The 144,179-nt window shown below is 45.9% G+C and overlaps 1 protein-coding gene across 1 annotated transcript; it reads left to right on the top strand.

The window, feature by feature from the left end:
* The first annotated feature begins 81,306 nt into the window (after positions 1-81,306).
* Positions 81,307-138,150, top strand: LOC138516729 (vimentin-like). Its single transcript, XM_069632062.1, has 3 exons — positions 81,307-81,847; positions 104,962-105,627; positions 137,858-138,150. Exons 1-3 carry the CDS (start codon positions 81,349-81,351, stop codon positions 137,944-137,946), a joined length of 1,254 nt encoding a protein of 417 aa, XP_069488163.1. The 5' UTR covers positions 81,307-81,348; the 3' UTR covers positions 137,947-138,150.
* The last annotated feature ends 6,029 nt before the right edge of the window (positions 138,151-144,179 follow it).

The following is a 144,179-nucleotide window of genomic DNA, read 5'->3' as shown; positions in this document are numbered from 1 at the left end:
CCACCCAAAGTACTTCATATCAACAGCCTTCTCTTTTCAAGCACACTTTAAAATATGCAAAACATTATTGAACCTTTCTGAATGCATTATAGGGTTTCCTGTTTCAACTCCAAGCCACAAAAGAAATGTCCATTCAAAGTGAATTTTTTCAGATATGGACTATCTTTTTCTCGGATAGATATGAACTGAGAAAAGGCCTCACGTCTAAATTGTTCGGTTTATAAATTGCTTTTTAAAGCATATGCGCTCCTGCACAGCCATAATGAGCGCATAGCCAGTTTATCAGCATTACTATAGCAAAATAGTAATAGAGAGTGCATCAAAACAAAATAATTGCTAATTGTTAAACACACTGCAAAACAAGTGCAACAATTCAAAAACATGCCCAGTATAAGGACTGCAATTCATGATAGTTATTGTGTACATGTATGCATCTGAAGTTGATTATGTAAACATAAAAGACAGACGTCCAAGTTAATGTAAATAAAACCCCAAATCAGCACAAATGCTTAATTGAGAAAACAGGGCACAAAATATTCACTTGCCACTAGCCATTGGCAGTGATATTTGACTCTTGGCAAGTAGGACATGATGTGCTGTTTGCACCTATAATTGACGTGGCAAGCAACTTTTCTATGTCTAGCTAGTAGCTTGCAACTTGAATTCTTGGAACCTTGAGAAAACCCGATTGCTGAAAATGTTTTGTATAACCCACTTGTCTTGCACTCTTTGGCAAATAACCTCCTCGTTCAAAACGTGCAAGTTTATGTGTACGCGGTTGATAATAACATGTTGGGTTCATTTCAAATGTAAACAAACAAGATGGTCAGTTTCTACTGATTACATTTTTCTAATTCTTGCTTCAAAATATTGGAGGCAAAGCTAAATTACAAAGCTGAATTACCTTGGAAACAAGAAGCAAACAGAATTCAGATACCTTCACCCTGAGACAGTACACTGTTCATGGATCTAAAAATCGGCACTTTAGCAATTGTGGGAAGGCCAGTATCTTGACCTTGACAAGAGGGGAAGTGAACTGCTCTCAGTCAGAGGTGGGAGGCCTATTAGGGAGAAATCCACAGCCAGCCCTTCCCCTGAGGCGGAGTGTGGTAGTAGAGAGGGTCCCAGTTTCTATCCCCTGTGTCACTGTGTGAGGTAAGTTTTTGTGCAGTACAAACTTGTCCAGTTGGTTTGAACGTATGGCATTGCTTCACTTTCATAAGTTACTGTTGGAATTACTTTTTGTTTGTAATATGAAAGTATAGGTTTGAAGGAGAATTTGCCAAATTTTCGGTGGAGGACACATCCTTGTCCGGCTAATGATTGCATTTTGCTTTCCAGGTTGGTAATCCATTGTTTTTCCACTTTTGATTGGCTTATTTTGATGCCCAGGTATTTGAATGTTGAAACTTCATCTAGTCGATTCCCATCAATCGTCATGTTTAGCGGTTTAGTCTTCTTGAAGGGTTGCTTTATCAAGGACATCACTTTTGTTTTGGCGGTATTGATGTGTAGTTCATTAACTTTCATGTATTCTTACAGAAGTTGTAGGCTTTTCTGTAGTCCAGACAGTGTTTTGTCTAATAAAATGATGTCGCCCGCATATATCATAACTGGAACAGGAATCAAATTTATCTTGGGCGGGTTTAAGGCGCTATTTTTCATGTGATCTTCGAAATCTGCAGTGTACAGAGTAGCTGCCAGTGGGCATCCTTGTTTTAGTCTGTTGGTTGGCTTAATGGGTGGCATGGTAATGCCATTTTTTGTTAGTCAAATTGTTATCAAAGTGTTAGAGTACAACAGTTTGATTGGTTCCAATATTTCAACCATCCATTTCCATGTTGTTAATTTTTTCCACAGGTTCTGTTTATATATGGAATCAAAGGCCATGTGGAGGTCAATAAATGCTGCATGAACCATCGTTTTGTTTTTTATTGTTTGATATGATATGATATGATAAGGCATTTGTAACGCGCCTATACACAAGTGTTTCAAGGCGCGACGAGGCAGGGAGGGGGGAACAAGGGGAAGACAGACAACGATCCTACTAGGCCAGGTGTCATTCAGATCGCGCAAGTGCAGGGGTAGGGGGAAGGGAGAGGTGCATGGGGAAGGGGAGGGGGGAAGTGCAGTACAAGGTAAGTAGAATAAATAAATAAAAGGGCCAGCTGGTGGCAAGTGCAAGGTAAGTGCAGAACAAGTGCTGGGAAGGGGGGGCTGTAGGGATACAGAGACAGTCCCGCAGTGCAGGGGTTGCCAGGGAGGCAGTGCAAGTGGAGAGTGGCTGGGCCCAGGACCGAGGTCGGTGAGAGTGGCCCAGTTGCAGATTCAGTGCAGTTTCAGCGAAGAATTAGCAGGGGAGAGGGAGAGAGAAAGCAGAAGCAAAGAGGAAGGTTTTGAGGTGCTTCCGGAACCGGAGATGGTTCTCCTCAAGTTTCAGGGGGGCAGGAAGGCTGTTCCAGAGGGAGGCCCCTGCCACGGAGAGAGATCTACCCCCAGCTCGTTGCTTCGAGAAGCGGCTGACCCTGAGGGAGTTGGAGACGGATGAGCGAAGGGCTCGGGAAGGAATATATTTAGGAAGAGAGAGTTGAAGGTATTTAGGCCCCAGGCCCCAGAAGGCCTTGTGGACAATGCAGAGGGTTTTGAACTTTATCCTCGCAGCCACTGGGAGCCAGTGTAGAGATTTCAGTCCTGGAGAGATGCGGTCCCTGGGCATGTTTGATTAGATTTAGTAACATTAAGTTTATGTTTGTTCCGACATTGGATGTGAAGCCCGTTTGTCGTATTGCAAGTCGGTCATTTTCCGTTGCCCATTGTTTCAGTTTCTTAAGTAAAATTGATGTAAATAGTTTCCCTAATGGATCAAGGAGAGCTATTGGCCTGAAGTTACACGGGTCATCTCGCGGGCCCTGCTTGTTGCAGTTTGCCAAGACTCCGGGATCTGGTTAAGTTTGTTGATTGCCAAGAGCACTTGTTCCATGAAATTAGCCCATAGATGCGCATCTTTTTTTATGAATGCGTTTGACAAGCCGTCAGGTCCTGGCACACAAGATGCGTTTAGGTTGCGAATCATCTCCGTCAGCTCTTGCTTGTCATATTGTATGCAACACTTCTTGTGCGTGGTTACCTGTTTGGTGCTTTTATCTGTACTCTGGTGACTATATATGGCAGAGAAGTGTTGCATCCACTGTTGTTGGGTGACATTAGCTGTTAGATCATGTTGTTTTCTTGCATTGTTGTTTAGGAGATTCCATAATTCTCTTAGATTATGACTTTTATATTATCTCATGATAGCTTCTGCATCTTTTGGTAGCAACATCATGCGGAATGATTTCCTCCAATTTGCGTAAGATTGTTTTGCCATTTTTATGTCTTGTATGGAACTTGGGCTGTCGATCTTTTTCAGCCGACGGATTATCTTCTACATTTCTTTTTTCTTCTCTGCCAATTCGGAATTGAAAGTATGTTGGTGTGCCTTGTTGTCCTTCCTTTTGCTCTCCTTGAGGAGGGGAGTTAAGAGAGGAGTTTGTCTGTATTTTTCATCAATGGTTGCTGTATTTGATTCATTAGATCTCGGGTTTGTGTTTGATTTATTCAGAGTCTTACATTTTTGCCCACAATTTCTATAGGTGCACATAACGGATGTTTTGTGGGTTCCGTCAGACCATGGGCTTTTGCTGACAGTTGGTAATGGTTGCTTGTTGTCATCAGCACTATGGTAACTTCAGTTATTGATGCTTTGAGTTCATCCAATAGGTAGATGTAGTCTATTATTGCTGACAAGGTTCCTCTTACCCATGTAGGTATGATCCTGTCTTTGTCGTCAATTGGCTGCTCTAATTGTGTGAGATTCCTCATGTTTGTTTCTTTCTGCCATCTCTTGGCACGCGTAGATGGATCAGCATGGTTCATTGGTTCTCCCTTGTCTGTATATAGGTAGATATTCAAGTCGCCACATATACTAAATTCGGCATGGTGGTATGAGGCGAGTGTTTCATCTATTGATAGGAAGATTCCATCCAAAAAGATGTTATCATTGATGTTAACAGGGTTCCAATAGATGTACATAATAGATATCAGCCGTTCAGATTTCTCCTGTGTACTTGAATGGTTGTTTAGCAGAAGTTTTATTATTGTGTTTTGGGTCCATGCATTGATGTTGTTAGTGGCCACTACACTCCAGTTTGGTATTGTTTTAATCAAAGTGAGTAATCCAGAAGAGTGTCTGCGTTGGGTTCCTTTGAAGGGTGGGTTCAGGAGAGTGACAAATACATCACAACAGGGCATTTCCATAAGCCATGTTTCCTGCAGGCAATTAAGATTGCAGAATTCTAGTTCAGGTGAAGATTTATTGAATAAATGGGTGTTGCCTCTAGTATTCCATGTACATACAGACCAGTTTAGTTCGTTTTACTTTGGTGATTATGACACTACTGTTAGGTCACGCAGTCTGTTGGGCTGATATCTGTCATAGACTCGCCGAAAGGGGTAGTTTTCATCATTTGGATCCGCTCTATTTTCTGAGCAATCTGACACCGAGTACGTGGTTGTAGAGTTTGTGCTCCCATTTTCTGGTGCTCTGTTGTGCATTGCTTTATCTTCGTCCACTTCGGTGTACCTTAAGTAATAGGTTTGGTTCTTCTGTTTTATTACACCGGCTTTCTTATTCTGTGAGGTATTTGTGCAATTGAATCCAAGATTGGTTAGAGTTTCTTTTAATGAAAATATTTTTTCTATCAGGTTTTTGTCCCATAATTCTATTTGTGCTCTGTCTAGGCAGACATGGTCTTCGAATGTGACCAACTTAATGTCTTTTGTTACAATTGTTTTTAATTGTGGTATTGTTTGCAGAAGTATTAGAATGTTCATTCTGTTAAGTATTAGAAGATCAGTTCTTCGTCCAGTGTTTTCTAATCATTGTAAAACCAGATATTATGTTTCCTGTTATGTTATCATTAGTAATTCATTTATCCATCGTTCATTCTGAGTAGTGACATTATTTATCCATTATCCATATTGTTCAGCCATTTTGTATGCATTTGAAGAGAGAAATAGGCCCTGTTATATGAAGAGGCCATGTTTAGACATTATATTATTATGTATGAAATTAGACACGCATGTTTGTGCACTTAGGTAAGAATGCATTGAGTCCACATTATGTAGCACTTTAATTTGAGAGAATGTGCTAAGCACTATAGAGAATGCATGTAGCTGGCTCTGAAGCCATTCAGAAGCTGTTCGTTCCGCAGAAGGATTGTTATGATAGACTGTGAATCGAAGAATGACAACAGATTAGGTTGCCTTTGGCCGAGTAGAAGCGAATGAGACAGCCTGGTTTATCAGCATCTTGGAGGCCTTGTGTTCACAGGCAGCGCAGACAGACAGAAAGGTGGGAGGGAGGGAGTGCTTTTGCACATGGAGTGAGGGATCTTCGGTGGAGAAAGGAAGGATTTTAGCTGACAATGGATGGAAGCATGGTTTCGTAACACAATAAAACAGAGGAGAAGGCCATATGACATGTACAAGATATGCTTTGAAATGTCACAATGACTAGAACACACTGGGCTAGAGAGTACAAGACTGATGTTGACAGACCTTTCGGCGCTTGGCTGCCTACTTTTAGACAAATGCTTGCTAAGAGAATACTTGATGTCACCATAGAAATGTGTGACATGATTTGACACTATAACTGTAAGCCTGAAATGAGCAGAAGGAGAGATGTACTTTTAGAAGCGTTTCGGATGCATATTGGGATGGGATTGTGGCATGCAGCTTGGCAGACCAGCTTGGGAGACATAGATGCCTTTTGGGAAGCCTTTGGAATGACACCAGCCGATGCAGACTGATTGAGAGGGGAGAGCAGAGTTCGAGATTGATCTGGCAGGGATAGCAGATGCAGACCACTGAGGGGCCAAGAGAGGGAGGCCGGTGCCATTGCAGTTCTTGCAGAAGGGTAGTGAAGGCCTGTTGAGTGGGAAACTGTGTTGAGATTTGCACACACTAGAGATGGGTTGTTGACATACTGGCAGAAGGGGAGATAGGCACACACATAGAGAGTGCAATGTGTGGTGATGAGAGAGACAAATGCTGATGTTTGCGAATTGTTACTAGGCCCTATTTGTTGTTATTAGGCATGTATTGTTATTAACATTGTAGTGGCATTATAGATTTTCATTATTGCATTATAGTTAGTTATATAGTTATAGTTAGAGTTTATTGTTGAATTAATTCATGTGTTTTCTTTGTGTCTTATGTTATTTCATCTTGTGTCTATTCTTAGCAGTAGGGTATGTTTGTGTGTCCATAGCACAGCAATTTGGTAGTAACACAGTGCACAACCGCCCTGAGATATACTTGCAGGGGGGCCAAAGTGGTCCACCCCATCTGAGGTAGAGTTGCAGTTCCACATTGTAGGCTGAAATGAGTTTGTTCAGCCATCGAATTCACGAATAGTGGTAATCGTATGCCATCTTCTGATTGTGTGCTTTCCTTTGCTGGTTCTTCTTGCGTATCAATCTCATCTTGAGACAGGTGGTTTGTCTGGTCTCTAGATTTCTGTTCTGATTGCTGGTCAGTATCAAAGGAATTGTTTGATGTATCTTCTAGGGACTTGTCAGAGATTTCTTCGCATAGATCTTGTTCGATTTCAATTCTCGTTATGTTAGGCAGAGGGTTGTCTGAGATTTCTTTGCATGTGAGGTCACAGTGGTCCTGTGGCATCGCTGTGTATTCGTCTATAATTATCAAGCTAGAGCCGGTTTGTGAACTCAAGTTTTCATCAAGGACTTCTTCCTGTTCATTCAAGTGGGTTGTAAGATTGAGGAGATCTTCTAAATTGCAATCATCGTCTTCCGTGTTAGGTTTAGTAATGTTAATTGTGTCATGTACATTTCTCGACGCCTTAGGAATACCTCTGGTTTCTTTTGTCCCCTCCTGAGTTCTTGTTTCAGGATGTTTCTTTGTGTCTGTTTGGTTGTTATTTTCTTTTTCTTTTGTTGTTTTTCATTAAGCGGCTTGGTGCGTCTCTTTGGTTGGGAGAATATCTGAAAAATATCGCCGGCATCCTTATCTGTTGGCTTAGTCACATGGGTGACGATAGTAGGTGGAAGTATAGAAAAGTTGTCTATTCCACCAGTGGAAGGGGGAGTATCTCCAATCACTAGTGGTGAAGTTTGTCGGCTTATAATTTCCGTCGGGATTCTCTGTATTTTTTCAGACTTTGTCTGTGGTTGTTGAGGAGCTTTCATTCAAGACATGACACTGGTGGTCAGTCGCATTTTCTCCTTACGATCACCTCTTGCTATCTCAAATAGTCTTTGTTGCCAAATCTACGTTTGTTCAGCTTCAGCATCTAATCTTTTTTCAATGGTGTTAGTGAATTTCTCCATATAAACCTGTTTTGAGTGAATCATCGCAAGAAAGGTTGCTTGGTCACGAATGATCTCTTTGATGTTCTCATGTAGTTTCAAGAAAGGTATCATGGACTGTGAGATGACCGCGATTAACATATTTTGCAGGTCTATCATCGTCGTGGGTATCCTTGGCTGTGTTATATCTTCCTTTTCTGTAGGGTCAGACGTTATGTTGTTGTTGACCCTCTGGTTGCAGGGTGTTGGCAAGGCTGGTTTCTGTTTCTCAGGTTGCAGGGGAGGGGTAAAAAAGGACTCCTTTTATACCCCTCATAGTTGAATTTGCAGGGCAGGATTTCTTTGTCCAATTTCTTGTTTCGCTCTTCAAGCTTTGTCCAAGATTTTACATTCATGTTGGATGATGGGCGATTTATCAGTGGGGTTGAGGTGGATTCCGGTAGCATTGATTGTGAGATGTCACTGAAGACTTCCTTTCGTCTTTCGACGCTGCTCATTAGAGATTCGAGATGAATGTCGAGAGATAGTTATGCAACTGTGGAGTTAGGATTAATGGCATGTTGTTTTTTGTTTTTATTTTTCTGGTTCAAGGTTGCATGGTTTGTAACCATTTTAGCTTTGCTAACTTCGCCTGTTCCTTCTTAGAGATATCGGCCAGTGGATGCCTCGTTGCTTGTTTCTGAACAGTTTTGGAATAAAAGTACTGTTTAGGGTCTTCTGATATGGTTTGTGGCGTTCCTATTAGCTGAGTCTGCTTTAGGAGATGCTTGGGTTGTGTTGTGTTGTATATATAGTTTAATCTCTTTTATAGCGGAATCTTTCGGTTCAGCTGATTGTGCTGATATTCTATCAGCTTTCTTCTCTTGATTTACAGCGTGTCTGAGATCCGGAGTGTCAGGCTTAATCTCGGTTAATTGCTGTATCGCACTTTCATCTTCGGGCTTTCGTCTGGAATTCTGTGTCGCAATGACTCTTCCCTCAGTTGGATGCTGTTCTCTTCTGAGGTGTTCGATGGAATTTGTATTCATTTGTTCAAGGGTTGTGATGTTAGCATTGTGACCCTTTTCTAGGTTTGTCTCGGCTATTGGTGTATCAGTTGTCATTTCTTCAGTAAAGGACATTTCATCGTTTGGCATCAGATCTTTACTTGTTATTTGGGCGGGTTCAGAGTGCACCTTGCATGTATCTGGCGTTGCTGAGAGTGCTGCATTTGGCACGGGTTCAGTGTTCGCTTCGCATGCAAATGGCATTGGGGATGGGCCAGGGCATTGCACTGGTTCCACGTGCACCTTGCCTGTGTCTGACGGTTGTGGACATGTTCCATCAAACATGAGCCGTCTAGTTCTAGTTTCTTTGCCTTCCATTTATGTAAAGCTTGTTCTAGTGTTTGCTGCTAGGATCGATTGAATTGTTTTTTTTATTTTTTTTTTTAAATTTTTTATTGGTTTGTTCAACCTTTAAAAAAAAACTAACTAAGCAAACAACACAAAAACAAAAAATACATCACATGTGAATTTTTTTGTTTTGTTTCCCTCCCTCTCTCCCTCCCTCCACCATTTCGTCTTAACAACTCTTTTAACACTTCCATCGTGTCATATTGAGGGATAGTATCATGACAGCTACCAGAGAGTTCAAGACTTTACTTGCACCAGATTTGCTTATTGGTCGTCCAGGCGTCCTTTTACTACACGAAGAAAATTTATTAGTGCAAATAAAACTGCTCTGTTGGATCCCTCGAATAAAGTTGCCCACCAGTCATCAGCCGTCATATGTAGATGCTCATTAATCAGCTCTCCAAAGTGGATTTGCCTTTGATGTTGAAAAAATTGGCAGAACAGTGTTAGATGTTTTAAGGTCTCCTTATCCTTGTTACAGAAACTGCACCTTAGGTCGATGTTCGCGCACTTCGCCCAGCTGCTCATACGCTCCTTTGTTTTTAGCATGTTTAGCCTAAAATGCATATATAGAGAACTTGCATGATGATCTGGAAAAAGGGTTAGGTAGGTGTGCCTCTGATGATATGCTTTGGCTTCTCCTGGGACCTCTTGCATTAGAGTTGAATTAACTCTTAAGTCGCAGGTTTTAATTCAGTCAGCTCTCCAGATTTTAGTTTTTGCCAACTCGGGATTCTCAGATAACATTGTGACAGGAATGTCAAACTCCTTTAAAAGTGTTTCACAAAGGCGATTCCATTGAAAGAAAATCGTATGTTCTTTAGCAGTATCCGGCCTGTGTAATATTTGAAATTGGATCACTGGATTTTTTAACAGTGTTTTCCTAAAGAGATTCAATAGATTCCAGCTGACTCTTGCGTTTATCGAAATGAGGCCCAATTCATATCGGAGACAAACCGTCGAGGTACCTTTGGGAAGCTGTAGAACTCGCGTCCAGAATATATTTTCAAGTGAGTTCCACAGGTCACTTGAACAACCAAATGCGTTTTCACCGCCATAGATTAAGGCGGGTACCACTTTTTGTTGGTAAAATTCAATTACTGGTTTTAGGGAGAACTTTCCAAATTTTTTGTTAATTAGAATCGCTTGACAAGCCATCTGTCGGCATTTGCTCTTTGCCAGTTCTGCCCATGGTGCATCGTTTCTGCTGGCACTGATCTTCATACCCAAGTATGTAGAGTTTTTTACAGTCTGAAGCTGTTCGTTACCAAGACACCATCTGTTCTTTTTCCGTCGAATGCTGCGGGCTTGCAGTTTCTCCAAAATTAGAATTTCGCATTTTTGTTTGTTGATTCGAAAGCCGTTATCTGTGGTATAACTGTCGAGAAAATTTAGTTTCCTCTGAAGACCTATAGGAGTCAGATCGACTAGAATAAGATCATCAGCGTAGACCAAGTAGTTGATCGGCGAGCCATGTAGTTTCGGAGGAAATGTTGTTACACCAGTGAATGCCTCATTTATATCAGATATAAAGAGGTTGAAAATACTGGCTGCCAAAGGGCAGCCTTGTTTCACTCCCTTCTGTGTACTGATGGGGGCAGATAACGTGCCTTTGGTGTCCAAGCGGATCTGGATAGTGGTATCCGTGTGTAGTTCACGAATCGCTTCCACTAGACTTAGAGGGCAGTTCCATCTAGTGAGTTTCTCCCATAACAGCTCTCTGTCTATGCTGTCAAACGCATGGGACAAATCTATCAGAGCCAAATAGATCTTTGTGTTAGTTCTGATTGCTTCCATCTTTATGAGGTTCAATATCAATAGGTTCAAGCCGCATCCAACTCCCTTTACAAACCCTGCTTGTCTGGGGTCTACATGGTTATGATCTTTAGCCCATTTTAACAGTTTCTGTTGCAAAAGGGTGGCATAAATCTTTCCCAACACGTCAAGCAGAGCTATGGGCCGGTAGTTTTTTGGATTTAGACGGTCTCCCTTTTTAAAGATTGGGACCACTACAGCGCATTTCCAAGACTTTGGAGTTGATCGACTCGCAATGACTCGGTCAAACAGAGTAACACAAAAGTCTGTCCATAACGCTGGAGTTTTTTTCAGTGTATAATTTGTTAGGCCATCAGGGCCGGGCGCTCTAGAGTCGTGCACATTTTTGATTATATCCAAAATGTCACTTCTCTCAAACGCTAGTTCCCACTTGTTTGACGTCGTAGGTACCCAAGATGGTACGGGTTTGTCGCTGCCAAAAAGGTCTTTGAAGAAGGTCGACCACTCAGCTTCAGTTACTGCTATGGCTTGAAGGGCTTGCTGTGGAGCCATAGTGTTATTTATCAGTTTCCAGTATGCTGCTGAGTTTTTACCAGCCATTCTTTGCAGCATCTCTTCTGAGTCGTTTTGAAGCATAATAGCTGCATGTGATTTAAGCTAGTTTCGGTATTTGGCCTTGATCACTCTTTTACTCTCTTTCATGTTGTCGGTATATGGACCTTTAAGTTTTCTTAATTCTTGTCTCATCTCTCTTTTGCGTTGCAGAATAGAAACGTCGAATTTATGCTTTGGGCGAAACTCGACGTGTTTTTGCTTACGTTTATGTTCCTCAAAGTTTGACAGAAGGTTTTGATATTCCAGAGATTTAACAGTGTGTTGAAAGGCATTAGAGATAGCCGCTACTTCTGAATCCAAGAGATTTAGACGTATTCGACCAGTCCCGGTGCACACCGCAAACGGCCAACAGATCTGCTCGCTCACACAAGGGTGGTGAATTGATAATTTTACCATGTCGTGATCACTGTGTTGCATTTTAATGACTTCCAGTTTCGTTGCTCTCTTGTGGATGTTTTCAGTCACAAATATGTAATCAATGACCGATTTTTGATCGTTTCTTCTCCACGTGGGGCATGCCGGAATATCACCAACCGTTTGTCCATTGAGCATGTGCAAGCCTCTAAGATCTAGTTCCAGACACCATTGAGCTGCAGCTTGTTCGCGTTTGCAATTGCCTCTCTTATTTTCATCAGTTTGTGCAATATCTGGAATACAAACAAAATTTAGATCTCCACATACAATTAAGTCTATCGGTTGCTCCTTTGTGAGCAAATCATCGATCAACGTTGTTACAATATCGATAAAGGTACGCTCTTCATTGCGTTTGTGGTTCCAGTATAAGTTGATAATGTACAGGCAAGCTTCCTTGTTTGTTTCTTTCTGGTAAACACCAACGGCAGAGACCTGAATAAATGGTGAAGGGTTATATGAGTTGAGGATCCGAAATCCAACGCCTTTCCTCACAGCCAAGAGGTGGCCAGCCATCGGCCTTCCCTGTGTTTGTTTTATAGCGGGATTAATAGCTATTTCGAATCCTTCCAACAACTGACTTTTAGAGAGCCATGTTTCTTGTAAACACAGGATGTCCAGTTCTGAGGCCCATGTTGTTTCAAATAGATACATAAAGCCTCTGGTATTCCAAGAACCTATATTACATATATTGGTACTTCTCGGTTCCTGGCATTATGCCATCGGTTCAGTGTTTAAGGTTTTAGCCAACCAGGACCAATCATCGCATTTGTTTGCTGTGATGGCAGGATTCCTTTCATTGTCTCGTGTGGTTGATGAATTTACCATTCCATTAACTGTGATTCTTATCTGATCACACACATGTGGAGAAGCTGCTGAGTCCCATATTCTCGGAGGACTAAACACTTGGCTTTCCTTTGGTTGATTCTCGGTGCTGTTCTCCAGATCTTGAGTAGATCTTTTGTTTACGTTATTCATTGGTCTACTGCGGGACTTCTCTTGGGAGTCAACAAGCAGAACACCACTTTCTGCGTTAGTTATGTCGAATCCTAGGGACATCAGTACAGGACCGGCGTCCAATAGTGCATCTGCTATGATCTTAGAATGCAAATGTAAAATCACAGCATCAGTTTTCGTTTCATTCGGAAATTCCACAATTTTTAGGTCTTCAGAAGTTATCGCACGAAGACTGGGAATCAGCTGACACAGCCGCAGTACGTTAAATCGGTTTAGTATCAGGTCATCAGAAGATTCTATGCGTTCCAGTATTAGGCGGTGAGATGCTTGCCGCGTCTCTGTTTGGTGTGTTTTCTCCTTTGTCATTGGTTTTTGAGATTGTTTAGTAGATCGGTTCACCCGCTCTGTTTGATTTTTGTTTTTATCTGTAGGCATGGGCATTTTGAACCCAGCATTGCTCACTGTATGAGCCTTGATAGGTGCAACCTGTGTCGGACGTGTAGAAGCTTGCAACACTTTGGCCACGGTAGATGGTTCAGTCCCGACCTGCGGGCCTAGAAATGGGCCCTTTGTACGGAGTTTGGCATCAAGCATCCGTCTTTTTTCATCCAGGGTCACAAAGCGGGTACTCTGCAGAACATCATCTGTGTTCTGCACCGGGGTTGTTTTAATCAATTTGCAGATTCTAGACATTCCTTCAAACGCTTTCTCGTTAGTGGGCCTATGTTGACTGAGCTTCAGAAATGAGGTACAAGGACTCTTGACTTCTTCCTGGGATGTAATGTCAGGCACGTCTGAATCAATGTAGGTAGGTGCAGCCGAGCCTAGTTTGAGTCCATCCTGCGAAGATACCACAGACCTATCTCTGACGGTAAGTTCTTCCTCATCATACACAGATACATTCAGTAAATCGTCGGAACTATCACTAACACAATTTGATGTCTCTTTGAGATCTAATGGCATAGATTTTGTTGAGCTTACGACCATCTTATTTCTACTAGTGGTGTCTTTAGTGATGGCTCCATTGACGGTTACGTTGACTGTTTTGATGTTACGTAAAAATCTTCGAGCGTTGATTCCTCTTCTCGCCTTCCTTGCGGGTTGGTTTTTAGATTTTTTGAGTGAACCACCTGTGGTTTGTTTGTTGGGTGCGGGAGGGTTTTGTGCAGCAATTGGTTTCTCAAAGATGTCGTATATTGCAGACACAGGATTTGCCCTTGAAGGTGGAAACATCGCTTGCGGTTGTGAACAAGTCGAATCTTGATTAGGAGTCAGCTTAGAGGTTGATGCTTCTTGGGGATTTTGTAATGCCAGGTTCGTAACTGCTTGGCTCTCTTTTAGAGCAGTTGCAAATGGAGTACTAAGCTGGCATTCTTCTACCGCGGTGGTGGCAACCTGCGGATTTGTAGGCGGTCTCCTAAGTTTCTCCGTTGTCTCAGGTGACAAGGTAAGATCTATTGAATTTGCAGTGGCGATACGAGGCACAGTATACTCTGGGGTTCCCTTATTGCTTAAAGTAGGCTCTTTTTGCTTGTTGGCAGGCCCGCATAATATGTTGGCAGCAGTAGTGTTGTCGCTTCTGTCTTCGTTCTCAGGTGGGTTAGTTAGTGTACATCTTTTAGTGCTACATGAGGATACTGACATGACTTGTGTCTGTTTCGCCTGTATTGCAGCATGGGGGGAGCCTACCCCCTGGTAGCCGTGTTCTTTTTTTTGCTGTTGAAAGATACTCAGCGCTTCTTTAGCTACTTCAGCTAAAAGTTTTTTGTCTAAATTTGCATTTTTGGCGTGATCTGATAATGTTTCGAGCGCCCAATCTGTTTTTTTGTGTAGCTCTTGTAACACTTCCTTACAGTGTAGGTTTTTGTTTCCCATGCTCTCCAATTTGTGATTCATGGCAGTAACCACCGTAGAAAGATCTTTTATGTTGTCATTAAGATTCTCATACATTTTGATGAAAGGTGCAATGGAGATGGCCATAGAGGAGATTATAGTTGCTTGTAGGTCCTTAGTGTACTGAACAGTTCTGGGACCTTCTGTATTTATGGAGTCAAGTGGTGGCATTCGCCTACCGCGGTGTGCCGATCGTCGAATCTTGGGGTATGGTCGTTCCATTATGGATGAATCCGTTGAACTTTGATCAGATAAGGAATCCGTTGTACAAGCGGTATCTTCATTAGCATGCCTTGGCGTTAAGACTGTAGCTGGTGACCCCATTGCGTTGCTAGGCTCTGTTGAACTTCTTTTGAGTTTCTTATTTTGCGAGCAGCTCAAACTGGGGGATATGCTCCCCCCAATCCTCCTTCGTTTATGCAATGAGCTTGACCACAAGGTGAGCAATATGGGTTGCGTGGTAGAGGAACACGCCCCCGAGCCAGAATGATTTTTTGCGGGGTCCTTTACAGCCAGGTTACCGTTTATATTGTTTTTAACAGCTCTTTCTTTGTTTAAACGAGTAAGGTCCAGTAGCAGTTTGTTAGCTACCTCAAGTGAGTTTCTTCTCTCAGCTCCTATTATGGGTTTGGCAGTGGCAGAGCTCGGTGTAAAAAGAGGCGAGGCGCCACTCAAGACATTATTCAGACCTAGATCAGTACCCCTCTCTTCAACTTGTCGTGCTGCAAGACACACGGGCACCTTGGTCCCACACATGACTTCACTAAAAAGTACATCTGGTTCTCCAAATGAAAAGGCCTCTTTGCTGTTGTGTGCTGCAGAGATGTCGGGGTTTCCAGGTGAGGCCAAGGCACTATAGAACCTGGATCGAGGTGACTCATGAATTATGTTTATCTGTCCATTAGCAGTTGGACTAGTAGTTCCGGGAGGCTTGAGAGGAATCCCGGAACCCAACTGCGAGTCACTCGAAACGGCCACGGCGTCCAAAAAGCAGACCCCGCCAGGTACACAGAGCTCTCTGCTCAAGCAGGGCTGCCGCAAGACAGCGCCCTTTGTGACAGGCAGAGACGATCCCTCCGCCCGCCCAGCAAAATCTGCTTCACGCAGGGCGACCATTCCGACCCCGGGCGGCTCCAGGCATCCGGCGAGGGCGGGGACCTCCAAAGCAGCAACGGAGGCTTCGCCGTCCACGTTGCCACCGTCGCCGCAGTCAGTAGCGTCAATACGCAACTCGGACCCACAAGACAAGCCGGCCTCCTCGACACTCAACAAGGTAGCGGACAATGATGGATGTATACAGGTGACGGGGGTTTGAAGTGTCTCAACGCGTTTGCCGATACAGTTATAGTTACTGTGTGTAGCACAGTGTTTATGCTGGGAAGCACTCACCTCTGGCATCGGTGCAGCCCGTGCAGATGAGCATAGTCTTGATGGTGATGGTGATGGTGATGTGGCTGCTGCCGCACTAGCCGCACCTCGAGCGTCATAAGATGGTGCGTGCACGGCAAGGTCCCAAGGGCTATCACCAGAAACAGTCTTTGCTGTCGATCTTGGAGAGATCAATTTTCGTTGAGCGCGAGTTTCGCGCATTCTCATGCTGAGGCTGTGACCGCAAAAATGGGTGTCAGACCAAGAGGGCTACACCCCTCCACTCCTCCAATCCTCTGACTCCTCAGACTCTGCCCTGACTCCGCGCCCGCTCCGCGGGGGGAATGAGTCTTTGTAGGCAGACACACCCACAGCGAACGATAGACAGAGCAAACAGACTTTTCCGCTCCACTCTCCACAGCTCCTCAGACTCTGCCCTGACTCCGCGCCCGCTCTGCGGGGGGAATGAGTCTTTGTAGGCAGACACACCCACAGCGAACGATAGACAGAGCAAACAGACTTTTCCGCTCCACTCTCCACAGCTCCTCAGACTCTGCCCTGACTCCGCCAGGAATTGTAGCCAGGAGAGGCAGGTCCCAATTTGCCGCGGAGTCTGGGTTTTGGACCAGTAAGCTGGCGTATTTTCTCCGGCAAGCTGGCAGGCATTCTCCTGCGGTCTAAGGTGAGATAACTTGGGGCTAGTGGTTACAATGAACTTGCTTGTCGCAGTCTAGTCGAGAGCAGTCTGGGGCGTTCAGGATCAAAGGGATATACCCTACAGTTTCCTGGATAACCAGTGTTCAGTTTGCATCTCTCAGAGATTATTGGTTGTAGGTAGATTGGTGGTCACAGATAACAGGTTTGTTAGAGGGGGGGCGGGATCAAAGGGAGATTCCCTGCAGTCTCCCGCACACCGGAGTGGATTTCCGTTTGTTAAATAGTTTCAGTGCAATCTCTGTGTAGGGGTCTGTCCTGCAGGTACCTGTATGACCACTATTCAGGATATGTATTTGGACATTTTTTGTTTGTATATTACAGCTTTGTTGGAGGTGGACGGGATCAAGTGGAGGTCCCTCGCATACTCCCGCTCGCGAGGTGAGGTGAGGTTTTTACTTGCTTGATTATTTCCAGACATGTGACATGATGGTATACCGTGGTTATCGCGGTATAGCACATACGTGTGTTTAACCATTATCTTAAATAATATTTTTCCATGAAAAGTCACACATTTTCACCAAGACACAAAACACAAACAAGAGATGCCACCAAGAATTTGCCTTAGTTCTTCTTAAATTTTTTACATTTTATTTTAGTTTAACTCAGCAGAGTCGGGTCTACACATTTAGTTATATGCCATGTACAGCAACTTTTGAAAGATAATCTTCAAAAACAAAAGTAGATTGTACACCATAACACTTGTACCTATAAGGCCATGCCACAGTAATACATTACTAGACTGGCTGCACCAAAATGCCATTGTAGCCATGTAATAACAGATGTCATGCCTACTTTATTATGGATGCTCATTAAAAAAGGTTTTAAGGACCAGACCACCAGGGGGCACAGACTTTATGGCAGCCTGAGCCATCCTCTCCCTCACCAAACAGAGAATAATGGCAGAGCGAAATCGAAACCCGAGCGCTGGAGCACGCAGAGGCTAGATTGTGAGCAAAACAGAGCTTTAATTTGGTCCGAACGCCGCCCAGATAAGAGCGCTGCTGTGACCATGAAGCTAACATGGCGGACGCCTTAGAAGCATAGTGGTAGAATCCTGCATCGCCGCAGGAGAAAAAGCTATCCCTCCAAGAGCACGAAGGAGAAGTCATGATTTGCCAGCACCCAGTGAGGGACATGATCAATCCATAAGAGCACAAACAGAGAGTCCCGAACTGCCGGCACCCAGCAAGGGACATAACTGTGGCAGCATGCCAGATGGCCTTGGGACCCAGCCCGACACGAATAACAGTCATTAAGGAAGGTGTGCATTCATTTCAGCGCGGTGCCCAACGCTTGCGGAGAACAGCCTCCTGCCCTAATGTACTGCTCTTTTCGACTTCCTTGAAGGTTTGAAAGAGGTACTGTTAATATGTGGAGGAGATTTTAATGTCATATTAGACCCCGTAATGGACTGGGATTCAATGAGACAGGGTGAACCCCCACCCATCCTGCCCAGTGAGCGAGGGATTCCCTGATCTTTTAAGGGCTAACCACTTAATTGATACGTGGTGAAAGGTGCACCTGCAGGAGAAAGCGTTAACTTTTTACTCCCCACCACACTTGACATACTCACGAATAGATTACATTCTCGTCGAAGCCGCGTATGAATACACCATGCTAACCGCAGCTATCGCGATTGTAGCATGGTCTGACCATGAAATGTGCTTATTGGAGCTAGACCTGGGTCCGCCTCCACAGACAGATCACAGATGGATCTGTAATGACACCATTTACAAAGACCCTCTGTTCAGAGAGACCCTCGCTGAGGAAATAAAAAGTTATTTTATTATTAATGACACTGGGGAATTGACATTAAACACAGTTTGGGAAGTAGCCAAGGCCACCATCCGAGGCATCCTGATAGCAGAAGGGGCATTCAGAAATAGAACCAGAGTGATAAGGGAAATGGCGCTAAAATAGAAATTGAACAGAAGGAATTGTCCTTCCAAATCCAGACCATTGGCAGAGAGGAAACCCTGGCGTACACTAGGACACTCTGGAAAGAATTGGGTGACATATGGCAAAACAAGGCATTGACACAGCTTCGCTATTTAAAGCAAACGTTTTATGAGAAAGGCGACAAAGCCCACACTATGTTAACCACACGCCTGCGAAAACAGAGGGCAGACAGGGCGATACCCAAGGTAAAAGACGAAAAGGGCAAAGACTTGCTCAATCCAGGTGAGATCACTAAGCGCTTTTCACGATTTTAGGCCACCCTATATACGGCAGAAGAAGGAGGCACGGAGTAGGACATAGTGCAATATTCATCAAGATTCCCTCATGCTCCAATACCACATGATAGCCAAATATTGCTAAATGTCCCAAAAACGACATAGGAAGTTCTGAGCGCCATATATAAACTAAAAGCAGGCTCGGCACCAGGGCAAGATGGGTTTATGGCAGCCTTTTATAAAAGCTTACAGCAACTCCTTAGCGCCCTTTCTGGCGAAACTCTTCAATAACAATCTAGAAACCAGCCAATCCCCAGCCTCATTCACATAGTCAAGAATCATAGTCATACCAAATGAGGGCAAGGACATAATGGAATGTGCCTCATACCGTCTAATTTCACTTATAAACGTAGATGCCAAGATTTACACGAGCGTCCTGGTTGGCCGTCTCTCTCAGATATTACCGCAATTAGTACACACAGACCAAGTCGGATATGTAAGGGACAGGCAGGGTGCGGACAAAATCTTTAAAACTCTAGATCTGATTGCTTCCATTGATAAGTGTGATGATTGTCCCACTCTGATGTCAATCGATGCAGAGAAGGCATTCGACAGAGCCGAATGGCCTTTTCTGCGTGCAGCAATGCAGTGCGGAGGGTTGGGCCGACAATGGATGTCTGGGGGCCCTGGTACTATATCGAAACGCCAAAGTTAATGTTTTGGTCAATGGCCTCGAATCAGAGTCCTTCATCTTGTCGCAGGGAGTGCAACAGAGCTGCGCTCTGTCGCCTCTTTTGTTTGCCCTGGTTCTAGAACCACAAAGCAGGCAATCTGAACAAACGCCCAAATACGAGGGTTGGTAAAGTCGCGGTGTGAATATAAACTCACACTATTTGCACATTTTGGCATAAATCACTCAACCAGCCGATTCCTCCCCCTTCGCCACTTTGGCGAAATATAGTGCCTTATCAGGGTTTCGCGCTAATTTAAATAAAACAGTCACACTTGCACTGAAGCAAACTTTTGCCCTTCCGAGTCACTTGGTAGCACATTGGGGATTCCAACTGCAAGCAGAGGGAATCAAGTATTTGAGTGTAGAGATCACAAAAGATTTAGCAAGCCTGTTCCATGCAATCTTCACGCCTTTGTGGAACACTATTAAATCAGATTTGGGGAGGTGGTCCAAAATAGCACTTTCCTGGATGGCTAGATTTACATTGATCAAAATGTACATACTCTCTAGGTTATTATTTCTCTTTCAATCACTTCTGGTGGTCATCGCATTTCATGTAGAAGTAAAGCGTGCCCTACTTACATTTCTGTGGGCTAGCCTGAAACCCCGGGTATCAAACACTACTTTGATAACACCTAAGGATAAGGGAGGTATGGGCAACCCAGACTTCTTTGAGTATTATACGGCATCGCAACTTCGCATTTTTTTGGACCACTTGTGGGAAAATACAGAAAAACAGTGGGTTGGCCTCAAAAATTGACTATTCACGCCAGTAACCCTGGCCGAGTTGCTATGGGTCCCTTACAGAGCCATGCCACATAGAATCCGTGAGCAACCTGTAATGGCAATACAGTGGTCGCTTTGGCGCCCCTCACAAAAAATACAGGGAGTGACGTCCTGGCCATCTCCACTCATTTGTAAATGGGGCCCCCCCATTAGAGACCTGTTGGTTGACTCAAACCACTTTCAGCTCCAGTACGAGGGAGGCCTGGTTAGAGCGGGGCAGATGTGGAAGGATGGTATCTTCATGACAAAATCAGAATTTGAAGCAGCACAGCAGGGCGTCACTATATCACTGCTATGCTACTTGCAGCTAAGAAGTGTATTTCTGGACCTGTGTTGGGGAGACTCCCTCTGAAGGCCGCTCACTCCCTTTGAGTGCACTTTGAGTGAACGCCACGGTTTCAGAGGTCTAATAGCACAATTATACACTGCACTAATCACTAGAGACCACCTGCCACAACCAAGCACACAGATCAAATGGGAGGCAGAGCTAGAGTTGCAAGATTGCTGGGACACTTGGGCAGTGATACATAGGGCGGTATGTACCACATCAATATTGATGCACTATAAAATGAACAATGGGAGGTTATTAATGTGATGGCACCTGACTCCGCAAAGATTAGCGAAAATGTACCCAGGAGTCATGCCGTATTGTTGGAGGGGTTGCCCCAAAGTTAGTGATTACTGGCATCAGTGGTGGAGTTGTACGAGAGTGCAAACGTACTGGAAAGAGATTATAGGTTGGATACAGGCCATAGACAGTATCCACCGAAGCCTATCCCTGCTATTAATATTGTTTGGAGTAGAACGAAGCCTATCCCTGCTATTAATATTGTTTGGAGTAGAAACAGACGCTGAGGGAACAAGCACAGTGCTCTCACATATGCCCAGGAACTTGCTCCTGGGAGCCAGATTTTGTCTAACAATTAGATGGAAATGCAACACACAACCAACAAAAGGGAAAGGCTGAACAAAGCCCATGCAATATAACAACTGGAAAGCATTACAGCCGCATTGTTAAAGACACATTCCCATGTAGATACGACCTCGCTCCCCTTCCGGGAATGTTGCGCAGTGCACTGAAACGCGCATATGCAGGCAGCATAGAGACTGGAAAAAGGTGACCCAATATTAACAGTAAGACTACATTACTCATTGAACCGGGTCAGCCTTGGTGGCGTAGAAAGAAGTGTCAATGATCTGTAAGCCAGTTCTGACAATACAATAGTGCTGTGAAACGAAAAACCATTAAGTTGAAAGCGCAAGTTATCACCCAGATGTGTGAGGGGGCGGTTGGAAGGGGAAGGAGGGACGGAAGGGAGGGGGGAGGGAGTCATTTTTTCTTCGAGGTTACCAAGATAGATATTCAGCCACTCAGGATTTGTTAAGTAAATGTTTAACACTTAGGAACGCGTCCTTTAAAGAGATATTATTCCTGCTTTGTATAACATACAGTGTGCACGTTTTTTTTCTGGGCTGTATTCACATGTATTTTGTTAATTACATGTGGGTAACAAAATCAATAAAATCCTGTTTTAAAAAAATAAAAAAGATTTTTTTTAAAACGTCACATACCACATATGCTGAAGAAAACCCAAGTGTGCACAATTGCACATAAGCCTCTACCCTCGGATGTGAAAATACACATAATGATATGTTGGCTCGCATCTGTGGGGATGGGCTGATGTGAGCATTTGATTTTGCTGAGGCAGATGGGTGATGGAAGTCTTTGAAAGTAGCAGCTTTAAAGTTTGAATGTGTTAGAGCAAGTACATTTTTCTGCATCTGCACAAACACAGTAAAACCTGAATGCCGCCAGTTTCAGGAAAGGCATCCCTCCTCACCTGTCTGCCCATAGCAAGTGATCACATCAGCCCCTTCCAGGGGTGCACGTGAGCATAGGCGAACATTTCGCTAACCCTTCAAATGTTGGTGGAGGCACTAATTTCCGAGAATGTGGGGGAAGGGCAAACTTACTTGAGTCTGAGCATCTAACTTCTTTACACATTCCAATTAGACTATTCTGGTGAAGCTTTAATGTTAAAAGCCGATAAACTCTGCCCTTTACCCAGGGGAGTTGCTAGGTCTGGAAAAGACCCGGGGCTAAGCTGATGTCAGAACTGTTAGGACTGGGGGCTAGCTAGTCTTTTGGCTGTAGCTCCTGAGATTCTATCCGGGGCTACAACCAAAAGATCAGGGGCTATAGCCCCCTTAGCCCCCCCCTAGCAACGCCCCTGCCTTTACCTCTAAAAGCACCCACTTAAAGACTGATGTGAGAATGAGCAGTCTACTTTTCCCCCTCTACCCTTCCAATCACTCCACTGGCATGCAAGTGCTAACCCACATCAAGATTTCAATTGCCTAAAACTGTATGCATAACTGGTCTCATAGTTTGCCGCTGTAGATCATTTGACATGGGCATTAGAGCATATATAACATTCCTCATATGACAATGTGTCTTCTTTCATTGTTCGGTGTGTTACCTTTATAAGATGTAGTGGTTTTAGTGGTGTATCTGGAAACACTACAATACCGTAATGGGAAATAGCCCACTATATTTGGTCACCCCCTTTGTTCTGTAGCAATAGATTCTTTTGTGGTTGTTCTACATCTAACATGTACTAGGTGCTTCTGTAGGTTTTTTCTTTTTCTTAAAGGCAAAGATTAGTTGCTATTTATCAAATTCAAAATCTTCCCATAGTAAAGGCAAACATCGGTCAAACAAACATTTTCCAATAGTTGCCAGCGTTTCTTTTACCATCGCTTTGATTTTGCAATTTATTTCTTCACTACCTATTGCCTGCAGGCACTACTCGCTCTAATCTGCAGCCTGACATTTTTCTCTTTTTAATTGTCCAGTTGATTTCATGGACAGGGATGCTGGGCACCCAAAGGCCTTTAGATGGCAGCAGGTATGTCACTTTCTGACTGCAACCTTTTCCCCCATACTTGTTGACTGTTGGTAAAGAAATCATCTTGCAGCAGACAGCACTGTCCACAAACATGAAAAGAGAAGAAATTCTATACATTTGTCTCCAGACATCCAACATCAAAAGATAAATGTGTTGTCTAGTCTTTCATGAGTCGGCAGAAATACATACGAAAAAGAATCTGCCTGAAATGTGCTTTGTTTATGAACCAATGCCCATATCATACAATACATTTGCCATCTTGTGGTACCAAGGCATTATTGCAAAGCCAAAGCTAAAATGGGACACAAGCCCATAAAGACCTCATTTGGCTATACCCCCAATTCCTCACCATCATTTTGTTTGGCCCCCCTGAAAAACAGTATATAGAAATCTTAATGTATTCTACATCACATCTGCTTGTGGTTTTACTGACCATTCTGTAACCCAGATTGAGTGACTGGTATGTTTGTTGTGTAGCAAATATGCTTCCCACAAACCGCTCCAAAGGATATAAACATAGGAGCTCATTACGGGTCTGGCGGTAACCGTAGCAGTGCTACCGGTGGATTGCTGCCAGACCCATAAGTATTTACCACCACCTGACTTCCTGGTGCTACAGGGAGATTACAATCCCAGTGGCCCGGAAAATCAGGCGCCGGTAAAATGTTCCCCATTCCCATAGGACTCTATGGGAATGGGACACGGAAGCACCAGCAACGTTGTTAACGGTGCCGGTGCTTCCGTGACAGGTCTGCCTACCGTGGCCACCGTGCCCAGCAGGGTCAGACTTGATGGGCACGGCGGCTCCGGCAGGCAGACCTGTAATATGCTTGTCTAGAAACAACGGTGCCGGTAAGCTTACCAGCACCCTTGTTTCTGGATCGGCAGGGTCAGAATGAGGCCTATAGTCTAGATTATGTTTTACAGGGCAATGCAAAATGACTTACTTCTTATCAATGAAATAAATATATTCCACTTTCAAAACCTAACACACAGAATTGCGGGGTAATCTGAGCTGTCATCTCTTAAGACAAGATAGAGGGGTAGACAGTCAAAGAAAGTTGCCGTCTTTTGCATCTTGGAATGAGTTCTGGTTATGAAGCATGAAGAACAATACTAGGCAAGGAAAGTCTTTATCTCACAATCTATTACACTCTTTCATGCTTTCTCTCGCTCACACACATAGAGGCAGTCACACTCGCTCTTTAAGAAGCTTAACCATCTTGGACATATCAGCACCACTGTTTAAAATGCATATTACATACGAATGCAGGTGCTAACAGTGAAATGCGTTTTGTTAGATCTGCCTGGCACTGAATCTAAACTAGAGAAAATTGGTATCAACGCAGAAGTGACCATAAATATGTTACTGCTATACAGATCACCTACCCCAGGGTCAGATTTCTCTGATCTTTTTACCAATTTATTATTACCTTTCCTCAAACCTAATACCAAATTTGTAGTTTTGGGAGATTTTAACTTCTGGCGAGGATGTGACACGGATTCAACAGCTAAGGCACTGGAAGATGCATTGGACTGTCTTTGTTTCAAGCAATTTGTTAGAACACCCCCGCATATCAAGGGACATACGTTGGACTGGATGGCCTCACATAATATTGACCTAAGTGACCTCGATGTTCTCTCTTGTCCCCGGTCAGATCACTCCTTTGTCCATTTTTCGATAAACAATGAATTGTCTATGAGAAATAGTGGGAAAGGAAATTTTTCCATCAAAGCAAGATATTTTAAGAAACTTACTCCAGAGGGTTTAAAACCTTGGTTATCCTCTCTGGTTTTAGAATTCAAAAATGCTGAATCAGTGGAAGATAGGACCAATAATCTTCTCCACTCTTTTCAGGATATCTCAGAGACTGTAGGTCCTTTAAAAAAGAAACAGCTCTCGCACACGTGAAAAACCAATTCTTGGTTTAACTCTGATCTGCAGAAACTTAAATCAACCAAAATAAAATATTTCCACGCCTGGAGGCTAAGTCGGGATAACACTAGCCTGGAAGCATATAAAATAGCGGCTAAGCAGCATAAAACTGAAACAGTGTCTGCAAAAAAAGAGATGCTTAATCATAGAATTTCCAAATCTAGTTCAGAAAGCAAGGAACTGTTCAAAATCTTGAAAAAACAGGAATCTCTGAATGAACAGAACTATGATTCCCCGCTGAAAAAATGATGCCCGGTGTGCATCAATCCAGGATGCCATGATGAGCAAACTGGATAATATTGTCACGAGATGACACCCTGAAAAGGGAGGCACAGGACACCCAGGAAGGGTTTCGGGTGGTTGTGCCGAAGTAAGGTGGACAGAATAGTACACACACAGCTGAAAGTAATGAGAACGAAGAGTAGTCAAGTGTAGCAAGGAATAAGGAACAACAGAAAGGATTCCCTCTAGGGGTGTATGCAGATATAGGAAAAGAGTATCCCACGAACCTTAGGTAAAACTCTAGCCTTCTGCACAGTTTGCTATAACAGAGGCCCACGCTGTTTGCTCATGACTTGGAACAACAGCTCTGGGTGTCTGTAACGTAGAAACGAGACAAGGGAAGGGGCAGAGGTTGCCTGATGGAAACCAACAGACAAGCTCTGTACAAAGGGTCTACAAACAGTACAAGAGAAGATACTACAGACAAATCCAGGAAAAGGAAGTTGATAGCAAACTAGCAGAAGGAAATGAAGGGAAAGTCGTGTAACAGTATTGGATAGCAGAGGACAGTAAGGAACAAGGTTGAGAGCTCAGAGGAGCAGGAAAGCAATGAGCAAGCCCACAGGAGATGGGCTGTAAGGTAGAGAGCCCAGAGGGAAAGGGCTTAGGGCAGCGGAGTAAAGCAGGATGTGCAAGCCCACAGGAGCAGGGCTGTAAGGTAGAGAGCCTAGAGGGAAAGGGCTTAGGGCAGCGGAGTAAAGCAGGCTGCACGACAAGGAACCCAGAAGCGCCGGGCAGCAAGGTGTGAGCCCTGAGGGGCAGGGCCGCTGACCGTAGAAGTTTGCAGAGGACTGTAGAGGGCTGCTAGGCCGAGAACCCAGCTTAAAAAGGTAGGTAGTATGCAGTGGAGCGTGATCAGCTGCAAGGTAGGAAGCCCAGAGGACAAGGGCTGTAGGCAGCCGGAGTAAGCCCAGAGGAGCAGGGCCGCTGACTGTAGAAGGCTGCAGAGGACTGTAGAGGGCTGCTAGGCTGGAAGCCCAGCGGACAAAGGCTGTAGGTAGAAAGCAGCAGAGCGTGATCGGCTGCCAGGCAGGAAGCCCCGAGGACAAGGGCTATTGACAGCGGAGTGAAGCAGGCTTCGCGGCAAGGAGCCAGAGGGGCCAGGCAGCAAGGAGTGAGCCCAGAGGAGCAGGGCCGATGACTGTAGATGGCTGCAGAGCAGGGAGCCCAGAGGAATAGGGCTGAGGCTGGAAAGCAGCAGAGCGTTATCAGCTGCAAATTAGAGAGCCCGGCAAGGCAAGGGCGGAGGCTGGAAGGTAGCAGAGCGTGATCGGCTGCAATGTGGAGAGCTCGGCAGGGCAAGGGTGGAGGCTGGAAGGCAGCAGAGCGTGATTGGCTGCAGTGAAGAGAGCCCGGCAAGGGCGGAGGCTGGAAGGCAGCAGAGCGTGATCAGCTGCAGTGAAGAGAGCCCGGCAAGGGCAGAGGCTGGAAGGCAGCAGAGCGTGATCAGCTGCAATGTAGAGAGCCCGGCAGGGCACTGGATCCAAAGCCGGAGAAAGGAGGAACCGAATACAAGATCCGTAGCTCAAAGCAACAAGGTGCCGGAAAGATTCCTAATGCAAGAGACTGAGCTCTTGCAAGCAGCAGCTTTTATACCGCCCAGCCCAGCACAGAGGCAGGCTAATTGGTCGCACCTGGCTAAGCACACCTGTAGACAATCGGCCACCTCCCTCTCTGTTCCTGAGCTGGTGGAAGCAGAGGAGATCCCTAGGGATTCTGGGGATTATAGTTCCGAAGATGGCGAATAGGAATGGCCAGGAAAAGATGGTTATAGCCAAGTGCATTGTGGTAAGTGTAGTTTGTTAGAGAAAATAGAAAAGCACCAAAGTCTCGCAAATGTGAAATAAGGTCCATATTGATCATAAATGTATGCGCCCATGGCGCAGGCATGACAGTGTGCCCCTCTCCAGGCCCCTCTCCAGGCTCCCTGAAAGTTGACCAACAAGAAGAATGTCTGTCACACCATGAAAGAGTCTTATTCCAAAAAGGCACAACATGAGGCACCAAATACTGTTTAAGGTTGTTAGGTGTGAGTCTTGAAGGACGGAGACAGTATTAGTGTTCTGAACCTTTGAGGTAGATTTCCGAAAAGACAAAGTCTTTGGAGCATAAATCCCAACAGTGTGTTCAGAGGAACTGTGAAAGACTGCTGCAGGCTCCATAGCAAATCTTACTTTGAAAGGCAACTGTAAGGTGTTGGAAGGTGGAGCCAGAGGTACAGCAGAGTTGGTTGCTTTAGGAAGGTTTTCCAAGGCATCAGAAGCAGCAATGGCTAAGTCGAGATTAGCTGCAGAAATTTCAGGAGTCACATTGGAGGGTTCTCCATGATTTGTAGGAAGTTCAGAAACCACAGCAGCAGGGAGATCATGAATGGCTGTAGATAGTTCTGATGCAGTGGCCACTGGGAGTGTGGGTGCCATAGAAGAACCAGTGGACAGTGACGCACCTGAGACTGATAGAGTTGAGTCTGGTAGTTTTAGTGTTGCAGAGGCACCAGCAGGAACAACTGGAGCTGTAGTCCTAAAAGGAAAGTTGTTATCGGACTCAGCAACAGGTTCTGTCCTTGCAGGCAGAGAGGAAGAGGGTGCTTCTGCTGCAGAAAGAATGATGTGATATGCGGCAACAGTAGCAGAATTTAAAGTGTTAACAGGAGGAGCATCAGAGATTGGGTTAGCAGATACATTAACCTGCAGTATGACAGATGTGGGGTCAGGATAGGGTAGGAGTTCTGAAGGCTGAACTTCAAAGTCTGGTGTGCTCAGATTGCTAAGTGGGTCAGGGGTATAAGAACCCTTAGAAGTAGTGTACATTTCTGATTTGATCACTTCAGAAGAGGCTGTAAGTGTGAGTAAAGGACAGTAGTCAGAGGTAAGAGTGGAACAATCCTTTGACTCAGAAGGATCTCTAATCAGAAGATTACACTTGTCTTGTGGTGTAATGGCAGTGTGAGTGATTTGGCCCACCGAAGGAGTTAATTTTTTGCTGTCTGAACAACAACCGTTACTGTGGTTTGAAGGTAAAGGAGCTGTGTCAGACTTAAGAAGGGATGCATATGCTAAATTTAGGTCTTCCATCTGCTTAGTATAAGTCTGTATTCTTTTCTGTGTGGCAATTCCAGGCCTTATCATGTCGATCTCTAAAGACAGAATATCAGGTGTAGGACATAGGGCCTCATTACACGGATGGCGGTAGGGATTTACCGGTACCGGTAAAATATCGGTACCGGTAAATCCCTACCGCCTTACTACGAGGTCCCTTTGCGGGTTGGGGGATTTAACGCCTGCTTTTTGCAGGCGTTAAAATCCAACCCGCTAAGGGACCTCGGAGCTAATTACGGCACCGCAAAATTGCGGTGCCGTAATTAGCGCCTTCCCCATTCCCATAGAGCCCTAGGGGGCAGAAATGGGAATGGGGAAGGGCAATGGCGGAAGGGGGATTTACCGCCCCTCCAACCTTGGAATGGCCCAGTAAATCCCCTTTCCGCCAAGGCGGTGCCGGTATTTTACCGGCATGAGCCATGGCGCTAATAGCGCCATGGCTCACTGCCTACCGGGTAATGAGGCCCATAGTGTCAGAAGGTCTGGAATCTTGTGTCCCTTCATTAAATTCTTACTATGTATATAAACAAAGTCATCATAGAGATCTTCGGTCTGTCTTCTAAGGCGTAGGAGTTGTTCTTGAAGCAGGTATGTACCGTTAGCCTGATATAAAGCTTCAGCATCTGGTGTAGCAGAAAATTTGGTTGTAGCAATAGGAAGACTGACCTTAAGGTTATTATGGTTAGTAGATACTGGGGAAGTATTAAGACAACCGATGGTCAGTATTGGTCTTTTGTACCCAGTACCAGGTGCACTAACCTCAGGATATTTAATGCCGTGTCCTGTTAAATGAGTGTTTCCAGCAGTCTGGGGAGGTTGTGTAGCTTGCCAAGCTGATCTTGAGCATATCACCTTGGCAACAGCGTACTCTGGTTGAGATTCTCCCACAATGAGTGCAATATCCTTGGCTGTAGCAGAGTTACGACATTGGTCCTGAGATAGGGTAGCCTGGGATAAAGGAATACCAGGTTCGTGTATCGGCTGAATGTGGAATGCAGTGTCTGAAGAAATGTCAGAAAACGTATGAGTGTTTTCCACTGGTGGGACTAACAAAATCTGCAGGAATTCATTTTCTTGCTGTAGTTCTTCTACAGATAGAGACTGTGGATCATAATTGCAAATGTCATAGTAGTTACACATAGAAGGGTCAGCGAGCCAGTGAGTGTAGTACTGCGCTTGTAAACCTTTGTTTACTAGGGCGAGACTGTCTTTTAGACTAATGTTTTTGGCCCTCATTACGACCCAGGCGGTAAGGGGTTTACGCCGGCGTAAACATCGCCGACCCTTACCGCCTGAGTACGAGTTCCCTTAGCGCCATGGCGGATTTAACACCTGCTTTTAGCAGGTGTTAAAATCCATGGCGCTAAGGGACCTTGTTGTTAATTACGCCACCGTAATTTACGGTGGCGTAATTAACGCCTTCCCCACTCCCATTATGCCCTATGGGGCAAAAATGGGAATGGGGAAGGGTAAATGGGGATTGGGGACTTACCGCCCCACCAAGGTCGGAATGGGGCGGTAAGTCCGCCAACCACCATGGCGGAGTTGGCAACTTAGCATCATGGACCTTGGTGCTAATAGCGCCATGGTCCTCCGCCAAGGTCCTAATGAGGGCCTTTGTTTGATGTCTTAAGGGAAACAATAGATTTTTGTAAAGGTTTCTTAACCCGAACAGAAAGCATCCTTGGACTGTGTGTGCCTTTCCTTCCTAATGAATACGACATCTTTGGCTCTTGCATTCTGTCACGAGATGACACCCTGAAAAGGGAGGCACAGGACACCCAGGAAGGGTTTCGGGTGGTTGTGCCGAAGTAAGGTGGACAGAATAGTACACACACAGCTGAAAGTAATGAGAACGAAGAGTAGTCAAGTGTAGCAAGGAATAAGGAACAACAGAAAGGATTCCCTCTAGGGGTGTATGCAGATATAGGAAAAGAGTATCCCACGAACCTTAGGTAAAACTCTAGCCTTCTGCACAGTTTGCTATAACAGAGGCCCACGCTGTTTGCTCATGACTTGGAACAACAGCTATGGGTGTCTGTAACGTAGAAACGAGACAAGGGAAGGGGCAGAGGTTGCCTGATGGAAACCAACAGACAAGATCTGTACAAAGGGTCTACAAACATTACAAGAGAAGATACTACAGACAAATCCAGGAAAAGGAAGTTGATAGCAAACTAGCAGAAGGAAATGAAGGGAAAGTTGTGTAACAGGATTGGATAGCAGAGGACAGTAAGGAACAATGTTGAGAGCTCAGAGGAGCAGGAAAGCAATGAGCAAGCCCACAGGAGCAGGGCTGTAAGGTAGAGAGCCCAGAGGGAAAGGGCTTAGGGCAGCGGAGTAAAGCAGGATGAGCAAGCCCACAGGAGCAGGGCTGTAAGGTAGAGAGCCTAGAGGGAAAGGGCTTAGGGCAGCGGAGTAAAGCAGGCTGCACTACACGGAACCCAGAAGGACCAGGCAGCAAGGTGTGAGCCCTGAGGGGCAGGGCCGCTGACCATAGAAGGTTGCAGAGGACTGTAGAGGGCTGCTAGGCCGAGAACCCAGCGTAAAAAGGTAGGTAGTATGCAGCGGAGCGTGATCAGCTGCAAGGTAGGAAGCCCAGAGGACAAGGGCTGTAGGCAGCCGGAGTGAGGTAGGCTGCAGAGCAGGGAGCCCAGAGGACAAGGGCTGTAGGCAGCCGGAGTAAGCCCAGAGGAGCAGGGCCGCTGACTGTAGAAGGCTGCAGAGGACTGTAGAGGGCTGCTAGACTGGAAGCCCAGTGGACAAAGGCTTTAGGTAGAAAGCAGCGGAGTGTGATCGGCTGCAAGGCAGGAAGCCCCGAGGACAAGGGCTGTTGACAGCGGAGTGAAGCAGGCTGCGCGGCAAGGAGCCAGAGGGGCCGGGCAGCAAGGAGTGAGCCCAGAGGAGCAGGGCCGATGACTGTAGATGGCTGCAGAGCAGGGAGCCCAGAGGACAAGGGCTGAGGCTGGAAAGCAGCAGAGCGTGATCAGCTGCAAAGTAGAGAGCCCGGCAAGGCAAGGGCGGAGGCTGGAAGGCAGCAGAGCGTGATCGGCTGCAATATGGAGAGCCCGGCAGGGCAAGGGCGGAGGCTGGAAGGCAGCAGAGCGTGATCGGCTGCAGTGAAGAGAGCCCGGCAAGGGCAGAGGCTGGAAGGCAGCAGAGCGTGATCAGCTGCAGTGAAGAGAGCCCGGCAAGGGCGGAGGCTGGAAGGCAGCAGAGCGTGATCAGCTGCAATGTAGAGAGCCCGGCAGGGCACTGGATCCAAAGCCGGATAAAGGAGGAACCTAATACAAGATCCGTAGCTCAAAGCAACAAGGTGCCGGAAAGACTCCTAATGCAAGAGACTGAGCTCTTGCAAGCAGCAGCTTTTATACCGCCCAGCCCAGCACAGAGGCAGGCTTATTGGTCGCACCAGCTAAGCACACCTGTAGCCAATCGGCCACCTCCCTCTCTGTTCCTGAGCTGGTGGAAGCAGAGGAGATCCCTAGGGCTTCTGGGGATTGTAGTTCCGAAGATGGCAAATAGGAATGGCCAGGAAAAGATGGTTATAGCCAAGTGCATTGTGGTAAGTGTAGTTTGTTGGAGAAAATAGAAAAGCACTAAAGTCTCGCAAATGTGAAATAAGGTCCATATTGATCGTAAATGTATGCGCCCATGGCGCAGGCATGACAAAAATCAAAAAAGACATTGAAGCCAAAAAGCTCTCCTCTAATATTCCGTTAGTTCCAGGAATCTCAAAGACATTTAGTGAGACTGTCTCACAGAATAAATTCAATTTCTCCCCAATATCGGAGACATAATTGTCCAATGTTATTAAGCAGCTTAAGCCCACAATATGTAAGGGGGCTAAGTTAATTACCGCTTTATGCAAATTTGTGAATACCTCCTTTGTGGAAAACCTTGTCCCAGAGGGGATAAAAGAAGCCTGGATAACTCCCCTTTTAAGGAAACCAGATCTCTGTCCGAAAACAGTAACACATTATAGACCTATCACGAATACACCTTTTCTTTTAAAGATACTCGATCGGGTGGCTTATGGTCAAATAGCCGCCCACTTGAACAATCACCAGATTCTAAATAAATATCAATCTGATTTTAGACAGGCTCATGGGACAGAAACAGCGCTCCTAGAATTGAAATCTAAATTACTCGATTCCATGGACAAAGGCCAGGCCTTGCTCCTTATACTGTTGGATCTCTCTGCCGCTTTTGACTTAGTTGATCACTCCATTCTGATCACTAGGTTGAAGGAAGTGGCACATTTTTCAGAGACTGCCGCTCAGGGGATCGCCTCCTTTTTGAGAAACAGACAGTGTAGAGTCTTTAGTGGGTAGGTGTCGGAGGCAAGACCTGTGAACCTATCCTATGGCATTCCCAAGGGCACCTGCGTGTCCCCGTCCCTTTATAATATCTTTACAATGCCTTTCTCTGATTTATTGGAACGGAATGGCATAGCGTTTGCTAATTATGCGGATGATATGCAATATGTCATCCCAGTCACATTATCATACATAGAGGATGAAAGCAATATTAATAAGGCTTATGACCTCATTCAAACCTGGATTTTGTAGAATGGCTTGGCGTTAAATAAGGAAAAGACGGAACTCATGGTGGTGGGAAGACAGAATAAGATTATGAAGCTAGGTCCAATCTATTAATGCTTCTCTGCCGTCTGGAAAATTGATGTTAAAAAGAAAGTTAAATCCCTAGGCATAGTATTGGACCAAAATCTGAACATGAAGGTGCAGGTCAGCAGCCTGGTCCCTTCTTCGACCTATTACATTAAACTGTTGGCTCACCTTCGGCCTCTCATCTCCCAAAGAATAGCTGAGATGAGTGCAAGGGCCATAGTAGGAGCAAAGATTGATTATGGCAGTAGCCTCTTGATAGGTAGCCCGAAAGTCGAGTGTAACTGTCTGCAGGTGGTCCAAAATAGTGCTGTTAGGGTGGTCAAATGCCTCAATTAGAGAGATCACGTCTTGGAGGCTAGAGATTATAGTGGCTCCCAGTGGTAAGGTACCGCCTGCTATTAGTTACTCAGAAATGTCGAATGGGACCCATGCCAGCTTATCTGAAGGATCTTCTCTCAGATCTAATAACACACATCAATTGATGACACCTCTATGCAACACTAGTAAAGCGTTAAAGGGGGCCTTCATCAACGCAGCCCCCAGAGCGTGAAACTCTCTCCCGCCTTACCTAAAGGAAATCACGTCTACTGAAATGTTCAAGGAGAAATTAAAAATGTTGTTATTCTGCTAGGTTCTCTGCCTTCTTTGATATTCCACTCTGCTGCAACGGTAATCTGGGCTCTAATAGCTGTCCCTGTCCTATGTACTGGTCTGTTTGTTATTGTGTGCCCTTAAGCCTTCAGGTCCTTAGTTGCACGTTAAAAATGTAAAGTAAATGAGTAAGTTAGTAATTGGAGTGCCTCTGTTTACAGGGAATCCCAGGCGCCGTTTAATGTTTGTGTCATGTCTGTCCAGCCATGGCTGTAGGTCTGCCAGGTCGAGTCAACATCGCCCAAAATTTCATGGGGTTGGGGGGCGGACTAGAGTCCAATTAGCTCAGTGGTGTTGCTCCACTGCTGAACATACACTTTTCACATACCATAGGCTAGCACAAAATACACGGGAGAGTGGTATATGTCCTGACTCCTGAAATGCACCTGAACTAAGAGCAGCTAGCTGCGAATAAGGGTTCATCAGGGCTCCTGATCCAATGCCGTTGTGGTGCTCCCGCCTGCTCAAGCTATCACTTCGAGTGACTCAAATCTTCTCTGGGACTTTAGTGGGCTGTGATGGCTCAGACTGCTCCACACTGGTGGGTACTGGGCTGGGCAGATAACTTTAATATAAATGAGACGTTAGAGTAGGCACTAGTACACTGAGCGCTGGTGCCTGCTACATGTGCAACTTTCTCAGTGTCTTCTGATTCCAACGTGCATTGGGGGTGGGGGGTAGGGGGTAACGTAGCCCAGGCAGACTCCTAGGCTCAGCCTCAGGTGGAGAGATGATCACAGAATCCAGTGCCTGCCTGTGCCCACAGCGCTGAACGCCGCTGATTGTGCACAGCAGACTGTGTGCATGCCGCACATGTATTAAAATGAAGGCAATTCGGTAAACCGTTGTGAACAAAGTAACAGCAATTAAACAAAAATGACAGTGATCACAGTATTTATACCGGTATACCGTTACATGCCTACTTCGAAGTGATATCAAATGGTGGCAGCGGGTCATAGAAGAAGGGAGAGTCTTCAATGGGACAGAGGAGTAAAAAGTAGGACAAAGGAAGTAGCAGGTGGGTGAAGTTAAAGGATAGTACTGGCCACAGAAAAACAGATAGTGACAGGGCGAGGAATACGTGGGTGTGGGAGAAAAAAGACTGAGATGTGTAGAGTGTCTGCTGGACTCAAAGCCTTACCCCTTTAGAACACAAGCAACTGGTTACAGTAGGGACAGTTTTGGGAAGTCCTTGAGGGAGTTTAGATAGAAAAAGGCTTCCTGCCTTTAGGGAAGCACATCCAGTATAAGGTAGAGCTTAGACAGCATATCTACATGCCTGAGTTAGGGAGGAGGTTCGATACTAGATGAGAGAGAGAGAGGCCCTTTGGAAAACCAATAAAACCCTTGAACCATCTGTGAGGCGTGACGTGTTTCTTTTGCCATATGTGACAAAATATTTCCAAATTCAAAACTTTTAGCTGTTTCAATATTTTGGGAGCATTTATTCCTATGTTTGTACTATATATTTTTCTTTTCCATAGTGGCACCATTTAGAGACGGCATGATGTATTTCTGTTATGTTAGCTTTCAACTTTCCCTTTGCTGGTGAAACACTGAGTTTAAGGCGGCATTGAGTTCCGGCACAGCGTCTATATATAACCTGTGTTGAATCTCGTACCGCTTTGGCCAGGATAAGTGAAGCAATTAAAGTGTAGAAGAAGGGCGAGACGAATCCTTACAGGAGATTTAAATTGCTTTACCTGTCATTGTTTTGACCTGTGGCTATATATTGCTTTTAGATTGTTCTTAGTTAACAGCTGTGAGATACCAAAAGGTGTCTCACCTGCTAGTCCCTGGGCGTCTGTCATCCAGGTGGCCAGGACACAGCCATCGCTTTTGAATCCACTTCCTGGAGGTGGACCAGTGCGGTAGGATCACCTGGATGAGGGGTCTTCAGGGATTGGGAGTGGGACACCAGATGGTGAGACACAGTATCCCTTTCCCTGTAACACCTTTTCCCCATACTACCAGGTAGGATACTTAGGAACTCAACCCCCCGCCCTTTCCCAACACGGACAGCTCACTGTGTGAAAACAGACTAACACCAGTGCCGATAACCTGACATGTCCCAATAAAATGGTCAGGCAAGGTCAGGCAATTACTGATCATTGCACACATCTGACTTCCATCACACTTACCCACATGGATAAAAAGCGGAGCACAAAAGCACACTGTGAGCAAGGCAAAGCACACGAGAAAGCAACAGTTCCAAGATGGCAGTTTAATACAAAGAGAATGACAGTGAGACCAGAGAGGGTTGCAAGGAGGGAAGTGCCCTTGACCTTTTCAGACCATTGCTTTTGGGAGCCCTGGAAAATAAGAAACTTAACACCTGGAATTAAAGCTCAAGAAACCTGCATTGTGTGTCGGAGGTACCCAGGGCTCTCTTAATAACCAAGGCCAGGAGGAGTGTTTGCCGCCATGGTATTGTCCTTTGCTCCTACAACAAAGCAGCACCAGTAAAGACAGCACAGCCGGTGAGTCGCGGAGACTGATACCGGACCGACCTGTGTTAGAACCAAGGTTGCAAGCGGCAACATTGTAAGGAGAAATCTTAAGAGAACAGTGTGTGAATCGTATGTGATGAGCAACACAAATATAATTGAATAACAGAAGAGTGACTGAACTTTTGAAGCTAAGAAAGATATCGCAAACAGAGTGGTCCGGCACCACATTGGTGCTCATTCGAAGGTCTCTGTTAGGTATCCAACTGGTTGGCAAATGTGAAAAAGGAATTGTGAGATCGAAGTGGTCCTGCAATGGGTCAAGTTAAACCCTGTGCACATTCGAATCTCTTCGATAGTTAATACGAACTGAAATTGGTCTGAGCCTGGCTGAGGGAGACTAATTGTGTAAGAGGAAGGATCTGAGCCCGGCTGAGGGGGATCCGGGATGAACCGTGAGTCACCCGAGAAAGAATATTCTCTGAACATTGAAAAGGGGGAACTGAGCTCAGAAGAGGGGGTTTCAAAGTAACAATCAATCGGCTGAGGGGGATCCAGGGTGAAGAGTGAATTATCTGAATTCCTTGTGAGAGGAAAATGACGTTTTGTTTGTTTTTTGTACATCAGGCCCTCTGAATCAAGAGATGTTGATAAGTAAAGGGACAAAAGGCCCTGATGCTGGTAATTGAACTGTGTCCTCGTGCCGAGGAAGCCAAAGAGTGTGCTATGCTCCAGTGAATCGCATTGTCCAGTGCTGAAAGCGCTGGGAAGGGAGGCCTGAACCTCCTGATATATCATTTCAAACACTTCTTTCTGTTCATAACATTATTCCCTACACTATTTGTATTTAGAGTTAAAGACTAGCAACATTTTTCTTTAGTATATGCCCTTTTATTTTGACAAGACACCACTAGGACTGCGTTATTATTATTTGATGGTCGTAGCATTCTCCCATCTGTATATTTAGGATTACATAGGCGTTTATCATACCCTTTTTGAAGTTCAATTAATACCTGTGAACTGTGGTCACTTGTGATATGATATGATATGATATATTATATGATATGATATTATATTTATAATCGTACCCATACACAAGTGATTCAGGGCGCGATGAGACGAGGGAGTGGAACAAGGGAGGACAAAACAAGGGAGGTGTCTGTCTTACTGGTGATGCTATGCCTTCCTTACACAGCCCATAAATGCCATGGACTTTTAGCCCTTTCCACCTAGTGGTAATCCACAGCATCACACATGTGAGTATGATTTTAAGTTTTACTGGGCCACAATGGCTACACGCACATTGCTGTTTGGTTGTAGGTAACTTTAACATTTTGGAAAAGAACAGAAGAGCAGATGCTGTATAGTGTTATACTATTCTATTTTGAATGTTTATATATTATCTCTACAAGAATTACAAATTTTCAAAGTTTACTCGTTGTGTATGTCCGGATAGACACAAAGAACTCTTGAATACGACAACTGTTTTGATTTTCTTAGCCTTCCCGGCCTTGATTTATTTTAAGTTGAAAGTAAGTCACTTCAATTTGAATTCAAAGGTTCATTCAAACTTGAGAAAAATAATATTAAAGTTACTGTTAACCAGCCTTGTCCCTTGTCCCGACACGTGTTTCCCCGCCTATTATATGGCGGTTCCTCAGGGGTTTTAATGGCTGAAGGTTCTTACTAAATCATATTCATTATTGTCATGCATAACGGTTGATAATTGGCCATTACAATCCTAATGGAGCAAAAGAGAAATGAAAAACAAATAAATAAGAGGCTGTCAATGTTTTCAAATGTAGTCATGATGTAAACTTCACAGCTATTTTTGTAAATAGTAAAACAAACCAATTGAGCGAAAAAAGGGAAAATGGACTTACATGTGCAGTCTGTAAGTCAAAGTGTGATGCTTCTTAAATCTCATATTAGTTTCTAACACGGTGTCTCCATAACCAAGTCTAAATTGTGTAAGTAGATAGAAACAGAACATTTTCAGAATCTTCATTTACGGAAGATTAATAGTTAGTTGTCGTGTTTATCCAAGTGACTGTTTAAAAGGAAAAAAAAGGGATTTGATGCATCTTACCTATGTATTCCCAAAAACCTGCAGTGTGTGCAGAGTGAACTCCAGCGGTACGATTGCCGAGCAAACTGTGGTTCGCGCTGACGCGTTTAGATTGGATCACGTGAGAAAAATAGAACGCTCACGCATATGTCACGTGAACTCTCAACGTGCTGCAGTTAACGTGACACCATGTTGGATTGGGAAAGAGCCCAGAGCCACCTGTGTATTCAACATTATATATCGATCAAAGAGTATGTAGTGTTGAAAAATATCTAATTGTACTAAATGTGAAGACAACACGGAGGCCAAAACAAAAGCCTCCTTATGATGTGGAGTTAGAGGCGATAGGTAAATGTGGCTAAATTTGGATTTCTAAAAGCCGTGAAGATCATATCGTGACGCAGTTGGATAGGCTAAGAATTTGTCAATCTTAAAAGAAATTTGTTTGAAACGAATAGAAAAATTTCAGAAAGGAGGCATAATTAATTTTTGTACATTATTGTTCCCAGAAATAGAATTTGTTGTCAATACGTCAGATGCCATATATTGGTTAAATGTCAGTATAATGTAATATATATGTTAGGTTCCAAAAAACAAAGCATTTTTAAAAACCTGGTTAGACAAAAATATAATAGATATACATAAAGCGAAGTAAAGAAAACATAGCAAATAAATATGGAAGATAGATCATAGTAAATAATACAGAAAGAATAGTGGCAGCACAATAACACTCAAAATGTTATTCTCATAGCACAATAAACATTGTTTACAGGAAATGGTGTAATTCCTGATCCACATTTAAACCCATGTGGATTGTGTCCATTGACCATATCCAAAACGCCTCTCTTTTGCGAAGGAGTTTTTCCATGTTACCTCCTCTTTTTGGGGTGGACAGTTTTTCAATACCATAGCATCTAATTTTGGCTAGATCTGACTCTACATGGTGTTGCTGGAAATGGAAAGCAAGCGGAGATTTCATGTCCTTGTTTTTGATTGCTCGCAAATGTTCACCTACTCTTATTTTCAATTTTCTAATTGTGCTGCCAATGTATATTTTGTCACATGAGCATGTTATGGCGTACGTCACAAATTGACTATTGCAGTTTATAAGTTGTTTAATAACAGTTTTTTTCCCATTTGGTTGTTCAAATTCTTTCTTGCCGTTACACATATATGGACAGATCTGACAATTGTTGCATTTAAAATTCCCATATGTTGGTGGTGTCAGCCATGATGTTACAATTTGGTTCTGTTGGTGTTGTTCGTACTTTTTGTTGTCGAAGTAGGATGGACTTATCATTTTCTTTAAATTGTTACAGTTACGGAAAATCATGTTCGGCTTTTTTTCTAGAAAAAGATTTAGGTCTGCATCATTTGTTATGATGTTCCAATTTCTTTGTAAAATCTTTCTGATAACATGATTGTTGGTACTGAATGTCGTGATGAACCTACATTTCTCTGGTTCCATTGGTCTTCTTGGTTTGTCCTGTAATAAAAGTTGTCTTGGTTTCTCCATGCTTTTGGTTATCATGTTCTTGAGGTGTTTCGACTGATATCCACGTTTTTTGAATTTTACTATTGCCATATCTTGATGCTTTTTAAATTCCTCTGATGATGTGCAGTTCCTTTTGATTCTCAAAAGTTCACCAAATGGTATATTTCGAATGACATGATGAGGATGATTGCTGGCAGCATGTAGGATACTATTGACTGCAGTTTCCTTTGTAAATAAAGTACTGTGGATGGTTTGATCCTGTATGTACAGATGGAGATCCAAGAAATTAATGGATTGTTGGCTATAGGTAATCGTGAATTTCAAATTATAATCGTTGTCATTCAAAAATGAATGGTATGCTTGTAGTTGTGATTCTGTGCCATTCCATATAATGATAATATCATCAATGTACCTTCCCCAAAAAGCAATTCTGTTGTTGGTGGTAAAATCTGGGTGTTGCCAGGCGACCTGTGTTTCGAAATGACCCATGTAGAGATTGGCATATGAAGGTGCAAATTTGGTCCCCATGGCCGTTCCCTGGACTTGTCTGTATAATTTGTCTCCGAAGCAAAAAATGTTGTTAGTCAGCGTAAAATGAATCATTTCTGAAATCATTAGATTTTGTTCTTGTAATGACACAGATCTGCTTTTCAAAAAATAATTAACTGTTGAAATTCCTTTAGAATGAATAATGCTGGTATATAGTGCTATAACATCAAATGTAACAAACCAAATGTTTTCTTCCCAGTAGATGTTTTCTAATTGTTTAAGTGCATGTGTAGTGTCCTTGATAAAGGAACTTAGGCCAGATGCAAGGGGTTGCAGGTGATGGTCAATGTACTCTGAAATTCTTTCGGTAAGTAAACCAATACTATTAATGATTGGTCTGCATTGAGGTAGAATGTTAAACGGTTTATGTATCTTAGGCATGAAGTAGATTGTTGAAAGTATTGGATGCGAGATGTTCATATATTCATATTCATCATCTGAAATTAACCCTTGTTCATGCCAATGTGAACTCATAAGCTGCCAATCTAAGTTTAGCTTTTGAATCGGATTTGTTTGGAGCAGTTGATAGCATGCTGTATCATTCAGTTGGTTCATGGCTATTTGTATATAGTCTTCCGTTTTGAGTAATACAATATTACCCCCCTTGTCAGCAGTCCTAACTGTAATATTGTAATTTTCTTTTAATCTTTTGATAGCTGTGATTTGTTCTCGTTTCAAATTCTGATTTACATGTGATTTTTTATTCTTTAGATATAGTTCTCTTAATTCTTCTTGTACTGCTTTTTGAAAAAGGTCTATTGCGTTTTCTGATGGTAGTATGGGCATGAATTTGGATTTGGATTTGAGTTTGGTGTGTTTGGCTAAGCCCAAAGTGATCTCTTGTTCTCTTGCAAAAGTGGATACGGTGTGGACATCCTCTTCTTCTGCTACGTTGAGTAGATCAATGGTCTTTTCTACATGGTCTAATGAAAGTTCCGAACATGTATTTGTATTCATTGGTCGTTTCTGCAAAGTGTTATGTAGAAAGAATTTTTTTAGTTTAAGTTTTCTGCAAAACCGATAGAGATCTGTGATAGTTTCAAAGTAATCATAGGTGTTGGTTGGACAAAAGGTAAGACCTTTGTTCAATGCTGAAATCAAGTCTTTCGGAAGTTGTTGATTTGTGAGATTAATTACTAGGTTTTCCTCTTTGGTAGAATCATTGACCTTGTTTGTACGCCATTGTTTTTGCCTGTTTCGTTTTCTTTGTTTGTTACCTTTGCCTCTATGTCCCCTCTTTGTCTTGAGGTATTTAGTGTCGTGGTAAAGCCCCATTTTAAATTTTGTTGTAGATTTGTACGAGTTTTCTTGAAATGTCTGTATTCTTCTAAAAAAGAAGAGGACGGTATTGGGTCTTCGGGGTTATTCTCAGCTACCTCTTCCTGGATAGAATCTGTTAAATTCTGTTCAGTTTCACTCAGAGATTCAGATTCGGATGATGGTGTAGTTGGATTGGGTGATGGAATATTTGAAGATTTCTGTAGATTAAATTGTTTAAGTTGTCGTCCTGTTGGTTTGTTGGAGGTGTACACCCTCTTAAACTTATAATCTAATTCGTCTCTTAGAAACTGACGTTGTTTCTTGAGTTTGATTTCCTGAGAAAATTTTTCGATGACTTCATCCAATATTTCGTAATTTTTTAAGGTCTTTTCCGGAATGTTGAGTGTTTCAATATTTTCTTTAACTGTGTTTATGTCCTTGATTATCTTGTCGTGTTGTTTTTTAGCATTGTCAATCAATTTGTGATTCATCTGTTGTGAAGTGTTTGTAAGTAATTCCTCCCAATCTTGCAAACTTTCGATATCATTTTCATCAAATGGTGGAAAGATACAAATTCTAAGACCTCGTGGTATGCGTCCCACTTTAAGATATTGTTCCAATGTTCTAATTTCCCACCACCTAGATAATTCAGTTTTTAGAAGTTTTTCCTGTTGTTCAAATAAAATTTTTAAAGATTTAGAGTTTGTTTTTTGCTCAGACGTAGGTGTTAATTTCTGATTCGAAAATAATGATTCTGCCTCCTTATTTCTCTCAAAAAAACATTTTTGCATCTTTGTTGTGTAAAGTAACTCAAAAAGGGTATTTGAATAGAATATATATATTTTGGTTTGGTTGAGTTTGCAGCACAGTACAGCTTAAAAAATACACAAAACAAGCAGAACACAGTCTTCAGCTGATTCCGGCGCTACTTTTGAGTTAGATTTAATGTGCGTGTAGAGGCAGCAAGGCATAGGTCTAAATCTCTCAGACTGCAGAGAGAGCAAAATTCGTACTACTTCAAATTAGACCTTATTCTAGCCTGCGCTCAAAACAGGAATTACACATTTTCAAAGTTTACTCGTTGTGTATGTCCGGATAGACACAAAGAACTCTTGAATACGACAACTGTTTTGATTTTCTTAGCCTTCCCGGCCTTGATTTATTTTAAGTTGAAAGTAAGTCACTTCAATTTGAATTCAAAGGTTCATTCAAACTTGAGAAAAATAATATTAAAGTTACTGTTAACCAGCCTTGTCCCTTGTCCCGACACGTGTTTCCCCGCCTATTATATGGCGGTTCCTCAGGGGTTTTAATGGCTGAAGGTTCTTACTAAATCATATTCATTATTGTCATGCATAACGGTTGATAATTGGCCATTACAATCCTAATGGAGCAAAAGAGAAATGAAAAACAAATAAATAAGAGGCTGTCAATGTTTTCAAATGTAGTCATGATGTAAACTTCACAGCTATTTTTGTAAATAGTAAAACAAACCAATTGAGCGAAAAAAGGGAAAATGGACTTACATGTGCAGTCTGTAAGTCAAAGTGTGATGCTTCTTAAATCTCATATTAGTTTCTAACACGGTGTCTCCATAACCAAGTCTAAATTGTGTAAGTAGATAGAAACAGAACATTTTCAGAATCTTCATTTACGGAAGATTAATAGTTAGTTGTCGTGTTTATCCAAGTGACTGTTTAAAAGGAAAAAAAAGGGATTTGATGCATCTTACCTATGTATTCCCAAAAACCTGCAGTGTGTGCAGAGTGAACTCCAGCGGTACGATTGCCGAGCAAACTGTGGTTCGCGCTGACGCGTTTAGATTGGATCACGTGAGAAAAATAGAACGCTCACGCATATGTCACGTGAACTCTCAACGTGCTGCAGTTAACGTGACACCATGTTGGATTGGGAAAGAGCCCAGAGCCACCTGTGTATTCAACATTATATATCGATCAAAGAGTATGTAGTGTTGAAAAATATCTAATTGTACTAAATGTGAAGACAACACGGAGGCCAAAACAAAAGCCTCCTTATGATGTGGAGTTAGAGGCGATAGGTAAATGTGGCTAAATTTGGATTTCTAAAAGCCGTGAAGATCATATCGTGACGCAGTTGGATAGGCTAAGAATTTGTCAATCTTAAAAGAAATTTGTTTGAAACGAATAGAAAAATTTCAGAAAGGAGGCATAATTAATTTTTGTACATTATTGTTCCCAGAAATAGAATTTGTTGTCAATACGTCAGATGCCATATATTGGTTAAATGTCAGTATAATGTAATATATATGTTAGGTTCCAAAAAACAAAGCATTTTTAAAAACCTGGTTAGACAAAAATATAATAGATATACATAAAGCGAAGTAAAGAAAACATAGCAAATAAATATGGAAGATAGATCATAGTAAATAATACAGAAAGAATAGTGGCAGCACAATAACACTCAAAATGTTATTCTCATAGCACAATAAACATTGTTTACAGGAAATGGTGTAATTCCTGATCCACATTTAAACCCATGTGGATTGTGTCCATTGACCATATCCAAAACGCCTCTCTTTTGCGAAGGAGTTTTTCCATGTTACCTCCTCTTTTTGGGGTGGACAGTTTTTCAATACCATAGCATCTAATTTTGGCTAGATCTGACTCTACATGGTGTTGCTGGAAATGGAAAGCAAGCGGAGATTTCATGTCCTTGTTTTAAAATAAATCAAGGCCGGGAAGGCTAAGAAAATCAAAACAGTGGTCGTATTCAAGAGTTCTTTGTGTCTATCCGGACATACACAACGAGTAAACTTTGAAAATTTGTAATTCCTGTTTTGAGCGCAGGCTAGAATAAGGTCTAATTTGAAGTAGTACGAATTTTGCTCTCTCTGCAGTCTGAGAGATTTAGACCTATGCCTTGCTGCCTCTACACGCACATTAAAACTAACTCAAAAGTAGCGCCGGAATCAGCTGAAGACTGTGTTCTGCTTGTTTTGTGTATTTTTTAAGCTGTACTGTGCTGCAAACTCAACCAAACCAAAATATATATATTCTATTCAAATACCCTTTTTGAGTTACTTTACACAACAAAGATGCAAAAATGTTTTTTTGAGAGAAATAAGGAGGCAGAATCATTATTTTCGAATCAGAAATTAACACCTACGTCTGAGCAAAAAACAAACTCTAAATCTTTAAAAATTTTATTTGAACAGCAGGAAAAACTTCTAAAAACTGAATTATCTAGGTGGTGGGAAATTAGAACATTGGAACAATATCTTAAAGTGGGACGCATACCACGAGGTCTTAGAATTTGTATCTTTCCACCATTTGATGAAAATGATATCGAAAGTTTGCAAGATTGGGAGGAATTACTTACAAACACTTCACAACAGATGATTCACAAATTGATTGACAATGCTAAAAAACAACACGACAAGATAATCAAGGACATAAACACAGTTAAAGAAAATATTGAAACACTCAACATTCCGGAAAAGACCTTCAAAAATTACGAAATATTGGATGAAGTCATCGAAAAATTTTCTCAGGAAATCAAACTCAAGAAACAACGTCAGTTTCTAAGAGACGAATTAGATTATAAGTTTAAGAGGGTGTACACCTTCAACAAACCAACAGGACGACAACTTAAACAATTTAATCTACAGAAATCTTCAAATATTCCATCACCCAATCCAACTACACCATCATCCGAATCTGAATCTCTGAGTGAAACTGAACAGAATTTAACAGATTCTATCCAGGAAGAGGTAGCTGAGAATAACCCCGAAGACCCAATACCGTCCTCTTCTTTTTTAGAAGAATACAGACATTTCAAGAAAACTCGTACAAATCTACAACAAAATTTAAAATGGGGCTTTACCACGACACTAAATACCTCAAGACAAAGAGGGGACATAGAGGCAAAGGTAACAAACAAAGAAAACGAAACAGGCAAAAACAATGGCGTACAAACAAGGTCAATGATTCTACCAAAGAGGAAAACCTAGTAATTAATCTCACAAATCAACAACTTCCGAAAGACTTGATTTCAGCATTGAACAAAGGTCTTACCTTTTGTCCAACCAACACCTATGATTACTTTGAAACTATCACAGATCTCTATCGGTTTTGCAGAAAACTTAAACTAAAAAAATTCTTTCTACATAACACTTTGCAGAAACGACCAATGAATACAAATACATGTTCGGAACTTTCATTAGACCATGTAGAAAAGACCATTGATCTACTCAACTTAGCAGAAGAAGAGGATGTCCACACCGTATCCACTTTTGCAAGAGAACAAGAGATCACTTTGGGCTTAGCCAAACACACCAAACTCAAATCCAAATCCAAATTCATGCCCATACTACCATCAGAAAACGCAATAGACCTTTTTCAAAAAGCAGTACAAGAAGAATTAAGAGAACTATATCTAAAGAATAAAAAATCACATGTAAATCAGAATTTGAAACGAGAACAAATCACAGCTATCAAAAGATTAAAAGAAAATTACAATATTACAGTTAGGACTGCTGACAAGGGGGGTAATATTGTATTACTCAAAACGGAAGACTATATACAAATAGCCATGAACCAACTGAATGATACAGCATGCTATCAACTGCTGCAAACAAATCCGATTCAAAAGCTAAACTTAGATTGGCAGCTTATGAGTTCACATTGGCATGAACAAGGGTTAATTTCAGATGATGAATATGAATATATGAACATCTCGCATCCAATACTTTCAACAATCTACTTCATGCCTAAGATACATAAACCGTTTAACATTCTACCTCAATGCAGACCAATCATTAATAGTATTGGTTCACTTACCGAAAGAATTTCAGAGTACATTGACCATCACCTGCAACCCCTTGCATCTGGCCTAAGTTCCTTTATCAAGGACACTACACATGCACTTAAACAATTAGAAAACATCTACTGGGAAGAAAACTTTTGGTTTGTTACATTTGATGTTATAGCACTATATACCAGCATTATTCATTCTAAAGGAATTTCAACAGTTAATTATTTTTTGAAAAGCAGATCTGTGTCATTACAAGAACAAAATCTAATGATTTCAGAAATGATTCATTTTACACTGACTAACAACATTTTTTGCTTTGAGAATCAAAAGGAACTGCACATCATCATAAGGAGGCTATTGTTTTGGCCTCCGTGTTGTCTTCACATTTAGTACAATTAGATATTTTTCAACACTACATACTCTTTGATCGATATATAATGTTGAATACACAGGTGGCTCTGGGCTCTTTCCCAATCCAACATGGTGTCACGTTAACTGCAGCACGTTGAGAGTTCACGTGACATATGCGTGAGCGTTCTATTTTTCTCACGTGATCCAATCTAAACGCGTCAGCGCGAACCACAGTTTGCTCGGCAATCGTACCGCTGGAGTTCACTCTGTACACACTGCAGGTTTTTGGGAATACATAGGTAAGATGCATCAAATCCCTTTTTTTTCCTTTTAATCAGTCACTTGGATAAACACGACAACTAACTATTAATCTTCCGTAAATGAAGATTCTGAAAATGTTCTGTTTCTATCTACTTACACAATTTAGACTTGGTTATGGAGACACCGTGTTAGAAACTAATATGAGATTTAAGAAGCATCACACTTTGACTTACAGACTGCACATGTAAGTCCATTTTCCCTTTTTTCGCTCAATTGGTTTGTTTTACTATTTACAAAAATAGCCGTGAAGTTTACATCATGACTACATTTGAAAACATTGACAGCCTCTTATTTATTTGTTTTTCATTTCTCTTTTGCTCCATTAGGATTGTAATGGCCAATTATCAACCGTTATGCATGACAATAATGAATATGATTTAGTAAGAACCTTCAGCCATTAAAACCCCTGAGGAACCGCCATATAATAGGCGGGGAAACACGTGTCGGGACAAGGGACAAGGCTGGTTAACAGTAACTTTAATATTATTTTTCTCAAGTTTGAATGAACCTTTGAATTCAAATTGAAGTGACTTACTTTCAACTTAAAATAAATCAAGGCCGGGAAGGCTAAGAAAATCAAAACAGTTGTCGTATTCAAGAGTTCTTTGTGTCTATCCGGACATACACAACGAGTAAACTTTGAAAATTTGTAATTCCTGTTTTGAGCGCAGGCTAGAATAAGGTCTAATTTGAAGTAGTACGAATTTTGCTCTCTCTGCAGTCTGAGAGATTTAGACCTATGCCTTGCTGCCTCTACACGCACATTAAATCTAACTCAAAAGTAGCGCCGGAATCAGCTGAAGACTGTGTTCTGCTTGTTTTGATTATCTCTACAAGAGAATACATATGCATAAATGCTAAACAAGAGAGTGAAAGCATTATTAATGTGTTTCTATTGCAAGTGAAAACACTTGTAGGGTGTATGGTAGAGATTGATAGCATCTAATGTTTATCATACGCACAAGGGTAATATGATTTGATACATAGATTCACCTAGAGGAGGGGTCTGCAACCTGTGGTTTTCCAGATGTTTTGGACTACAGCTCCTATCATCTCTTACATTCACTATTCTGGCTGGAGTGAATGGGAGTTATAGTCCAAAGCTTCTGGAGAACCAAAGGTTGCAGACTGTGAGAAACCTGAGGGAAGTCCCCCAAATAGACCTCAGGAAACCCTTATTCAGGTGGCCACGGGAGGGCCGGCGCTCTCAGATCCCCATCCTGGGGGTGGACGAGTGAGGGAGGATCACCTGGGTAAGGGAGCCCGGGGTTATGCTCGGGGAATCGCCCCAGGAGAGACGCGTTATTGTGCCGTGGAAGATGGAGAGGAGGACGATATACCTGGGGCCTTTGTAGGCTATAATATGTTTACCAACCTTCCTCCCGTTGAATCTCTGTATCCCAAACCTACCATCCCCTCCGTACGTAACAAATCCCATAGGATCCCACACCCCACTGCCTTCAGAAACCATCTCTCTCAGAATCCCTGCTTTCCAGTTCCCTATCTGAATACTCCCAATCATTCTTCTTCCCCTACCTCCAATTATTATTTTCTGCACTCCCAACCTGCTCAGGTAAACTCCCACAATGCCCCTTGTTTATTTTGTGATTCCAACTGTTCCCATTTACCCTGCGGACCCTACCAATCCTGTTCCTCTGATGGTCCCTTTCTGAAATCCCCATTGAAAGTGACCAATAATTACAAATCCCAACATTTCTTATGTTCTGTTCACAATTCCAGTCACTCTTGTCAATTTAACAAACCCTCCAAAATCTATCCCTCCGAGAGCATCCCAAACCCAAATACAAAGGCTATAAATTCACATGACACCTCCTTTCCCTTCAAACAATGTAGGATGTTGGTAAACTACCACCCGCTTTTTCCGATACTCCAATCCCTTCTTTATCTGACATGAACAACGGTTTACCGACTTAAAATAGAGCTGTTTACCTGACGTGTCCCGAAACAAGGGTCAGGCAAAGTCAGGCAATTAATCAGAATCACACACACACCTGACAGCCCTTTCCCTTCCCCACAGGGATAAAAGGTGGAGCCAGAGAGCACAGTTGGAGGAAGGCGAGCACGGCAAACAGCACAAGGAGATGTCTAAGCAGGTGCAACAGTTCAATCGAAGGAGAAAGGCAGCAGGAATCAAGAGGGTGGCAAGGAGAGAAGGGACCTTGTCCTTTTTGTCCCAGACCCACAGAACCATCATGGAAGAGAGCCTAAGACCGAGGACAATGGCATCAGTGTTTTGCAGCAGATGTCAACGGTACACAGGGTCATTTTATGCCGTTAAGCAGGAGCGAAGGAAGCTCACGCACTCGTGTTACGGGTCTTGACTCCATAGATGCCAAAAGCCAAGTGGTTCATCACAGCCGGTGAGTCAAGGGGAGAACCAATAAGAACCGGGCTGTGATGAGTGAGAATCACAAAGTGGCAAGTTTTGAACCAAAGCTGATGAACTTTGAATGAACTGTAAAAAGTGTGAAGGGGAGACCAGCCGCAGAGGGAAACTGGCACCGGAGAGTCTTCAAGGTCTCAACGGACTCTTTCAGTTGATTACTTCTTCTCTCCTTCTTATTCTTTTCTTGTTTTCAAATAAACTTAGCACCTCTCTGTTCCTCTCTCTTTATTCAACTTTAAGATCGTCCTTTTATTTAATGTCCACACCTTATCTTCACTGGAACAAATGTGATGGTGGCAGTATTGGTTCTTACTCTTTTCCTGTATTATTGACACTTATCTTGACTGGGATGAGTATGTGTGTTCCAGTAACGGTTTTCACTTTCTTTAGATATTCTTGACACTTTGAGCCTCACCACGAGTTGGGCGGTATGCCTGTGGTATTACTGCCGGGTTACCACCCGTGCTATTAGCATTACCGCCAACCGGTCCGGCACTATTAGCACCAGATCAAGGGTTGGGCAGTAACTGTAATTCCCCATTCCCCATTGGGTCCATTGGAGGGAATTGGACCCAATGGGGAATTTTTGGCGAAAATGGGAATTGTTTCAGCACGTTTAACCCCAGCTCTGAGCTGGGGTTAAACACGCCAGACCCATGTTTGAGCGGACCATTAAATGCGGCGGTAATAGCATTACCACCGCATTTAAGTGCTACCGCCGGGGGGGGCGTGGCTACGCACATGGAGTGAGGTCGGTGTTCGCCTGAGCTCCTGCCCATGATCCTGAATCGACAGATGTTACGGTGCTTAATCGAGAGCGTACAAGGCTACAAACCTGGTCGAGTGTAGGGGAACCCATTTGCTGCACTCAACCTCATTTTCGGGATAAATCGGAGCCTGCAAGGGGAAAAACGAACTGTTGAAAGAGGCTCCCCCCCAGAGCGCCCAAGATGGCGGCCTCCGGCGCTGAACCCAACTGAGCGCGAAACACAGAGAACCCGCGGACCGGGTTTCTGAGCGACCCCAGCACAGTGCCCCTGGCGCCGGCATCGTGCTCCTGACACGGACGAAGCGGGGGGAAAAAATCCCGCACTGAGGACGGCTTGTTGTCTGGGGGGGGCCTGCGGGGCTGCGCGGCGCTGGGACCCGCGGATCGCCATCGGAACGCCAGCCGCAGCCCTTCGGAGGGCACCAGAAGACCCATACAGCAGTGACCAGGGGACCGAGAGGGAGAGTGCCCTTCCACCGCCCTTCCACTGCGGCGAAAGGCTGGGTCTAAGGGAAGGGAGCACGGGCTCCCTGCGAGAGTCTGGAGGAGCCAGGAGAGGCCCTGCACGGCGTGACCGGGGTCCCGGCCGCAAGCACTGTGGAGCATAACGACAGACTCCGCTGTCAGTAACCCGTGAGTAGCGGCCCCACATCCTCCCCCCCCCTGCGGCAGCAAGGATAGGCACAATAGGAGAAAATATAAAACGAAAAAGCGGGAGCGGGGCTAAGAGGAAGCGCTCCTGTTCCCCTGTTGTGGTCTGCAGGCAGAGGGACCAACGGCTGGATCAGGCCCCGGACTCCCTTAGTTGGCCCAGCTGGCAGACAGAGGTCTGTTCTACAACCGTGGAAGCGCCCCACAAGATACAGGCGGCCTGCGGTCCCTGCTACGCCCGGCCTGGGGGGGTTCCTCCAACGCACGCACCCTTGGCCGGTGACTCTCTGGACCTGCCTGCACCTAGGAAGGGCGGTGCCGCTGACATCAAATCAGCAACGGGCCGCGACCGGGGGCCCAACGCTGCCAGGGACACCCTTTGGACCGCCGCTGGCGGTAGCACTGAAAGCTGAACCCAACTTGGCATAGGTGAGGGACACACTCGAGGAGAGGTTTTTTCCCCGGCCCAACACAGCTGTCCAGCATTCACATAGATACCCACGGAATAAGGCAGCAGGCACGCCGGCCCTGCGAGACGTGATGTCTCCATCTAAAGCTAAACTCAAAAATACAATAATGGACACTTACACAACGGTCAGATCTAAACAGCCGCTGCTGCCCGAACCCACAACTACGGGTGAGCCAGCACACACAGGTGTGGTACCTGATAACATGCAAGTCCTTCAAGCCATCGCAGAGTTCTGCACCTCCATTGAAAGCAGGTTTGATGAAATAAAAGTGGACATGCAACTCATGCGCCAAGACGCACGCAACTTGACAAAAAGAGTAAATGTCAATGAGACCACTCTACAGGTTAATGTTGAAAACACTGCAGATCTGAAGAAGCGAGTCCAGGAACTGGAACAAAAAGTGTCGAGACTGGAAACACGATCCGAGGATGCAGAAGGTCGCGCTCGGCGCAACAACATCAGGATTCTAGGGGTTCCCAAGGATATGGAAGGCCCGAACGCTACAGAATTCATAGAAACGATGCTACAACAAGAAATTGGGGCAGGGAGGCTCTCGCAAGGGTTTTCAGTGGAACGCGCCCACAGGTCTCTTCAGATGCGTCCACCTCCAGGCTCATACCCACGACCGATTATTGCCAAAATCCTAAATTTCCGCGACAGGGAGATAATACTGAGATATTCCAGAGAGGGTGTAGAAATCAGGAGGCAGGACTCTACAATTGGCATATACGCGGATTACACCCCTGCAGTACAATACGCCAGGAACTCATTTATACCGATTAAGGCGAGGCTGCGCAAACTTAACCTCAAATATATGTTGCTTTACCCCTCTCGCCTCAAGGTCCTCTATAAAGGGAAAGCAATTTTCTTGGAAACTCCGGCCGCGGCAAATATGTGGCTTGAACACAATAACTTAGCGGACGATGGCGAAAAAACATCACAAGCTGAATAACAGACGTAACAAGAAGCAACAACCGACAATATATACCGCTGATCTTGCACATGAGGCATGAATTGGTTGATCAACCGGCAACTACGACCGTAATACTCGGATAGCAATACTGGGCAGAAGAGCAAGACACCACACACGACCAAGTCAATGGCAAACAGGCCAATGGCCCACCCCTACGAGGCACGTGCAGGTCACATTCCTGCACACCGCCCACGCGGGAAAGCCAGGAGAGGCTCAGAAAGCGTGGGAGCCCCTGAGTGCTACAGGTTCACTGTAACTGCTGGGGGCAGTTTGCAGTTACGCAGTCCGAACTGCTTGTTTGTCGGACTGCCAGTTCATAGAGTTGTTTGTTTAAGTTGCATTCGTTGTTGCAGCAGTTCCAGTTCGACACCACAATCTTCGAGGAATAAGGAGGGGTGGCCTAGACATTCAAGATGCAAGATGGAAGGTGAGGAGGCGGGGGGGAAACGAAGCCCCGGGAGGAAGCGCCCTAAATATGGCAATGCAACTTAGAATACTAACCTGGAATGTGAGAGGGTTGGGGTCATATCTACGCCGGAACAGGATCAGGTCCTATCTGCGCAGGAAAAAAGTAGACATCGTACTGCTCCAAGAGACACATCTCTCGGTGGAGGACCAGGCAAGGATGAAGGAGCACCTGGGAGGACAAGGACAGGGGGCCCCATATTCCAAATTTGCTAGGCGAGTGTACACTTGGATCAACCCTGTGGTGCCCTTCCAGATGACAAGAACTGAGGTAGACCCGGATGGGAGGTATTTGATCCTGTGGGGAGTGCTGGAGCAGGTAGAGATCTGCATAGTCAACACATATTTTCCAAACCACGGCATTCCGTCTTACCTAGCTAGGTTGCAGATGAAGCTGGCGGGGCACAGGGATGGCCTGTACATATGGGGAGGGGATCTTAACTGTGTGAGGGACGTGGACCTAGATAGATCTGAACCCCCGCAGAAGCAATCGGACAGGACCTCTACGGTGCTAAACAATCTGCTGGAACAACTGGACCTGGCAGATGTCTGGAGGGAACTCCATCCCACAGACAGAGGATACTCACATTATTCCTCCCCACACAACCTCTACACGAGAATCGATTGCATGTTTATAGACAAAATGCACCTGGCTCAGGTGGAATCAATACAATACTTGGGTAGATCAATTTCAGACCACTCCCCCCTGTTAATGCACTGGGCTTTGAAGGGCCCTAGACCCCCTATCCCGCTATGGCAAATGCCCACAGAGGCTCTGACGGACCCAATATTTAAGGAGGAGCTGGGAGATAAACTGGTAGAATATGTCACCAACAACAGTGGTAGTGTGAAGCGCTGGAGCACGGTATGGGAGGCCCTAAAGGTGGTAACGAGGGGAGAGGTTATAGCCAGGACAGCAGGAGTCAGAAAAATGCTGAGGAGGGAGCTGGAGGAAAGGGAGGAAGAAATAAGGCTGGGAGAAACTAACAGCTCTGGCACTAGAGATGAGGAGGAACATTTGCAGGAGGCACGGACAAACTGTCAGCAGGCGTGGGGACGGCTAGCAAAGTTTGACTACACAGCACGCACTACCAGGGCACACATACAAGGTGACAAGCCAGGCAGGTTACTGGCTTGGCTTTGTAGGCGAGAACACCCACAACACTCAGTGACCGCGATAAAAGACAAGACGGGACTAACGAGAACAACCCAGCACTCGATCAACACCACATTTGCTGACTTTTACTCTACATTATACGCATATGGCACCCAAGTCCCGCTGACAGATATAAAAGACACCCTAGAAGAGATAGGACTTCCTAAGCTGAACGAGCAAAAGCGCGACTCACTGGAAGAGGCCCTCACCCCAGAGGACATTTCAGTAGCAATTAGAGCCCTGTCCACATGCAAGACCCCAGGGACAGACGGGCTCCCCCAGAGTTCTACAAAGCATACGAGACAACACTGGTCCCATTACTGCATGAGGTATTTCAAGACGTGTAACGCTCACCTGATTCCCGTAGAGGCGCCGGTCTTGACTGGGCGTATACCGTATCTGCAAAGGTGATGTGTAACACACGGCTGGCTCTTTGGGCTGGACCTCTGTGCACTGTATGTCTGACTTGAAGGGTAAGATGTCTGCAGATAGAAAATATGGGATTAAGGAACTGGGTTATTGAATGTCTCTCTCTTCTTCCCTTTCTCTTCTCCTGTAGAACCCCAAAGGTTAACGCTCTCACCTTAGGTAAGTGAACGCCGTGCTCTCCATCTGCCTCGGGGCAGGGTGCTGTAACCAGTTTCTTCACTGGATAAGGGGAGCAGGCCTCTTGACTTCAGAGGACTGCTGTCCGTCGTTTACTGCACGAACGGTAAGTTTCGAGTAATTCTAATGTCTTTAAAGTCTTTAGTAATGATGTTTCTTGTTTTGCAGGGTTCCGGCGATGGCGGATGACGGGCTGAAGTGAGTTGAAGATGGAGCCCGTGTGATGAATAGAAGCGCCTGGAAGCACGTAAGTAAGCGCTTGTTGCCTGCTTCACGATGCGCTCTAACTGTCTTTTTATTTTGCAGGTACAAGTTCGGAGCGGCTGCAGGGTGCCGGAATACCCACTGGGTTAGATGTGGAAAGGAGTAACATGCAGCGTAAATACTGTTCCAGAGTTTGATTGGTCCTCTCGGTTTGTCCGTCGGTCTGAGGGTGGTGACTGGTCGATAGTCTCACATCAATTTGAGCCGACCAACAGCAACTTCGCCAAAAATGAGAAATAAATTGACTACCTCGATCCGAAATTAGAACCGAAGGAAAACCGTGCAGTCGGACGATGTTTTCGAGAAATTCTCGGGCCAGAGTTGCTGCTGTTGGCAAGCCTTTGAGCGGAATGAAATGCGCCATCTTGGAGAATAAGTCCACGATTACTAGAATCGTATTGTATCCGGAGCATGGAGGTAGATCGGTGATGAAGTCCATGGAAAGCGTATGCCAAGGGCGAGGTGGGATGTCAATAGGGCGTAAGAGGCCTGCTGGTCTTTCCTTTTGACTCTTGTTTTGGGCGCATACTCCACAGGACATTATAAAGTCTCTGATATCTTTTTTCCAAGACGGCCACCAGAAGTAGCGCTTGATCTTTTCTGAGGTCTTGGCCATACCGGGATGTCCTTCCATTAAAGAATCGTGATAACAAGAGATTACTTTTTTCTGTAAATCTGTGCTGGGTAGGTATAATCGTTCTTGGAAATACAATAAGTTGTCCTTTACTGCAAAGTCCTTTCCCTGCAGATGCCAATTCTGTATGTCTGCTGGAGTTACAAGTTGCCTGGCCTTATCCTTAACTTCCTCTATGGATTCTGTGGCGATTACACCCAGAATTCTTTGTTCGGGAATGATTGGTACAGGTTTAGGGTTGATCAAGTGTTCTTCCACTCCCATCTGAGAAAGGGCATCAGCTTTACCGTTGTTTGTACCAGGTCGATAGGTAATTATGAAGTCAAACTCGGCAAAGAATAATGCCCAACGGAGTTGTCTAGAGGATTGGGCTTTTGCGGTTTTCAAATATTGCAGGTTTCGGTGATCCGTAATCACAGTAACGGTGTGTCGGGCCCCCAGCAGATAATGCCGCCAAGCCTTAAAGGCAGACTTGATAGCCAGAAGTTCCTTGTCAGTAATCGTGTAATTGATTTCAGGAGGCGAGAATTTGCGGGACCAAAATGCCACGGGATGCAACTGATTGGTTACCGGGTCCTTTTGTGATAGAACTGCCCCCATGGCAAGGCTTGAAGCATCAGTTTCCACGATGTAGGGGAGTTCGGGGCGAGGGTGTTTTAAGATTGGTGCAGGGATAAATTTAGTCTTCAAATCCTGGAAAGCTTGTTCCGCCTCGGTAGACCATTCAAAACGTTTGTTTTTCTTTAATAAGGCAGTGATGGGCTGGACTATTCGAGAGAATTCGGGGATAAACCGGCGGTAAAAGTTAGCGAAGCCTAACATGCTTTGCACACCTTTTACGGAGGATGGTGATGGCCATTTGAGAACTGCATCGACCTTCTTTGAATCCATACGCACTCCGCCAGGTGATAATATGAATCCCAAGAATTCAACTTCAGTCACGTTGAAAACACATTTTTCCAACTTAGCGAAAAGTTTGTGTTGACGCAATCTTTCGAGGACCATTTTCACGTGTTTCCGATGTTCAGATTCCGATGAAGAATAAACGAGGATGTCGTCAATGTAAACAACAACACACACATCTATGAGCTCTCTGAGGACATCGTTCATAAAATATTGAAAGGCGGCCGGGGCATTGCAAAGTCCGAAGGGCATGACCTGATATTCAAATAGTCCATACTTGGTGCGGAAGGCCGTCTTCCATTCATCGCCCTCTTTTACTCGTACCAAGTGGTAAGCTCCTCTAAGATCCAGCTTTGTATATATGCATGCTTTTCTGACTTGGTCCAGGAGTTCAGGGATCAAAGGTAACGGATATCTATTCTTAACGGTGATCTGGTTCAGGGAGCGATAATCTATACAAGTTCTAAGGTCTCCTTCCTTTTTTGGAACGAAGAACAAAGCTGAAGAAGCAGGGGACTTGGAAGGACGAATAAACCCATTTGCCAGGTATTGATCCAGGTATTGTCGAAGGTGAAGGTTCTCAGGCTCGGTGAGGGCATAAATTCTACTACAAGGAGGAGTAGATCCAGGTATCAGGTCTATCTGGCAGTCATAAGACCTATGAGGAGGTAGAGAGTTAGCCTGATCCTTCCGGAAAACATCTTGGTATTCTAGGTATTCGGGAGGTAACTGGGGAGTCTCTGAAGAAATTGCTGCCAGTGCAACACCAGGTGGAGGGTGACAAGTAGAGACACATTCTGGAAACTGGACCGTTCTTGCTCGCCAATCGATCAGAGGATTGTGTTTCTCTAACCAAGGTATTCCTAGAATAATCTGAAACTGAGGGGCCTTGATCACATCGAACACGATCTTCTCATGGTGTCCATCTTGACTTACTAGCGTCACCTCTTGAGTGGTATGCGTTACTGGCCGGAGGCTATCTCCGTACCATCCACCGTAGTAATGACGTCCTTTACAGCCTTGGGACAAAGAGTTAGATTCATCCTCAAAACCATTTCATGATCCACATAATTGCCGATGGCACTGCTGTCGACGTAAGCTTCAATTGCATGTAATCGATCCGGATTATCAGGGCTAATGAGGACCATAGGTATCACGAAATGCAAGGTCACGGAACTGGTTTTCACGCTCGGCAAGAGGACCTATATTCTTGTCGGGCGAGGTCGTTTCCCTGCTCAGAGTTTGTAACTTTGGTAACTGCAGCTCCTACTGCCTTCTTGGCAGGTTTCACCGGACAGTCTCGAAGAAAGTGCCCTGAGTTTCCGCAATAGAGGCATAATTGCAACTGTTTTCTCCTTTCCCGCTCCTTTTGTGTTAGAGGACCTTTCAGACCCCCTATTTGCATGGGTTCCCCGGGGTCTACTCCTTTGGAAGGAGTTGGCGGTTTGGAAAATACTCGAGCATCAAACTTGGAACGATCGGCCTTCCTGTTCTGCAGTCTGTGATCTATTTGAACGACTAAGTCTATATAGTCCGAACAATCTTGTGGGGGATTCACTAATTGGGCTAACACATCTTTGAGCTCTCCACGTAGACCTCTATAAAACAGCGTAATCCTTTTGTCCTCAGGCCATTGAGTTTCCACTATCAGTCTGTTGAAAGACGCAATATAAGCCAAAAGGTCTTGATTACCTTGTCGCAACGAAAGAAGCTCATTGTCCAAGGCCTGCCCCTGTGAATGTCTTGCGAACAGTTTTTCCATACTGAGCTGAAAAGCTTGAAAATCATGGAGGACCGGATCATCTTGATTTACTAGAGGGATCGACCAGTCTGCCGCATTGCCACTAAGGTACGAAAGCACGAAAGCTACTTTAGCTTGATCAGTTGGAAAGGCTGCTGGCCGGCATAAGAAATGCAACCGGCACTGATTGATAAATACTGCAAACCTCTTTGGGTCACCAGAAAATCATTCGGGCGGAGCCAGAGGTACATTCCCAGGTAGGTTGATCTGCACTGGATTCATAGAGGATGTAGAAGGAAGATTTCGCCCAGATGCGGGTAACGGGGTCTGTCCGGCTTGTGACTGTAGCAATTGTCTAGCGAGATCATCTGTTCGCTCCTTGGAAATAATCAGTTCCCTTCTTAGAGCGTTCGTTTCCTGACGGGCTGCATGCACTTCTGCCCTTAGTTCCCCAAGTAACTGGTCTAGCTGGTCGGTATCCGAGGTTTCTATAGCGCCTGGACGGGAGTTTTGTGGTAGGCTTTGCGTTCTGTAACGCTCACCTGATTCCCGTAGAGGCGCCGGTCTTGACTGGGCGTATACCGTATATGCAAAGGTGATGTGTAACACACGGCTGGCTCTTTGGGCTGGACCTCTGTGCACTGTATGTCTGACTTGAAGGGTAAGATGTCTGCAGATAGAAAATATGGGATTAAGGAACTGGGTTATTGAATGTCTCTCTCTTCTTCCCTTTCTCTTCTCCTGTAGAACCCCAAAGGTTAACGCTCTCACCTTAGGTAAGTGAACGCCGTGCTCTCCATCTGCCTCGGGGCAGGGTGCTGTAACCAGTTTCTTCACTGGATAAGGGGAGCAGGCCTCTTGACTTCAGAGGACTGCTGTCCGTCGTTTACTGCACGAATGGTAAGTTTCGAGTAATTCTTATGTCTTTAAAGTCTTTAGTAATGATGTTTCTTGTTTTGCAGGGTTCCGGCGATGGCGGATGACGGGCTGAAGTGAGTTGAAGATGGAGCCCGTGTGATGAATAGAAGCGCCTGGAAGCACGTAAGTAAGCGCTTGTTGCCTGCTTCACGATGCGCTCTGTCTTTTTATTTTGCAGGTACAAGTTCGGAGCGGCTGCAGGGTGCCGGAATACCCACTGGGTTAGATGTGGAAAGGAGTAATGGCACGTGAGTATTAAAGTTCCCCAATGTCTTTAAACGCACCTTGTTTTGTCTTTCAGATGCGGGATGCAGCGCCGAAGGCCTGCGGAGCGTGCGAAGAGTTGGTAAGCTTTTGTCTTTCAGATGCCGGAATGCAGTGTGAAGACCTCCGGAGCGCATGAAGAGTAGGTAAGCCTTTGTCTTTCAGATGCCGGAATGCAGCGCGAGGCGTTGGTGACAGCCGATGGACCAGGTAAGTGAAGAGCTGTCACTGAAGACCGTAATGCTAACCTGTTCTTTCTTGTCTTTATAGGTGTTGCTGAAGACTGGATTCAGGATGGTAAGCCTTTTTCCTTAGGCCCAGGATCAGATGCAGAAGACACGATGAGCGTTCTGCTGCAGAGGATGCAGAATAACGCAAAGCAAGATTCATCCATCGGGTGTGGTTTAAATAGCCTCCTGTAGTGCTTAGGTGTCTCCTTCCACAGCCACGCCTAGGTAAGAAAAGAGTTCCTGCTTTCCAGAAGAGTTCCAGTGTTCTGAATCTAGGGAGTGGCTCCTGCCCCACCCAACAGGAAAAGTAGTTCCAAACAGAAGAGGATCAGAGGCTCAACTGGCAGGCAAGTAAGCAGCATGGTCTGCTGCAGGTAAGTCCACCCAAGCATTATGAGCCCGGCGCTTCCAGCGCTGGGACTGGGCATATTTATGAGCCTGGTGCCACTGGCGCCAGGACTGGGTCCAAAAGGTCCCAATTGGGACTGGTTGGCACTCGGAACCTGGGTTATGGATCTGCTTCCAAGGGAGTTGGGAAAACCCTGACCTTTTGTAAGCAGAGATCATGACAAGACGCTTATGAGACAGGAACCTTACCCAAGACCATGAGGGAGACACTTATAGTCCCAATACCCAAACCACAAAAACCAACCGAAGAATGCGACTCTTATAGACCAATATCAATGCTGAATTATGACAGTAAGATACTGACCACCATCCTGGCCAACAAATTGTCCAAAGTGATAGGCAGTCTGGTTCACGAGGACCAGAATGGCTTTGTGCCTGGCCGCAACACAACTGCCAATTTGCGACGGCTACAGCACATCATAGCACACACAGCGGGAGGCCAGGTACAGATGGCAGTGATGTCATTGGACGCCATAAAGGAATTCGACTCCATCTACTGGGAGTGGTTGATAGAGGTGCTAAGGGAGTTTGGATTCGGGGAGGGATTTGTGCGCTGGGTCAAGATATTATATAATAATCCCACAGCCAGAGTAAAAACGGGCAAGTGGGTATCGGAAGCCTGGGAAATACAAAGAGGTACCAGACAGGGCTGTCCCCTCTCCGCCATGCTCTATATACTGGGGTTGGAGCCAATCACTATCTATATAAGGAAACAATTCTGGGATGCTGGAATAAGAGTAGGCGGGGGGTTTCACGTTATCTCACTATATGTGGATGATGTCCTAATTTACCTAACAGACCCAAAAAACAATGCCCCTACAATCTTGGAAGTGCTGGATAACTTTGCACGGTACTCTGGGATACACTTCAGCAGACAAAAATCCTGCATGTTCCCACTGGCAGGCTTGAGGGGGGTGGAAATAGACAGCCTACCGCAGGTTGGGATAAGATGGCAGCAGGACATGTTTAAATACTTGGGGGTCAAGATCCGACACACACCTGAACTCACACACGAGCAGAACACACAGGCGGTATCTCAAGGGCTCCACAACTCAATGAAATTTTGGTCAAGGTTACAGCTCTCAATGATGGGAAGGGCATCGATAGCAAAAATGATTATATTGCCACGTTACCTATACTTCTTCCAAACCATCTGCCACTACATCAGGCCACCCTTCTTCCGAAAGTTAGAAGCCCAGATTAGAGACTTCATATGGGGAAAAACACGCCACAAGCTGACATTGAATATTTTAACCCTCCCCTATGATAAGGGGGGCATACAACTCCCGGATTTTGAAAGGTACTACTTGGCGGCCCAACTCAGCCACGTCACTAAATGGCTGTCAGATGAGGTCACCAATGAAACCGGCCTACTGAGTGAGCTTGTCAAACCCATGTATCTCAAAGAGATAATATGGGCGCCCCCGGATCGTGCCGGAGGAGCTCCCTTACTGGCCAAACTGGGTAGACTGGTATGGGAAAGAGCCAAGACCATCACACATCTGAAGAACCCCTACTCCCCTGATCTGCCAATAATGGCGGACATGAGAACGACTCCAGCCGAGGTTAACATACTTAGGCAATGGGAGGGACTGGGTATATACGCTTGGGGAGACATGTACGAGGAGGGAGAATTTAGGGATCTGGAATCACTGCACGAGAAGGAGGGTCTACCAATGGGACAGTTCTTATGGTATCAGAAACTCAGACACGAGGCTAAGGAGAGATGGGACAGCTGGCCAGAGGAACCAGCAACAACCCCCCTAGTGACAGAAATGTACAACCTGAGCGACGGGTGGAGGCCAGTGTCGAGAATCTATGCGCAGCTAAACGATAGGCCCAACCCCCGCGGAGCCACGTTAAGGACCAAATGGGAGACGGACATTGGTGAGGGGTTATCAGACAATGAGTGGGAGAGAGCACTGAAATTCCCAAAGTCAGTGTCCAGAAACGCCAGGTTCAGGCTAATCCAAGCAAACGTGCTATACAGAACATACATGACCCCAAAAAGGGTAGCAAGCTTCAAACGGCAGGCAGAGGCACACTGCCCATGGTGCACTAGCGATGAAGCAGGCCTGATACACATGTTTTGGGAGTGTGCAAAAGTGGGCAATCTTTGGGCCAACGTTAAACAAGCATGTGAGAAGGGCGGAGTAACCCGATATGAATGCACAATGAAGGAATGTCTGCTGGGCACATACCCCAGGCTAAGCAAAATAAAACATATTGTCCGGGTGATGGACATGGCATGCATACTAGCAAAAAGGGAGGTGGCAATGTCATGGAAGTCCAAAAAAGGCCCACAATACATGAGATGGAAAAGGGAAATGGAGCGATGGACGGCTGCAGAGACAGAAACCTGGGGATCTGGGACTGTGGGGGGTGATGGGGACACCAACGCTAAATTTGTGGCATGGAAAGCCGTGGTGAGAGACATGTTCCTTCCATCCGACGACATGCCCCCATGAAGCCTAGTAATGTGATGAGTGGCGCTTAGCCGCAAGAAATGCGTAGCTCACAATAAAGAAAAGGGGGCGACGAGACACAAAGAGAAAGAATACCAACCCCACCCGTCCCCCACCTACAGGGACATGGACAGGCCACCAACTTGACACAAGGCGATATAGACTCCATAATCGTTGAACATGAAGACAGTTTATGTTTAGTTAATGTTGTTATTTTGTCCTGTGGGATGTTTCCTTCCAGGAAATAATCGAATATGTATTAAAATTGCAGAATGTCGGAGATAATCAGTTGGAAGGGAAATTGTCACTGATGTAATGCAAATCTTAAAATGCCAATAAAAATATTTTGAAATTAAATTAAAATTAAGTGCTACCGCCCAACCCGTGCCCTTTGTCTCGATTGGCATGAGTATAAGCATTCCAGCAATGAGTATCACTCTTTTCATTTATTCTTAACACTTTATCCTGACAGGTTGCAAGCATGAGTGTTCCAGTGATGATGCTCACTCTCTTCATGTATTCTTAACACTTTGTTCTGAATGGGACAAGTATGAATGTTCCAGAGAAGTGTGATGAATCTGATGGCGTCATCACTCCTTTTCCATGCGGTGACCTCTCCCCCACGTGACAAGGGGATGGTAGCCACTATCTGATCCTGACCTGGTGGTGGCTATATGAGGGAGGATCTTCTGAGATAACTATCAGTTCCATAACCCTGGGAATACCGGGACGAGGAAGATGAGCCGAGTAATGCAGAGCAGAAAAGAACAAGAGTACAGGCTGCGCTCTAGTTGTTCTGCGCACATACCTGTAACTGGGAGAATTAAACCGCAGCCACAGCTGACTGCCTTGCACTTCTGCTGGAGAGAGAATGCCACTTCTCTCGGGACAGACAGACGGAGAGAACAAAGGGCTGAAGAAGGTGTTGCAGAGCTAACCGGCTCATGAAGGAAGAGAAGGCAGATTGACTGAGCCGGAAAACATGCTGCTGCAGGAATGCCAGAAGCTAGAAAAGGGATCCTGGGCATTCGCAGGTGTTACGAGATGGCATTCACCTCATAGACACTCAGCACGGAGCAGAACCGCCCAGCACCAACCACTAGAGGCAGAGAAGACAAATGAAGGCAGCAAGACGGGAATAATCACTGAACGGCCACCATAGGCTTGCTGTGATAGGCAAGGAGCATGCCAGCAAGAGCTGGCGAGTCCCAGAAAAGAATCAGGGACACTGGGTCGTATTAGCAATATGGCCAAAGGTGAATGACTGCAAAGAGAGCACATGAAATATATGAGAGAGAAAGAAGCCATGAGCATTTCTGTAAAGGGAAAAAAAAAGCGAAAGCAAATAACTTTCAGAGTGATGAGAAAGGCCAAGGTAAAGTAATATACCAGACAAACACAGTTTCACATAAAGTAAACATAAGTAAATCTTATCTTTGGGAGTGGGTGCAGAGCCCACACATGAAATGTCCTGGAAGGAGAATATACCAGGCAGTGGCAAGAGAGTGCATTAGAGAAAAGCCCTGGCAGGAGAGTATACCGGAAAGTGGAAGAGAGTGCATTTGAGGAATTCCAGGAAAGAGAGTATACCAGGCAATTGCAGGAAAGTGCATTTGAGAAAGTCCTGGCAGGAGAGTATACCAGGCAAGGACAAACTGTAAAGTGTATGGGAAACACCTCTACCCTCCGTGCAAGCAGTAATCAACAGAAAGGATGGTCCGCCTCCCTTTTAGCAGGCCCACCTGACCATGTGTGCGGTCCGCTGCTTCCAACGATCTCACTGCTGCTGAAGGAACCTAATCTGAATCCCTTTGCCATCCAGATCCTGCACCTCCACACCGGCAGTTGTCTTCCGTGGCCCGTGCAGACACCACTCTATACTCATGGTCACCAGCCTGAGTCTCCCGCTTTCCAGGCTGTCCACGCTCTCCCCTCCGGGCTGGGCGCTCTGGGACCATAATCCACACGGGTTCCCTACTACAGGCTGGCACTCAGAGCTGCGCTCCTCCAGGCCCAGTCCCTGCACTTCCTACAGCACTCCGACCGTCCACTGCACCACGGTGCCCCTCTTCTCACTCTGGGGCCTGGCTCAAGCTCTCTCAGAGTCCTGTCCGACTAAGAGATGCCTCTTGGATAATCGTGGGGCTCCCCTGCTCTTGATCTATAATCTGAGCCACACCATTTTTTTTAAAACTTTATTTTATTATCTTCCAAAACTATAACATTGCAGTTGACCCCTCACCACCCATTGCTAATTGGTCCAAACACAAATGCGACTGCTATATCTGACCTGCAGAGCTCGTATCCACAGTTTCTGAACCATATGCATTATCTGTCCAGCTGGAGGTTCGAGTTCAACTTCACTCAAACTAACCACGAAGTTCCCATTATCTCCACTCATAATCTCTGGTAATGCCACAGGTTTATGTTCCCACTGACTGAATCCTACTTTCACAGCCTGGTGTTTCCACCAATCCCTTTTAACCTTCAAATCCAATGCTTGCCCTTCAAATACATCTATCCTGCTCCAAGCTTCCACCCGTATCCCATGTCCACCAATTGCCCACCCCCCTCAGCTCCCCTCCCAGCAGCCCTACGGATACAAAGACCTTTCCAACTCCCCTTGTGATCTAGCAATCAAATAAGACGTATGTGGCCCCCTTATGTCCTTAGTTCTAGCACTTGGGTGTCCCAATGCGCCAAATTCTGCTTCCATATCATTATAATTCATCAGATCCTTCTTCCAATGTGCAATGCTAGGCCCCCCCACAACCCCTGCATGTCATGGCCACCCTTCTCCTAGCCAGAAACAACAACCATCCCAACAATCTCCTTACGTGGCCGGGTGCCATCCCTGTATAGCCCAGCAGGGCCGTCAGCAGGGATGGGTCGACACTAACCCCTACAATCTCAGACACCACTGGAAATAATGCATTCCAGAAACCCCCAAAGCGAGGGCAGCTCCAAACTAAATGGAGGAAGTTAGCCAGGGCATAGGAGCACCTTCTACACTCATCCGAGATCTCCGGATAGAATCTGTGCAACACTGCTAGTGTATAATAAATATGATGTATGAATCCGTAATAGGTTTGCCCAATGATCTTTCCTGCTTCACTTGTGCTGTTTGCCCACCCTGCCCTGACATCAATCACTTTACTATGTAGACCAGATACTAATCTGCCCTCACCTTCGCCTGTGAGCACACCATGCAATATTTGAGCCACCACAGGAGGTTCAGGAAACTCGGCTATCAAATCTCTCAAAGTGTACTTCAACCGAAAATATAAAATCAGATCCAGAGCCGAGCCACCTTCCCGTCCCTTAAAGCTATCCACTGAGATAAACAGCCCTTACAGTAACAGATCCTGAAACTGAGTGATACCTAACCGATCATACACTGAAAATAGCCTTTCTCACATGCCAACGGGATCCCTGGTCTGTGCACCACCAGCAAGGTTGGAGAATATAGGAGATGTACCCACACCTTCCGCTCCATCCGCACCCAAGTCTTACATGTTGATTCCACCATATTCTGAGGAAGCCCTTGATTCCTCTGGGCATTCAGTATCACAGCCTGCAGCAAGAACGGGGCTGCCAGCCCCTGCTCCACCTGCGCATGCTGCCTATCAGTATCAGGGGAAAACCATTATGCCACAAATGAGGCTTGCGCCACGTTGTAGTACAATTCTATATCTGGTAAGCCAAGACCGCCCATTATCAAGGTGGCCGATAGGGTCTCCCACCAACCTCATTGCTGCTTACCACTCTAGACAAACAGAGACAGAACTGCTCTAACCTCCCGAACATATGTTTTAGGCAAGGCCAGCAACACGTTCAAGAAAGTGTACAAGAATCTCTGCAAGAGAACCATCGTGACCATCCAGATTCTCCCATATAAAGACAATGGGAGTCTCATTTACGTCTCAGTTGAATCCCGGGCCTGTTACAGAACCCTTGCATAGTTGTTCCGATATAACACCACCAGGTTGCGGGCATCTGAACTCCAAGATACTTAGTGCTGATAGTATGCCACTAGAAACCTAACCCGACACTAACCTGCGTCACTTCCGTAATTCCGTAATTGGGAACAGCACTGATTTAGACAGGTTAACCCTCAACTCTGGGTGGTCACCAAAGCCTAGCACATCTGCCATTATGGGGGACAGGTTGCCATCCAGGTCGATACATGCAGCAGCATATTGTCGGCGTAAAGTGAGACCACTAATTGATGATTAAACAACTGCACACCTCTATGTATATGCTTATCCCTAAGTAATTCAGCAAGTGGCTTGATAGCAGTGGTGAAAAGGAGGGGTCGAGAGTGGGCAGCCCTGCCTTGTCCCCCTACCCAGAGTCACTGAATCAGTGAGTTGACCATTAACTCTCACCCATGCAATCGGGGACAAATACAACAGCTTCACCTGCGTTAGGAACACCTTGCCTACTCCCATCTTTTTTAAAACTGTAAACAAAAAGGGCTACTTTTCGGAGTGAAACATCTTCTCAGTGTCCAAAAATGCCACCACTCCGGGGCCAACAGTGTCTACAGCATGAAAATGCGTCACAACCCATACGAAGTAGGCCTACCCGATATAAACCATGATTGGTCAGATTTAACACAGTGAGACATCAAGAGCGCCTAGCGGCCAAAATCTTAGCCAATATCTTATTAATCTGGCAGTTATCAACTACAGCCCATGACTGCAAACGCATGAGGAACCCCCATAAGCCCAACCACCCTGCAGCCCTGTATAGACATGCAGCTGCCTCTGCCCCCATGGATCGTCCTTGTCTGCTGTACTCAGTCATTGCCCCTCCATGGACAAGGCCCCTTCTCACCATCATGCCACGCTCCTCCTGCCGGGGAGCATGTGCCAAGGTCTCCAAGAAGCTGTTGACCTCCTACGGGGACTGGAAGAAAAGTGCACGCCATTGTGTTCCACCCGGAGCTTCGCGGGGAATATCATAGCATATTTCAGGCCCCTATCCCGTAGCCTTGTCTTAACATCAATTTAAGCCTGCCGTGATGCCTGCACTTTATTGGAGAAATCAGGGAAAAATGTAATACTGTCCCCATTATATGTCAGGGCCCTCTTTTCCCTCGCCTAACTCAGAGCCAGGTCTCTGTCTCTATAGTTCAAAAGCTTTGCAATTATGGGGCGGGCTGGAGCACGCTGGTCTGGGCTTCCCCCGCTGGGAATTTAATGCGCTAGCTCTACAATAAATACGGAAGAAAAGCCCTCACAGCCCAACGACTCACGTATGATAGATTCAACAAGAAGTTCCATGGAATTTTGATTAGCCGACTCCGGACACCCACAATGTGTAGGTTGTTCCTGGATTTCAGGTCATCTTGCTTATCTGCTAGCTCCTTGATCGCCCTCCTAATCTGGGGTAGATCCATTGTCGCCGCCGCTGATTCATATTCCACAGCTGACAATCTGGTTTTCTGCCTTGTCTAATCTTTCCCCATGCTTGTCCAGTCGGACCAGCATGTGATCCACTTTAACCATCAAGCGACAGAATCCCTGCTTAGACCTGCGTGAACATTACACGAATATCGTTCAAAGCATCATTGGAGGCGGTCGCCCCTGATGGATGCTCTCCACTCATGGGCAGCTCCGCAGCCTTAGTCTTCTTACTGTGCAATGGAGAATTGAACTGTAGCATGGACTGATTCTTCTCCCCCTTCAGTATTGTGGCCAGCTGTGGGCCAATAGACACCAGTAAGGAGCGTGTCAACTCAGCGATTGTGGCTGTGCAGGCTCTCTCGGGTCTCCCTTCAACCCCTGCCCAGATTGCACATCTGTGACCCAGGCTTCCCCCAAGTGCGGCCGTTCGCCTTCATGCCCTACCAACCATTCCCAAGAGATCAGAGCGCACCTTGGATCCTGCAGTCCTGGATCTCAAAAGCATCCCCACCGGTGTCTGTGCGCACCCTCTCTCACAGATACACACTGTCCACTCCAGAGGCCCTCCGCCTGCTGGCTCACACCTTCTCCAGTATCAGCAGCCAAAAGCATCACTCAGGGCAGGAGGGATCCGATCATCGAAAAAATGTTATCCCAGCAAAGCCTGGGAGGAGCCTTCATAAACACACGGGGCAGCCAGTAGAAACTATCAGGAGAGGCGCTCTCCGAGGCCAATGTCATCCAACATAGGATTTTTACCCAGCGTTTGATGACAGGGGATTTTTGACCCTTTTCTTTACCATTTCCATGACTACACGCATGGCATCAGGGGCTATTTTCACCGCAAGGCGAACTGGTTCTCTCACATCATCACTTATAGATGAGGCCTGGAGGTACGAATACCCCCCCACCATTTGAAGAGAGGGTCTATTTGAAAACTATTACCGCAGCAAATAAGTACTGACGATACCCAATGGACATGGATAACGCATTATCCCATCCTGAAGAAGGCCTTTTACACACAAGCTACAACAAATAGCTTTAATTTGGCCAAAACATTATAGTGTCGACAACCTCCTGTTTGTAGTGTTAAAGTGTTCAATGTCACACTGTTGTTTTCTCTGTACTCCAGAAAGGCATAATGCTCTGGATAGCACATGTTTTCTTGTGTATATGTATTGTCAAGAATAGAAGGAAACATGTTTTGTATGAGTTTAATCCTTCTGATATAATTGCATAGTACACATTTGTACCACCTTTTGTTTATTTTGACCAAGTGTGCACTTTGGGTTATTCATTCTTTAATGAATTTTTAAGAAATGACTTGTTGAATAAATCATTTTAGGGTCAATAATTCAGTTGACCCAACAGCAAGACCTTGTGTTTTGGATGTGATTGCGTATGAGTACATCAAAGCACGAGATAGATGATCTTTCACCCTGATTACTTTTGATGTAGCTACATATACCCGCCTGGGTTGATTGGGGCTTAGCCTGGGGCCCTTTTTTGAAATTCCCCACTGCCACAGTCACGCAACCAGCAGGTAAGTACTCAGCCAGGCAGACAGCCACCAACCAGGGTCTTAAGGTGTCCCCACATTAAGATGGAAGCTCTATAGCCAGCAGTGAGGGCCCAGATTAGTAGGCCTGCAGTTCCTCGTGCTGAGAGCAGCCTAACACTCCACTTTACAGCCTATGGTTACAGACAGCATAGGGCAGAGGTTTTCAAACCTTTTTGGTCAGGGCCCCGTAGCAAAATTTGGGCAGGCTGGGACTCCCAAAAATGCCAAATGGACAGTATGTATGATATGATAGGTTATTTATAACGCGCTTAATACCCAAAGGTTTCTAAGCACAGACCCAGGGATCGAACCTGTGTTGCTTTGTGTAGTCTCGCATTGAAGGTGAGCACGTTGCCGCGGAGCTGTCCTCCTGGGCTGTCACCACTATTACGCGCTGTCACCACAACCTACTGCCAGTATAGTCCCTGGGCTCCCCCACCTGCTCCCATCACAGTCGCTGGCCTCCCTCATCCCATTCTTTCCCAGCCCCTGGTCTCTCCCCACCCCATCACACACCATGGGCTTTCCCCACCCTGCTCCCACCACTATCCCATGGTTCCCGCCCATCCCATTCCCAACACAGTCCGTGGGCCAGTGGCAGCTGGTGAATTTTTGAAGTAGAGGGGCATAACTATTTCCCCCAAAAATGCCTAAGCGACTGAGGCAGTGAGGGAGCCTGAACCAATCAAAGGGGGATCAGGGAGTTTTCCAACGTGATTTCTTTTTGAAAAATAATGGGTTAAAATGTTGCATTGTAGAGCATACTTTAAAAAAAGAAATGGGTAAATAGCCAAACAGTTTGCAATTGGAGCTATGCAATGCTGGCGAAGCAAAACGCCCCAGCCTTGCATGGCTCAGTGAGCATGTGCAGCTGGGGCACTGAACTGAACTGTCAAAGGGAAATAGTGTTTCACTTTGACATTTCAGCAAGCCCAGGAGCATTCTCTCAGCTGGAAAAAGCAGCTGAGGAAGTGCTCATTGTTTCACTGGGCTGGTTCCTTACCTCCTCCATAATGGATGAGGAGGCCATGGGGCGGGCGCCCCCTCGCCATTATGGATGAGCCGCCAGGCTCGGACTGGCCTATAGGGCAATGCATGTATCAAAAATGTAAAATGCTAGTGGGGGCCATTTAAAATGGGCCACCTTTTTGGCCAATATGGGCCAGTTTGATGAGTTACTTCAATATGCAATTAGATTTTGACCATTGAGCAGTTGGTCATTTTGACCATTGTTGCTGAATAAATATTCTTTAAATATCACAATGTACTTACATTTTAACACAAAGCACCCCCTTGGGTACTATTCAAACAGTCTGGGACTAAAGGAATGAATATCCATTTACAACTGCGGGCCACTTTTTCATTGGTGCCTGAAACAGTTTCATGCTTCTGCCTGACCATGTCAGCTGCCCTCCATCAGGCCAGGCACATCGCACCTGTGCCCAATGCTTCCCGCAGTACTGCAGCAGCAGGGGACCACTCCTCCTCTGTCTTGACAGTGTAGCCCCAGCAAGCTGCACTCACTGCCAACACTGTAGCAGCACACAGGGAAAACCGCTCAGAGCTGGAACGAACACTGCAGCATGCCTCCTCACTGCCTGTCCCGTGTTCCGATGTCATAAGGATTCTCGGGGAACTGAGCCACTGCGTGTTGCAGGATTGCTACAGCTGACACCCCAGGCTTTCACACAGCAGACGTGCTATTTATTTGGGGCATAACGCTTCTCGCCTACAGTATGGTGGCAGGATGTCAAAGAGGGCTGAAGGGACCTCATATACCTGCGGCCATCTTGATGGGGTTCACTAGTGCCCTCTCTGTGCCACGCAATGACTAATCACCCTCACTAGCATGAGAAGGGGGTTTAGATTCTATTATAGACAAGGAGGTGAGTATTATGCATTACAATCTTTACTCCTGAACCACAGCAGCAACGAAAAACTTTTGTAACAAATAGGTTTCCGATATATAAACTCATAATACGGTTCCAAACAGTGTAAGGGAATTACCCCAGTCAAACATGGAGGGCCGGTCATGCCCTGGAGGTAACCAATGGGCGGAGAGCCAACCCCATAAAGGTCCATTATTCTAGCACCAACTCCTTTTTCTGCAGCTGTTTTGCATCAGACGCCCACTGCACAATCCAACTGCGTAGCGCGAAGAGCAAGAATCCAATGAAAACTGGCGGAATCTGAGCTTCTCTCTAACTCGAAACTGTAACAAAGCTACCCTTTGACATGACCTCTCACCCGAAATCTGAAAGAAGATCAAAAGAGATAAGGGTGGGCGGGAGGTATAATACTCGCCTCCTTGTCTTTAATAGAATCTAAACCACCTTCTCACGCTAGTGAGGGGGATTAGTCATTCTATGGCAAGACAGGAGATTCATACTATGCAAGTTCAAAGCCCTTGAATTACATCAATTGAACATAAGCAATACGCTTATGATAAAATGTTTTGAAAGTTGATTCTCTTGACCAATCAGCTCCTTTTAGTATTTGCTGTAAACTACCCCCAAGGAAAGCGGCTTTAGAGGTCATAGCACCCCGGACCGAATGGGGACGAAAGGAGGATGTGTCAAATCCCGCCTCCTACATAATCCATCTAATCCATCGGGCCAAAGTGGAAGGGGATACCGGCCTATGGGGCTTCCTGTAGGAAAACAGCAGCTGAGAGGTATTTGGAGGCCTAGGACCTTCTGTCTTTAACTCAAAACATTTTAAACATTTAATAACACATAATTTTCCATCTTCTGGAAAGGCTGGATAAGATATTGAGGGAATCAAGCATTTAGTTATCTGTAAAATAAAGAAGGTAACCCCTTGAGGGGTAAACATCTTATTGTCTACATCCAACGCTCTGATATCAGACACTCTTTTAATAGACACCAGACATAACAACATTGCCAGCTTGGAAAATAACTGCTGCAAAGACAGGTTTTCATTAGGAGGCCAGGCTCAGAAGAGATCCAACACCATATTAACATCCCAGTGGACTGAATACCTTGGCTTCGGTGGGACCTTAATGTGAATGGATTTTAGGGCCCTACATACCAAAAAGTGTCTAACAACAGGCTCCCCCTTAACCAAAAGGTGTCCCACTGAAATAGCAGACATGAAACCATTTATAGTCCTGTAAGCCTTCCCCTCCTTAAACAATTTCACCAGAAAATTACCACTTTTACTGGAGGGGTGGAAACGGGATCGAGGTGTCTAGCCACACACCAGCTAACCCAGCAGTTCCACGCTGAAGAGTATCCTGATTTGGTAGAGGCTGCCCAGGAGTCCCTGATGACCGACACAGAGTCCTGCGAAAGTCCTTGGAAGCACCAGGAAGAGCTGAAATCTTCCAAGCCATAAGGGAGAGGTGCCCCTGAAGGACCAGCTCGTGAGGAAGACCCCCGGATCTGACAACAACTGGTGATAGAGAGGAGGAAGACGAGAAACGTCTACTGATAACTCCAGAAGCGCTGGGAACTACACCTGGAAAGGCCAAAAGGGAGCAATAAGCACCAGAGTCGCCACCTGCCTGAGTACTTGAACCAGCACCCTGGCTATCATGGCAAAGGGAGGGAAGGCATATGCTAGAGGACCCAACCAATCCTGTAGGAACACGTCGGTAGCTAGAGCACAGGGATCCGGTCTACAGCTGTAAAAACTGGGAACCTGACAGTTTAGCCTCGATGCAAACAGATCCACTGCAAACGGACCCCAGAGAGTGTCTATCCTGGCAAAGAGTGCCCAGTCTAACATCTAGTCGCTTCTGTCCTGCAGATGCCTGGAGTTCCAATCTGCAACCTCGTTGCTGACCCCTGGAAGATACAACGCTTTCAGCACAATATCCCGATCTAGGCAAAATTGGCAAAACTCCCTCACTAGATCCGCTACGGCCTTGGACCTGGTGCCCCCCAGGTGATTGATGTATGGGACCGCTGAGACATTGTCCATGTGGAGGAGGACACAGCAATTCCCTTGATCCTTGAGAAGGCTTCTGACTGCAAAAGAACCCTCCAACAACCCCAGACAGTTGATATGCAGTTCTTTCTCTAAATTGGACCATTTCCCTCCTGTGGAGACCTGACCCAACCTGGCTCCCCAGCCCACTCTGCTGGCATCTGACTCCAGAATGACATCCGAGAGGGACCAAAAATGGCTCTGCCATTCCAGGCATCCATGTGCCTGAGCCACCAAAGGAGCTCTAACCTGGCCTCGGACACAACACCACTGTGAGTAAGACAGACTCTTGCACTGATGCTTGGCTTTCAGACGTTGTAACACTCTGTAATGTAGGGTGGCTGGAAAGATAGTCTAGATGGACGCTGACAACATCCCCATTACCCTGGCTAACTGCCTAAGGGAGATCCTCCCCTTCCTGAGAAGTAGGCAAATTTCCTTCCTTATCTTGGATGGCCTGTTGTCCGGGAGAAGGAACATCCAGAGCTTTGAATCTATATTGAAGCCCAGAAACTGGATCCATTGCGTAGGCTTCAATATGGAATTTTTGACATTTATGACAAAACCTAACCCCCGTAGAAGGGACACTGTAAACTCCAGATGAGCATGAAGAGTCTGAGAGTTCTGGGCTAAAATGAGGATATCGTCCAAGTATATTATGATCCGAATCCCCTTGGACCTGAGGAGAGCCATCACTGGTTTCATTAACTTGGTAAAACACTACGGGGCTGATGGCAGGCCAAACAGAAGGGAGGCAAACTGCCAAATGCGACCGTCCCACTGGAACTGAAGAAACTCTTGGTGAGGAGGGAACACAGGGACCATTAGTTACGCATCCTTGAGGCCCAATTTGACCATCCAGTCCACCTGAAGAAGGGTGTCCCTGAGTAGATGGATCCCCTCCATTTTGAAGTGGTGGTATACTACAAAAGAGTTGAGGGCCCTCAGGTTTATGACCGGGCGAAAACCCTTTTTGGGCTTCGGAACCAGGAAAATGGTACTCAGAAATTGAGAGGCTGTGTAGGAGGCTGGCATTACTGCTTCCTTGGAAATGAGGTCCCTAACCTCCACATCTATCAGAGTCTGTTTGACCTTGTCGAAAACCAAAGGAAGGGGATAGGAAAATTGGCAAGGGGGGAGTAAAACTCTATTTGAAAGCCCTAAACTGTCTGCAACACCCAAGGGTCCGAGGTGAGGGCCTCCCACTGCGGAACAAATCTGGCCAGTCTGCCCCCTAAATTTCTGTGGGAAGAAACTTTTAACACATGAGACAGTACCTGAAGCTCCTCTTGATCTCCCAGCACCTCTGCCAGCACGTCCTCTCCAAGTTGAATTTTGTTGAGGGTAAAACTGGGTAGTCGCTCCCCGAGCAGAGAGGAATTGTGCGCACCACTAGACGTGTACTGGCGGGGATGGGAGGAGCCCTGGGAAAACCGGCCGGATGAGCGGGCTCTTCCTCGTCCAGCCTTGTGGAAAACCTTAGGGGCAAACACTTTCTTGATGTTAGCTTAGGCCTTGTCCAGAGCAGTGAACGTGTGGACATAGGCTGAGAGATCCTTTAAAACCCGATCTCCAAATAAATTGCCCTGGGACGAAGGAGCCCCTTTCCTCTCTGACATTTCAGCCAGTTTAGGATCCAACCTCATGCGCAGGGACTTACGCCTCTCCTTGGAGATGGAGGCATTTGCATTGCTGAGCAGGCAAACTGTGCGTTGAATCCACCCCCTCAAGACGTGAACGTCCACAAGAGTGCTAGAGGACGCTTCCTCTTCGGCCAATTCAAAAATGTGCGATACTGGACCCAAGACGTCCAATAGTTTGTCTTGGCAGCTACGCCAAGCCTTGTCCACCCCTTTTTTGGTGTCCTTCTCTTTTTGGAAGAGAACATTTTTCTCTTACAAAAAAAGGGAAGGACAGAGATGACGCGGGGCCATGGACTGGTCGATTTCAGGCATAGGGGCCACCTTGCCGGGAAGCACTGGCCTAGGGCATTCTGAGCGCAATTTATTTCTGTCCTCTTTAGGCAAGGGACGCCTGACCCAATACTCCAGAAAAGAGGAAACCTCCTCCGAAGGATGCTACTCGGCAGACCTGGGGTGTTGGATGAGGGCAGGATCAAAAAACGGGACCCCATTAACATCTAGGACCGTACCTTTCTCTGGAGGGACAGGGGCCACCTTCCTATTGCGCCTTTTTGGAGGCAAATCGGAATCCTCCGAGCTATCTGAGCTAGAAATCGGAATTGTGGGCACAGCAGCGGGAAGTTGTGAGAGGGCTGGCCAAGAGGTCGCAGAGAGGGGCTGTTGGGATTCCTCCAACCTGTGTTTCTGACCCCTCCTTGGGGAATAAACCAGAGACGGGGACGGACTGAGTTGTCCTTAAATGTGCTTGGTCTTACTCGTACCTTTTTTAGGGGCTTGAGCATTGACAGTGGGACCAGCTTTTTGGGAAGGGTGAAAATCAGCAATCCGATTAATAAGCCTGTTAAAGGCCGAAGCACAGGTGCTATGGAGGTCAGATAAGGCCGTGTTCAATGATGACTAAATTGCTTGGGCCACCGAAGGCTGGCTATGAAGGTACTGGTCCCCCACACCCTCCCCCAATCTTTCACTTTTTTTTGAAGGGTGCACCTGAGTGCTGGCATCTGCAGAAGAGGGGCCTGTAAATCTTTATGCTTCATGACAGCATCTCCAATTATTAATGAAAACCAAAATGTATAATCTGAACAGTATAAACAATGTAAAATTAACCAGGAAAGGTCAGCCTTGATATGTTTTACTATAGGGCAAACACAGCTGAGCAGGCTTATCTTATAGCTGCACACCCCAGCAGAGTGGAAAAGGGCAGCAATTAGAGGATGAAAACCTTGTCCCCACTAGCAGGCAGTGCCTGACACTGAGCAGGTTAGATACGCGAGCAGCGTATATAAAGTATGAAGGGAATGTGAGGAAAAACCAGAGGTGACGTGCGGCAGGCCTCAAGCGAGCAGCTTCCTTCCCGGGCCACGCGCGTCACACAACAGCAGGAAGCTGAAGGGATAGCATGCCGAGCCCAGTCTGGGGCTCGTGCGGGAAGAGGCAATAAATTCCTGTGACAGGAATTTAGTCCGTTCTTGCCAGAAGACCGGGCTTCAAGGGCATGCGCATAAAATTGAGTGCGGCCTGTCAGTAGATGGAAGCGGGCGCTGCCAAGAATAAACAAATTAAACACACAACGGCCCACGTTACAGGGAAACAGAAAAAAGAACCCCAATAAAAAATACCATTACAAGTGAGAACGCGGTGCAAAGCGACCGCGGCACTGTTTAACAGAAATATAAAATTCAACATGCGCAACAAAGTAACACACTATCACTGACTAGCATTCCTAAGGAAACAACTAGAAGGTGTGACTTAGCTGTGACGTCAGCAGCAAAGAAAGAGGAGTTGTCGCTAGAGTAATGGACCTTTATGGGGTTGGCTCGGCTCTCAGCCCATTGGTTACCCCCAGGGCATGACCTGCCCTCCATGTTGGACTGGGGTGATTCCCTTACACTGTTTGGAACTGTGTTATGAGTTTATATATTTGAAACTTTTTTGTTACAAAAGTTTTCTTTTGCTGCTGTGGTTCAGGAGTAAAGATTGTAATGCATAATATGAGCCTCCTGTCTTGCCATAGAATCTACCGGCGGCTCCTCCTCGGGTCAGTAGCCTCACATGGCACCAAAATGGCTACCTCCCTGTGTATAGCGGTACGTTTGTCGGTTCTCTGCCTTCACTTCCAGTTCTTTTTCGATTCCCAATGTTTTCCCTCAATTTGGGCAGTCACACCAGCTTTATTTCTGAAAATATCGGCATCTGATAAGGATTTCTTCAGGAGATTTGGCGGTCAACCCATACCTGTCTACATTTGAAAATCAAAATCCCTGAGATGTAAGCCCTGCCCATAGCCACACAATACTCCGCCCAATTGTACAAGGCTCCGCCCACATGTCAAAAATGTAAACTCAGTGATTGTAGCTGCCATAGAAACATGTTTGCAGTATTAGAAACCCTCTTTCTATTATAATCTATGCACCACACGGCTGCCTCCCAAAAAGAAAGTTATTTGTCTATGTTGTACTACATTCATTCATTCAGTTGCTTAAACAATATTGATTGTGTGATTGGCTATGTGCATAAAAATGCACTAAATGAAACTGCCCTCAAAAAACGCATTTACCATTTTTGGAGTGCCCTTTTGCATTTGGAAACCTTACACTACTCCATACACGCAAAACCAGAACACACGACAAACACACATGCTGCAAGCAGGCGCAGCACATTAACAGCACTGACTTCTTTGAAACAGGCAGCCATGTGTGGGAACCTCCCAAGGTGGGGTCCAGGCATTTGCTCTCGAAGGCATATCTTCACTTCTAAGTTCAATGCGCTTGTCCTCTTTTTGGTGCGTTGAGTCCTTTTACTCGATGTGGTTCAAGCTGGACTGGATGGGGTCACATCTCGGTCTCTTTGCTGTGTCCGTCGCTGGCATCCGTTTTCCATGTGAATGGACAGATAATCACAGGGCATTGTGTCTGGCAGCTGCTTTTAATCACAGGATGTTGCAGATTTCTCCCTCTTGAAACACGGCCCACCTGCTCTTTGCCTATCTGCACACCAAACGTAAATCGAGCCCCAGGTAAGAATTAACGCGAAATGCCTGCTGATGTGTATTATTATTTCAACACTGGGTCTGCGGCGGAAAACCCAGAGACTCTGCGCTCTTCCCCGGGGACCCGGAGAAGAGCATGAAAACCCTGTGTCTCCGGGATAAACCAGAAGGTTAGGTAGGTATGGGTCAACCTCAGAGCTCTCGAACCTCACATCTTCCATGGCGTGGCTCCTGGTCACGGCCCCATGCATGTATGAAGAGTGGGTGCAGGGTGAGATTTGGGGGTGGGAGGGCTGATGGAAGATTAAATGTTGAGGAGGTTCTAGGACTTGCAGAAGATAGAGCAGCGAATTGAAGGAGAAATGAGTGGGGACTTACGGCAGCAGAAGAGGGAGCAGATGAAGAGGAGAGCACAAGATGTTGGAGTGTGTAATTTTGGCAGGGGGTGGTGAGATCATGTGCTTTTGGTAGAGATGAGCTGATGGAAAGGGATAGTGGATTTCCTACTCGAGCAAGTTCAGTTAATCTGGGCAAATAGTGTATGTCCCCAAAATCTGGTCAAGATGTGTCTCCAGTCATAGTCAGCCCCCTAAACACATAACTCTAACATCGCTGTCCCCATTGCTCCAGATAAGATTTTGAAGTGGGAGTATGTTACTCCCTCATTTTGCTTGGAGTAAAATGATTTTAGGGAGGCAAAGGGCCTCATTCCGAGTTGGGCGGTAAGGGTTAACGGTCACCGGTAAGGAGACCGGTGCTGTTGAACCCCTACCGCCCAATTCAGAGGTCCCTTAGCGCGACCCACAAAGGCCATGTGGTTTGACCACACGTCCTTTGCGGGTCCTGCTAAGGGACCAGGGCGCTAATAACGGGCCCTTAATTTACGGGCCCGTAATTAGCACCTTCCCCATTCCCATTGAGCCCTATGGGGGCTCAAATGGGAATGGGGAATGGTTGGTTGAATGGGGACTTACCGGGTCCGCACAGGTCGGAATGTCCCGGTAAGTCCCCATTCACCCAGACAGGACAGGGACCAGGGTTTGGAGGCCCAAAGAGTATGTTCAATTCCCAATGTGAGTATTTAATAAGCAAATAAAAATATTTGAACTATAAAGCACATGTTTTGTTATAAATATTTATTTACACTTCGTTATCCATGCACATAAAAATATACATTGTTCTCCCTCAGTCAGATCAGGCAGTAATAATAGAGTTTCCTCCAGTGGCACTACATTCACTAATGCTCCAAGCATATTAATGGAGCTGTGTGGACGAGACCCTGGAGGCAAGCTCCTGTGTGTCAGTTTCCTATTTTTGCTGGGAGTATTTTTCCTCCCAATTTTTATTTTTTGGGAATATTAGGGAGTAAAAGTGGTCGATACACCCCTTATCTGTAGGGCTGTTTGTCCCTAAAAAGTATAATTGTCACACCTGCGACAGCCATTAACTCCTCCCACCCTAGGCATAACCTTAACCTTCTGCCTATCCCAGGTCCTCTGTCAACCTTACCCATTGGGCCGTTTGCCTTAAATCTACCACTGGAGCATGTGCAAATATTTAAATACCAAATTCAGTTGCATAGGACACATCATGTTCTTCCACGTCAGGCCCTTGAATCTTACATTCACTTCTCTTCGCAGGGCCCTGGGGAGGCTTTGGTGCATCACCTTCTTAAGAGACCTTTGATGATCTTGAGTCGTTGTTATCTCAAGTACAGCAGACAGGGTTCTGGACGTAGGTCTCCTGTTCTGGTGACAAGGCCTCAAAGCAACACATGGCAAATCCCTTGCTCTCTGTATAGCAAGAGACTGCTGTCTGCATCACCTCACTGACTACGCCCATGCAAGGCAAAAACGCCCATCTGCGGTTGCTGTTAATGCTCTAATTCAGGGTAGAATTGCTTGCTATTTTGGTGCTGTGCCATCCTTGTGAGCAGGTCCAGATGGGTTGCACGATCTGCATGACATAAGGCCTAGTAAGATCGCTTGTCCTGTCCTTCCTCTGCCCCCCCCCCCTTTATTTTGTCATGCCTAGAAATACTTGTGTACAGGGGCGTTATAAATGACATACATCATATCATATAATAGGTATGCAAATTGTTCTCCTCAATAAATACATGGTGAGCTAAAATTTGAGTGTAGACACTCCTGTGTGGGCAGCATGCCACAGAACAGGTTATTGGGCCTGTTGCATTCTTTGTAGAGGAGCTTTCTCACTTTTGGCAAAAGTTCCAGGCAAGGTGTGATGTTGATGACCACAGCCGATCAAACAGCATGTGTGTGAGCCCTGACGAATCCATCAAGAGTGCTCTATCCACACATATGATCCCGAGGGTCAGTGTCCTCGCTGCAGTGGTCCCTGATCTATGGACTCCACTGCCAAAGACCGTGTGGCCAGGGGTGTGGCTAGGTCTGGAAAAGACCCGGAGCTAGCCTTTTGGTTGTAGCTCCTGAGATTCTATCTGGGGCTACAACCAAAAGATCAGGGGCTGTAGCCCCCTTAGCCACCCCCTAACAACGCCTCTGCGTGTGGCAACATTCTGAATCCTGGTGCCCCATACAATTTCCTGTTCCTATCGGGTTCAATGAGTCCCTGCAGTTACAGGGGGGCGATTTTTTTTCTATCTAAGACTGATCAGGAAAATGCATGTCGTATAAAGGTCAAAGATGTACCATGTTCCTTGATGATCATAAAAACGAATAACAAAGAAAATTCGGAATTACTGACTAAAAACTCTCTTTCAATGTGTGTGCTAAATCTTATTTTGGAGGTTTTTAAGCGACAATAAAGCAGACAGGTCAGGCGCCACCTTTTAAAGTTATGCCACATGTCTATTGGGCAACACAATTATGTGCACTATGCCATAACTAAAGGATCCCTTTGGTTTCAAGCAGGGTCAGACTGGTACATGAATTCAGTTCAGGCACCAATGTAAAAGTAGCCCACACTCGAATTACTATCCTGGCTGAACAGCCTGTTTGAGTAGTACCCAATGGAGTGTTTTTGATAAACTATGTTGCAAATAATACAGTTGAGAACCTATTACTTAGTAAAACTGACCAGAAAATGTATCCATTGTGGATTAAAAACAAGCCCATACTCGATTCATGGGCTGGCACTTCTGTCACTGCCCTTTAGGCCGGGCCGAGCCTGGTTTGAAGCAGCCTCCTGACTCCTCGCTGTGAACAGGAGACCGGGAAACACCCTACAGCAGCCCTGCGCAGCTATGTGGCACGGGCATGCGGCACTCCAGGCACGCGCTTGGCCTTCAGAGCCTCATCACAAAGCAATGTTCTAATAGCTCATGAGATGAGCCGGGTCCCACCTGGGAAGTGCTCATCCTCCCAATTTAAATCCTGCCTTGCAGATGCTAGAGTTGCAAGATACTTGCTACATTCCTCGGCCTATTATAAGTAGCCGTAGTGCACCTTATCTCCCAGACCAGGAAGCGAAGCCTCCCAGATTTCGCCCGCTTACGTTGCTAAGATGAGGAGCAGCACCTCCTACTCCCAGAAGACGCTGACCGTCAGCGGCTCGAGCAGAATGAGGGTTCAGAGCCCGTCTCCCTCTCGGGTGGGCTTTTGCTCCACTGCTTCCAGCGCCCCGAGGGAGTCGGGCGCCTCCCGAGGCCGGGCAGGGTACCAAGGGTCGACGGTGAATGAGTCTTCCGACCTCCACCTCCAGCGGCCCAACGAGAAGCAGGAGCTGCAGGCGCTGAACACGCGCTTCGCGGGCTACATCGAGAAGGTGCGCTCCCTGGAGCAGAAGAACCGCGGCCTGCGTGAGCAGCTGGCCGAGCTGAGCGGCCGCTACGCCGTCAAGGGCGTGGCCGTGGCCGACGAGTATGAGCGGGAATTCCGGGAGCTGAAGGAGCTCGTCGAGCGCCTGACGCAGGAGAAGGGCACCGCCGACATCGAGAGGGGCAACATGGCCGAAGAGATCGACGTCTGGCAGGTGAAGTGCGAAGAGGAGCTGCTGCTGAAGGGTGAGCAACTTCGGCTAAATCCATGACTCAAAATAGAGCCTTCAAAAGCAGAGGCAACAGTGAGGCCTAATGATGACCCAGGCACATATTTTGTTATTCTTGAATTGCACTGTATTTCTGAGGCGTAGCCAGGATTATCTAGCAAATGGGGCCTGATGTAGTTGGGCCCACGGCAGTGACATAAATATCTGTAAATGCCCGCACAGCGCAGCTGAGTGGGCATTTACAGATTTTGGGTGGGCCTTGCCCCATACATGCCAACATTCAGATGCACCTGGGAGGGAGATTTCCACAGGGAAATCGGTAGACACACATTTTCCGATAGGAATGCATTGGGGCTACAGTTATTTTAGGCAGAAGACTGTAATATTTTTCACCTAAAAATCGGGAGTCTCCCGCCTAAATCGCCCCTCAGGCCCTAGCCTAGCCTGTCTACATCTCTGTTTCTGACTGAGGTCCCCTTTCAGATAAAATATTGGCAGTTCCAGCTTTTAGGGTCCGACCAAAATGTTTGCACTTAGGTAGGGGCGCCTACCAAAAAAAAAAAAACACTAATCTAGACATCATGCATTTATGGGCGCCTATTTATTATAGGAAAACGGACTTAAGATTGACCAGAGGCCATATGTACTATATGGCTGCAAGCAGAGCATCAGAAACCAGGATCTTTAAAGGAGGTGGTGTGAAGAAGAATAGTGGCACACTTTTCCTTAGCCGAAAATGCTGACATTTTTACACATTGTAAGACACAGAGGAAATTAGAAGGGGCCCAGGCTGGGGTAAGCACAATAGAGCAAGAGTCGGCCTCTTTTCAACAGCTAGTAGTTAAACATGCCAAGATTGCCATCATCCAGGCCTAGATTTTTACCCAATCACACTTTGGATTCTCAGAATTAATTTTCACTTATGGATCCAGAAGTTCCAGCAGTTAGTGTTGTTGCTTAAAAAGACGGGCCTGGATAAAGATGATCCCCATGTCATGGCTGGCATGTGGATGGTTGGTAGTTATTACATCCCTGTATTTCTAACAAAAAAGTAAAACTGCAAGTGATATAATGCAGTGTGATCTAAAAAAGATGTCTGGCTTGCATGTCACATCTCACAGTGTTCTTCTCACAAAGAGTGTCATTTAGGATTTCAGGATCAATAAAGAAATCAACAAGGCCTGCAAGATACACAGGGTAGTGAAGGATCCTACTGCACAGAGCTTTAACAAGGCCGGGGGTAGAGGGGTGAGCCCAACATGGCCCAAATAATGCCATCAAGCCTGCCTGCAAACCTAATTTCCCTGCGTTAAAAGTCACGCTATGTGACAATACAATTCTTCACCAGTGAATGTCAATATCACACATGTTTAGCTTGGTATCATTAGTTGCAGACATTTTGAGGTTCGAAACGTGCATACACCTGCCCCTTTTCCTCCTCTGTCACTAGATCTGTAGAGCGGTATAAGCAGTTCACACATGTGTATGTGGGAGGAGGCAGCATCTTAATAACGTTTGGACTAATAGTAGATGGAATGCTAAGTAAACAGTGAACGTTATCAAGTTTGTAGAGAAGAGCCAACTCTGTGCTGACCAAGAGCACCTTCAGAAAGGCAAACATAAGCTGCATTACTAGGAAAAGAGAAGGGATCGGCATTTTGAGTCCATGGAAAAGTGTCAAGTTGGTATTTTAAGACAGTGTGCTAATAGCAATGGTCAGTGACGACCACACCTTTCACCCTGGCATGAGTCAGTGAACACTACACATTCTTAACTCGGCCAAACTTGCTAAGGGGTGAAGTATGTTGTGAAAAGTGCTGGAGTAAAGTGTATGTGTTCCTTGAACCCTGCCTTGCCCAGTGCTTTTTTAAAATTATTATTTTTTTTTAATCGGTACCACGCTTACTGGCAGAAGAGAGACTCTGTTGCATTCCTTGGGTCCTTATAGCCACTTATTTTTGTGTGTTGGGCCAGGTCACCACCGTAGTCTCACCACGGATAAACCTTGTCCGAGGTAAGTCGTGACAATGGAGCTTGCCCATAGACCTGCATTGCCATCAGAAGCCATTTTCCACCGCTGCATGTCGCACAGGTGGACAGACCATATATAGATAGGTAGAGTGTATGTATGATACATACACACAACCCGTTGCGGGTTGAAGCCATCGTCTGATTGCCTGAACCAGGCTGCTGAAAGGAAGCAGGGCTTTTGTTAAGCTATGCTGTCCCGTGGTTCAGTTGCACAGTTAATTGGGCTGCCAGCCAGCGGGTACAGCCACGAACCAGTGGCATGTTTGACTTTCACATCATATGGTTTGTTTTCTTGTAGGAATGTGCTGGAGAAGTTCTTCTGTGGGCTATAGGGGGTGTGGGCAATAGGGAGAACTTGGGAGGGGCCGAGCCCACAGTGTACCAATGCTTGTCAGGTGCTATACTCGTGGACTGCCCAAATAGTGCAGCAGTGATATGGGGAGCAGAGTCATTAAGTGCTGGTGCACCTCGAACGCTTGGTAGTGTCTCATCCTGAAATATGGACCACCCAACAAGCACATACATCGCAAGCCTTGCTGTGGGACAACCACACAGGGAAACTGGCTGGAAAAGGCCCCCATCTCTTGAATAGACAACTGTGCAGTCGGGGGTTTACAAGGGAGGACAGTCACTGTGTGTGTCGTCCATGAAGCCGTTTGTGTGCCTCCAAGGCTTGCTGCGTTCCAAAGGGAGGAGGAGAACTGCGGGTGGAGGATTCTGTTTGTGTTCAGCAGGGTGGATGGCTAGTGGGTTCAGGGAGATAATCATAGGCATCTCATTTTCCGATACGGGTGGGAGAGCCTGGTGAGGCCTACTCGTGCAGTTTCCTGTGTGGAAGCGACTGCAAGGTCTTCTTAGCTGGGGTGATATGATCTGATGAATGCAGTTACAAACTGGCAAGAGTGACATATCGGGATAAAGTAAAATATATACTGAGCAACACGTGGTCTCATGGCGAAACTCCTGAGTTTGCATCCAACAGCTGCCAACTAACAAGTCCACTAACGGCTTGACTATGCTTATGGGAGAGAATACATTGACGATGTACCAAGAACTCCTGGTTGATACACTTGAAAGCTAATATTTTGGTTTGTTTACATGTAGAAATCACCACTGTTTGTTGGATTGCTCTCAATAAACACTAGTTCCAATCTGTTTATGAAGTTGGAGTGCTGAGAATGCATTGCCTTCAGGAATTGTTAAGTTCATTCAATTACTCAAGAAGATAATGCTGTTGCATTGAGGTCCAGAGTCTCCCATACAAGTCACTCCAGCCACTGCAACCACACAATCTCCGATCGCATATAGCACTTCCATTTCTCTCTGGGAGCAAACTTACACTGCACCCTACTTTCTCCTGTCTCACCCCTCACTTCACTCTTTTTGGAGAGAGAACTCATTCGCTAAGGGAGATCTGTTTCTGTATTTCTATCGCAGGTCTAATTGGTTTATACACACATTAAACCCACCAGGTGCTAATTAGACATGCATAACAAACCGATCCAATAGCACAGCAAGTAGAGCACTCGCTTTAACACCTGTATAGCACAAACACTTGCTCATCACCTCTGCCATACGAAGGAAGCTACTTTTAATGACAACAATTCGAACTGTAGCTTCCCACATAATTCTCTATCTCCTTAAACAACTCTCTATCTCCTTAAACACAATCTACCCCCTTTAGTTCATAGTTAGTCTCGGGAGGATAGCTTAGGGGCAACGTGCTCGCCTTGGAAGCAAGATGACACGGAGCAACACAGGTTCGATCCCCGGGTCCTCGCTTAGAAACCTCTGGGTATTAAGCGCGTAATAAATAACCTATCACATAGTTTACCTCTGCTGGGCCCATACATACTCCATATAGGCATGAGTGATTCGCAGGGTCTTGGCCACCGTCGCATAACTTTAACGGATGAAATGCACACACGCATAATAGCACCTCTCAATTCTTACACATTTTTGGACTCCGGTCCCTTCGAGGGCTTTCAATCAACAGCGTGTTGGCACCATAATTATGGTGAAAGGGGTTATACAAATATCAAAATTAATGAATGAATACAAGCCCAAAATGAAGGGCACACTACCAAAACTGTGCTGGTTCAGAAAGCAAAGTGCTCATCCAAACAATGCTGTTCAGGAAACAAAGTGAAGTACCACAGTGCTGGTTTAGCAAATAAAGGTAGATTGTTCATTTTAGGAATCGAGGAAAACCAACCCGCCAGAGCAGACCAAACTCAGAAATCAGAAATGATCTGGAACAGAGTGTGTCAGTCAAAAACTGGAACACTGATTCAATGGCTAATGCTACATTAGAGGCAACCAATTATTTTAAAATTGACTAATGATCACATACCTTGGGCAAGACCGATGATGAGGGCCCGCATTTGCCAGCCACAAGTCTTCTTCTTTGGTCTGTGAGGGTGGAACGAAAGTAGTGTGCTAAAGCTTCTTGGAAATGTGGTCTTTGGAATTAAAAGAACATTCTGGCTGTCAAAACCCTGCATGGATTTGGATCAGAGGGGAAATTCTGAACATAATCCCCAGACTCTACATATCACTGTAGCCATATGCCAAAGGGTTAATCAGAAATGCCCATCACAGGAAGGACCCCGACCCCATTAAGTCATGTGCACACAAGCAAGGTTTGCAAATAAGGACACATGGAACTGAACCCCCTATATAGATTAACTACTCTTCACCCTCCCCCTTCCGCGCAGGAGATCAAGGCCACAACTGGGGCTCAATGTTTTTAAACCTGCATTTTGCTTTTGATACCATTGACCCCAACACTTTTCTCCTTTGACTAAAGGCGAGCAATGGAGAAGCAGAGTACATATTGATCCTGGCCATTTGTGGAAACCACATGCATCAGGTAAAACATTCACCCAATCTCTATCCAAAATAACCAACCTCAAATGCGGCATGCTACAAGGAGTGTGATAATGGGTGGTGGTGAGCAAAATTGGAAAGGAAGTGCTGCGTTATAAACATTGCGCGAAGTGTTTTGGAAAAGTGTTCCATGCTGGTGAACGAGAGAGTGGTCAGCGGCTGTTACTGCTCCCCCGAGATCCTCTGTGTACGGATCCCTTAACAATGCCTGGAGGCGTTGCTTCATAAACCAGAATCCAGCTCGAAGCACCTTGGAAAAGTGTTTCGTGTTCTGTGGACTGCTGGTGACTGAGAGGCTGAGATGTACGATTACTGTCCAGTATGGGACTAGAGCACTGTACCATTTGATTACTGTGAGCGTTTCTCTGTATTATTCTCTTGTTCGCGAGGGAGTGAATGCGGGCCATGGCCTTTGAACTTCCTCGCTAGTCAATTACGCTACACTTCCCGAGCCTTAACCAATGTAGCGTTACACTTGGCCAAGTACCAGCTAACAGTGATTTTGGTTCCTTTCACTCCTGACTGTTATTTTAAAAAATGCACAGGGCTATCACGAGGGATTGGACGCTTCAGAATTTCCCTTTCGAGAGCCAGACCTCCACCGTCACTAACGGTCTACCTGGGCCCTGTGATAAGTACCTTCCTGCATCTGACGTAACCGCTCCGCTGGCTTGCTTAATCGATTACTACACCTGCTGCTTCTTGTAACCCGGTGCTGTTTTAACATGAGGTCTATGAACCCATGGAGAACTGGTTTACACAGCGCTATGGCTAAGATGGGAAAATTCCAGCCAAGCCCTATTAATTGCTTGAACTCCTCTACTGAAGCCCCCTTTATTAAGAAGGATAAAACACATGAAAAAATGAAGGTAGTTGAGGCTAACCCTCTCACATTGTCCCAGCCCATGATTATGGGCTACCTTTCTAACATTGGTGCAAAGCCTGCTTCTACGATAGAGGTGCAGCCAGCTGAGCAAGGTAGAGCTGTCCTATTGAGCCCCTCCCCTCCTTAGACACAGACTAAAATTCTCCTCCTGTACCCACGCTTCCCCCATGGTCTTTGCAGAAGTTTTAAACAATCACATAAAGAGCCCCTTACTGTCTATAGACAACAACGGGTTACTAAATATGTGCAACATTCTGAAGTGCAACTCACTTGATCCCCCTTGCAGAGTGTTACGACAATGTTATTGGGGGTAATTTATCCAACAGCCCTAATTTGGAACAGTTGGCCACAAGCTCCGACTCCTCTACAGACGAATGATACTGTGAAGGGGTGGTGACTGACTCCACCAGAAAGGACACACAACTTAGTGCAATGTCTTTGCATTCCCAGATCAACACCATTTTTATTAAAGTCGAATTCCTATTCACCCTCTGCATGGATATGGCTGCGGTACAACACCATTTAAAGTCAAACTTAACTAAAGTGGTTGAAATTCTTCTGACTACCCACCCAGAACTCACCACCCATGTGAAAGGTGACCTGTAAGGAATACATCTCCTTGAGGGGCTTAATCCTGCTATGACCAGTATACCTTTGAATTTAGCAAGAAGTACCCCCCTTCACAGAAGGACTTTCCTATTGTGATACGGGATCAGTAGGCAGAGATCCTGTTTTCTTCTTGCTCTTCCATATTCTTACAAGATTCAGTAAATATAGTGGCCTGCAATGAAGATGATTCCTTGGAAGCATTATGCAATGAATTCTCCATGATGAGAAGTCTGCCCTTGCCAGATGTGAGAAACCAGAGGGTGTCTCACCAGCTAGTCTCCGGGATCTCTCTCTCAGGTGGCCAGGGCAGGGCAATCGCCTTTGGAACCAGACCCTGGGGGTGGACCAGTTCGGGAGGATCACCTGGGTTAGGGGTCTTCAGGGAGTGGGAGTGAGGCAGCCGATGGTGGGATGCGGTATTCCCCCTTTTTTTTGTACATCAAACCTCCACTTATTTTTAGGATCCGATGTCCCAACTCCACCCCCCCTTCTGCACAAACCATAGGCCGAGGAAGAGGGTGACTTAGAGTAACAAGACTAACTCTTATACATCGTACTGGACACGTCAGGCTAATCGGGTCAGGTAAAATCAGGCACTTGACTTCAAGTGCATACACCTGATTCCAATTAGCTCTCCTCACACAGATAAAAGGCGGAACCAAGAGACAAACTTTGAGCAAGGTGGAACACGAGTACGAGCAGAACTTCGGGGCAAAATGCGAATCTACTGGAGCAGAGCGATGGACGAAGAGACGAGAGCAGCGGGTCGAAAACCCAGAGAGTTTCCTACAGGAGGTTGTTACCTCCACAAGGCAGCGAAAGACACGTGGAGAAGGCCAGATCCCAACATCGAAGACTGCATTGTGTTTCAAGGATGCCAGCTACCCTTCCAGGTGAACGGGAGAGTTGGGGAGGTGAGGTCAAGCCTGTGGTACTAACCTTGACTCGTGAATTGGAAATCGAAAAAGCAAGAAAGAACTGCACACAGCTGGTGAGTTGGCAAGCGACCTGAGAGACTGGTGTGTACAAAGAAAGATTGAGGTTTGCAACTATATATCGCAAGTAAAGGCTGCACGCATGTGGATGAGATGCGAGGAAAGGTAGACCTGTGAATGAACTTTAAGATAAAGACAGCTGTGGAATCAGGGATACTGAGTAACGGAGTGGTCTGGCGAAAAGGAGTAGCTCGCTCGAAAGTCTCTGTGAAAGGTACATTGTTTGAGATGATAAAAGTGAAAGAACTGTAAAAGTGAAAGTGAACAAAGTTAACCCTGAGAGAAGGGGAGAGGAAAAGTTGAACATTGAATTCTGAGTCAAAGTGGTCCTGCGGTTGTCTGTAAAGGAAGCCTGCACATTCGAAAGTCTTCTACATCTGAAACGCGGTCTGAGCCCGACTGAGGGAGACCTGAAGTGTAAAAAGCTCAGGGAAGGGAGCCCTGGCAAGTGTTGTCTTACTGTGAAAGGTCTAAGCCCAGCAGAGGGGGACCAACATTGAACTGTGAAAGGTCTGAGCCTGGCAGAGGGGGGCCAATGTTGAACTTTTGTTTTTTTGTTCACAAGGTCTGAGCCCAACAGAGGGGGACTGGTGTGAACTTTTTTTTTGGACTGGAACAAGAGCTTTTAATGTGGAAGGCCAGATGGGCCTCAATCCACGTTTCACAATGTTTCAGTGATGAAGTCAAAGCCAGAGTGTGTCATCCTGTCTATAGAGACTGCCTTATTCCATGCTGCCTAAACGTGGGAAGGAGAGCTGATTCAGCCACATTTTCTATTTGTCGAACACTGATTTTTCTTTTATATACATACCTCCTTTACACACTCTTTTTGTACAAGCGATAGGTCAAGCATTAAGTTTTTGTTAGCATAGGCCATTTTGATTTGAAAGACATGACTAAGACTTTTTTTTTAATTATTGGACGGTTGAGACGACTCCCATCCTAGTTAAAGGGCAAAGTAGGAGTTTTTATAAACCCCACAAAGTTAATAAATGTTTTACAAATTGTATCTTTGGTGTCAGTGTCATACTTGTGATACCATGCCTCCCCTACACTGATAAGGAAAATGACCAGCAACTTGTGATGACACCTCTCTTAAATCAACCAAGCAGGTCTCTTGTTTACCTCATCCTACTGCTCCATTACTTAACCACTGCCCTGGGGGTAATGCCTCCACCATACCACAACAAAGAACAGTTACGAAGCCTCAAGGTGACAGCTCAGTGAGGAGGGATACCCTATGGGGTCCAATGGACAAGTGGGCCCATCAATGTCCTTACCTCGGAGCATGTCCCCATAGGGCTGACTTAAAACAGGCTGAGCTCAGCCAACGGCGATACTATCAAACTAGAAATCACAGAATACCAAGATCTGTAAACAACCATTTTGACTATCCTGCCTGGCAAAGGTCTGATGTAGAGGTTCTGAGCCAAACCGCCCCTATCCTTTGAGTACTAACGCATACCATTTAAATAGTGTCAAGGGTTGCCCACTGCTGCACGGACCAATTTCTCCTCTTTGGGACTGGAGGAGTGGCCATCTCAGGCCTGCTTGTTGACCAATGCTCAATCGGGGATGCGAAACCTGGGCACCTTGGTGAAGCTTGAAGAACTGTCCCCTACAACAAATAGCCCTTTTATTAACAGCTCTCTGCTACTACACATGTGGTCGATTATTCCTAGACTTTCTACAGTTGGAAGCCGAGATATGGTGCAAATCGAGCTCCCTAAATGGCAGAGTGCAACAAATTGGGTGTTGATCACATTTTCTTCACCTGCAGTGGTTTTCCTACTCTGCACGTGTATTGATGAACTGTATAACTTGGGTTTTAAATTGACAGTCTGTTGTGATTCATCCACAATGTTTTATAATATTGGCATAGGTCCCAGTGTTCTAAATAAGGAAAGAGCCCTGCTTACCCTCCCCCAGTGTCCTATAGGAAAATAAGTCAGGGGACTGGGCGCCGCTCACCCTGAAGGTTTAATTGTAGATGAGAGTGAGATAACCAACTGGTACCTGGTAAATAGGTCTACGACTATGACAAAGAGCAAGCTGAAAGAATGGGAATGAAGTTACGGAATAGCAAGCTGGAATACTAGGGGCCACAACCACATTGTAAACGGGGAGGATTCAGTTTCCCTGCTTGCTAAGTACGATGCCTTCCTTCTACAGGATACCTGATTGGAGTCTACAATCAAATCAAAGCAAATAAAGGCACTCGCGCCGACCATATAGAGGGCTGATAACTGGGTTAAGACAGGAAATAGAGTCCTGCTCCCTCGACCAATTTTCCAGTTCCGACTCTGTACAGGCAGTTGAACTACAGTTGGGCGAGACTGGGGATAGGTGTAATATTCTGATTGTAAATGTATACATCCCCCCAGATACTGCATGCCTGGAGAGTATTCATACCCGCCTTGAGGAGATTTTCTCCACCTGATACGAGCCTTCAGAAAACCAGATCATTTTGGGTGGCGATTTTAACACACGATGCACCAATGCCCAAGACTGTGCTTCCTACAGATACATTACAAATAAATGTGTGATGTTACAGAAACAGGGAAATCGTATGGGGGGCTAAATGGGTGCAGTTTTTGAGAGATTGGGATCTTACACTTATGCATGACAGAAGTCATGGCGATATAGCTGGGAATTACACCCAGTAAATGGGCAGTTCCCGAGCATTGCTGCATTACCTTTCTGGGAACAATGCATGCTTGATCAATACAGTGGAACTAAGATTTGAGTCAAACTGTTTCAGTGATCACTCCATCCTGGCGGCGACAATTGTTTACCCTAGGAAAAAAAGGTGGGGAACTATGTGGGGAATTGAATGTGTTGAACTACTAGTCATCTACGTAAAGCCAACGTATTAGTATCTGAATTTACAGAAAGGGATATATTATGGTTAGGAACCCTGAATCGTAATGAATTTGAAGCATGGCTAAAACATAAAGCAATTGAATCCAGTGCGGTTAGCAAGCGCCGCCTAGCAGATGTGGACAATCACACAAACAAATTCGACATAGCTATACGTGATGCCAAAAGAGTTAAGGGCCGGAAGGTGAGATGGTTCATAGCTCTGGACTTTCTCCAGGGGAAAGAGGTGGACAAACAGGGGCTATCAAGGTGGCCTATAAGTCCTGGCTAAAACAATGGCACTATTCCATTAATAACAGTGTATGGCAAACCACTGTCTGTACGTTTAGAAATAAAAACGTCAGAAATATATGGCAGATTCTGTCTCGAGCTAGGGGAGACAAATCGAATAAAATACTAAAACCCATCCAGCAAAGTGTGTGGCTACCCGTTTTAAGGGATAAAGATCATTGCCACAGCAAATCCTCCAAAGAGAACTACTGTCAGGGGGCTCCTCTAATGATATCCTTGGAGACAATTGTTGCAACGGTTAGGAATGTAAAGAACTCCAGAGCTTTCCAGCACTGTTTTAAAACAGGACCCCATGGGTTGGGCACGGATCCTAAAGATTTTATTTGAGAAGGTTTTTCACTCCCACGAGAGCCCCGAGTCCTGGCAGAAAACCATTTTATTGCCGGTTTACAAAAAGGGAGACCACTTGATCGTGGCAGATCGATTGCTGTCTCTTCTATATGTGACAGGAAAAATAAATTCTTCTATGGTTTTGAGCGCGCTGCAGCAGTGGGTGCATGAAAAACACCTACTCCAATTCAATCAGACTGTTTTTTTGTCCAGGGAGCTCTACCACTCACAATCTTTGGACATGCTACTCTGGAGCACATCTGCTAAGGGAGGGTCCACCTTGTATATCATCTTTGTGGACTTTAGAGCAGCATTCGATACTGTCTGCCGCTAAAAACTTTGGTGCCAGCTGGAGCAATGGGGCTGCCCAAAGTGGCTTCTATGTATCCTAAAGTGGCCACACCAGAACACAGGGGGTAGAGTAAGATTGGATGATTCTGGGACTTTGTCTGACTGGGTTGCTATAAATAGAGGAGTTACGCAGGGCTGTGTGTTGGCACCACTGTTATACAACTTGTACTTGTCTGATCTCCTCTCACATTTTTCTACCGTAGTGGGCTGTTGTCCCAGGGTTGGAGGGGTACCACTCCCCTGTATGCTGTACGCTGACAACTTGGTCCTCTTTAACCATACCTTTTTAAAAAACATATTTTTATTGTTTTTCATGTAAAAAAGCCATCAACGCACATTAATCCCACATAACTCCCCCCTCCTCCCTCACCTCTCACCCCGGAAGAATTAGGATCCCATTTGGTTTTGCTTTGGGAGAGTTTATGTGCTGTATATGTCTGATATTTTGATGTTATGCGGGCACCATTGTTCCATATAGTCCGACTTCAAGTATTCCAAAACTCCCCCCATTCCTTCGTGAAGGAGTTCTTCTGGTCCTGAAGGTGGTGCATAATTTTTTCCATGGTCATTTGCGACCCCACCTTCGGCAGCCAAGTGAATACCAATGGTGAGTCTTGTTTTTTTCCAGTTTTGGGCAATCGTTGCCCAGGCCGCGATGACCAGGCCCATGAAGCTCCTCCATTGTGCTTTGTGAAGTCTCTTGGCCTGTGGGTCCTTGAATCCGCACAGCCACACCCGCTCACCCATTTGGTCAGCCTCTGGAAACATCTTTGTTTCCGTTTGCACTTCCCTCCAGAAACCCGTGACCCACTGGCAGTCCCACCATATATGCCTCCACGTGCCTAATTCCAGGCATCCCCTCCAACAACGATCCAACGTTTCCGGATACATAGTTTTGAGCCTCTCTGGTGTGTAGTGCCATTGAGTGATTATTTTAAACCACATTTCTCTGGTTTGGACTGCCCGGGAGAGTTTTGGGATGCCCGCCCACAATTCCGCCCATTGCTGTCTAGATATCTTTTCCCCCAGCGTGCCTTCCCATCTCTTCATGTATGTCCATTTGATTTCTTCATCTTGTGTATTGATAAAGTGATATAGTGTTGACACCAGTTTCTTATCACCTGGGTTGGTTATTAGGAATTTTTCGAATGATGTTAGGTCCCTTGAGGCACCCTGTAAGACCTCCGGTGTGTTAAGCCAATGTTTGATTTGTTCGTATTTATACCTATCCGCCTCTGTTAGGTTCCACATTTTTTTACATTCCGTAAATGTTCTTATTTCATTGTCTTAGAACATTTCCCCGATTTTCCTGCACCCTGCGGCTTCCTATTTTTCAAAGGCCCCAGATTCTTGTCACGGTGGAAATTGTGGGTTTCGGCATATTGGCGTGAAGGAGGCAAGTGGCGTGGTCATAGTACCCCTCCTGGTTTGTACGTCCCAGGCATCTAAGGTGGTTTTCATGACCTCGCTAATGCGAAGATTCGGGTGTCTATGTTGTTTGTACTTCCACAGTAGGTCCTCCAAAGGGGTTTGGTGACCGCCCTTTCTTGTGTCACCCAAATTGTTCGTTGGTCATCCCCCATCCCTTCCCTCAGGACCCAAAGTTGTTCTGCTTGATAGTATTTCCTAAAGTGTGGGAGTGCCATTCCCCCTGCCCTGGTTGGTGCCGTGAGGATGGCTCTGGCAACCCTTGGGGGTTTCCTGTTCCACACGTAGGTCGAGATGGCCTTTGACAGTGCTTTAAAAAAGGAGTTTGGGACTGTTATTGGGAAGGCATGGAAGTAGTACAGCACCCGGGGGAGTATGTTCATTTTCACTGATTGAATTCTGCCCCACCATGAGACCCTTAGCGGGCACCATCGATCTAAGTCCTTCTTCACTCTGGCCAAAAGCTGGGGGTAATTACCATTATATATCCTGTCCACCTTATGTATGAGTATCACCCCTAGGTACTTGATACCCTCCCCTGCTATTTTAAGACCTAGCGAGCCCGCCTCTTTTTCCAGTGTCCCCTTATGCCCCGCTAGGAACAGGATCTGATCTCTGATTTTTTTCCCATTTATTTTTAAGCCAGAGATCTCCCCGAATACCTCCAATTCTTTTAAGGTTTGTGGTAGGGATTTCCCAGGATCCTCCAGGGCCAGTAGCATATCGTCTGCATAAGCTATGACTTTGTGCGGTCTGCCCACCATCTTGATCCCCCTTACCCCTGCAGATTCCCTGATTTTAATTAGGAGGGGTTCTAGGAATATGGCATATAGGAGAGGGGGCATCCCTGTTTGGTTCCTCTTGATATCTCCACCCTATCCGTGACCTCCCCATTTATAGCTATTCTTATGGATGGGGAATTGTAATTGGCTTTGACCATGTTTATGAATTGGTCTCCAAATCCCATGTGTTTCAGTGTTTTGAAAAGAATGGTCCACTCTACCCGGTCAAAGGCCTTTTCGGCGTCTAGTGAGAGCAATATTGCTGGTGTGTGGGTAATGCCTATTTTTTCTACCAGATGAATTATTCTTCTTAAATTGTCATGGGTTTGCCTGCCGGGAATGAAGCCAGATTGATCTGTATTTATTAGGATCGGAAGGAGGGGTGATAGCCTGGTGGCCAGTACCCTGGTATAAATCTTAGCGTCCAAATTTATCAGGGCAATAGGGCGATATGAGCCAGGGAGGGTGGGGTCTTTACCTGATTTATGAAACACTACGACTTTTGCCTCGTTCATGGAAGGAGTTACATTTCCGCTTCCTTAAATATGTTCAGTAACCTTGTCAGAACTGGAATGAGAATGTCCGCATATTTTTGGTAGAAGGGAGCCGTAAAGCCACCTGGCCCTGGTGCCTTGGGGTTTGGGAGGTCTGCTATTGCCCTCTGGACTTCCTCTTCTGTGATCCATGATTCCAGCGCCACTTTGTCTTCCTCCGATATTGTTGGAATGGGGAGAGATTGTAGGAACCTGTCTTATTTCTCTTCATCCGAGTGCTCTGTCGCATAGAGCTCTTGATAGAAAGCCTTAAAGGCCTCCTCTATGTCCTTGGTGCGTGTTTGTGTTTTTCCATGTACATTTTTGACATTCAAAATAGTCATTGATTTCTGTTCTGTCTTGCTAGGTATTTGTCTGCCTTATTGGCCTTGATATAGTATCTTTGATTTAGATAGAGGAGGGATTCCTCTGCCTTTTTGTTGTAGAGCATATCAAGTTGTCCTTGCACATGTTTCAATGCCTTCTTGAGACTTCTAGTGGGATGAACTACTAGCTCCCCTTGAATATCTGTTATTTTCTTTTCCAGTGTTCTTTCCCAATCATGCTTCTGCTTGTCCTTGGCGGCCTTCAACGCTATCATATATCCCCGGATCACTGCCTTGAAAGCTTCCCATACAGTCCCTAGAGAAACCTCCCCAGTGTCATTTAGTTCGAAAAATTCTTTGATTTTGTCCCCTATTGCTTCTCCCATCACCTGGTCCATAAGAATATCAGATGGCAACCGCCACCTCCAAAGGCCTCTCCCCCTTTCAGGGGTCTGGATGTCCATCCATAGCGGGGCATGGTCTGATAGAGCTATAGGGCCAATTTCTATTCCTTGTATCTTCCCAATCAGTCCCACCGACACCCAGAAGTAATCTATTCTCGACATCGTGTTATGCACATGCGAGTAATACGTAAGACCGCTTGCTTGACCCTTCAATTCCCTCCAGGCATCGCGCAATGCTAACTGCTCCATCTTTTGATTAAGCTGTTTGGACGGGGCCCCCTGACCCTGAGTTCCTCCCGCACTCCTATCCAACCTTGGTTGCCAGGCCATGTTCAGATCTCCTCCCAGTATTACCTCTCCTTTCGCGAACCCCTCTAGTCTCCCCAACGTGTCTCGGAGGAATCCGTCTTGCCCAGAGTTTGGTGCATATATTGCCGCTAGGGTAAGCAGGAGACCCTCTATTGAAACGTTTGCAAATGCAAATCTCCCTTCCCTGTCTACCTGTGTTTCTATGAGGGTTGCCACAAATCCCCATTTTACCGCAATCATCACTCCCGCTCTTTTTTCCCCGGCATTCGCTTGCGCCCAGACCGTGTACCCTCTGAGGTTTACCTTCTTTCTATCCTGAGCTTTTATATGAGTCTCCTGGAGGAGCAAAATGTCCACCTTCTCCCTCCGAAGCAGAGCCTACGCTTTTTTCCTCTTCGCCGGCGAATTCAACCCCCTCACATTAAGTGAAAAGATTCTGAGCTTCCCCATCTCATCTAGTCTATCGCAGCTGCTAGCAATCCCGCATGTTGTGATCCCATCTCTCTTCCGGAGTTCCCCCTCCCAATCTCCCCCCCAACCTCCCCAACAGCCCCCAAACTATTAACATTAACTCAACTTTGGTCCCGAGGAGGGCCCAGGCACCTAAGGTTGCTAGGGCGTTGCGCCTATCGCTCCTTGCCCTCACATGACTCGGGATGAACTTTTGCGGGGAGTCCTAAACCCCGCATCCTCCTCAGACCTGGATACTGTCCCTTCCTGGTCCCCCGCCAGGCTGCAGTATGTCTGGTATTCCGAGGTTTCTCAGCAATTTCTTCTCCAGCCTTCTCTGATCGGAGGTTGAACTGTCAATTTTTGTCTGGGTTTTCCCTCTACTCCCCTGCAGGCTGCCCCGTGATCCCCCTCCCGGTTTGTTTCTTTTTTTGTCGCACTACTTCCCATCCTCTCGGCCTCTTATGCGGTTCCCCTTTGGCCCTGACGCCACTCGGGTCTGCCTCCTCCGTTTGCAAGTCCATTATATGAAGTCCTTTCTCACTGGTGGTCACTCTTCTCTGTTTACCTCCCCACTCAAACAGTAGACCAAATGGGAACGTCCATTTGTATTTGATCTCTTAGGCCACCAGCTTCCTCACCAGTGGGGCCATCGCCCTCCTTTTTAAGAGTGTCGCCGAAGCCAGATCCTGGTATAACTGTATTTCCACCCCATTCATCCTTATGTGGTCTATTTGCCTCGCTCTTCTTAGGATCTGCTCTTTTTGTGGATATGATGAGGGCCGCTAAAACATCCCTTGGTCTTTCCCATGGGGCGCCTGTTCGTTTCGGGCCCACCCTGTGAACTCGGTCGATCCCGATGCTGTCCGCTTCTTGCGCCTCAATGATATCTCTGAATACTTCTTGAGCCGCACACTTGAGGTCTTTGTCTAACACTGACTCGGGCATACACTTGATGCAGATATTGGATCTGCGGGAACGGTTTTCCAAGTCTTCACACTGAATTTCTAGGTTATGGGTTAACTCAACCAAGTGTTCCTGCATTTCATTGTTCTGTCTTGCTTCATCTTCTACGTTTTGCACAATTCTCTCTATGGTGTCCGTCCTTTCTTCCAGCTTGGCCACGTCTATCTTCAACTCTTGGACTGCGTGCTTCATTTCCTTCCTCATTGAAGTAAATTGGTCCTGCACTGTGGACATGAACTGGTCCTGCAGCTCTACAACCCAAGCATGCATGTCCTTTGTTGGGGGGAGGGTGCACTGGTTGGGAGGGTGGTGTCCGCTGTGGGTTCTTAAACGGACCTTTGAGATTGCAGTGGCGTCTGAAGACCACATGTGAAGCAGATTTGAGTATGTCTGGGAGGCTGCGATGCAGCATTACATGCGCCCCCTTTCCCCTTCGCCCTTGACATTGTCCCCTGGTTATGGGTGTCCTGCAGTGTCTCTGGATGCCTCTAGAGGGCCTGTGGTGGGGCAGCTGTGGTGTCTCCACGAAGTATAAGGTTGTGTGACACCTCCCGCTGAGTGCTTGTGGCAGGGGCCACTGGGCCACAGGCCGTGGGTTAGCGTTAATATGGGGAAAGTATAGTGTCTCTTTTGTTCCCTCCTTGGCTGCGCAGCGTGCCCATTGATGAGATGGAGTCCAGTTCCTCCCTCCCAAGGAGCTGCGCTCCCCCTCAGTGCTTTGTTTTATTGATAAAGATGGGGGGGGGGGCGCTGCACCCCAGTCCAGGGAGCGGTGCCTTAGTTAGTGAGTGCCCGTCCGGGGCCTTGTGAAGTGGGGAGAAGGGGGTGTCTATGCGGGCTCGCTCACCTTTGGCTCTGGGTTCTCCTTTCCTCCGTGACTAGTGCCTCCGCTTGTTGTGCTTGAGAACGCTGTCTTCTCCTCCCGCTAGTCTCCTCAGTGCGCCGAGGCCCTGTGTGCCGCGCTGGAGCCTGCCGGTAACTGTACTGGTGGGATCTTCTAGCCGCCTTGCGTGTGCTGTTGACCCTGCACGGGAGTTCCCGTGGGGATCCGCTCAGGCCCGCCTGGCCCCCAGCCCCTCTCCGCTTGTCTGTGCGCTGCGTTTCAACGTCTCTTTCATGGTGGGAAGGGCCATCCGCGCCCAGCCTCAGCAGTGCGTTCTCGGCCGCACTGCTCCCTTGGTTGTGTTTCCGAGGCTGGCGCATAGAGCCCCCGGGCTCCGGAGTGTCTTTTACTTCTCCCGTGGGAGTGAGTCAGATGGCCCTTCGCCCCCGGACCCACTGTGCATCCCCCCGGCTCTGTCCCCACGCGGCCTCTCCTGGATATCTGCTGGATTCTCCCTCGATGGGGAGGGGAACCCGCATCTCGTGGCTGCAGTGTCTCCCCAGGGGGTTCTTGCTGGGCAGTTTCCCGTTGCTCCTGTGCCCGCTGCTTCTCGGGGGCTTTGGCTGATTGTCTGGTGCAGAAACGCTTGGAATTCTCCTTTAAGGGGCTTTATTGTTGGGGGCCCGGCGGTAGCGTGGTTCAGACGCGCTTCCACTGCCGGCGGCCATCTTGGAATCGTTAACCATACCTTTTAAGGCGCCAGGGGGATATTTGAAACACTTGCTTCTTACTCAGTGTTAAATGGCTTGATAATTAATATGGATAAGACGAAAGCCATGGTGGCTGCAGCCCACAAGGAAAATCGCCCTACTTTCCACACAACATTGGGCACCCTTGACTATGTAGAGAAATACTCATATCTGGGTTTAGAAAGGAGTGCTAACATAACCGACGGCCCGATAATAGAGGCTAAAAAGATAAAAGCCTGCGGTCTGACCTAGAGGATAGACACCTTCGCCGGACAGACGGTAGGTTATTCTATTGAGGGCATTATTATTCTATACAAACAAAGTTTTGGCTCCACGGCTCTATACAGCCTTGAGGCTTTGGCTATGGGGGATCTGACATTGTTAGTTAAGTTGGAGGACTATTTTTGGTGCAGAGTATTAAAATTACTCCCTTTGAGCACCATGGAATATCTTAGGCTCGAGTTGGGACTGATATCATTGAGGGCCTTACTACTGACAAAGCAAGGTGAGCTCCAAATGAAAGCTAATTCAAGCCTTAAATGTCAATTGCTTGCCTTGGTGGCGGGAGACAATAGACCACAAATGACATACAGGAGAAGTGAATTTTCCTCTCTGATTTAGAAGCTGTATGACACAATTAATTGGCTCCTATATTTTAACCAAAGTACTAAGTATGATAGCCTGAAAAATGTATAGGAAAAAGATTAATCAATGGGTCTGGCTAAATAACTATGAGCACCTTTCCACCTTGCGATCATATAGCTACGTAGCTATGGTTTCGCATTGCTATTTACAAACTCAATGGTACCTTAGACAGAGCCCAAATCCGGCCGTGCGCAATTTTATTCTTAGAATGCGCACAAATCAATTGCAACTACTCGCCCTCCGAGGTACTTACTTTGAGATTCCCTTAGCCCCAAACGACATGCCGTATGTGTAAAACACCAGCTATGGTCGAAACAGCCAGACACGTACTTACTGAATGCAAGGGCTTGGGTTCTCTGTATATGACCACATCTTTTTTTAAAACATTTGTTTATTGTTTTTTTCAATTACAACATCAACTTTGTGTAACGCCCCCTCCACAGCCCAGCCGGATCCAACCCACCCAACCCTTCCCACCCTGCCTCCCCCCTATATCAGATGGGTTGCTTCGGGAGTATAGTTTGTAGGTAAATGTACAAGTGTCAATTGTTTCCTAGAAAGCCCACCTTTTGTGGGCAGTGAAACTCACGATAGTCGTCGTGCAGGAAGGCAAGTACGAGTCCCCATTCGGTTGAGAACTTGGTGCTGTCCCTTTGGAGCGAGTAGGTAAGCCGCTCCAGGGCAACAAAGTTCCACACTTTGGTAAACCAGTCTTGTTCATGCGGGGGTTCCTTCGCCTGCCATTGTTACGCTATCACCAGGAGTGCAGCTAGAGGTAATATTGCATATGCTTTTCTCTGAGGCTTCGGCCAGGCCCTGTTTACTGAGTCTCTTATGCATTATTTTATGCCTTTCTTGATCTGGTTACCGAACACTTGTTTCATATTAAAGTTGACTGCTTTCCAGTATTCCCCTAGTTTTGAACAATCTCACCAGATATGGGCCCAGTCTCCCTGTCCACCACATGCATGCACGGCAACAGTCCTGAGATGTTCCCCCACTAATAGCATGCTATCGCGCTGGTGTAAAGTGGCACTGTGTCATGCCCTTACACCATGTCTCCCTGATTTGGATCGACCTTGTGAGCTTCGGGATATCCCTTCACAATTGCTCCCATTTTTCTGTCTCTATGGGGCACCCCAGTGTCCGCTCCCATCTGGTCATATATGTGTTGGGTGCTCTAGAAGTACCATCTGCTAGGAATTTGTAGATGTTGGAGGCTAACTTCTTGTCGCCGGGGTTAGTAGTGAGATATTTCTCAAATGGTGTAAGAGGTCTTGTCGCTGCTGCCTTGTTAGAAGGGGACAACAGCCAAGGCTTAAGCTGTAGATATTGCAGTCTATCGCTTTCCCTTAAGTCTAGTTCCTGTTTGCACTGATCAAAGGGTTTGATCCCCAGGCCCAATATCAAGTCTACCATCTTAGAGCACCCCCTCGCCTTCTATCGGGCAAATGCTCCTGGCTCCATCTCCGGGGGGAACTGTGGATTTTGATATAGGGTGTGAAGGGAGAGGGGAATGTGGAGATGCCGCTTTGGAGTATTGCTTGGTCCCAGGTGTCAGCCAATAGGCCTGTAATGATTCTTTTGTGGACATTTGGTGGACTGTTTCCTCTGTTCAGCCACAGAACCTCCCCGGAGGCGCCTGTCACCGCCCTGTCAATGCGCAGCCATATTATTTCCAAATTTCCTGTGAACCAGTCTATAATACATCGTAATTGGGCTGCTTTATAGTATTGGGAAACGTTCAGTAAACCCAACCCCCCTTTGTGTGTTGAGGCCATCAACGTGTACAGGGCCACCATCTGAGCTTTGTTGTTCCAGACAAAAGTTGTCAGTATCTTGTTTAGTGTTTGGAAAAAGTGGCTTGGGACGGGAATGGGGAGTACCTGAAAGCAGTACAGCCGTTTGGGTAGGATCACCATCTTAACAGTGTTTATTCTCCCCCACCCAGGAGACCAATAAGATGGCCCAGCTATGCAGCTTGGCTCTGGTTTCCTCTAGCAAAGGCTTGTAGTTTGCGTCATACCACCCTGTGAGGGAGTTGGTGATTGTTATCCCCAGAGGCCTTATGCCCTGCAGTGCCCATCGAAAAGCGGTGCTATCTACCGTGCACTGCAGAGAGTGGCTAGTGAGTGCTAGGTTCAGGATTTCTGATAATAATTATCAGTCCAGTCACCGCCCAAAACACTTCTATTTCCGAACTACCAACAGTAGAGAGTGTTCAGGGTTAACCCTATGATCCTCGCCCCCGAACGGGATCCCTCGTAGGCCCACCAGCCCTCTAAGTTTACTCATGAATGGTTCTAAATGAATGGCGTAGAGGAGGGGGGACAGGGGGCAACCCTGCTTGGTGCCTCTTCTGAGCGGGATAGTTTCGGATAGCTGTCCATTGATAGAAAGCCTAGCTGTTTGATTGCTATAATTAGTGCAAATCTTTGGCAGAAAGGACGCACCAAACCCCATCATCTCCATCGTTCGGCACACGAAGGACCGCTCTACCTGGTTGAATTACTTTTCTACGTCGAGTAAGAGGAGAACCGATGGGGTGGTCTTGTTTGAGGCTTTTTGTCTAACGCCTGCCTTTGCTTAATAAACCCTGACCGGTCAGGGTGTACTAGATTAGGGAGGGGATTTTCAACCCGGTTTACAAGCACTTTCGTATAGAGCTTAGCCTCTATATTAATTAGAGTGATGGCCCGGTAGGACCCACAAAGTGTTGTTCCTTGGCCGGTTTCGGAAACTAGGACCACCTTAACTTATTCCATTGATGGGATTACATGATCCGGGTTCCCGAATGTGTTAAAAATCATAGTCAGTCTAGGGCCGAGGAGTTTCTGAAAGGTTTTTATAGAAAATGGCAGAATAGCTGTCGGGGCTGGGGGATTTGTTGAGCGGGAGTTCCCTGATTGCTCTTTCTACCTCTTCTGTAGTGATGTCTTGCTCTAACTGTTCCCGTTCTCTTCGGGTACTTTTTTGAATGCGGACAGAGTGAAAGCATGTATCCTGGGTAGCTCTGTCGGGGCTGTCTGAAGCATAGAGTGTCTTATAGAATGTTTTAAATTGTTCAGTGATGTCCCAACTGCTGGTGACCTTGGACCCACAGGGGTTTTTATCTCCTGAATGTTTTGCGATGCCACCTTTTGCTTTAGTTTTTGTGCTAAAATCCTATCGGCTTTATTGGCCTTGACATAGTATGTCTGTCAGAGGTGGAGCAGCCCCTTCTCCGCCCTTTTGGTCTAGAGGAGTTCAAGTTTGCCACAAATATTTGCATGCAGTTTACGAAGCTGCATCCCTGTATCTGTTTCCATTTTGTGCATGACTTCTTGGAGCTTGCGCTCCATTTCCTGTTCGAACGCGTAGGACTGTTTTACCCTGGACGCACGGGTTGCGATTAGTTCTCCCAGCAGACATCCTTTAAAAGCATCCCATAGTCACCGCTCTGTGATTTCCAGTGAAGTATTTAGTTTGTAAAACTCTGTAATTTTGGATTATATTTCTTCTCTCAGTACTTGGTCCGTTATATAACCACGTATGACTGTTATGTCTATAGCTACAACTCGGTAGGAACTGAGGAGTTTTGGGTCTACTGCCTTAACTCAAAGTTGGAAAATCTACATCTTGCACTGTACTGGCTGTGGCGCCATATTCTTAAATTACTTTCTGTGGATAGTGTGATCCCTCAGCCAGCCCCTCTTGAATGAATACAGTCATATAGATGTGTTTTATTGCACTACTATAGAATATTTCCTGTACTTCCTGTTATACGTGTCTACACATTCAGTTGCTTGAATGTGTCGACACTTATAACTAAAATGGCTCCACAATACTTTTTAAAACCTTTTTTCTTAAACTAAAATGTTTTTATAACTGTTTTTTAAATTGATGGATGATATGAATTATTAGATTTGTTTGATTTTATTTTGACTATATGAACTGATTGTTTGAAGGAATATGATGAACTTGTATTTTAAAGTGTGTTTCTTTTTAGCTTTTAAAAGTTTTTAAAGGTTCTTTAAGAATCATATGCAAATAAATTATAAACAAATAAACATTTGTAATAAAACCAGAGGAAAAAGTTGGGCCTTCAAGATAGCCTGAAAATAAGATGCTTTATAGTACTGTAGTGATAGGTCTTGTTATTTTCCTATAGTATTTAATGTATTGACTTTGTAAGGGTAAACAGTTAAGCAGACTCTGCCAGATTCGTTCTGCACCAGACAAAATGAATGCCATTAAATTTTACAATGACAAATACTGGTTATAATTATGCTTTCAATGTGACCATGCACATGAATCATTGCCCTAAATGCATTGTATGAGTTATATGCATTTGAGTAGCTCAAAATGTACAATTTCACTAATACAGCAATTTCCTTATATAGTTGATCAAGAACATACAAATGAGTTGATGGTCTACATAAAACAATAAGCATGCATTGTTTTATATTTTCAGAGGAGGCAGAGAGGATACTGAGGGAGTTCCGTCAGGATGTAGATGATGCCACTATTCAGAAACTAGACTTGGAGAGGAAGGTGGAGCAATTGGTTGATGAAATTGAATTCCTGAAGAAGCTCCACGATGAAGAGGTGGCCGACCTACGGAGGCAGATTGATGACTCAAAGGTGACTGTGGAGCTGGAGAGTACCCGGCCAGATCTCGCTGCTGCCCTCCGTGATGTCAGGGTCCAGATGGAGCAATTGGCTGCCAAGAACATCCTAGAGGCAGAGAAGTGGTACAAATCTAAATTTGAAACTTTAAAGGGACAGGTGTCTAAACATGACCTCCATCTCAAGAGTATGAAGGAAGATATCAGTAAGTACTCATTGCAGATAACTGAGCTCGAAAACCAAATCAACGCCCTGAGGGCCCGAAATGAAGCGCTGGAGAATCAGCTTCATGACATGGAAGCAGCCCACCTGGAGAAAGTCGCTGGCCTACAAGAAATCATTGCCCAACTAGAATGCCAGCTCCTAGAGACCAAAAGCGATCTGTCCCATTACCTGCAGGACTACCAAGACCTTTTGAACATCAAGCTGAAACTGGACGCGGAGATTGCAGTCTATAGGAAGCTGCTGGAAGGAGAGGAGCAAAGACTGGGCCTTACTTCTGAAAGTGAAGGTAGGTCGAAACTAAACCACTATTAATGCAGATATTCTCAATGTTCACAACATATAGATATGATAAATGATGCAGCCCTCCCCTTTCCCACTTTGCAATACATGAACTATTCAGGCCAGGTAAGAAATCTGGGTTACCCAAAATCGGAGTTAGAGGAGAAGGAAATCAGGTCAACCCCTATTTGCAGAACAGGGAGTCCCATTGTGCCAATACTTTTGCCCTCACAATATTAAATTCCCTGCAAGCAGGTATAGAAGTACGTTTAGTTCAAATGGCCTATTGTAATGCCAAAGAAGATACTTCTTTCTCCATCTCAACCCACAGTTTCCTCTCTTGTAGGCTTTTCAGCCACAACATTATCCACCTAATTTGGACGACTGCCATGTCTGCGACTGCCAAAATACCCATCACAACATTTCTCGTTACAATTGTACGTGAGACTCTAGGTTTTTCTTTGGGCCCAGATGAAGTGCAACAATTCCATTTGAATCTGTTGCACAAAATTCAAGGTGTAGTTTTGTTGGGTGGGCTTGCAGGACATATAACAGTTTAGGTAAAATGATAAAAAATCTTTTGCTGGCAATTCTCTCAAAAAAGGATACCTCCAGGTTACTCCACAGGACTGGGGAATTACATTTATAGCGAGACTCTAAACATTTCGGTAGCTCCATCCCCAAATACGAGATTGAGAGGGATTTCCAAGTAAATGAAATCTAGCTTTCAACCCTTTAATCACCTTAACTGGCTCAGTTTTACGTAGAGCCTTTGATTTCCAATACATGATTTCAAAGCCTGCAACCTCGCAAAAAGGCTTTCTTGTGCCACCTTGCGGAGAGGGAGAGCTAGTTCCATCACCACATAAAGTATGCTATCTGAAAAAAACCTAATTTGTGTTTTTGACCATCTACCGCCACCCCTCTAATGCTGGGATTTCGGTTTGAGTCTCCCGGTTAGGGGACCCCATGCAAGGGCATCCACTAATTAAGGAAAGAGGGCAACACAGTTGGGTGGGAGTAATGAGGCGATATGCCGGAAGGAGGTGGGCCGACCCTGTCGGTAACGACCTGCTGCCTAGAGGCATATCGCCTTCATCACTTGTGTAGTTTTCTACACAGGTGCTAATGGAATCTTTAAAAAAACTATCTTTATCCCACGGCTCGGCTCCTTGTAGTGCTGCTTGTCAGTGAAGTCCGTTTTTAATGTTGAGGACTGTGATGTCAGCAATATGAAAACAGATTTCATTGACAAGCAGTGCTGCGCGGCACCGGGCGGCAGGATAAAGGTACGTTTCTTTTTTTAAGACACCATTAGCACACGTGTATGAAACTGGTGAAGGGAGAGCAGGGAAGGAAAGGAAAGGCAAGGGAAGGGGCACTGGCTGCCCAGGGAGCTCAGAACGCGATCTTGTACCATATAGTTCAGCCTGCGTTCCGAACCTCCTGATTGGCTAGCGCCCCCACCCAGGGTGCTAATATAGCAATGTAGAGAAAACATGGCTGAAGCTGGTATTAGTGAGACACTTTTAACAAAAAACCCTATCATAGCAAAAACAAAATACTGGCTTTGTGACTGGATAAAGACAAGAACAGAATGTGAGAAGTATAAATGTTTCAGTTCAGGATATTTTCCCATGAAAAGACTGAATGAAATCCCGAGATATATAAGGAAACATTCTGACTTGCAGTATAGAACTAAAATTATGAGATTTCGGTTTGACCTACTGCCTAATAGAGCGAGAAAAAGGAGGTGGGCTCGAAAAAATGAGGTCAGTGGTACATGTAGATATTGTAGAAAGGATGTAGAGTGGGAATCTCTCAAACATGTTATGATTGAATGCAAAGCTTTAGAAAATTATAGAAGAGATTTTTTTTCCGAGATTCTATGTATGATGTCCTCGGTAATGATACATTCTGAAAATAATGTGCCATGCCCAACACATTGCTTTAAACCTTGCCATAATTAGGTATCTAGAAAGAATAAAACTAGATGAAACAGCTGATACCAGGGATAGAAATGAATTCATAGGTTAGGGATGGCCCTCGCCTGTCCATAGTAAAAGGAAGTGGAGTCTGAGGGTCCTACTCAGAGTTTCTAGGGAAAAAGGAACACATATAGAGTCAAAGGTATTATGAGAAATAGGCTTTTTGAGAATCCATAATGTTATAATTTCTTAAAACGAACCTTACATCCTTGTGTAGTGTAGTTGTATATAGTCTATTCTTTGTTTGCCTACTCTTGTTTACCTCTGTTTTCTCCTAGTTTGGTATTGAGGAGTTTTTATAATGTTACTCTTTTAATATTGTTGTTTTTAAAATGTACAATGGATGCTGAAAATCTGAAAGACTTTTAAAGGAATTGTAAAAAGTATATATTTAGAAAGTTGCATTTGCAACTAAATCAAATTAATTTAATCAATAAAAAAAAAAGTAATTAAGCGTTATAACCCGAGTAGAGGGGGTCCTCTCTCTCCTCTCCCTCTACCTCTCTTGGCCCACCTCCGGCATCCTTTCCCTCTCCTTCTCCCTTCTCCACCTTCTCTCCAACAACACCAGCCGACCTTTCTAGACAAGTGAGATCTATGAAAGTGTCGTCCAAACAGGTGCACCCATACGCCTCCAGAACCATCAAGGACACCCTCGCACCAGATTTCTGCAATCACTCTTTTGCCACTGTATCTTTCCCCTCTCTCTTCAAGCACTTCCTTGTGCACCCCCTCCTTAAAAAGACTTCTGCCGATCCTACCTGTCTGGCAAACTATTGTCCGATCTCCATTACTCTTTTCCTGGGCAAACGCCTGAAAAAGTTGACCATCTCCCAGTTTACTCTCCACACTGAATCTGTTGGTTCTCTCCTTGACCACCAGTCTGGATCCTGAGCAGCTAGCGGCACCGAAACTGTTCTACTGAACAACCGTGAAGATCTGCCCACTAATCTTGACTCCAGCCTTCCTTCTGTCCACCTCCTTGATTTTTACTCTGCTTTTGACATGGTCAATCATGCCATCTTGATCAATCAACTCTGAAAACCTGGGCATCACGGGTCAGGCCCTGGAGTGGTTCACCTCCTTCCTCCTTGACCGACCTTCCCAGGTCCAACTTGGGTCCTTTCTCTCCACCCCCTCCCTCTCCACATGTGGTGTTCCCCAGGGCGCTGACCTCTCGCTGTGGCTCTTCAATGTCTACTTGGCCCCTTTGGCCCACCTGATCTCTACCTTCTCCTCTACCTTTCAGTGTTATGCGGATGACACCCAGCTCTCTATGAGGCTCCCCTCAACCTCCTCTGCTCTTTCGCTCAGTCCTGACTGTCTATTCAGGATTGGTGGGCCTCCAACTATCTTTGCCTTAATGCCAGTAAGACAGAGATCCTTCACATCTGGACTCCTGCTCCCGCTTCTCTCTCTCTCACTCTGGCTGCCCTCCCAGGGCTCTTCCTTCTTCTTGTGCGACACAAAACCTTGGTGTCATCTTGAATACACTCTCTCCTTCTCTCCTCACATCACAGACCTTGCCAAGCAGGCCCACTACCTCCTCAGAGGTATTCTTCCTTTTCTCACTTTCCCCCAGCAGCTCACTGTCTCCAGAGCCCTGGTTCTCTCTAGGCTTGACTACTGCAACAGCCTCTTTCTCAACCTGCCTTCCTCTACCCTCTGCTACTAATCCAGAACAAGACTGCAAGACTTTTTCCTGGCCTCAAGCCCAGGGACCGTATCTGTCCAGCCCTGAAATCTCTCCACTGGCTCCCGGTGGCTGCGAGGATCAAGTTCAAGACCCTCTGCATGGTCCACAAGGCCTTCTGGCACAGCGGCCCACATTACATTCAACTCTTCCCACTCAAGCCCTTCGCTCAGCTACCTCTAACTGTCTGATGGTCAGACGCTTCTCCAGGAAGAGAGTGGGGGTAGATCTCTCTCCTTTGCAGGGGCCTTCCTCTGGAATGGCCTCCCTATCCCTCTCAAACTTGAGCCGGACCACCTGAAGTTCCAGAAGCAGCTCAAGACCTTCCTTTTTCTCGCTCCCTTGCTGAACTACCTGTCTGCTGCACCGACTGGGTGCTTGGTTACCCCTCTCAGTCTCACTGGTACCAGGCTCCTCCATGATCAGTCCCCTTGCTCTGCCTCCGGCCCCACAGAGCACTTAGGGGCTGTGACTGCAACCTTACAGTTGCCTTCCTCCTTGCCCTTACTCAGAGCTACGCTGCCCAGATTGCACTTCCCTGTTCCCCCTCCCTGGCATTCTCCCCTTCCTCCCTCCCTCGCTTTTGCTTGATCTGAATGACACAAGGACTAGTAAGATCATTTGTCTTGTTTCACTCTGTCTTCCCTCCCTTGTCATTTGTGTACAAGTGCGTTATAAATGACATATCATATCAATACCGGCTTTGCTCAGGCTTCTAACTGCTGCCCCTGGGCATTACCTCACAGATAATGTCCCCCCCCTCCAAGGGTTATATTGCTATTAGTAACCCGCCCGTTGTACCAGGGTACTCAGTGTATTTTTCTCAAGTTGAGAAACGGCGTGTTAACCGTTTCTAAACTCGAGAAAAAGCGACAAAAATAGATGGCTGCCATGGATCGGGGAGAAGGAACCCCAGGTAGTCCCTTCTCCCTTTCCAAGGGAGCCATTCTGGAGTCGGGGATGCGCCGGGAACACTACTGTTCCAGGCGCCGGCGAGGAAGATGGAAACACAAGGTAAGTGGGGAGAGTGTGGGGTGGGTCTAAAGAGGTAGAAAAAGGGGGATGAGGGGACGCAGGGGAGTGTTCTTACCTGATTCCTGGTGAAGGAAGATGGCAGTCTCCCGATCTGCAGAGACTCGGAACGGGGTCTATACCGTGCAGTAAAGACCCCATTCTGAGTCTCCTCATTGGCTGTGAGACCACCACACCCCCCTCGCTGGGTACTGATGGTTGTTAATCTCCTAGTACGATCAAATGCTTGTCTTTGACGTATGAACTCTGCTGGATCTGGATGTATTACTGCAGGCATCAAGTCCAAGCAAGTAGCAACCTTTTTCAAACAAAATCTTGACATCATGTTTCAATATCACAATTAGTCAGTAAGAGGATCACTCCTGTGGGACTTTTTTAGGTTTCACAATCAATGTCAAAGTAAATACCATCATGGATTTAACAGTTTCTGAAACCAAAAAGCTGTTGAAGTGTGCCCACCACGGTAGCTATCTTCGAGCAGTATTTTCTATAACATCCTACAGTAAAGCTATCTGAGCCGGGAGCCTTTCCTTTGGGGATATATTTGATGACCATTTCTCCCTCTTTGTGAGTTATTTGTACTTCCAGTGTACCAATCAGAAGGATTCTAAATATTCCTTTTCATTATTTGTATCTAGCTGGTAAAAGGAGTACAGTTTGGTACAGTAATCTACAAATAACCTTTAATTTAGGTTTCTCCTCTGTGCGGATTATCCCCTTTGAGTTCTTAGTGGAGCGTATATAATGCGTATCTGTATGCACTTAAGTTTGTATGCTAAAACTGCTCGGGTTTATTTCCCATTTCCAAATAGTGTTGCTTAACCTACAAAAGTGTTTTCTCTACCTTTTTGGATTAATGAAGTCATAGCATACCTCGAGCCACATTCAATTTGTGAAAGATTTTAAATAAGGTCACTTATGTTGTCACCCCAAATTCCTTTTCTGAGCTTCCAGTTGCACCATCTTAACTTCTGTGGCCTTTCTAAATGCTTTGGGCGGGCTCACGATTCCTCTCCAAATACTGCATTAGCAGCATCCCACCCAGACCATGCCATATTATGTCCTGTTGGGGGATTACTTGAAAAATACTGTTTAGTGGAAATTATCCTTTAGTCAACATAGGGCCTTTTAAAAGGACGTCATTGAGAACTGGTCGATGTTCTGATGTTTGACTCGGGGATGTAGTGAGTGGACATGTTATCAAGGGCGTGATCTGAAAAGCTCTGTTTTAGGGGATATCGTTTGATTCTGTTAGGATACCCTTGGGATTATATGTTGTTGTTGAGTTTAAGCTGACACTAAGTGTTCAAATTTGTTTGTTTTAAAATACACCAGGCTCACTTTCCTGAGTATATTGCAGTGTGGGTGAATAAACATATACAAAATCGCAAAGGTGTAGGGCTTAGTCCTGGGGTTGTCAGGTCCGTTTAACAGTATATTATTGGTACAGGGATGTTCATAATTATTCTACGATTGTGTATATTCATTGGAGTGATCGTTTAGTGGAGGGAGATTTCTTTTTCTCCTTTTCGATAGGCGTTGCACCAGCATTGCCCAGGTACATTCTTTTGTCTGTAGGGACATTCAGTGCTTCCGATTTAGGGTCAGCATTAGTTTAGTGTTAGATGATCAACTCAAGTATTGAATTATTGTTCCACCAGGCACCTATATCTGCCCTCTCCACCTAACAAACCAAACCCTAGGAAACCAGGAAGTAGATTCTAGTGCATGTGGGACCAAATATCCACCATGGCCAGTTTGTTTGTACATTTTGTAGAGTTTTAGTGCCAGGCTGTGAAATGGCCAAGTTAGTGTTTGGTCTATCTGCTGTCTGGTATAGCATTGCAGTTCAGTTCCCTCCCACTATTTGCTCCCCTTCTGCCAAGGCAACCATTGTTGGGGAAAATATCCTGAAGAAAACATTCTTGTCCTGTACTCAGGCCATACATTTAAAATAAAATATGCTGATCATATAGCTCCTATAGGTTCCTTTTATATCCACTAGCCTTCCATCTTAACAACTGAAGACAGATTCAATTTGCAGCTCTCATTTTGATCTTAAGAAATTGCTACTCCCCATTTTCTCATAGTAAGAAATGTATTGTTGAGAAAAAAATCCTGAATGAACCTTATTATCCTTCTCTTTCTTAAAATGTATTTCTCAATGTCTATCTCAAATCCATCAAACCCTTGAGAATTATTCCTCATTTCTGTGGGTTTAGGTCCTGAGCAGGAAGGGTAATTATTTTGAGTTGGAACATATCCGGCGTAGACATTTATGTATTCTGCATATCACTAACCATTCCTAATCTGGCCCATTGCTCCCCCTCCCCCAAATCTCTGTAGTTCTCATATTTGATAATCCGCCAGATGCTGTGGGCGACATCACCTGTCTCTCAATCCAGACCCAACCAAAACTAGAGGCTAATAAACCAAAGAAACCCAAAGCATTTAGCATTTAGAAAACCAAGTGATATTTAAAAGAATCTAAAAAAGACCTAGGTGTAGAGCCTTGTACCTTTTTTAAATTAACGCCATTATAAAGCATATATTGAACATTCTACCGAGATTTGTTCTTTCCATCAATAGTGATGTCAATAACCTATAAGTATGTCTCTCCATCCCAAGTCCTATTCCTCTGACCGCCCCTCGATGTGACCAATTTGTAAACGCTCAGGGAATTGAAAGGCAGGTGACTCCTCTCCCCCACTTGAATGAGAGCATGGGAACCTTTCAATGATCCTTCAGCAAACAAAAGGCCCCAACTCCTCTCTCCCCAAGAGGTACATACATTTAGTAAATTACCTTTTGTATGCCCAGACAATATATAAACAGAGATAAATTGGGGGGGGGGGGGGCGCAGGGTCATGTCTAAGGGGGAGAGAAAAGGGAACATCAACCTATGACAATATATGAGCACCTAAGTCCTACAATTTCATGTGGTCCCTACCAAGTGATCTTACTCCTCCTTTTCTCTAGCTCTATTTCACCTCTCATGTTTCTGGTGGTGGAGGCAATACGCTGCGATTGCTGATCAGAGACCTGAGTTGTAATCTGTGATGATGTGCCAGGTATCCCAGTTCTTCTCCCTCTCCAAGGATTTGGAGCAACTCCACCATGGATAAAGCAGAGGTCATCACTGAGTTATACTTAATAGAGACAAAACGAGAAACCCCATGTGTATTGAAGTCCTTCTTTGTGTAGTCTAGTTATTTGTTTCAACTCCATCCTGCACTGAAGGGTTGTTTGAGCATGATCTATAACCCCCATAAACTAGAAAGTGTATCGACAATGAGCGTAGACAATTCTCTTTTCTTTCAGGAGGACAAAGTGTGCCTTTTTTAGCGTACCCGGGAACAAACCCTTTTTTGCTTCTCACTGTTATTTTGGGCTTGTCAAGTTCGTGGGGGTTCAGGACATCTGTGCCAACATTGGGTTGAAACTGCCCATGAAGATGGGAAAATCAGGGATGAATGCAGGCAGAGAACTTTGAGCACAAAGCCCACGCATCTGTCTAGCAGCTCACATGACAACTTCCATATCAAACTATCTCACAATAGACATGGTGGATAAGTCACAGGTTAAGCAAAGTTCAAATACCAGCTGGACCATCTCAGCACTGCATTCGTCCGAGGTGGATACATCGAATACTATTAAATTAGATAAAAACAGATATTATTACAAAACATATAAGCGGGAGGAATATTCCATGAAGCAAAATATAAACAAAACACTTTATTGATAAACAAAACACATACATTTTGTATACAGTCATCATGGTGGTGCAAAATTGTTACAGAAAAATTAGAAATGTTCAGGTTTCTGCTATTCAATTTAGATGGTCCTACTGTTAGGGAGAATTCTTTCTTTAGGCTAAATTTCCTAACCTAGTGAGTCCCCCAGCAGCTTTACTGGATTTCTGGAGTTTGTTTTTTCCTCCTGCCAAGAGTGAGACTCTTTTTCTCCCACTCTTGGACATGATTTATGGTGTTCCTTTGACTGCTTATGTGTTTTATGGGCCCTTTACTCCATAGGGTCTCATGTGTTTTTACTATGTGTGTTACACAGCACCCTCCGTGCAGTAACACAGGGGTGTCATAGTGACCCCCCCACCATAGACTCCATACCCTTGGACTGACTACTGTCTCCCAGGGCATGTAAAGTCACCGTTGGCTTTACTAGTCCCAAATTATTAACAGAAACCAGTACAAACCATCATATTGTGGACGTACTGGTCGGGGCAATTCGATTGCCCCGAGGTCTGTTAGTCGAGGGGGCACGTCTCCATCCCCCCTGATCGAGTTTTGGCTGGTGGCAGTGGAAACTACTTTTTATATTCGACCGCGAATATTTTCCTATGGGATATTCCCATTGTTCGAGGCTACCAAATTTAATTATTAAATTCTTATAGCCTCGAACATACCGCCGGTTTATTTAATTAATATTAATTCTCCGGTTGGTATTTTTTGCCAAGACTCGATTCTAAAATGGCGTTTGTGTTCTCTTCTGTGACTCCAACCCAAGTCGAGCCCTTTGTTCCACTTTTTGGCGGGCTTCTCCACAGAAGCCTCCAAAAGTGGTGCCACTCTGTCTGGGTACCACAGGGGGTGTGGGAGGGGGTGTAGGCACCCTGGACCGAGTTACCTAGGTTACTCAGGTCGCACTCTTGTGTGATTGGCCCAAGTGGTGAGCCGGCCGGCTCACCACTTAGCATGTTTGATTGACAGCTAGGCTGAGTGAATGGGGGTATGCTGCATAAAAGCAGGGCTTTGGGGACTGGAACTTCAGAAGTCACCACAGGACCTGAGAATCCGACGAGGGAGAAGCTGAGCCGACCTACCACGACTCACCACTTCCCGATGACAGAGAAGATCTCCCGGCTGGAGAGGCTTCTTCCCCTGACTGGTGGGCACAACCAGTTTTCCTTTCTTTCTTCGCACCCCAGCCCGGTTTGTGCTCGAACTGCCCGTGCCAAGCACCCCGGCAGCCGGATAGCCACTCACCACTGAACCGCGAATCACCGGACCGCTCCTTATACCTGAGAAACTCTGCGGCTGGTTTCTTCCCTGGCAGTGCAACGGACTCCTGTCTTCCTCCACGACAAGATCCTCTCTTCCCCCGGACGAAGCACCGACTTGCACCCGCTGCCAGGAACAACTGCCCCCGCTGGAGCACTCTCAGGCCTCCCTTAACCTTCTGGACTGGGCTGGCCGCCTTGACCCTCTAACTGGTCCCTTTCTGTGGTCCAACTCCTTTTTGAACCTTTACAAGACCTTTGTGCACTGCAACCGTGTGACCTTGGACACATTTCGTTTGGATCCTCCGAAGGTGGATCCGGCTTCTTGAACTCTAACTGCTGTCATGACCGCTACCTCCAAAGAGTCAGACCCAGCCCAACATCCTTGGAAGCAGGGTCACAACTTCCATTCCAGGCACCAGTCGGTCCCCACAGGGGCCTTTTGGACCTTGTCCTGGCGCCAGTGGTGCCAGGATCATAAGGGAACCCAGCCCCGGCACAGGAAGCGCCGGGCTCATATTGAGAGGAATGGTGCTTGGGTGGACTTACCTGCTGCAGACCATGCTGCTCACTTACCTGTAGGATGATATCCTCATCCATTCCTGGCTGGAACTACTTTACCTTCTGGGTGTGGCCAGCACCACTCCCTGGGACTGGATACTGGAACTGGTCTGGAAGCTGGAACTTCTTTCTTGCCTGGGCGAGGCTGTGGAAGGAGACACCTAAGCACCCCAGTGGCCTATTTAAACCACACCCGATCAGTGCAACGTGCTTCGCGTTATTCTGCACTAGCAGCAGGACACTCACCGTGTCAGCTCCAGAGAATCTTCAGCTTCTGCATCTGTGAACAAGAAATCTTCAGTCTTACCTCCCGGAAAACCAGTCTTCAGTCTTCAGCAGCGTCTGAAAGAGAACAAGGACACCAGGTTAGGACAAGGCAAAACCAGCGCTGCACTTGCCTCGTCCATCGGTGCATTCCGAGGCCGCGTACCGCACTCTTCATACTCCGGCAACCCTGCGGAAACAAAGAACAGTGGTTAGTGAACCTCCGTGATAATTTTGCTTACCTGTGCCACGTACGCCTCGATCTCCGCCAAGCGCTGTTTAACCGCACCTGCAAAAACAAGAAGGACATCATTAAGGGCACTGTACGCCATCACTACTCACGTGCCTTCTAGCTGTAATCTGCTTGCCCCTACTCCGGCACGTACCTCGGCGTCCATCTCCAACGCCGGCTGCTACGGCTACCTGAAAAAGGGAAAAGAGACATTAAGAAGTGCATTTAACTTCGAATAACATTCTTTTGCTTACGTGCCTTCACGAGCTACGGCATTCTTCTCGCTTACCTTATCTGCATACCGGACCTGCAAAGGCAAGAGACATTTAAGGGGACATATAAATAAAACTCCATATTCAAGCAATTACCGTTCGTGCGGCTAACGACGGCCTTGCTCCCCGACTTCATCCTCTGCAATCAAGAGGCTGGGCTATTAACCAGTGAAGCAACTGGCATTAGCGCCCCTGCACAGACGCAGGATGGAGAGCTCCGCTTTCACCTATCTAAGGTGAGCACATTCAGTCTACGAGTAACGTGGGGAGTCCAGAAAGGGGAAAGTTAGATTGGCCAACCAGACATACATTAACCCCTTGTTCTCCTACTTGCAGACACCTCACCCTCCAGGTCAAAATTACGGTGAGGAGAGGGCCCATCCAGGGTGTTACCAGAGGCCTGCGCGTGACCCTAGAAGACACTGAAATCTCCCAGCCCGGACCTGCGCCTCCGAGGGATTCAGGTGAGCGTTACAGAACGCGAAGACTACCGCAAATTTCCCACCCAGGCGCAATGGAAACCTCGGACACAGATCAATTGGCCCAATTGCTTGGGGCACTGAGAGCTGAAGTACAGGCATCCCGCCAAGAGACAAATGCTTTACGAAGGGAGTTGATCGTTTCCAAAGAGCGAACGGATGATCTGGCCAGACAGTTGTTACAAACACAAGCGGGACAGACGCCTCCGCCTGCCTCAGGAGGGAGCTACACTCCTACAACCTCAAATAATCCGGTGCAAATTAATCTGCCAGGGAATGTGCCTTTGGCCCCGCCTGAACGTTTTTCAGGTGATCCAAAACGGTTTGCAGTATTCATCAACCAATGCCGCTTGCACTTTCTATGTAGACCCGCCGCATTCCCAACTGACCAAACCAAAGTAGCGTTCGTACTTTCCTATCTTAGCGATAGTGCGGCAGATTGGTCCATTCCTCTTGTGACACAGGATGATCCGATCCTCCATAACTTTCAAGATTTCCAGACCAGTATGGAAAAGTTGTTCGCAAGACACTCACAGGGGCAGGCCTTGGACAATGAACTCCTATCACTAAGACAAGGGAATCAGGATCTCCTGGCATACATAGCATCTTTTAACAGACTGGTGGTTGAGACTAGGTGGCCTGAGGATAAGAGAATCACGCTTTTCTACAGAGGGCTGCGTGGAGAACTTAAAGATGTCTTAGCACAGGTGGTGAATCCTCCGCAAGATTGTTCCGATTATATCGACCTAGTAGTCCAATTAGATCACCGGCTACAGAACAGGAAGACCGATCGTTCCAGATTTGAAACCCAAATATTTTCAAGTTCTCAGAGCTCCGCTAAAGGAAAAGATTCCGTGGAGCCCATGCAGATAGGGGTTGTTAAAGGACCATTAACCCAAAAGGAACGGGAAAGGAGAAGACAATTACAGCTGTGCCTCTACTGTGGGAATTCCGGACATTTCCTTCGTGATTGTTCAGTGAAACCGGTCAAGAAGGCTGTAGGAGCTTCCGATAAGAATGCTGAAAAACTAGAATCGGGAAATGACCTCGCCCGACAAGTGTAGAGGTCCGCTTGCCGAGCGTTAAAACCAGTTCCTTGACCTCGCATTTGGTAATGCCTATGGTCCTCATAAGTCCAGATCGACCAGATCGCATGCATGCTATTAAAGCATACATTGATAGCGGAGCGATCGGTAACTATGTAGATCAAGATATGGCAACCAGGATGAATCTTCCTCTATGTTCTAAGATGGTTAAAGACGTAATCACTACAGTGGATGGTACAGAAATAGCTTCCGGACCGGTTTCTCACACCACCATGGAAGTGACGTTGCTATGCCAAGATGGACATCGGGAGAAGATCGTGTTTGATGTAATCAAGGCCCCGCAGTTTCAAGTAATCCTGGGAATTCCTTGGTTGGAAAAGCACAATCCTCAGATAGACTGGCGAGCCAAGGTAATCCGGTTTCCAGAATGCGCCCCAACTTGCTATCCTCGAACCGATAACAGGCTAGCAGCCATCGTTTCCGAGAGCCCCCAATTGCCTCCAGAATACCAAGAGTTCCGCGACGTCTTCCAGAAAGATCAGGCCAACACCTTGCCCCCGCATCGGTCATACGACTGCCAGATAGACCTAGTACCTGGATCTACTCCTCCGTGCAGTAGAATATATGCTCTCACTGAGCCAGAAAATCTCCATCTCAGGCAATACTTGGACCAGTATCTGGCTAACGGATTCATTCGTCCCTCGAAATCTCCAGTTTCTTCAGCTTTGTTCTTCGTTCCGAAAAAAGGTGACCTGAGAACATGTATCGACTATCGCGCCCTGAACCAGATTACAGTCAAAAACAGATATCCTTTGCCTCTGATTCCCGAATTATTGGACCAAGTTAAAGGAGCCTGCATATACACAAAGGTAGATCTCAGAGGAGCTTACCACTTGGTACGCATTAAGGAGGGTGACGAATGGAAGACGGCCTTTCGCACTAAATACGGATTGTTTGAGTATCAAGTAATGCCCTTTGGACTATGTAAAGCTCCGGCCGCCTTCCAGTTCTTTATGAATGACGTTTTCCGAGAACTTATTGATGTATGCGTAATTGTTTATATCGATGACATCCTGGTATACTCATTCTCAGAAGCTGATCACCGAAGACATGTCACAGCGGTTCTACAGAGACTTCGCCAACACCGTTTGTTTGCTAAATTGGAAAAGTGTACTTTTCATGTAAAGGAAGTCGAATTCTTGGGGTTCATCTTGTCACCCAATGGAGTTCACATGGACTCAAGAAAGGTGGACGCTATCACCAAATGGCCGTCCCCAACTTCCGTGAAAGGAGTACAGAGCATGTTGGGCTTTGCTAATTTTTACCGGAGATTCATTCCAGAATTCTCTCGAGTAGTTCAACCCATCACGGCCCTTCTGAAAAAGAATAAAAAATTCGAGTGGACTCCAGAGGCCGAACAAGCCTTCCAAGAATTGAAAGCCAAATTTATCTCCGCTCCAGTCTTAAAGCATCCTCGTCCAGAACTTCCTTATATCGTCGAGACAGACGCATCCAGCCTCGCAATGGGGGCTGTGCTATCACAAAGAAATCCCGAAACACACCAATTACACCCTGTGGCATTTTGGTCCCGCAAATTTTCGGCCCCCGAAATCAACTACACAATTACGGACAAAGAACTTCTGGCAATTAAGCCCGGCACACTGTTACTGTAATCACTGATCATCGTAACCTCCAGTATCTGAAGTCAGCCAAGGCCCAATCTTCGAGACAACTCCGCTGGGCATTATTCTTCGCGGAATTTGATTTTGTGATCACGTATCGGCCAGGCAATAAGAACGGAAAAGCAGATGCCCTTTCCCGAATAGGGATAGACGAACACACAGCTAATCCAGAGCCGGTACCAATAATCCCCGAACAAAAGATACTGGGAGTAATCAACACGCTATCCCTTGAAGATATCGAAGCGAAAGTCAGTCAACTAATAACTCCTGAAGATTCATTGAATTGGCAACTGAAAGGAAAAGATTTTACGATAGATCAGAATCTATTGTATTTCCAAGGAAGACTATATTTGCCATGTGTTGACTTACAGAAGCAGGTCATCACCTGCTACCATGATTCTCTAATAGAAGGACATCCGGGAGTTGCCAAAACCTTAGAGAAAATCAAAAGACATTATTGGTGGCCATCTTGGAGGAAAGATATTAAAGATTTTGTGGCTTCTTGCGGCATCTGCGCACAAAACAAGAGTCAGAAGGAAAGACCAGCAGGTCTGCTACATCCAGTAGACATTCCACCATGCCCTTGGCATACTCTCTCAATGGATTTTATCACGGATTTACCCCCCTGCTCCGGATACAACACAATTCTAGTAATCGTGGACCTTTTTTCAAAAATGGCTCATTTTATTCCACTGAAAGGTTTACCCACAGCTCCCGTTTTGGCCCGAGAATTCCTTGAAAACATCGTCCGGTTGCACGGTTTCCCTTCAGTGTTAATCTCCGATCGAGGGAGCCAATTTATTTCCCATTTTTGGCGAAGTTGTTGTCGTTTAGCGCAAATTGATGTATGACTTTCCACCAGCCATCACCCCCAAACTGACGGGCAGACTGAGAGGACTAACCAAACTCTGGAACAATATCTACGCTGCATGTTGCAACAATCGGAGGGCACTTGGAAGGATGTCCTTTGGATTGCTGAATACGCCTACAACAATTCAATCCATTCAGGAACTGGAAAAACCCCTTTTTTTCTGCTGTATGGGATTCATCCTCGAACCTCTAATTTGGATCCACCTCAAGCTCTCGGAACACCCGCTGTAGACCATCTGCATGCGACAATAACTCGAGCATTTAAGGAAGCCACAGCCCACCTTCAACGAGCCAAGGAAATGTATAAGAAAGGAGCGGATCAACATCGAAAAGAGGCCCCTCAATACCAAGTAGGAGATCAAGTCTGGCTGTCCACTAAGCATTTATCCCTAAAAGGACCACGCACCTTCAACCCAAGGTATTTAGGACCCTACACGATAACGGCTGTGATAAATCCGGTGGCTGTGAAATTGGAACTACCTACTCGGATGAAGATACATCCCGTTTTCCATGTTTCTCTCCTAAAACCTATGCAACCCGGAACCCGTTTGACTAAACCTCCAGAGCCAATCCAGGTTGATGGAGAACTCGAATTTGAAATTCGAAACATCTTGGATTCCAAAATTTCCAAATCGAAACTGTACTACCTGATTGATTGGAAGGGATTTGGCCCCCAGGAGAGATCTTGGGAGCCTTCAGAATATGTCCATGCACCTCGTCTAGTCAGGAAGTTTCATCGGACTTTTCCCAACAAGCCAAAGCCTCTGGAGAAGACAAGCTTGGGAGGGGCCTTGAGGGGGGGTGCTGTCATGACCGCTGCCTCCAAAGAGTCAGACCCAGCCCAACATCCTTGGAAGCAGGGTCACAACTTCCATTCCAGGCACCAGTCGGTCCCCACAGGGGCCTTTTGGACCTTGTCCTGGCGCCAGTGGCGCCAGGCTCATAAGGGAACCCAGCCCCGGCACAGGAAGCGCCGGGCTCATATTGAGAGGAATGGTGCTTGGGTGGACTTACCTGCTGCAGACCATGCTGCTCACTTACCTGTAGGATGATATCCTCATCCATTCCTGGCTGGAACTACTTTACCTTCTGGGTGTGGCCAGCACCACTCCCTGGGACTGGATACTGGAACTGTTCTGGAAGCTGGAACTTCTTTCTTGCCTGGGCGAGGCTGTGGAAGGAGACACCTAAGCACCCCAGTGGCCTATTTAAACCACACCCGATCAGTGCAACGTGCTTCGCGTTATTCTGCACTAGCAGCAGGACGCTCACCGTGTCAGCTCCAGAGAATCTTCAGCTTCTGCATCTGTGAACAAGAAATCTTCAGTCTTACCTCCCGGAAAACCAGTCTTCAGTCTTCAGCAGCGTCTGAAAGAGAACAAGGACACCAGGTTAGGACAAGGCAAAACCAGCGCTGCACTTGCCTCGTCCATCGGTGCATTCCGAGGCCGCGTACCGCACTCTTCATACTCCGGCAACCCTGCGGAAACAAAGAACAGTGGTTAGTGAACCTCCGTGATAATTTTGCTTACCTGTGCCACGTACGCCTCGATCTCCGCCAAGCGCTGTTTAACCGCACCTGCAAAAACAAGAAGGACATCATTAAGGGCACTGTACGCCATCACTACTCACGTGCCTTCTAGCTGTAATCTGCTTGCCCCTACTCCGGCACGTACCTCGGCGTCCATCTCCAACGCCGGCTGCTACGGCTACCTGAAAAAGGGAAAAGAGACATTAAGAAGTGCATTTAACTTCGAATAACATTCTTTTGCTTACGTGCCTTCACGAGCTCCGGCATTCTTCTCGCTTACCTTATCTGCATACCGGACCTGCAAAGGCAAGAGACATTTAAGGGGACATATAAATAAAACTCCATATTCAAGCAATTACCGTTCGTGCGGCTAACGACGGCCTTGCTCCCCGACTTCATCCTCTGCAATCAAGAGGCTGGGCTATTAACCAGTGAAGCAACTGGCATTAGCACCCCTGCACAGACGCAGGATGGAGAGCTCCGCTTTCACCTATCTAAGGTGAGCACATTCAGTCTACGAGTAACGTGGGGAGTCCAGAAAGGGGAAAGTCAGATTGGCCAACCAGACATACATTAACCCCTTGTTCTCCTACTTGCAGACACCTCACCCTCCAGGTCAAAATTACGGTGAGGAGAGGGCCCATCCAGGGTGTTACCAGAGGCCTGCGCGTGACCCTAGAAGACACTGAAATCTCCCAGCCCGGACCTGCGCCTCCGAGGGATTCAGGTGAGCGTTACACTACACGGTTTTACTTTGCCTTTCTCCCTTGTTGTGTTCTTGAAAAGAGTTGGGATCGGTTTCAATTTGTTCTCTGCTTTTCTCTCCCTTTTTAAAACGAACTATTAGAGTGCCATCTACGTTAAGCGCTCACTGCTGTCTGAAAATAAGTGGGGCTTTACTTAAGACTTGTCTAATATTCTTTTAAGGGAGTGTATATCTTTTAGTGACCGTGTTTCTGAATTGCTTATTATTAGTGCCTGTGTGTTTTTCTAGATGTGGTTTTAAAAAAATAATTATATCTCTTTTACACCAAGCCCTGGTCAGTGTTTACTTGTTCTATTGTGTGCTCTTGACCTATTGTGAATACTCTGTATACTGCCTAACTCTTCTTGAGGGAAGTCTGACTGCTCAGCCACAGCTACCAAGTGAATCTGTGTGGTACAGACTGCTACCAAGTGGGTTTACTGCCAAACACCTGTAGTCCTAAATCTTTTGCAGTGGTCCCAGAGGGAACTGCACAGGTTTTTGCCTAACACCTACTATTGAAGCTCTGGGTTAGAACTGGTTCCAACATGGAAACTATGATTGCACATACCCAGTATAAAGAGGTATATTAAACGAAAGAGCAATCATCCTTTGTGAGGCACAGAGGCCATGCACCTTTGTATTGCTCTATAGAAAGTGTCAGAGATGTTCCTACCATCTACCTTCATTGCTGTATAACCAGAGAACACCAATTATTTGTCTTTTTTCCACTATGATTGAGTGGGCCTAAAAAGGTCCCTTGTCGCGAGCCGTGAGAATAACGTGCAGCTACCATTACAGCAGCAGATCCCCCGACGATGCACGTTGTTCTCACGGCTCGCGACGAGGGACCTTTTTAGGCCCTCCTCTAGCCAATAGGATCCTGACCGAAATTGATACCTCAGGAACCCACGGCTCCCCCAAGTGCAGTCTCACACCAACCATCCAGCACTAATCCTTGGATGGTTTTGTACAGCATCACTACTGCCACCACAGCAGCAGACAATACGGACTACACCACATTTGGTGCTCATCCTGAAGAAGACCAACACTATCCAGGCGACAATTCTGCCTTCATGGCCGAAACACACCTGTGTCGATCCCCAGTGACAACTCCAAAAACCCCTTTTTGTGTATGTCTTGTAGATTTCTTTGTTTGTTTTTACTACTTGTATTGCGCACCAGACCCAGGGGTAACCGGGCGCATTTCATAAGACAACTTACAGCTTGGTTACAGAAACACATGGCATAAAAAGAACAGTAAATGTACAAGAATATACACAAAAGGCAACAATAATGGTACACGTATTTACAGTCCTACTCAGCCAGGCAGTAGCTGCTAGGAAGTAGGTGTGTGCAAAAATACAGAGGTGGAGGGACATGTGGGATAGAATCCATGCAGTAGGTAGTCTGTTATTTGTCAGCATCTTTGAGCCACCTTATGAGGTTATGTTGGAACGTGGGGTATGGTTGATTTGTCCGCAGGGTGGGTGGTAGGGAGTTCCAGAGTTGAGCTGCTTTGACCTGAAAGCTACAGCCACCGACTCTAGACAGTTTAAATCTAGGTGTAGAAATGTTGTTAGAGTTAGCGGATCTGGTGAGTCTTGTTTTCATTTTCATGAATCACGTAGAAAGGTAGCGTGGTACGGCATTGTTTAGGCATGTGTGAACAAGTGAGGCTACTTTTAGCTGGATTTTCTCCTGAGTTGAAAGCCAGTTATTGGCTCTTCTAAATTCAGTGATGTGGGCTCTCCTGGGAATACCTAGTGCTGCTCTAAGCGCGTTGTTCTGCAAGATTTGGATTCTTTTGATAACTTCCTTATTGGCCCCAATGTAGAGCGAGTTGCAATAGTCCAATTTCGATAACACGAGCGCTCTCGCAAGTGTGATGCAACTGTTGTGGGATAGGAAGGGTTTGCCTGCTCCTATCAATTTACAGGTGTAGGCGGTGGCAGAGGCCATCGCATTGACCGGCTTGTTGAAAGAGAGGGTAGAGTCCAGGTAGAATCCCAGAGTTTTTACCGCGTGAGCAGTTGTGATTTGGTTATTATCAATGTCGAAAGAGGAGTAGTTAGGGCCCAATTCTTTGAGGGTGGAAGGTGTGCCAAGGATAATGATTTCAGTTTTGTCATCATTCAGGCATAGTCCGTGAGTGGCCATCCATGCCTGCATGATGAGATACACCCTGTTCACCAAGGCCAAATCCTTGTCGTAATCACCAGTAAGTGATAGGAGAATCTGAGTATCATCTGCATAGTTAGTGTAGGTGATACCAGGAAGGTCCAGATCATCGAAAAGGGGCTTTGTGAAGACGTTGTAGAGTGTAGGAGAAACGCAGGATCCCTGGGGCACGCCGCATGTGATGGGAATGGAGTCTGCTGCCGCAGTGGTGGAGAAGACTCATGATCCTGTTATTGAGGAAAGATTGGATCCAATCTGTTACCTCTTCAGAGAAGTGCACGGCCATGTCCAAGTGCCTACAAAGGACCTTGCGGTCATCAAGGTCGAATGCAGCTGATAAGTCCAGGAGGAGGAGTGAGGCTGGTTTTCCTTGATCCCTTAGCTCGTCGATTTGCGCCTTTAGATCCAAGAGGGCTGTTTCGGTCCCGTGCTGAGGACGGAAGCCCGACTGCCGTACTCCTAGCAGATTGTTGGTTTCTAAGTGTTTCTGCATTTGTGAATACGCCACTTTATCAATGATTTTTAAGAGGAATGGCACAGTAGTGATTGGTTGGTAATTCGTGGGTATGGCTGGGTCTAGCGTCTGTTTTTTAAGCAGTGGGAGTATGCAAGATTCTTTAAGGTTACTTGATATAAACCCTGTTGAAAATGAGGCGTTAATGAGTTTTGAGATAAAGGGAGCCAGGTCTCTGGCTGCGTCCTTTATCAATTGGGCTGGACATTGGTCTCCCTGGCAATTTGACGGTTTGAGTGACAGTATGATTTTTTCGGTCTCAATAATAGATACTTTGGAGAACTTGAAGCGAGGGGTGTCAGTGTTATTTTTAGGAGGGGTGATAGTTATTTTGGGATTAGTGTCCAGGCTAAGTGAGGATTTTTTCTTGGCAAATTTGGATTGGAGAGTTGTCACTTTGTTAGCTAAGGCTTGTTGAATATTGGTACACCATAGTTTATCTCTGACACAGTTGTCTGGTACTGGGATGGGAGATTCTATTTCCTTTAGGATGATGAAGAGTTCCTTCATACTAGAGTTGGCTTGGGCTATTCTAGCGTTGTAGGTTTACCGTTTAGCCGACAGTATTTCCTTTTTGTAGAGGGTAGATATATCCCTCAGGGTGCTTTTATTTTCTTCGGAGGGTTGTAGTTTCCATGCGACCTCACATTGTCTTTTTTTGGTGCGAAGTGTTTTCAGGTGGGGGGTGTACCAGGAATTAAGGTGGGCTTTGGGTTTGCTTTGTCTCAATTTAAGTGGTGCAATTGAGTCCAGTGCAGAGGACATCATTTTGTTATACTCATTCACTAGAGTTTTAGGGTCCAAGTTATCTGGCAATGAATTAAGTGTAGGGAGTATGAGCAGGAGTAGGTTGTCTGGGGTGATGTTTTTCTTATTTCTTGTCGGGATAGACAGTGCTAGCAGGGCTAAGGTAGGAGTAGGTCAGTTTGTTTCTAGGACAAATGTTATAAGGTGGTGGTCTGTCCAGATTTGGGGGGAGATTGATCGGATGGAGGCGTTGCAGTTGTAGTCTGCCACCCAATCGAGTATTCTACCTTTGTTATGGGTAGGGTGAAGTACTCTTTGTGAAAAGCCTAGTTCAGAAAGTAGGCTAGCCATTCTACTTGCATGTGGGTCGTTTTGGTCGTTGAAACCCAGGTTTGTTTGTTTATTTTATTTCTATAGCGCTCCGGACCCAGCAGTATAGGGGCGCTTAGTACAAGGTTACAAGGCACAGTACATGGTAATAAACAGGGAAGCTAGAGCAATATAAATAGCAGTTATATACAGGCAGTGGGGGTGAAAGCACCCAATAGTAACATAAGTGAGGCATAAACAGTCAATACATTATATAGCTAGGTCTGACTTCAAAGTTGACTATTTGTCAGAAGCCACCCATTGACAAGTTTCCTGAATGACTGGAAGGAGTTGGATGATTTTATGCTCAGTGGCAAGGAGTTCCAGAGTTGGGGGGCGAGAACAGTAAAGCTCGAGCCTCTGGCTCTTTTGGAGTTAAATCTAGGCACTGTAAGGCATAAGGTGTTGGAGGATCTCGTGGTTCTAACGGAAGGTTTCATGGTGAGTTTGTTAGTCAGGTATGGGGGTGCTAGATTGTTGAGAGCTTTGTAAGTCAGGCAAAGTGTTTTTAGGTCGATTTTATGTTGGATGGTGAGCCATCTGCATGTAGTTCTGGTGGCCGAGATGTGCTCACGTCTGGGGATATTTAGCTCTGCCCGTAGTGCATTGTTTTGAAGGACTTGGAGCTTGTTAATTATCGCTTGATTGGCACCTAAGTAGAGACTATTGCAATAGTCTAGTTTCGATTGTATAAGGGCTCTAGATAGTATGAGGCAACTGTCAGGGGAGAGAAATGGTCTACAGGCTCTAATGAGTTTTCCGGTATATGCCGTGGCTGAGGCGGTTGCATTAATTTGTTTGGTGAAGTTAACGTTGGCATCCAGATAGAAGCCAAGTGTTTTCACATTTTTGGCGACCGGGATGGTGTTGCCATCGATTATGATGTTAGAGTAGTTGGGACTTAATTTTTGTAGGTTGTTCGGTGAGCCAACAATGAGCAGTTTGGTCTTCTCGTCATTGAGGCAGAGGCCATGTGTGGCCATCCATGCCTGAAAAGATTTCATTGATCCTGGCTACATCAGTATCGTAGTTGCCCGAGATAGTGAGGAGTAGCTGGGTGTCATCCGCGTAGTTTGTATAGATGACACCCAGGGGGTCCAGTTTATCGAAGAGGGGCTTTGTAAAGATATTGTAAAGGGTGGGTGAGACACATGTACCTTGTGGGACGCCACAAGATATGGGGAAAGGGTCTGCTGCTGCCTCCAGAGAGAAGACCCTCATAGTTCTGTTGGCTAGGAAGGACTGTATCCACGAGACAGCAGAGGGAGAGAAGTGGGCGGCAGTGGAGAGGTGGGTACAGAGTATTTTGTGGTCAACCAGGTCGAAGGCCGCTGAGAGATCTAATAGGAGTAGGATGGCAGCCTTGCCCTTATCTTTAATTTCGTCAATCTGACTTTTAAAGTCAACAAGGGCAGTTTCTGTTCCATGCTGAGGCCGGAAGCCAGACTGCCGCAATCCGAGTAATTGGTTAGACACTAGGTAATGCTGAATTTGCAGGTAAGCAACTCGATATTATCGAGTATTTTTTAGCAAGAAAGGAACAGTTGTAATGGGCCTGTAATTTGTGGGGATGGAGGGATCCAGAGTCTGTTTTTTTAGTAGCGGGAGGACCCATGATTGTTTCAGATTGTTGGGTACCGAATTAGTGGAGAAGGATGCGTTTATGAGCTTGGAAATGAAGGGGGCGAGGTCTCTAGCAGCATCTTTTATGATCTGTGCAGGGCAACTGTCCCCTTTACAGTTTGATGGTTTGAGGGATGTTATAATTTTTTGCACTTCTAGTGCGGTTACGTTTTTGAAGGTGAATCCCTGGTTGGTGTTAGGGGTGGTAGGTGGGCTGGGCATGATGGGGGAAAAGGTGGGGCTGCTATTAGAGAGTTGAAGTCTTTTGTTTTCGATTTTAGTTTGTAGGCCAGTAATTTTGTTTGCCAGGGCATCTTGGATATTTGTGCACCAAGATTGGTCCTTCACAGACGCGTCCATAGGTGGATTGGGGTTTTCTAGCTCCTTCAGGATAGTGAATAGCTCTTTGGTACTGGAGCTGGCATTACTTATTCTTGTGTTGTAGGCTTCCTTTTTTGTGCGGATAATTTCTTTTTTTATAGAGGGCAGATGCATTTAAAAAATTGACTTTATGTTCCGCGGATGGGTTCTTTTTCCAGAGGGTTTCCATTTTGGACTTATTTTTTCTTAGTGTTTTGAGTTCTGGAGTATACCAAGAATTGAGGTGTGCTTTAGGTTTACTTTTACGTAATTTTAGTGGAGCAACGCGGTCAATAGCATTGGTCATGACGTTATTGTAGGTGTCTACTAGAAGGGTAGGGTCTGATGTGTTGGGGATCATGTTAAGGGTGGGTACGACCAGTGGGATGAGGGCTACAGCGGTGATGTTCCGTTTGTTTCTCGTCAGTCATGCTGGGGCAGGCGGGTGTTGTCTGTGGAGGGGGTTGTTAGTACTAATGTCAAATGAAAGTAGGAAGTGGTCAGTCCATATCAGTGGTTGTGGGTCCCTGCAGATAATGTTGCAGTTATGGGCAGCGAGCCAGTCTAGGGTTCTGCCTTTTTGATGTGTGGGTAAGGTGTTAAGTTGAGTGTAGTTGTGTTCACCAAGTACATTGGCGAGGGAGGAAGCTGGAGTGTCATGAGGGTCATTGTAACCCAGGTTGAAGTCACCGAGGATAATATTCTGTGATAGAGGTTTGGATTTCTCGGCTATGAGGGTGGTTATATCTTCTTCGAATGAACCTATGGGCCCAGGGGGTCTGTATAATAGATCCAAGGTAATGGAGTTCTTGGGGGAGGTTTGAATTTTGATGGATAGATATTCTCAGGACTTTAAAGGAGGGAGGGACGGTCATCGATCTAATGTCGAGCGAGGATTTGAAAATGAGTGCTACACCTCCTCCACGGGCATCCGGTCTGTCGGCCCTGAGGATGGAGTAGTTGTCTGGAACTGCGAGAGATAGAGAGGGGCCTGCTGCAATATGCAGCCAAGTTTCTGTGGTTTCATAATGTCCCCTAAAAGGATAACCTGTGATGATTTTTTTAGATTGTGAGATAGAGTGGTGGAAATGTCCTCCTCGAAGGTACCAATAGGGCCTGGAGGTCTATAAATCAGGTGGATGGTGAGGGTTTGAGAGTTGTTAATAACTCATTTAGCTGTAAGGCTTTTGCAGGATTTAGTGTCGTTAGATGGAACTAACCTAATAGATAAGTTAGATTTGACGAGAAGGGCTATGCCGCCTCCACGTGCTTCGCTTCTGTCTGATCTTAAGATGGTGTAACCATTCGGGATCGCTAGCATGATGGCAGGTCCTGCAGCGGCACGAAGCCAAGATTCCGTGATGGCCAGGAAGTCAAGGTTTTCAGTCTGGATGAGATCAGCAATTTCAATGGAATGAGCAATCATGGACCTAGCATTAATTAAAGCGCCTTTTAGGTGGGAGGTGGTGGAGGGAGGTGTGCATAACTTTTCTTGGGTCGTGACAGAGGTGTGCATGCGTACATTCTCTGTCTTCAGGTTTGGGCTGTGTGTTTTTTTTGTACTCCTATTAGGTAAAGGCTTGCTACGGTTGGACGAGGTCAGCGTTCTAGCGCGCGGTTCGTATAGTTTAGCAAGTCTGGCTCAGAGTCTGGCATTTCTGGATGTGGTGTTACATGGTTTGGACTCGAATGAGCAGGACTGTTGGTGTTCTTCAATTTGGTCATTATAGCTCGTCGATGGTTGGGGTTGTGTCTGTGGCATGGTAGGGTAGAGGGCTAGGAGTTGTACAGTCAATGGTAGGGGCTGGAGCGAACCTGGGTTTGTAGACTAGGAATACTATTAGTGTGAGAAAGGCTAATGTGACTCATAGGGTTTGCATCTTGTGGCGTCGTCGTGGTAGGGAAGGCAGTTCAAGCTAAAGCAGTGCTATGTAGGTCGGCTTATCAAGGTACAACAAGTGCGAATCGAGGCAAATGCCTCAGATGTAGTGTAGTGTAGGCAGCACCTAGGTATGAAATAGTAGTAGGTGACTGAGATACAATGGGTCAGCACATAGGTCCAATGGGAGCAGTTGACTCAAATGCAGTGGGGCAGCACATAGGTTTGAAATAGTAACAGGCGACTAAAATGCAGTGGGGCAGCACATGGGAACAGGTGACTTGAATGCAAAGGGGCGAGGCTTGATTTTAATAAGATTCTAGAGAAAGAACAATTGGCCAATATGGAAGAGCGGCACCTATGTGGGAAGCAAATAGGTGGTAATAGTCATCTAGATTCAAAATTAACAGGGATGGCTGAAAGTTCTGGGAGACAAATAGATTTTGCTGGTATTTAACGGGGCCTTTGGTGATAGTAGTTCTCTGTTGCAGGAGGTCATTCTCTGGGCTTGCTGACAGTCTGAGATGTGTATTCATACAGGGCATGGAATGCATTGGGGGATAATAGGAGCATGGTTATGGGTGGTTTACCGGATCTGCAAGGAGGGTTTCAGCAGGGGGGCCAGCCTTAGCCTCTGGCCATTCGCTGGGCAGGCTCAGGACAGGTGCATAAGCCTTTGTGCCTGCCTTCGTGCTGTGGACCGGCGTGCGCCTTGCCGGTGCGTGATTAGTGCAGAAGAATGCACAGTGGGCCAATCCGAAGGCAGGATGGTGCCGGGGGGTGCCTGTTATGCTGTAGTGCACATATGTGTGCATGGGGCGACCATCTTGAGAGGTGGTTAGCCTCGTGGGTGCTAATGGTGGTCAAAGGCAATCTGGGGTTCAGGATGGCTAATGGCAGAGTATGCCGTTGCAAAAAGCAGATGCTTTCCGCTGGGATTCCTTATATGCCATTAATGAGAGGCATTGTTACGATCTCCGTGTTGGGGGCAGCCGATGAAGAAACTGCTGCAAAGTAGCCTGCAGGCTTACCTTGCAGCTGCAGGATATGCCGTGGTCGTCGCACTGCTCCGGCAGTGTTGTAGGGAGCTCCTGCTCCTTCCAGCCACGCTCGTCTTCTCGTGGGCTCAGGACAGGTGCACAAGCCTTTGTGCCTGTGTTAGGCAGAAACCTGTGCAGTTCCCTTAGGGACCACTGCAAAAGATTTAAGACTACAGGTGTTGGCAGTAAACCCACTTGGTAGCAGTCTGTACCACCCAGATTTACCTGGTAGCTGTGGCTGAGCAGTCAGACTTCCTCAAGAAGAGTTGGGCAGTATGCAAAGTATACTCAATAGGCACTCAGATACAATAATACAAGCAAACACTGACGAGAGCTTTGGTATCAAAGTATATAATTATTTATTTAAAAACACACAGTTGAAACACTCCAGCACTCTTATTGTAAAATATTCTAACACAGTTACTATTGTAATATATACACCCCTTTTTCCCTATCAGATAAATCACAGTAAAACACCACTTATTTTCATACAGAGGTGAGCGCTTAACTAGATTGCACTCTAATAAGTTTGTGAGAAAGGGAGGGAAAAAGACAGAATATGAAGAGGTACACCACTCTACGATTCAGGAACACTGTTAGCAAGGCAGAGAGCAAAAAGTCACTGGTGAGCCAAAGTCCAAAGGCTGGGCCCACTCTTAGAGAGAGCAGAGCACAAATGCGCCCAAGATCACACAGTTACACTAGGCTTAGAAAGTCTTGCAGAGGGTTCAAAAAGAGTTTAGAGAGGCGTTAAGAAAGTTTAGCCAGGGTGTCCCAGACTAACCCAGGTTCAAAAGCCGGGGGCTAAATCTACCCCGTACATTCGGTAGCAAGGGAAGCCAGGCGGGACACGGTACCTTAAGTGGGAAGGATCGTCCAGCGGTGGCAGTTGTTCCTGGTAGTGGGTGCAAGTTGCGTCGTCGTCCAGGGGAAGAGAAGATCTCGACTTGGAGGAAAGATGAAGGTCGTTGCACTACCAGGGAAGAAACCAGCCGCAGAGTTTTCCGGTTAAAGGTGGTACCTTTGTTTCACGGTCGTGGTAAAACGCGGTATCCCGGTTGCTGGTGTGCTTGGCACGGGCAAGGCGGCCACGAGGTACGTCGAGAAAGCGAAAAGATGGTGAAACTGGTTATCCCCACCAGTCAAAGGAAGAAGACTCTCCGGCGGGAGATCTCTGTCGTTGGGGAAAGTGGTGCGGCAGTCCAGCAGGGCTCCACCGGTGGTGGTGTCGTGGCAGGTCGGCTCAGTTTCTCCCTCGTCGGATTCTTAGGTCCTGTGACGACTTCTGAAGTTCCAGTCCCCAAAGCCCTGCTTTTATGCAGCAAACCCCCATTCATTCAGCCTAGCTGTCACTCAAACATGCTAAGTGGTGAGCCGGCCGGCTCACCACTTGGGCCAATCAGGATGGAGTGCGACTTGAGTTGCCTAGGCAACTCAGTCCAGGGTGCCTAAATTCCCCTCCACCCCTCCTAAGTACCTCAGACAGAGTGGCACCACTTTGGAGGGCTTCTGTGGAGAAGCCCGCCAAAAAGTGGAACAAAGGGCTCGACTTGGGTTGGAGTCACAGAAGAGAACACAAACGCCATTTTAGAATCAAGTTTTGGCAAAAAATACCAACCGGAGAATTAATCAATTAAATAAACCGGCGGTATGTTCGAGGCTACCGTAAATAATTAAATAAAGATAGTAGCCTAAAACAATGGGAAATCCCATAGGAAAATATTCTCGGTTGAATATAAAAAGTAGTATCCACTGCCACCAGCCAAAACTCGATCAGGGGGGACGGAGACGTGCCCCCTCGACTAACAGACCCTGGGGCAATCGAATTGCCCCAGCCAGTACGTCCACAATATGATGGTTTGTACTGGTTCTGTTCAGAATTTAAGACTAGTAAAGTCAATGGTGACTTTACATGCCCTGGGAGACAGTAGTCAGTCCCAGGGTATGGAGTCTATACTGGGGGGTCACTACGACACCCCTGTGTCACTGCACTGAGGGTGCTGTGTAACACACATCACAAAAACACATGAAACCCTATGGAGCAAAAGACCCCATAGCCCATTAAACACTTCTAGATTCAAAGAAACACACTCAAATCATGTCCAAGAGTGAGGGTAAAAGCGTCTCACTCTTGGCAGGAGAAAAAAATAAACCCCAAAAATCCAGCAAAGCTGCTGGGGGACTCACTAGGTTAGGAAATTCAGCCTAAACAGAGAATTCTCCCTAACAGCCTGCCTTCGTGCTGTGGACCGGCGTGCGCCTTGCCGGCGCGTGATTGGTGCAGAAGAATGCACAGTAGGCCAATCCGAAGGCAGAATGGTGCCGGGGGGTGCCTGTTAGGCTGTAGTGCACATATGTGTGCATGGGGCGGCCATCTTGAGAGGTGGTTAGCCTCGTGGGTGCTAATGGTGGTCAAAGGAAATCTGGGGCTCAGGATGGCTAATGGCAGAGTATGCCGTTGCAAAAAGCGGATGCTTTCCGCTGGGATTCCTTATATGCCATTAATGAGAGGCATCGTTAGGATCTCCGTGTTGGGGGCAGCCGATGAAGAAACTGCTGCAAAGTAGCCTGCAGGCTTACCTTGCAGCTGCAGGATATGCCGTGGTCGTCGCACAGCTCCGGCAGTGTTGTAGGTAGCTCCTGCTCCTTCCAGCCACGCACGTCTTCTCGTGGGCTCAGGACAGGTACACAAGCCTTTGTGCCTGCCTTCGTGCTGTGGACCGGCGTGCGCCTTGCCGGCGCGTGATTGGTGCAGAAGAATGCACAGTAGGCCAATCCGAAGGCAGGATGGTGCCGGGGGTGCCTGTTAAGCTGTAGTGCACATATGTGTGCATGGGGCGGCCATCTTGAGAGGTGGTTAGCCTCGTGGGTGCTAACGGTGGTCAAAGGCAATCTGGGGCTCAGGGTGGCTAATGGCAGAGTATGCCGTTGCAAAAAGCGGATGCTGTGTACACCCCGTGTTAACCATGCCCTGGACCACCCTATGTCCCCGGTGCACTATTGTTTAAATATATGTTCTTCAAACTGTTGTATACCACTGTGCCCTTAGGTGGAACTCTGTACCTCAATACAAAAGAGGTTGATACTCATTCTGTATTTCCACCAAATTTAATCACTCCTGTCCATTCCTTTGAGCCTTTTGTGCTTATCGAAAGCTATGTAAACTAATTGAACAATAACACTTGTGGTTTTTGAAATAAACTCATTTGTTCAGAACCACTGCTTGCTTTTTTGTAGGATCTCACATCCTGATTATTTTTGATTATTATATTCAAAGAAGCCTGTGCTTATTGTGTAAACTGATGTTAGATAAGTAAGAACTGTGATGATTCACAAGATCTCATCACTTGTCCCCAGGGGAGAGCCCTTCCCTGTGAGGCTAAGGCGGTGAAGCCCCTACCCAATAGTCCCCCTAGGAGTGGTGGAAAGCAGGACCTCACAGGGAGAGACTCCCCTCATGGGGATAAGTACTCCCGTTTTGTGAAGGAACTCCCTAACCCCTTTTCCCTTGGGACCAAGTCCCTGTCAGAAATCCCTGACAACACCACTGTCTGTTATGGTAATGTCTCTTCCATCTTTGATCCACAAAGTAATATGACCCAGACGAAGAAGAGCCAAAGAAACCTGCAGAGCAATAACAGGTTGTCTTAGTATAGTACTGAGAAGAGTTGGTCTCAAGTAGGCATAAAGATCATCTCAACAACAGTAAAGAAGAACCTTACACTGGGGAGAACCCAGCCACAGAAAATAAAAAGTGAGAAAGGAATGGGAAATGGAGAGAGCAGCTGGTGTGCAGCCAGCCCAGCCTGTGAAGTTCGAACCTGGGAACGCAAAGCTGCAAGAACGCTGATCTCCAGCACATCCAGGAACGGTTGGAGGAGCACTGCGGTAGAAGCCAAGCTCCTGACCATTGGAAGAGTGGGAAGGAAGCAAGCAGTGACATAACCTCAGGGAGGTGGACTGTGTGGTCCTGCATCTGCACCAGAGACGTGTGACCCAAGTCTCTGCGGACCAGAAAGGACAAAGCGGGGAGCGGAGTGAAAGAAGCAAGAAGTGCTAAATCAACGCAAGCCAGCCCATCACCCCAGAAAGAACCAGCGACGCAGTCCCGGCACGCTATAAGTATCGGGAGCAGAGGGAGACCCAGTAGAGGTTTGGGGCAGCACAAGAGTCAAGGGAACCTCCGGAGTAATCTCCCTCATCACGGTAGCGATATCTAGAGAACCAAGAGTCAAGAGAGCATCGGGAGTAATCTCCCTCATCACAGTAGTGCTACTAAATATTTAAGAGTCAAGAGTGCATCGGGAGGAATCTCCCTGGTCGCAGTGATAATCCAATAAGGATTAAAGAGGTTACAAGACCACAAGAGCTGTCTGGAGGTAATCTGCATAACGCCATAAAACAAGGAAGAATTGCTGGAACTGAAGTCTTCAGGAACTCTTGGGAAGAAGTGAAGAGACATTTGAGGACTATTGCCAAAGACTATCCCAAGACATCCCTCAGCCCTGTTCAAGGTGGGTCAGGAGAAGGGAGTCATTCTCCTGACCACACTCTCTTTGTTGAATGAGAAACTAGTGCAAAAGATTCTGGGAAAAGAGATAACGACTGAGCCAATTCACCAGGAGAAGGAAGTCATTCTCCTGGTACTATTATCATTTGGATGCTGAACTCTTTGTAGGTTAGTGGTAGGGTTAAAGTAGGTTTTTAGACAGAGGACAGATATTTTTCCTTTGGACAACATCCTGACAACAAGCACAGAGTTGATTATTTATTTAGGTAGGGCCTTTTCTTTATTGCTTAAATAAAACATTGTTGAAATATGCAACCTCTTTGTCGGACTCATTACTCCACAATACCACAGAACATATAAATAAGCACATCCAATTTTTTTTACTGGGGGAGATGCCAGCAATCAGCTCATCTCCTTCAAGGTTCCCATTCAACCAACTGGATCGGTAGGGGCATATTCGCTTATACAACATGCAAGGGACTACATACAGGATCCACACCGGATGATAGCTAGTGTCTACAAAGATTGAAACGGTAACCCAGGCAGGCACAGCCCATAACCAGTCACCTGTTCTTGGAAGCTGGTAGCACCAATTAATTGGTGAAAATCAGATTTACATGATTATTAACAATTATGGCACGAATATGGAGAAACAGGCTATTAATACAATTTGACTGCATCGAAAGATGTTGAAACATTCCTTATTGAAATTCCCTTTTCACAAACGTTTGAACATTGTACAACGGTTAAAATGAGTTACAAGACATGCGTGGAGAAGATCAAGGGAATTTGTTCCAGCTGAGGTTAAAAGGCTAAAACTCAGGGATGCATTCATACCTGGAAGACACACAATCCCTAATGCTAAGAAAGGAATGGTGAGATCCTGGCCGTCAGGATGTGTTGCGTGATTTGGGCTAAACTCCAAGCAGAGGAAAGGGTTTATTCATGTGATAATCACCTTGACAGGCCAATGCAATTTTTGTTTTATAATAGTCCTCCAGAAGGCAGTTGTTACATCAGTGATTAGGCCCTGTTACTTTTATTAGCTGGTGCTGAAGGTAAGGAGCATAAGGCTTTTGGCAATAGTTAACTCACCGTCCAATAGAAGACAATTCCTGCTAATTTCATTTAAGAGGTGGTTTGAGATGCAGTCAACCTATCCAGAAAAAAGTGATAGTTGGCTTGACAGACTTTAAGGAAATAAATGTTTCTTTTCAGGCCTAAATGTGATGTACAAAATTGTTACCTATGTGTTCTGGTTTCATGTTTAGAAGAAACAGATTGATCAACATTGTTTTATTGTTTGTAAAAGTTGTACACTCAGTTTTAAAATTGTAATGTTTTAAAACCTAAAACAATAACATTACATTTGATAAAGGGCCGGGGTCAAGATATTGGAGTGCTGGGGTTTGGGCCATATACCCAGCATTATTAGCCCTCTGCAACTACATTTGGCTTCAAATGGTGCACTATATACATTCCTATGTTCTAGGCATTTTTCTATTATTGTTGCAAGATATCAAATGCAAGGCAGTACATTGTTGGGAGCCTTTGTTTTCTGGTTTGATTGACTTGCTTTGTTTTCACATTCTGTTTGGCTAGCTCGTGGGGATGCCGCCGTAACCGAAGAAAGGACTGCTTCTGTCGTCCACCATGTGGAAACACATACAGCCCACACAGTGATTGCTTGAAAGGTCACAATCACATCCCTCTGCTACCTGCCTAATCAAGAAATGCAGGATCCAGTTAACATCATCTGCAAGATTATTAATTAAATGACACTCTTTTTGCCTTGTAATTGGTCAAAAGTCCCTTTCCTAACTTGGGTAAGGTATACATAGTCACCATGTATCTTTTTGCTGATTCTAATACCCAATAAAGCTTGTCTATCATTATGTTCTGACTGCATGTTCTGCTGGCAGTGAATGGGAAATGGAATTTTGATGAATGAAGAGTGTCTGTCAGCTCAGAGAATTGTCCATGTTGTGTCTCAGTTGGGGACTGAGCTGGGTGAGTGTGGTATTATCTTGTCCTTTAAGTACTTAGAAGACTTAAGTTGTGACTGTAACTTACGTAAAGTGTAATAAAGCCCTCCTACTCCTACCCTCCTACCTTCATCTCATCTAACACTATGACCACCAAACCTGAATATCTAGGTATACGGATACAGATAAACTTGAAGTAAATCTATTTTTACCCTTCATTTGGCATATTAAGATCAATTTGCAAACATGTGATGCGTTGCCGTTCTCGTTAATGGGTAGAATTACGCTATAAAACACAATTCTATACCTAAACTCATGACACCACCAGTGATAACCGGTGGCTGTATATCGAAACTCGGATGCATGTTACTCGAAGGGTAACAGAAAAAAAGGAACGCAACTAAAAGTAATGTGGGTCTCGCATTTCCCGATTGAAAATGTTACTATTCTGCAGCTCAACAAAACATGATCAAAAGATAGGTGAACTCAGTGGCTACCCCAGGGTGAAAAAAGGTGGAGTTTGATAGGTTTCAGCTTTGGGTCATCCCCCAATTTCTATACTGGACTTGGGAAGTTATCCTGATATATCAGAAATGTCAAACAATCAATTATACACGGAGTGCATGGAGAGAAACATTAGATGACTCAGGTGTTCCATTTAATCAGCCACTACTGGTGAAGTCTTTGCTACATGGCAGGTGAGATACGCACAGGGGGTGTATGCCAAGCCAACTAAACACAAACAGAGTGACCCATCAGGATCTATATCAGGACTCCTATATATTGGGTTTTGTGACTCTATGCCACAGAAGTATTTTACAACAAACGGATTGGGTTTTCTGTGGCGGGAACTAAAATAAGGGCTACAGCCTATGCTTATGGACTACAAGTTAACATGCTGTGAGGAAACACAGAAATCCAGATAGGGAATACCCACGGATCAACCATCATACTTATTATTGATCCCATACGATAATGCAAATGCTATATCACTGGCGTGCACGTGGTCAAAAGATCTACATATCCACTGTGGTAGATCAGAAGACGGAGGCAATGTCCATAATCTGTGGTTTTCCCTGCCTAAAGGAAGAAACTATGATGTTCGTCGTCAGTTGTGAAGTCCAAAACAAACAGGATGTCCTCCGTCTAAAACTAAGCTGCACTGACCCTACCACTAAGACTTAACAACTAAAGACCAGCAGAATGACTCCCTTCTTATGCTTTCCAGCAAGTAGCTATCATTACAGGATCTTCAAATAGTTCTTAGCTATTTCTTGTACCCGTTCATTCAGTTCTCTTAGGGAACATATTCACGCTTCTGTGTATTTCCCCTTTGTTTCTCAAATTCCTCTCTCTCTAGGTGCCCTGGAACCAGAATATTCTTTTACTCGGTCCTTCACAATTGTAGTTTATAGTATTTCTCTTTCTGACACCAGTTGCACACCTCTTGTATCACTTATTATAACCTTCTGATTCCTCGTCTCCGCACTGGGATTTGTGTGAAGTACCCAGTAACCATTCTCACTCTTCTTATGATTCCGCCATTCGTTGGGACGAGTAGGCAGAGTCCCTGAATGATTCTCACTCTTCTTAGTATTTGGCCAACTGGGATCTGTGTGATGTGACCAAAGCCTAGTTTCACTCTTCTTATGGTTTTCCCATTCACTGGGACGAGTAGGCCGAGTCCATGAATGATTCTCACTCTTCTTAGTATTTGGCCAACTGGGATCTGGGTGAGAATTTCACTCTTCTTATGGTTTTGCCGTTCAATGGAACAAGTAGGCTGGATGATTCTCACACTTCTTAATATGGGAGGCTTCACTGGAACAAATAAGCTGAGCGCAGGAAGGTTTCTCACTCCTATTATTTGGCCCTTCACTGGGATGAGTAGGCCGAGCCCAGTAAGGTTTCTCACTCTTTTTAGTATTTTGCCATTCACTGTGACGAGTAAGATTACTCCAATTGTTATATTTGTTTTTCTTGTGGAATTGGATATGACTATTCCAATAGTTATTTATTTTAAAATTTGTTTATTGGCATTTGTTATTAAGTACAACCACAGGGCAGTTATCTCAGCTGCCATTAGAGGATAACTTGCATAGCATCTCGGATCAATAACATTAGCAACTTTAACATTAAAACATTAAAACATTAAAACATTAACTATCTCCAGTTTCTGTTTCCTGAGAATCCGGTGTCAAATGGGGGCGTAAAGGGGGGTTAAACCCCAAGGGAAGGGTGGGGCTTCGGGTCGGGACTACAAGCGGCCAAAAGCGACCGCTTCCGGGGCTCCCATTTAGACTATGGATCTTCTTATAGTGGGTTCATGTCGGCTCATGGGGGCTTATCGTCGGAGGGGTAGAACAAGGGGTCTGTGAGTCCCCTCCAGGCGTCTAAGGTCATGCTCGAGGCTTCTGCGGATCTGGCCACACTTTGCTCCCAGGCTTTTGTTTCTGCTAGCACCCAGCGTTTAAGTTCCTTGTGCCAGATTTTCTGTTGAGGCCCCGATGGTTTCTTCCAGGACATCGCGATTGTCCTCTTTGCCAGGATGCACATGATGTCCATTAATTTGGCGAGGTGCTTTAGTTTTGCCGGTCTGGGGTATGTGCCCAATAGGCATACCGCCGGAGACCATTCGTATCTGGTTAGCCCCAGTTTCGCACTAGTTTGTTGAATAAAGAACCACAGGGACTGTGTCCTGGGGCAGTGCCAGAATGTGTGAAAGAGATCCGCATTGTCCATTTCGCACCATGTGCATTTGGAACTCTGAGTTGTGTAAAGTTTAGCTAGCCTGGATGGGGTTAAGTATGTTCGGTGCAAGAGGTTCAGTTGTATTTGTCTAAATCTATGATTTCTAGACACTGTCCTAGGAAATGTTAGGGCCCTTTCCCATTCGCCATCCGATAGTTCTCGGCCTATATCTGCTTCCCATCTGGATTTCAGGCTAGCGCTGCGTGGGTTGGGGGTGTCGTTTAGGTGGCCATAGATCTGAGACACCGGTCTTCCTTGCTCACCCAATTCATATAGTAGTGTGATCAGGGGGCTTGTTTCTGGTTCTTCTGGCCATGTTGGCCATTTGGTTCTTGCAGTAGATCTCAATTTATGGTACCACAGAAACTGGCCAGCGTGAACATCGTTTTCTACTTGGAGGGTTTTGAATGCTTTGAACTCCCCCTCTGTGTATAGGTCCCCCCATGAGTATATCCCCTTATGTTCCCAGTGTCTGAGATGCTGTAAGTCCTCGGGGGTTTTGCATAGGTTCGAGATCAGCGGTATGTTCGGGGAGTATTGGTATTTGGTATGGGCAAGGGCTTCAGCCCTGCGCCAGACTCTGCGGCCAAGAGTGACCAACATTGGAGCATTAAGTATCAGGTGGGCGGGGGCCCAGGGAAGTTCTTTCATATACAACGGGGAGATCAGTGGCTGCAAGAGTGGTGTTTCTGAGGTGGCATCGTCAGCTAGCCATTTGGTGATAAAGCCAAGTTGAGCTGCCAGATAGTATTTTTCGAAGTTTGGGAGTTGGATTCCCCCCTGGGTGTACGGTAATGATAGGGTAGTAAGTGCTATCTTACGTCTTCCCTTCCCCCACAAGAAGTCTCTTATCATCTTTTCCATTAGGCGAAAAAAGGATGCTTTGATATAGAAGTGTACGTTTTGGAACCCATACAAAAATCTAGGAAGGACGATCATTTTGATTATGGAGGCCCTGCCCATCATGGATAGGGGAAGTTTCGCCCAGAAGGCCATAGATTTCCTTAAGGCGGGAAGAGCAGCCTTAGTGTTGTGTTCATGCATTTGTTCCGGGGAGTGCATTATGTGTAACCCTAAGTATTTGAACGAGGTGTGTTCCCATTTTATTCCCGCCAGGGGAGGTTGCGATGTTACCGTTCCTTTAAGGTTCGCTAGGGGGAAAAGACAGGATTTTGCTCGGCTGAATTGTATACCTGAAAACTTCGCAAAATTGTCGAGGACGTCCATCATCGTGGGCACATTGTTGTATGGGTCTTTGACAAATAGTAAAACATCGTCCGCATAGAGGGAGATAATGTGGTCCGAGTTGCCCAGCCGGATTCCAGAGTCGAAAAATTGTTTACGAAAGTAGATAGCAATGGGTTCTAGTCCCAGCACATAGAGCATAGGGGAGAGAGGACAACCTTGTCTGGTTCCCCTGCATATGTTCCAAACCTCTGATATATGTTTCCCGGTTTTTACTCTGGCTCTAGGCTCTGTGTATAATATCTTGATCCACCTAATGAACCCCGGGCCGAAGCCAAACTCCTCCAACACTGCTATTAGCCATTCCCAAAAGATCGAATCGAACGCCTTGATAGCATCAAGGGACAACAGGGCGTACGGTTCTTTGCAGTCTGCAGTTTGGGCAATAACGTGTTGCACCCTGCGCAAATTCATGGTAGTATTTCGGGCTGGTATGAAGCCGCACTGATCTTCATGTATTACATCCCCTATGATTCTGGCTAATCTATTCGCTAATACTGTCGTCAGAATTTTCACGTCGCAGTTAGGTAAGAGTCGCATCTATCAGGGGGCTTAGTAGGCTTAATGATCGGGACCAGGAGGGTCTCCCTCATGGTGTCGGGTAGAATTCCTATTTCATGTGCTTCTCGAAAGACCTCGTGTAGGAGGGGCGTTAGGGTGGACTCATATGCCTTGTAAAATTCAGTGGGCAGGCCGTCGCTCCCAGGAGTCTTACGGGTGGCTAGTGATCTAATTGCCTCTGAGATATCCTCGGGTGTAATGTCTGTGTCTAGGGCCTCAGATTGTTCCGGAGGTATCTTGGGGAGCCCTATTTCTTCCAGGGTGTTCATGATTTGCTCTAGGGGAACCTGATCTTTGTGGGAGTAAAGGTGTTCATAAAAGCCCTTAAAGGTTTTGTTTATGGCTTGCTGTGTCTGTGCTACCCCTCCATTTTCAGTCTGTAGCCCCGTGATTGTGTGTCTGGGGTGTTCTTTCCTGCATAGCCAAGCTAACATTCTACCAGGTTTATCTGCCTCAGTGTGTATCCTGTCGGTTTTGGTGGCATAGTCAAATTTGGCAAGCCTGTCCCATGCTAAAGTAGTTATTTCTAAGTTCTTTGAGGTTGATCTCTCTCTGCTCCGTGATAACCGGGGCCCTTTCCAGTTGTTCAATCTGCTGTTCCCAGTGGTTCAGCTCGCCTCTAAGTTGTTTCCTAATGCCCCCTGCTCTAGCTATGATTTCCCCCCTTGTCACTACTTTTAGGGCGTCCCACATCGTGCCTGTTCGTTCCACGCTTCCGGTGTTACTTTCAATGAAGCTCTCTATAAATTCGTGTAGGTCATCTCTGAATACTGGATCATCAAGGGCATCTATCGGCATTCTCCACATTGGAATGGGAGGCCTGGGGCCCGTGTGGTTCCAGTCTACCAGGAGTGGTGAGTGGTCGGAAATGGTTCTGCCCAGATATTGGGCGTCGGCTATTTGTGGCAAGTGTTCATTGCTTATGAGGACATAGTCTAGCCTCGTGTGGAGACCGTGAGGGGAGGAGAAATATGAGTAGCCCCGGGCATCAGGATGACACTCTCTCCAGGTGTCTGATAGGTGCAACCTATGTATTAGTAGGGAGAGGGCAGTTGTGGCCGCTGAAGGTCCCTTTGGGTGCGGAAGGGATCTATCTAGTTTCGTATCATGGACACAGTTGAAGTCTCCCCCCCAGAAAAGGATTCCATGTCTGTTTGGTGCAATCTTAGCGTACATGGAGTTTAAGTGGGATGGGATGTTGGTATTAGGGAGGTAAGAGTTGACTATGCAGATTTCTGTTTGTTCTAGTCTGCCCCATAGTATTACGAACCTCCCCTCTGGGTCTGTCTCTGACTTAATTAGATGGAAAGGGAGTTGTGGGTGAATCCAGGTAAATACTCCTCTTGCATATTTGGAGTACGAAGTTCCGACCCCTTGGCCTC

Source organism: Ambystoma mexicanum, chromosome 6q (assembly GCF_040938575.1).
Source record: "Ambystoma mexicanum isolate Mex_15411 chromosome 6q, UKY_AmexF1_1, whole genome shotgun sequence".
Taxonomy (NCBI): Eukaryota; Metazoa; Chordata; class Amphibia; order Caudata; family Ambystomatidae; genus Ambystoma; species Ambystoma mexicanum.
The sequence above is the reverse complement of the archived record's forward strand: the minus strand, read 5'-3'. Positions and strand labels throughout refer to the sequence as shown.

What these genes read in the sequence shown, in the direction of transcription:
- LOC138516729 (XM_069632062.1), top strand. Translation starts at nt 81,349, where the DNA reads ATGAGGAGCAGCACCTCCTACTCCCAGAAGACGCTGACCGTCAGCGGC. An exon ending in AGAGGAGCTGCTGCTGAAGG is followed by an intron (nt 81,848 to 104,961) that starts GTGAGCAACTTC and finishes TTATATTTTCAG; the next exon opens with AGGAGGCAGAGAGGATACTG. An exon ending in CCTTACTTCTGAAAGTGAAG is followed by an intron (nt 105,628 to 137,857) that starts GTAGGTCGAAAC and finishes CTGTTTGGCTAG; the next exon opens with CTCGTGGGGATGCCGCCGTA.